This window comes from Barbus barbus (assembly GCF_936440315.1).
Source record: "Barbus barbus genome assembly, chromosome: 24".
Lineage (NCBI taxonomy): Eukaryota > Metazoa > Chordata > Actinopteri > Cypriniformes > Cyprinidae > Barbus > Barbus barbus.
The window spans coordinates 14,455,777-14,562,314 of record NC_136752.1 but is presented as its reverse complement, the minus strand read 5'-3'; the positions used below and the strand labels follow the sequence as shown (position 1 = coordinate 14,562,314).

Below are 106,538 nucleotides of genomic sequence, written 5' to 3'. Positions count from 1 at the left end.
CTCTCCACCTGTAGCTGGTGTGTGGTGAGCGCACTGGCGCCGTTGTACTGTGGCTGCCGTCGCATCATCCAAGTCGATGCTGCACACTGGTGGTGGTTGAGCAGAGACCCCCTCCTCATGATTGTAAAGCGCTTTGGGTGTACGGCAATACACAATAAATGCGCTATATAAATGCATCATTCATTCATTCATTCAAAACCCCACTTTTCTAGGGCGTTTCCAAACTTTTGGAGGGCAGTGTATATTACTGGAATCAATAACTTGCCTTGTATCAGTAAGAAACATGCTGGAATTCCAGGTTTTGCTGCAATCTTTATCACCATTGTCATACTGTGATTTGAAATGGAGTCCAGCAGGATTATTTGATCTCAGTGCATGTGTGGGTGTGTGTTGATGCTCTCCAGCACTGACCTCAGATGGGTTTACTTGTGCTGGCCAGCAGGACACTGAGTCAAGAATGAAATGTTGTGAGGCAACACACAAACATACACACAATAAATCATCATATTTTTTTATTTTAGAGAGAAATTTTGAAACACTTACATCCTGAAATGCAACAAACAGACTTATTATAGATGCACTGATACTTTTCTAACCTCTTTAAGGGCACTGTGTTTCTCTCGGTTAGACTCTTTGGCACAGCCAGGATGTGTAAAATGGGTTAGTCGCTCCAGACAGCCAACAGGATTTATGTCCTCTGTCTGGCTGTGGGTGCGCACACGCAAACAAGCCAGTGGAAAGATAACAGGATACAAAGCACACAGAGCACACAGTTGATGTGTGTCGGATTAAAGAGGGACTAAGTGACCTGCACTGTAAAGATGCTCTAAATAAGAACAGAAATCTGTCTGGTTATAGTCAATTCAGACAGATTGTAATGTTTGATGGGTGAAGTGTGTTATAACGTCAAAATAGCTGAAATGTTGCAGGACTGGAACATTCGTCATCTCCAGTCAAGTATCACTATCAATTGCTCGGTGAAAAACAGCTGCTTATCTCCCAATAGCCCAGGTGGAAACTGCTTCTAGACAACCCCTGAATTCAAACATGCCCCGCTTATCATGACTCCACTTTTAAACAACTCTGTCACTTCTGGAACTACTTTTTCTAGGTACTGTCATGTACCAAACTTACTTTCCTGCCAGGCACATATGCCCTGATTGAACTGGATTGTTGTAACAATAAATAGGATTTTTTTTTTTTGGTGTTATGAATATAAAACTGGAAAGACTGGTGTTACTTGTATATTGAGGCTGATTCACAACAAGTTTGAGTTTTAGCTACATCGAAAAAAAAAAAAAGATACAAAATTGTTTTTAAAGGTAAGTGATTACAAACAATTTATTTTAGCTACATTTAAAAAAGAAAATGTTGACAGCCAACTAAATTTGTTTATTTAAATTTAGCTAAAATAAATTGATTTCATCCCCTCACCATAAAAATGTAGTAAATTCAATAAATATATTTTTTTTCAATGTACATAACATCTACAAAATAAATAAATAAATAAATAAATAAAAATGCACCCATATTCAATTCTGGTAGATTCAGAGTGATAATTATTTTCACGTCATAGCAGATAACTAAATGGCAGATATTGCAATTCTATCTATACTATTTTATTTTTTACAATAAAATAACAATGAATAATAAAATAGTTTTAAATGCTATAACTAAATGTATCTCAGCAAATGTACAGTATAACAATGGATATTCATTTTGAGATTCACTAAAGATTACATTTAGCTGTTATTATGAGTGTTATTATGAGATTAACTTTCACTGTAAAATAAAATGATATTTTATTTTATTTTAAACACTACTTCAGTAGTGTTTAAAATAGAAATAGAAAGAAAGAAAACACTACTTCAGTCTTTCTACTTCTGAACTGCATGTGTGTTACCTTGCCTTTTTATTATCTTGTTTAATTATTTATTAAATTTAATAGCAATTTTAGTCATTCCTACACCATTTTTAGTGGCAATTAAAATGTAAAATTATGAGAAATGAGCATGCATCATTAAATATCAGGCAAAAACTGATATAGGGTGAAGGCAGCTAAAATGGGCTATCAGGTAAAATGGGCCAAATAAGGTTGTAGCATCATATCTCTTTAAATCTTTACAGAAAATCACAATAACTGATCTTGCATTGTTGCTTCAACACTTGTTGACGTGTAACAATCATTTTTATTGGTCTGAGTTTTTTAAGGTGGGCAGGGCAGAGTGTTACATGAAGCTTGTCAGAGAAATTTTAAGGTAATTGAGCCTGACATAGAAAATTTCATTAATCACTAATAAGGGTAACAATTATATAGCAAGCTTACCAACAAAGCAACAATTATAACAATTATAAGTAAGCTTACCAACAAAGCAAAGGTTTATGAACAGTTTTTTCACATGCTCTTTCAAATAAAAAAGTATAATTTATAAAAGAAACTTTGATTTTTGTGAAAAACTTTTAGGCAGAAATGGCTGGTTAAGCTAAAATGGGCCACACTTTTCAGCTAAAATGGGCTGCATACACACATACACACACACACACATTTTTAGACAGAAATTGAGGGTGAAAATAGGTTTATAGGCCTAGATATGTATCCATACAAAATTTTAACAGTCTTTTAAAAAAAATTGCATTGCAGACAGTATGGCAGGAGGACAAAGAAAGGAAACCGAGACGAGAAGAGAAAGGGAAAGAAAGGAAGATGTCAGTAAAATGGTATGCACACACACACACACTTTTACACAGAAATTGAGGGTGAAAATAGGTTTATAGGCCTACTGGAGATATGTATCCATACAAAATCTTAACAGTCTTTAAAAAAATACAAGCATACACATATACATGCTCACAAAATACACCAATGTACAGAAACACACACCTATACAACATGATCAGTTAATTTTTAATTGCATTGTTTAATTAAATATTCATTCAACTTTCTATTTAATAAAATACATTTATGGTGTTGCTATGGTACAATAAAAACAATAGAGTCAATTTACTGCTAAAAATAAAATGATTTAAGCTTAAATTACTTGTGTTGTTCTCTTTTTATATTGGCCCATTTTAACTGAACAGCTGGCCCATTTTACCTGAATGTGCCGTGGCTCAAGAAAGTACCTGCTGATACTCTAACTCTCATATATTTTAAAACTTTTATACTTTTTCACTTTTAAAAAATATAAATATATTTAAGAGACCCATGCTAATTTATAAGAATATCATTAGATCTCCTGCATTATTTGATGGTATTATAAGTCATTTACCAAAATGTGGCCCATTTTAGCTGACTTCACCCTAGTACCTATGCAGTATGTTTTTAAATGATGAATAGTAAATGGATCTTTAGTTTAAATAGAGTCTGAAATGTAATATTTTGATCATCTTTATTTTTTACAGTTCAAACTGTTGCATATATTTTGTATGTTTTGCCTGTATCAGGACAACATGCTGTTGCAGTGCATGGTGGCAGTAAGAAATGCTAAAGGATATGCATGGCTCCTGTTTACCCCTCAGGGACACTATTGAAAAACATGTTCTTTTCTTCCAGACAACTTTCTCCAGTTCATCCTGATTTAGAGCTGAGATGTTCTGAGTATAGTGTTCGTAGGATGAAGATTTAATGTCTCTTTTTATAGATGTTATATATTAAAAGTTTGAGGTCTCGGATATGTTTTAATGGCCCTGTGGTGATAAAGTGTGTTTGATTCAGGGCAGATGGAGCAGTAGTTTACGTGATTGATTTAGATTCTGTATAAAAGGCCTTTAAAATGCAATAGAGAAGAATGGAAAGGACAAGAATAGAGAGGAAGAGGAAGAGATATTGTTGGCACTCAGGGTGAATCTATTAAGCTTTGCTTAAGAGATATGCCCCCGGTTTCACAGACAAGGCTTAAGCCTAGTCCTAGACTAAAATGTAAATCTTAGCTGTTTCAAATTAAATAAACTTGCACTGACTGATCTTAAAATATATCAGTGACTTTCTTTTGTCTCAAGATGCGCCCCAGTAATGTTTTTTTCTAAGCATGTTTATAAAAATTACTTAAATGTCCTAATTGAACTATGGCCTAATCCTGGCTTAGTCTAAGCCCTGTCTGTGAAACCGGGCCATGGAGTCGTTCACTGACGTCAGTCCAGTCAAATGAAGATGTGTTGTAAGCCTCAAGCATTAGTTGTCACTTATGGTAGTTCATTGTGAGATAAAAATATTTACAAGGTGCAAGTGCATATATCTTAGTAACAGATTTCTGATTATGTGTCGTAATAATAAACAATAAAATAATAAATAGTAAGCTTAATACACTGATAAAAATTTGGTGTAGGATTTATGAAAGGAATATGAAACCATTTTCACTCAGAAATTGCTAGTAAATTTCACAAATAATTTTCTTATTTTTCTTTTCTTTTTTCTTTATGTTTTCATAACATATTCTGATAGTCTTTGTTTGATTTACAACTGCAAAATAATGTACATGCAGTATATTTTCACTATATCAGATATCATTATTTTTACCACAGTTTACATAGGACTTTATATATAATAATATATAGCTTCTTCCTATATTAGGGGGGTGTTTGGAATCAATTTTGAACTGAAACAAAAAATTGTGATGTACGTCTTGGATAGGACTTGATTCTTTGGTTCTATCCAGCAGTTGGTGATTGGATTAATTCAGTTCAGATCTGAAAAGGTGTGTATACACACACACATTCAGGATCTGCATTGATCCAATCACCAACTGGTGGATAGAACCAAAGAACCAAGACTTTATGGTATGTATGTAGCTGAGAACTATACTGAGTTAAATTTGACGTCTAGCCTGCGTGTACTTGTTCAGATTGGAAATTGTTTGCGTGTGTCATGAAGACGTCAGTGGAGAATAACGCCCTTTCCTGAACTCAATGAAATTAGTCTGAGTACTCATTCCTCACATTCACTTATGAAAGAAAACAGCGCAAGATGACTGATTTCTCTTTCACATTCTCCTCCTTGCTCTCTCTCTCTCTCTCTCTCTCTCTCTCTCTCTCTTTCTCTCTCTTTCTCTCTTTTAAAGTGCACTGTGCAAAGTTTGCATCTGACAGCTAAAAGCCTGTTGTCTGGTCAATAATTGATCCTATCTGAGTGTTCCTCGTGCTCTGGAGAGAAAGAAACCTCTGGCCATCTCTCTCTTATCCATCTACAGGTCCTTCTCAAAAAATTAGCATATTGTGATAAAGTTAATTATTTTCTGTAATGTACTGATAAACATTAGACTTTCATATATTTTAGATTCATTACAACACAACTGAAGTAGTTCAAGCCTTTTATTGTTTTAATATTGATGATTTTGGCATACAGCTCATGAAAATCCAAAATTCCTATCTCAAACAATTAGCATATCATGAAAAGGTTCTCTAAACGAGCTATTAACCTAATCATCTGAATCAACTAATTAACTCTAAACACCTGCAAAAGATTCCTGAGGCTTTTGAAAACTCCCAGCCTGGTTCATTACTCAAAACCGCAATCATGGGTAAGACTGCCGACCTGACTGCTGTCCAGAAGGCCATCATTGACACCCTCAAGCAAGAGGGTAAGACACAGAAAGACATTTCTGAACGAATAGGCTGTTCCCAGAGTGCTGTATCAAGGCACCTCAGTGGGAAGTCTGTGGGAAGGAAAAAGTGTGGCAGAAAACGCTGCACAACGAGAAGAGGTGACCGGACCCTGAGGAAGATTGTGGAGAAGGACCGATTCCAGACCTTGGGGGACCTGCGGAAGCAGTGGACTGAGTCTGGAGTAGAAACATCCAGAGCCACCGTGTACAGGCGTGTGCAGGAAATGGGCTACAGGTGCCGCATTCCCCAGGTCAAGCCACTTTTGAACCAGAAACAGCGGCAGAAGCGCCTGACCTGGGCTACAGAGAAGCAGCACTGGACTGTTGCTCAGTGGTCCAAAGTACTTTTTTCGGATGAAAGCAAATTTTGCATGTCATTCGGAAATCAAGGTGCCAGAGTCTGGAGGAAGACTGGGGAGAAGGAAATGCCAAAATGCCTGAAGTCCAGTGTCAAGTACCCACAGTCAGTGATGCTGGTGTTGGTCCACTGTGTTTTATCAAGGGCAGGGTCAATGCAGCTAGCTATCAGGAGATTTTGGAGCACTTCATGCTTCCATCTGCTGAAAAGCTTTATGGAGATGAAGATTTCATTTTTCAGCACGACCTGGCACCTGCTCACAGTGCCAAAACCACTGGTAAATGGTTTACTGACCATGGTATTACTGTGCTCAATTGGCCTGCCAACTCTCCTGACCTGAACCCCATAGAGAATCTGTGGGATATTGTGAAGAGAACGTTGAGAGACGCAAGACCCAACACTCTGGATGAGCTTAAGGCCGCTATCGAAGCATCCTGGGCCTCCATAACACCTCAGCAGTGCCACAGGCTGATTGCCTCCATGCCACGCCGCATTGAAGCAGTCATTTCTGCAAAAGGATTCCCGACCAAGTATTGAGTGCATCACTGAACATAATTATTTGAAGGTTGACTTTTTTTGTATTAAAAACACTTTTCTTTTATTGGTCGGATGAAATATGCTAATTTTTTGAGATAGGAATTTTGGGTTTTCATGAGCTGTATGCCAAAATCATCAATATTAAAACAATAAAAGGCTTGAACTACTTCAGTTGTGTTGTAATGAATCTAAAATATATGAAAGTCTAATGTTTATCAGTACATTACAGAAAATAATGAACTTTATCACAATATGCAAATTTTTTGAGAAGGACCTGTATATAGCTTCTACCCGAATCCCTCCTTTTCTTGACATTTCTTTCCATGTTTCTCTTCAACCTAGTCTTTCTTTTTCTCCCTGTCTCATTCACTTTTTTCCTCCCTCCCACACACATCCCCCCCCCCCACTCTCCGTCTCTTGGTGATGTGTAAGAGTGCGTCACTGATGGTGGTTTATTCCCAGCATTCCCTCAGGCCTCCAGTGACTCCTCAGCTGCGCTTTCATTAATGATCCATTACTGACAAACTGTCAACAATCACTCAAACCTGCATGCACACGCACAAGAAGACGATGCTTTCATGTTCTGCCATACCCACATAATCTTACATAAACACTCTCATGTGCTCGAAGCCCATCTTCAGCTTGAGAACATGAACAAATGCATGGTTATTCACATGGGTGCTAAAATCTATTTTCTCATTTTCTCAGACACGTACCCTCGTGCAATAACATATCCATACCATTATGAAACTCTCACACATGCATGAGTATTCATTACATTTATTAAACATGAACTGTCTGACACAGGAGACAAACAATAGTAATGTTTACAGAAAAAGAATGTAAAATACAACAGCAAAACAAGTTAACTGATTGCAATTTTATGCAACCATATACAATCAAAAACAATTATGTTAACAAGGACAAATCATGCAATTTTGCTGTAAAATACTATGAAAGATAAAGTCTATAATACATACATTTTATTTATTTTTTATTATATAATACATATACTGTAAAATATTGTTTTTGAAAATACAAAAAAGGTCACCTCATAATTAAGTCCTTTTCCTGATGTCAATAGGTCTGTATTTCAAGCCTCAACACAGATTTAATTAATAAATGTAAATAACCTTTTTATTACATCCGTTAATAATATACACTGCATGTGGATGCATTAAAAAAGTGACCGTAAAGAATTTTGCATTGTTTCAAATAAATGCTGTTCTTTTAAACTTTGTTCATCATTTGTTCATTTTCACAAAAATGTTGTTTTTCAAACACAGTTGTTTTCAACATTGATAATAAAAATACACATTTCTTGAGCACCAGCATATTATAATGATTTCTGAAGGATCATGTGACACTGAAGACTGGAGCAATGCCTGCTGAAAATTCAGGTTTGCCATCACATGCATACATTACATTATAATATTCAACTCGAAAACAGCTATTTAAATTGCAATCATATCTCACAATATTACTGTCAGTCCTCTATCGTGTGTGTCATGTGTTCCCACCTCTTGTGTCCATATTTGGTTTGTTTCCTGTCCTCGTCTAGTGTGATCATTAGTTAATTCTTGTCCAGCCGTGTATGTCTAATTATCAATGATTATCCTGTGTATTTATAGTCCTGTCTGTTTAGTTTGATTTCGTCTGGTCTACTCGTTACTCCTCAGTGTTCCTGTCTGTGCCTTGCCTTGCCTTGCCTTGTTTTGCTCTGCCTTGATGTCTGAAGTAAAGACTGTTATTTTGCAGTTACATCCTCGTCTGCGTGTTCCTCGTTCCTCCCTGCTGTGTGCACCAGGACAATTACTGTTTTTACTGTTTTTTTCCCCCCCAAATAAATGCATCCTTGGTGAGCATATAGAGGCTTCTTTCAGAAGAATTAAAAGCATTGTGAATCGTCATATTTTTGTTTTTTTTTCCTGTGGTAACCACCAAATGCCACAAGTTTTACCATATACATATTAATGGTATTTTGTTACATTGTATCTACACAGCAGTTAACATGTGTGGTCTTTATTACTTACTGTTATCCTTCTTTTTTTTGGGTGGTAGGTGCTAATAGATCTAATAGATCCGTCCCCTGCTAACCTCATCAGGCCCTTTTAACCTCTGTCTCTAAAAAGCAAATCGACAAGCTGCCAGCTCCTATTTAATGGCCAGCACTGATATTTACATAATTTCATTTAACCAAACCCATCCCTCTCACACTTCACAGTTCATTAAACCAGTCCTGAATTAAACATAGGACACAGAAAAGAGGTTTTAAATTTGAAATGCTCAGAACTGTCAATTATTTAACATCTTTTATAATCATTCTCTGTACATGTCGTTTAATATATATGCATGCATTAATACTGTTACATCAGAAGAGAAGCTCTGTGACAGAATACATAATGCACGTAAAATGGTCTTTCTAAAGGAGGTTGCAGGTTTGATTATTTTGTAATTGTTGGATAATCACAAGAAAAACAAGCACACAAAAAGAGAGATTGTGTTTTGTAGTAATAAATGTCACAATGTGCGAAATTTTCTCAATCCTTTAGCACATGACCTCATCAGAGGAAGTGGAAAGAGCACCGTCAAAAGAAGGATAACAGTACATAAATTATTCTCATCACAATATTAGACAATATGCTCTAATGCAGGGATCCCAGCGAAAACAGGAATTTAAATTGGGAAATTCTGAAATAGAACTCAAGCAAATGACACATTTTTCATTGTGAACATATAGGATTTATTCATCTTCCTTATAGTACAGCTCCAAGACATTATGGAATTATACAGTTTCATGTGAATCAAATCCAAAGCCATACATCCTTCATAGAGGTCTTGAGACGTGCTTTTATAATATAAAACACGAGGCTCATGCGAGACGCTGAGAAGTGGTCATAAAACAATTAAAGGGATAGTTCACCCCAAAATGAAAATTCTGTCATTAATTACTCACCTTCATCTCTTTCCAAGCCTGTAAGAACTTTGTTCATCTTCAGAACAAAAATGAAGAGATTCTTGATGAAACCCTGCATAGACAGCAAAGCAACTGACATGTTCAAAGCTCAGAATGGTAGTCCGGACATCGTTTAAATAGCCCACGTGACTTCAGTGGTTCAACCTTAAATTTATGAAGCTATGACAATACGTTTTGCGCACAAAGAAAACAAAAATAACTTTATTCAACAATTTATTCTCTTCTTAATGACAGAAGTTTAATTTTTGGGTGAACTAACCCTTTAAAAATGAGCACTGTTAAATGGAAGTTCAGTCTTAATTAGCATTTCGCCGTTTCTGGGTCCAAACGCATGCATCAGATTCCAACAGCAAACAACAAATGGTGCTAATAAACACTCACAAAAGATTATTGCAGTATGTTTGACAAAATGTTTTAAATAATATCTCTTTCAGGCTTTCTTTTTTACCTTTAATTCAATGTTACTTGCAATTCCTCTGTAATTATTTGTGAAATTCACTAGCAGTTTCTTTCAAATTTGAGTAAATCTACACCAATTTGTTTTTAGTATGCTTAAAATCCAGAAAGTTACTCTACTGTCTAAATCAGTAAAAATACTGGTCTTTTGGAAACAACTTAACATACGGATACATAGCGCTGCAAGACAGTAAAAAATGGTTTTTCAACATTTTAAAAGTTTAACTTATAACTTGACACGCCATTTTAAAAACGTGGTGCTAATGTGTGAGACTCTAAAAACCAGACAGTCAAAGATGTCAGTCTATCGCATGTTTACATAGAGATAGATTGAAAGCAGTACAGTGGAACGATAAAATCTCTTTCCGTCTGAACCGGCCCTTAGAGGGAGGTTGTGTAACCATAGCGATCTCTCCTTGAGTTCTCAAGCTACCATTAGTCACTGACAATCAATGAGCTGTGCCAAAGTGTGTGTGTGTGTGTGTGTGTGTGTGTGCATGTTTATGTGGTTTATGAGGACACAAATTTGTATAATGACATGGGTATGACAGAGGTATTACAATATGAAGGTGGTTTATGAGGACACTGCCTATGTCCCCGTAATTCAAAAGGCTTAAAAAACATACTAAATGGTGTTTTTTTGAAAATCTAAAAATGCACAAAGTCTCCTGTGAGGGCTAAGTTTAGGTGTAGGGTTGGTGTAGGGCAATAGCACACACAGTTTTCTTGAACACAAAAATAAACTCCAATCTCATATTCTCACAAATAATCTCCTTAAAGTGAGCTCTGTTCTGTGTGATGTAACCCGTCTCTTCGTACAGATACATAACCGCAGCCTACTGTCAAATGAATAAATAAATACCGTCCTCTCAAAACAAAGCATAAATATTCATTCATTGATGCAGCTTACATAAGACTCTCTAAGCCACCAGGCAGTCATAGACGCGTGTGCTATGATGAGAGACGTTTGATGTCTTTGAGGTTCGCTCTCTCTCTCTCAAGTGAGTCATAGAGATATTCTGCCGCAGGGCTCACTAAGGGACGGCAGGTGGCCTTAAGCAGTCTCTCTCTCCATCAGTCCAGATGTCCTCCTGTTCACCATTTTGTCATCCCTCTCTTTCTTCTTTCTGTCCATTTTTGCATCAGCGTCTGTAGTTTCATTCATCCTAATATTTCCAAATGCTCACAGGTCACTTACTCTAAAAGCTTTGGTGCACCAACAGCCTTGACTGTCACATTTAATAGAGACAATTTTCTGACATGACCATCATTTACTGACTGTAATTCTGAAGAGATTTTTTTTTCTCTTTTTTTTCCCCTGTACTCGATTTATTTGTCTAGTGGGTTTTATTTAGGTTTAGTGCACCTGGAATCAGATATAACATAAAATGCAATTCATCATAAGGGCAATATCTTATTCTCCTTGTGCTTTTTCAAGGACAGAACATGTGAAAGCATTTTATTAATCCAAAAGAAAGTTTTCTGAGAAAATACAAACCCAAAGTTTAAGGCAGTTCAACTTTAATGGTATTTTCTTTAATCTTTCCAGCTTTTTAAATTGACTCATTCTGCGACTGAAATTAAAAAGTTCTTGACTGTGAGTTTCAATTCTAATAACATTTTAGATTAAACAGTTCCTGGATAATAAAAGCTTCAAGAACAAATGAAGACTTCATGAACTCCTGACATTGATAAATGCATTGCAGAGTGCTGTTTGAAATTGCAGACGGATTCTAAATGATGCTTTTGCTCTTGAGTGCATGACACTGGTGAAAGGTCATTACAGTATTTTATTCTTGTTTGAATGTAGAGGTGTATGGTCCCTTCAAGCCAGCAGCAAGAGGTGAGGCAGAAAGCTTATCACAGGAAGCACTAAATCATCTGGTGGACAGAAACGGCTCTGCTGGATTTAGAGAGAGTCAAATATTTACACAAGGTATGCTCTGACCCTCTGTCTCCGCTTATTTTATAGCCTTTTTAAAACTTTCTTCAATTTTATTTTATTTTTTTATTTTTTTGTGAGCTGAAATGTTTTAGAGCCTTCCTGTGTAAGACACAGGGGAAGCATTATAAACTGTTTTATTACATATTTTAGAAGAGGCCAAAATATTTATCCAAGACTCCAGAGATATTCGAGGGGATGTCCAAGCTGAAAAATGAATGACAATTTTAGAACATTTTCCATTTGGAAAGACATTTCCATTATCATCTTTTGTCACCACTTCTTTTCCTTCTTCTCATGCTTGACTGTCTATGAATTGCGTAAACTTGATTGTTGTGGGAATAAAGAGGGAATAGAACAGGTTCCAGAGAGAAGGAAAAGTAAGAAGGCAATGGTGAGGAGAAGGAGTGCAACAGATAAAAAGGGAGAGAAAAAATAGAAGAGATATGGAGAAACTATCAGGAGCCTCAGGCAGAAGAGCTCACGTCAGCAGTGTAGATACAGTCGATTCTAAAAATGTTCTTCATTCACATGGACGAGCTGATGGAAGTCACTTTCTATTCTATAATACCATAAATAACTCCAGTACAGCCCTCCAGTCAATGTAACCAGCATAAGCAGTAAATGTACATCATACTTTATTTATATATATATATATATATATATATTCACTTTATAATAAGGTCTCATTTGTTAACATTAGGGAATGCATTAACTAACATGAACTAACGATGTAAAATATATTTTTATTGCATGTTGATTGTTCATTGATAGTATGAACTAACAATGAACTAACAGTGAACAAATATATATATATATATATATATATATATATATTTATTTTTATTTATTTTTTTACTGCATTTATTAATCTTTTTAATGTTAGAAAAATAGTCATGTTCAAAAGATACAACTTTAAATTTGAATAATGTATTAAAAGGTTTTGGACTTAATCTTAATTAACATTAATAAATGGTATATAATTATTGTTGATGTTAACTAACAACAGTTAAATAATATAGTTTTTTAACATTGGTTAATTCACAAATAACATTAAGTATGAACAATATATTTTTACTTTATTTATTTGTGTCAGTAAAAATTACTCATGTTGGTTCATAGAAAAATAAATCATTAAAAAATGCTTATAAATCATTAAAAGCTTTGATAACTATAATAATGTCTCCTTTGTTAACATTAGTAACTAATGTTAACAGATAAAACTTTAAATTTTAATAATGTTTAAGTTTTGAATATTAACTAACATTAATAAATACTATATACAGTTGCATGCGAAAGTTTGGGAACCCTTTGCAGAATCTGTGAAACTGTGAATAATTTTAACAAAATAGGAGAGATCATACAAAATGCATGTTATTTTTTTTATTTAGTATTATCCTGAATAAGATATTTTACATAAAAGATGTTTACATTTAGTCCACAAGACAACAACAACAACAAAAATATATATTATACCATTGGCTATCTCAACCAGACCTGGGTGAGAGAAAAAGGGAGGGCAGGGGGCATTCCCCTCGGTCCTGTACCCACTGCGGGGTGGGCATGACTTCGCAAGCTAGGACTGGCGGCCTGCCTGGATAGGACTGGATGGAGCCGGACCAGCTTGTTTGGCCTGGAGGCCTTTAGAGATTAAGGTTTATTTGATCAGGCACATCCATGGACAGCTATCCCACAACAAAGATGGGCCCTAAGAGGGTGCCAGGAGACTGCTGAGTCATGTTTTCTTTCTCTCGCTTCAACACGATTACTATTGTTTCAGAAAGCAAATATTTTGGCAGGTTTATTAAACTCTCAATATTTTATAGAAGCCTGTTTCCTCAAAGTAAACTGAAACTTTATTCTCATAACTGCAACTTTTTATTTCAAAATGTGCCTGCAAAATTTACTATTGACCTTTTATATTTTAGCTGAAAAAATGAAAAAATAGCTGAAATTATTAAAATAAGCCCATATATATATATATATATATATATATATTAGTACATTTTGGGTACATTTTGAATTGTCCCTTTCAGTAACATTTCTATATTAATGTTCATTGTTGTGTTGCTTTGAAACCTTGATACATTCCACACCCCCATTAATTATTTGATGGATTGCATATATTTATATACGGCATTTATCTGAAATAGAAATCTTATGTAACACTATAAATTACATTACTGTCATCAATTTAATACATTGTTGTATCCTTGCTGAATAAAAGTATTTTCTTAAAAAATATATATATATTTTGAACATTATTATTATTATTTGTATTATTATTACTTAACATGGCTTTCTGAACACATTCCTGTCTACCTTAGAGGAATAAATAAACATTGCTGACTTATTCTGTGATATAAGGAGACACACTCCCCTCCCCAATACACACACTGCCTGCCATGAAATATGCATTTATAATTAACAAAGAAAGCCACAGAAAGTAGAGTGCATCTCTATTTTTGCTATTTATGATATATCTTCTATTGAGATTTATACTGATACTGTTTTGTTTGTGGATTAAATAATTTATGAATGTCATTTGTGAGCCTAATGTAGAAAATGACATCAGGCAGGTAATGTCACAGCCTGCTCTCGTGTCTAACAATTTAGCTTGGCATGCCCGAATATGCTTCTATGAATAATGAAACAGTGTGTTTGCATGTGTTTACATTCAGTGCTGGAGATTGTGAATGTACAAGTGTGGAAAAATACTAGTTATTTTATGAATTCTGAAGCATTGAGACAATTACAAAAGACAACCTGTACAAAATCCTCTATTCTTTCTTCTGCCCTTCATGTTTTTCCTCCATCATTACTGTCTGTCTCATTTCCAGTTGCTATTCATCAATTTCCAATTCAAAAGACACTCATGTTTTTTTTTTACTAATATTTGTCATTCTACCGACGTGTATACACACACACACACACACACACACACACACACACACACCCACCCACACATCTGGAGGCTTATTATACAGACTCAAATCTCCTCTTTTGTGCTGCATGTTGTTCTAATAGTTACACAAAGATCTCTTGAAGTAAACTGTTGACAGCTATTAGTCCTGTTTATGTGGGAGACGCAGATTGTGTATCCCAAAAGGACAGGTTAAAAGCACTATGTTCATTTATTCATTCACTCACTCACTTAGTCTAATGTAATGCAATTTCTGTACTCCTTTTTACAATCCAAATTATTCCAAAGCATCTTTACAAGGGAAAAAAGCCCCCAGTGAGCAAGATAAAGGCAACTTTGGAATGGTAAAATCTCAAAAAGATGTTTAAACAGATGAAGAAGTAACTTTGGGAGGAACTAAGACTCACTCAGTCGGTCATTCATATGCTATTTCCTCAAAAATGTAGTCTATAATTATTATTTTTATGGTTCTTTCAAATGGAGTTTCTGCGCAGTTCTCTCACCATGGTTATCTTTCAGTTTTGATCTTTTGTAAGGCTTTTAAGTTCAGAAATTGCAGTAATCCTTGGTCTCTCTCTTCTCTGTGAATGCTGGAAGCCTCCTGTAGTTCTTAGGTTCTGTGGTGCCATTAGTAATCTACAGCTGAGGTCTGGAAATAAAGAGAAAGACACAGACAGACAGAGAACTCAGAGAGACAGACCAAGACTACAAATTTCCCTCCGCTATTGTTACTTAGTGCTTTTCACTTGAATGTCTGTATGTGTGGCTGAGACTTTCAGATTGCAAAAAAGATTACAAAGGATGCTAGCTGAGAAAACAAGTGAAATGGAAGTCTACCTCATAGAAATCTATACATACAAAAGGATGCAAGCCTGCCGTTGCGTTAGTGTTAAAAAAAAAAAAAAAAACCTGAGCTGCCATGATGTTTTTTCATATCTGGTCATTGTGAATTTATCTCACACATACACTGCCATTCAAAAGTTTGGGATCAGTAAGATTTTTTATGTTTTCTACAGAAATTTCTTCTGATCATCAAGGCTGCATTTATTCGACCAAAAAATACAGAAATATATATATATACATATTGTGAAATTTTATTACAATTTGGAACCTGAACTCTGGAAATGTTGGGACGTTTTTTAAATTTGAATAAAATGAAAACTAAAAGACTTAAAGACTTTCAAATCACATGAACCAATATTTTATTAACAATAGAACATAGAGAACATTACAAATGTTTAAACAGAGAAATTGTACATTTTTATCCACTAAATGAGCTCATTTCAAATTTGAAAGACTATAGGTCTCAAAAAAGTTGGGACGGGGGCAACAAAGGGCTGAAAAAGCAAGAAATTTTGAAAAGGTTCAGCTGGGAGTACATCTAGCAACTAATTAAGTTAATTGACTTCAGGTCTGTAACGTGATTAGCTATAAAAGGGATGTCTTAAGAGAGGCAGAGTCTCTCAGAAGTAAAGATCGGCAGAGGCTCTCCAATCTGTGAAAGAGTGAGTAAAAAGATTGTGTAATACTCTAAAAACAGCGTTCCTCAACATCAAAGTGCAAAGGCTTTGCAAATCTCATCATCTACAGTGCATAACATCAACAAAAGATTCAGAGAAACTGAAGAAATCTCTGTGCGTAATAGTGTTGTCACGAAACTGGAATTTCTAACTTCGATACGATACCTTGAAAAATATCGATATTCGATACCATTTTCGATACCACGGAGAAAAAATCTACCACAATATTAAGGGGGTAATTTTTTTAATTTAAAGATAAATGTAACAAGTCGAGAACATGCGGTATATTTTACATGAACAAAAAAATGTCTTGAGGTACTGCATTTGTTAATTTATTTATTAATCTTTTATTAATCTTAGTTAAATGTTAATTGAAACTAACGTTTACTAATACATGTACTAATTAAAATCCAAAGTTCTATTTGTTGATATTCTCATTTGCTTCATAACCAAAATATTTCCAGATATAGGGCCCTATGAAATCAGTTTTATTTTTCCCCAAATTCCGTTTTATTTTTTTCTACATTAAATTTTTTCCATTTGAATTTTTCTGGATTCCGTTTTTTTCCGTTTGAATTTTTCTGGACTCTTTTTTTTTTAATGGTCAAATTAAATGCTATTAATCTAAAAGCATGTCTAATTCATTAAAATCATGAAAATTATACAATTTAACATTTAATTTATTAAAAGTGTAACAAAAATGACACGTTTAGGGCCATATGAAATGTTTTATTTTTTTCTCACCTTATGTTTTATTGTTACCAAATTCTGTGTTTTAGCATGTCTATTATTTGAATGTATACAAACAATTTTTATTTATTCTTACAGTAACCTAATGAAATGTGTTTTCCCCCTCAGAAATTCTGTGTTGTGTATTTCAATTTTACTGGATATCAGATGAAGGCATAAAACAATTTTAATTAATTTATATTTGAATGAATGAAAATTAAACATTTACATTTTTGGCAAATGAAGGGGATTTACTATTAAAATAAAAATATTTTGTGATTATTTCTTTTAAAAAAAATTAACAGTAGTAGTAAGTAGTAGTATTATGTACATTCTACTAAATAATAGTAATATAGCCTATTTCTGGCACACGGTCTTTAATAGGCTAAGTTAAACCGAACATTTATTTTGACGGGTTGCCGTGAATACTTCTAAAGTTCTGTGTGTGTATGATATGATGCTAGTTTTACTCAAATTAAATGGTAAAATGCTCGTAAAGTGCCTTTCAGATCAGTTCTGGAGATATTGTTGATGTATTTATGTCCTCATTGAGACGGCAGACGCTGAAATCACCGCGAGCGCCACATTAGTAAACACAACCGCACGTGCAGCACATTCACACAGAGACGCGCAGAACATGCAGGATTCATATTTAAATCGACTTTTGCAGCTTAATATTTACAGATACTAGTCCATAACGCGATTTGATTTAAGTGTAATGAGCTACTTTTGATTAATTCATCCAAACTTTGACAAATTCCGTGACATTCCGCGTTAAACTGTAAATTCCGTCTTTATGACTGGATTCCGCGATTCCGTGCGCGTTCTCTGCATCGCGGAGAGCATAGATCCCTACAGATAGCGCTCCTGCTGTGTTCTTTAACAACCAGAGCAGTCATCTTTCTATTCACTTCACTTTTGCTATTTAACCAGAGCGAAGGAGACGAGTGCGGTCACATGTGGTGCTTGTCCACGCGCATTGGAGAGAAGTGAAAGTGAAAGCTCCGCTAGTATCGGTGTATCGATACTTCGGGAAATTAATATTGGTACCGTTCAGATATTTCAGTATCGATATTTATCGAAATATCTATATTTTTGACAACACTAGTGCGTAAGGTACACGGCCGTAGACCATTGTTGGATGCCCGTGGTCTTCGGGCCCTCAGACGACACTGCATCACTCATCGGCATGATTCTGTCATTGACATTACTAAATGGGCCCAGGAACACTTCCAGAAACCACTGTCGGTAAACACAATCTGCTGTGCCATCTGCAGATGCCAACTAATGCTCTATCATGCAAAAAGGAAGCCATATGTGAACATGCTCCAGAAGCGCCGTCGTGTTTTGATGCACGGGCGTGCATGAGCTGCAATAACAGTGAGGGTCTCAGAGCGACGGTTCATTATTAAAATGCTCGGTCCGCATTATTAATGAGAAAAAACTCGCTCACTTCACTGCGCTGTGTTCTGCATCAGATTGCATACACCGGGAAATTCAAATGTTGCGAAATCGGTTTCAGGTATGTATATGTTCATGCATTTCTATCATCTGTTTAAACTCGGCGCTGTATCTTTCCAAGAGATTTAAAGAGTTTGTTGTTTTCGTTCCTTCATATGCATTTAATCCATAAACTGTCTGTAAAAAGCATTTCAAATGTACGGGTTGAGCGGGGCACAAATGCGGGGTTATTTGTAACACTATATAAACATTTCCACATGTTAGCATAACAGAACTTGCAAAATTTCCTATTATTTCCTTACCATATCATCACTATATAGAGAAAAAAAATATATTTTGAAGATATAGCTGAACATTTATTTAACACCGCAAAAGTAAATTTCTGGCTGAAGTAAATTTGTCATTTCGGTTTTTAGTGTTTATTTAAAATGCCCGCTGCCCGAGCGCCCTCAAGTGTCCGCGCCTCCAGAGCACCCTCAAGTGTCCAGGCTTCCAGAGCGCCCTTCTGCATCTCCGCTGGTCCTGTCCAGCTTCGCGCTTCCAGAGCGCCCCCAAGAGTCCGCGCTTCCAGAGCGCCCCCAAGAGCCCTCTTCTCCCAAGTTATTCCCAGAGGGGAACCTCCCCAAGAAAATTGTTTGGGGGGGGGGGGGGGCATACAGTCACTGCTTGTGTGGCCGGGCCAATGGCCAAGGCCACGGAGCTCCCTGATCCACCTTGGCCTCCTGAAAAAATAAGGCTGCCTGAGTCTCCTGTCCCGTCATGGCCTCCCGAGTCCCCGGATCCTGTGTTTTCTCATTATCTCGTTCACTCCTTTGTTTCCGTTTTCTTTATAAGCATTCAGTTTGGTCATTATGTTTGTCGAGTCTTAAAGTTATGTTAAAGTTATATGGATGTAGATTTCTTGTATTCTGAAAACCTTGATTCATTAAAAGCCTACTTTCCCTTTAGCCGCTGTCTCCCGAATCCCTTGGAGGAGCGTTCGTAACAAAACGTTAATGTTGTATGTTTTAATTCTATGACTCTCCTCATTAATTCAGCCAATTCTTGCATTCTGTCTGGAATATGTTTCTAACCTCTTCATCACATTGTTATTAAAAGTGATATTTCAGCCAAAAATTAAGATTCTCATGTCGTCCCAGATGTTTATGACTTTCTTTCTTCAGAGGAACACAAGCAAAGATTTTTAGTCCGTGTAATGCAAGGGGACAGGACCACTTCACAAACTACACAAAGTGAGCACGACGGTCAAGTTAAAAATATTGATTCATTAACAGGGGTTGTATGAGTTACTGTCATATTCACTTTGTGTAGTTTTTGAAGTGTCATTATTGGACATCCCACACTTGTCTTATAAGAAGAGAGATGATTTATTTTAGATGATTTAGATCTTAGTTTGTGTTCATCTGATAAATAAAAGTCATATATATATATGACTGTGTGGTGTGTGGTGAGCGCACTAGCGCTGTTGTGCTGTGGCTGCTGTCAGCACACTGGTGGTGGTTTTTAGACCCCTACATGATTGTAAAGCGCTTTGGGTGTACAGCTATATAAATGCATCATTCATTCATATATATATATATATATATATATATATATATATATATATATATATATGGGATGGCATGAGGGTGGAAAGGATGGAGTTTCCTTTTAATCCCTTTCCCTGCAGTTTTATTTGTTGGTGTGTGTGTTCCGCTGTGCTGCATTTTAATTGTTATCGCTGCACTAGATATGTGTTTGACCTGTGCCATTGCATTTTGTTTCATTTTCTCCCTTAAACCAAACTTCTGTACGTCTGTCAGGAAAAAAGTACTTCTACTTCTTTAATACTTGAGTACAATTAAAATGAGTACTTTTTTACTTTTACTCAAGTATGTTTTTGGCCAGATACTTGTACTTTTAATTTAGTAAAATTTTCACAGAGTATCTTTACATTCACTTGAGTAAAATTTTGGAGTACTTTTTACACCTCTGCGTAAATATTAGTAGTGAAGTGGTACTATAAAATAAAATGGTTATTTTTCTTAAATACTTAATTTCTTCGATATTATGCTTTTAATTATGATTAAGCTTATAGTAATGTCAATCGTTTTTTGATCTCATATATTTTGGTGGGTCTTGAAATAGATTATACTTGTCTAGGTGGGTGTCGTGGAATGGAAAAGTTTGGGAACCCCTGCTCTAGGCTAAAGAGGAGGGAGAACTTCCAGTGTGTCATCAGCGTTCAGTTCAAAAGCTAGCATCTCTGATGGTATGAGGGTGCATAAGTGCATACGGTATGGGCAGCTTGCATGTTTTAGAAGGCACTATGAATGCTGAAAGATATATAAAGGTTTTAGAGCAACATATGCTCCCCTCCAGACGACGTCTATTTCAGGGAAGGCCTTGTGTATTTCAGCAGGACAATGCAAAACCACATACTGCAGCTATTACAACAGCATGGCTTCATAGTAGAAGAGTCCAATTGCTGAATTGACCTGCCTGCAGTCCAGATCTTTCACCTATAGAGAACATTTGGCGCATCATTAAAAGAAAAATACGTCAAAGACGACCACAAACTCTTCAGCAGCTGGAAACCTATATCAGGCATGAATGGGACCAAATTCCAACACCAAAACTCCAGAAACTCATAACCTCGATGCCCAGATGTCTTCAAACTGTTTTGACAAGAAGAGGAGATGCTACATCATGGTAAACATGCCCCCGTCTCAACTATTTTGAGACCTGTATGTGTTTTCATTTTATTCAAATTTAAAAAATCGTCCCAACATTTCAGGAATTTGGGTTGTAAAATAACACTTTTCTATTTTAATATACTGTAAAATATAATTGATTTATGTGATGCAAAGCTGAATTTTCAGCATCATTACTCTTTCAAAAAAAATAAAATATAAATAAAAATTACCGACCCCAAACATGGTAGTGTATTACCATGATAAGGTAATGACCAGGCTTAGAAGATCCTTTTTTTACCCTTGAAAAATACCATGTATTCCTCAAATAACTGTTTACAACAATGTACTTTGACATTCCTTGCATACACACACACACACACACACTACAGCCCAACACAAACATATCCAGACATATTCATAATATTCTGATTTGTCTGAATTAAGCAGTGTCATCTGTGCTTCTGGAAAACTTGTATAATCTAATTTGCATGACAGTCAAAGTCAGTGTGTGTATGTGTGTGTGAGAGAGTGAGAGAAAGCGGGTTCCTTATCTCAGTATGGACAGAGATTTATTCAAGGCTTTGAAATGAGACACAGACTAACACAGACTTTCGCTGTAATCCTCTCTAATGAGAGGACGAATCTTCTCCCTCATCCAAATGCTTCAATGACAGCTGAAAAAAGAGCTGTAAATGGAGAAAAACTGAATGGATTTTTTTTTCAGCTAAAGTCACTTTGAATTATCATAAGGAATCATCGACAGTGATAAAGTATCAAACATCATAATAATAAGAAAAAAAATCACATACATCAGCCAGTTCCTGCCCTCCTTTTTGATTGGTCAAGATCCAATTGTGATCAATACGTATACATGCACATCAAGTTTATTATTTATTTATTTATTTTTGGTGCTGTTGAGCCTTAACTTCTTTCATGGATTTTCCCCAAAAAAACAAAAAAAAAACAGACTGGTATGAATAATAGTTTAACTGAAATTAAACTTTTAAAGTTTCCATTAACACAGATGTGTTTTGTAAAAAATTAGAAACATGTATCTTAAAAGTTTCTTAAAACCTTATTTTAAATTTTAATTAATGCTGTGAAATGCAAAAAAAAAAAAAAAGATGAAAAACATGCAGGGCATGAATGCAATTGCCAAACATGTCCATTTAATGTATTTTTACACAGAAAAACAATGTAAAAGTCACACAGTGGACTGCAAAAAAACACATTCTGTGTGAGCGGACCCTTAGTGTTTGTATCACTTTCATTTCATTTGAACAATATTATTTCTTGGCTGAACTATTCCTTAAACTCCTTGTTTTTTATAAAAGCAATAGCACACCACTGGGTTGTTATTCTGAATATCAACATTCAAATGAAAGATACTGTTTAACAGTGTGTTGACGTTGATTTGGTTACATTTATCGCCATGTGTAAATGTGTGTTTTGTCAACAGTGAGTCTCATTGGGCCCCTGATATGGGTTATGACTCAGGCGCTGGTCAGTTCTGTCACTGGAGAGCCATCATTCACAACATTGAACTGCTTAGACCTCGCCATCTGGAGCCTGTTAAAACACACTCCACCTTTCTCTTCCCATCGGTCGACCACTTCACCTCTCTCCAACCCCTTTCATTTCTCTCTTTTACGCCGTCCCATGCTGTCTTTCCATGTCCGTCTGCTGTTTTCCTTTCAGCCTGTCTGTCTCTCATTCTGTGTGTTTCAGGACCACATGTATAAACATTCTCCAGCGTCCATTACGCAAACGAAATGGCCTAAAAATGCCTGCAAGAAAAGAATAGTGGAAATGTGTGCAGAGCTGATGGAGAAAAGACATCCAACATTGACTAAAAAGGCACTGTGCATGTGCAAGTTTAATAAAGTAATAACTCGATTGTCTAATCAGCTAACTGCATGAATCAACTTTTAATATGAAAACCTGACATTTAGCCATAACCTGCATTACAGGGACATTGCACACAAGATTAATCAAATAAGCATTCACTGCCTAACTGAACTTATCTGCATATTTTCCATATAGAAAACACAAACCAACCATGAAATATCCATTAAAGCAACCCCACAGAGCCAGACTGGTTGCAACTGGTTATTTTACCCTAAATTAGCACTATTGTGACACCATAAATCTGATATTACAGGATAAATGGCTAACATTACATTACGAATGTTAAAGTTTAATACTGGAAACAGGAGTATGAAGTAATAAATTGCTTCTGAGAGCTTCAGTGTAACTGTGTTCTGTGGACACTTATGGTGGAATACTTAATAAATAAAAAATGTAAGTGCTGAGCAAAATCCCTGGGGACGAATTTAAAAACAATATCATGACAACGGTTTCCCCTCTTTCCTCTGGCTAAAACACTTCTAGTTGTTTCTTAACATTGGCAGCAGTTCCAGACCAAATGGTCCACAGCATGGTCCAGATATGGGATAAAGGCTCACGGCTCAGATCTCTGGAACAGACAGTGACAAACATATGTGATACCTAAAAACTGGTTTATGAGCTGCCATCATGTTCAGATTATTATACAGTCCTTCACAGGTGATTTCAAAACTGCATGTGCTGGATACTTATGTGTAGATGCTGGCTTTAGTTTAGTTAAGGCAAACGTGACTTCATTCTAGCACTGCTGAACTCAGTTACAGTAGGTCACATGGCTAATAGTGAGAGTGAGGGAGGGGGCGTCACATAAAGTCGTCACTCAAGGTGAGGGGTCAACGTTGTTACAGACAGAGAAAGGAGACGTGACAGCACGTTACTACTAACTATACAAACAGATCACATCTACAGTAAACAAGCAAGAAAATAAAAAGTGGACACACAAGAACTAAAGATATTTTTTCCATGTGTTTATTTACAGTTTGTAAAAGTCTTTTTTTGGTAACACTTTAGTGACCAATTCTCTCTATTAATTAGCTGCTTATTACCATGCATATTAATAGCATATTGGCTGTTTATTAGTACTTATAAAGCACATATGTATTCTGCATGACCATATTCTACGTTCCTAAACTTACTACCTTACTAAGCAGTAATTAGGAGTTTGAGGCAACAATCGTAGTTAATGGTTAATTAAAAGCGAGAATTGAACCTTAAAATAAAGTGTGACCCTTTTTTCCAGTAAAAATATCAGAACATCCGTAATCCAAAATAAATGCTTAAAATATAATTTTGTCTTAATTTAAAACTTTAAATTTTTATTTTGATTTACATTTTAATTTCCGTTTGATTTTAAATAATTTTCATTAAATACATTTTAATTACTTTAGGTAATTTAAATAAAATAAAATGTATGATGAATTACATCACATTATAAAGGTTGAGATTTTTTAGATAAAAATTCAATTAAATTCAAGATATTATCTGAAAATATGTCTATATTTATATTATGCAGTTTCTGAAGTAAATGATACATTTAATGATACTGAAATGATACTGTAGCTTTAGGGATGTTTAGATATTCTGGTGACTCTTTATAATGCACTATAAAAGCTGTTTTAATGCATTAATTATCCCTTAATGTACTTCATAATGTATTGGATTTAATAAATAATTGTTAGTTCTAAAACTTATCTATTCAGTAAAACTTCAGTAAAACTGTAAAACCTAGTTCATTGTTACACTTTAGTATAACACATTAAAACACAAACCAATATTTTTACTGGAAAGCTGAACCAAATTATGGTCACACTTTAGTTTGGGGACCAATTCTCACTAATAAATAACTATTGAGTTTGACTTTTCCCTCAATAAACTCTCAATTTTCTGCTTATTAATAGTTAGTACGGTAGTTGTTAAGTTTGAGGTATACTGTAGGATTAAGGGATCTAAAATATGGTCATGCAGAATAAAGCATTAATATGGGCTTTATAAGTATTAATAAACAGCCAATAAGTTAGTAATATGCATGTTAACAAGCAACTATTTAATAGTTTGAACTGGTCCCTAAACTAAAGTGTTACCCACAATACTTACTTGCATCTTAAAATATACTGTTGAGAGGATGCATGAGTGTGACTCGTGTGTGTATCCTTGTGTTAGTTCATATGTCATCATTGTTTGCTCAGAGATTTCCCGTATCTGCTTGTTCCAGAGGAATACTGTCAAGCCTCTGTTAAAGTGTTCAGTATCAGTGTGAGTGAGATACGAAGAGAGTGACTGTTGTGTATGTATGATTCTGTGCTGACAGATCTGCACACTGTTCATTCACCAACTGAGGTAAACACACCATTAATCTTGGGTTGTCAGGGTAATGACCCCTGTGACCTCTCTGGGCTGTTGCCGAGTTGTCCCACATGGGTGTAATTGAACATATGCCTGCTGCAACAGGATGAGAGGAGAACCCTGGGTAAAATACCCATTAGCCAATTAGAGCCTGAGAACATCTAGAGCAAGGCGATAAGATTTCACTTCTAAATACTATGAGCTTAATTTGAAGTAAATTGCAGAGACAAGCAGGCAATTTATGGGTGAAACAGCCAGCATTTGTACCTGATTATAAGACACTCTAAACGTTTGTCACTGGGCATTATGACCGTTATGTTTGAGCTGTGTGTGTTTGTGCACACACTCACACATAGCCACAGTTCCCTTCCAGGAACTCGTGCTGCGTCGAAAACACTAGGGGAACGTCTTCAGCGTGACCGCGCTCTGAATACATGTGTAATCTGTCCAATGGAAGGGTGAGACGTCACAGGCGGGTGACATAATCGACCAGGAAGCATAAAAGCATGTGTGGTGGAACCGGCATCAGCTTTTTGTCATTCAGCAACCGCTACTCTGTGTGTGTGTCTATCAATCTGTGTTGTGAGTCTTATTTAGTGTTGTTTGTCCCAACACAATCACTTGAAATAAGCTCCACAATGTGTGCAAGCACTTGGGTGAGAGCAGATAGCATTACAGGCTGTATGCTCCTCCCTGCAAACGTTACATCACTGCTGGGGATACACACAGTCCGTGTGTGGTCTGCTTCAGAGCAGAGCACGCAGAGTCAGTTCTCGAGGGAGCTGACTGCCCTCTTTGTGAGCTCTTGTCACTGCGTCTGCTTGCTCTCGGAAGGCTCTCTTTGAGGAGTGAGCTTTCACTAGCGTTCCTCGCGGTGCTGGTCCTGCTTCTGCCGAAGAAAAAGAAAAAAAGGCGGAGCGGCAGCTGCGCTCATGGGAATCGCACATGAATCAGGTGGAGGGAATGAAGACGGGCGATCCCCTATCTTCTTCCTTTCCCATCAGATCCAGCGTCCGCTCTCTGGGATCGGAAGCCCGCCCCGCGGTTCTTCCCCCCCAGAGAAAGGGCTCAATGCTCCGCCTGTCTTCCTCCGAGGAGGTGGACGTGAAGAACGTCGATGAGCTTTGTAAAGCTGCAGTGTTTGCACAAGCATATTATGAATGACGACATCATTATATTCGCGCCGTCAGTTCTAAGTAATGGGGCTGATTATGCTTCTCTCCACCGTATTATCTCGCGGTCCCACCGCTGCTGAGGCACGGCGGCGAGTGAGATTGAGGGGATCGCAACATGGATCTGGCGGACGGGTTGGAGACGGGTTCGCCCTATCTCACCCTGCATTCCCCCTTCTTGGGGATCAAGACTCACTTCTCAGAAGTTTTAGCTATTCATGGCCCTTTTTCTCTCGCCCTTGCTGTGCTCCTGAAGGATACACACAGGGCAAGTACTTGGAAGTCTGGTAGCGTGGGCATCTCGTTCCCCTAGCGTTTTCGACGCAGCTCGAGTTCCTGGAAGTGAACGTCTCAGGTTACGTATGTAACCTTGGTTCCCTGCAGGGAACGAGACGCTGCGGCTCTAGGCCATACTTCCAGCATCCCTGTCGGCAGTTGCTTCATTCCTAGAAGCTGATGCCGGTTCCACCGCACGTGCTTTTATGCTTCCTGGTCGATTACGTCACCCGCCCGTGACGTCTCACCCTTCCATTGGACAGATTACACATGTATTCAGAACGTGGTCACGCTGAAGACGTTCCCCTAGCGTTTTCGACGCAGCGTCTCATTCCCTTCAGGGAACCAGGGTTAAATACGCAACCTGAGACGTTTTGGCTGATCTTATGTGTTAATACATTTATGGACCTTCATGAATGTGTTTCAGTCTCCGAGTCTGGCAGGTAACTTGTGTATACAAGGACCATGTTTTATCATCTCCTTGTTTTCTTTTAGAGAAATTTGCTGAAAAATATCCCCAGAAGTTAGCTAAATCAAAACCTCCTGACAAAAAAAAAAAAACTCCATACAGGCTTTGTCAAGCCAACATTCAAATTTTGTCTTAGAAAATGCTACTTGGTTACAGTTCAAATTTCTATTTAATTCTGCTTCCTTAAATTCAAATTTGAATTGCAATTAGGCTTTCTGTTTGCTACCGAATTTTTAATTCAGGAACTCAGATATTTTTAATTTAAAAGGCACTTTCAACTCAAATCTGACTGTACAGGATTGTTTTATTTTTCTTCTTATAAGGGGCCAATTATTTGAAATTATCATCACTACTATAGTGAAGTGTGTTGAAAACTGACTGTTCTCTTGAGAAAAAGTACACTTTAGCATACTTTTAAAAAAGAGATGTTAAAAATATGAATTAAAAGCTTATACTTGTGTGATGTTTTCTTAAATGCATATTAATCATTATAAACATATATTAAAGCTTAAATGCAATGAGCTGAAATTCAGAGTGCTTTTTTGACCCACCCAACTAGAACTTAATTAAATCTTAAATGTATAATTTTATTGTCTTTGAAGTATGTTTTCGTTTACCATTAACCATATTTCAATGTAATTTATATTAAAACTTATGTCATGTATTTAAATGTATTTGTAATTACACATTTTTAAAGAAGTTTCAGTTTGATATATTTAAAATATATTAACTTTATATTTATTGCAATGTTGAATAATATTTTGCTTACTGATATCAACAGGTTTGCATGAGAGGTTTACAGTTTAGCAAATACCACCACCTTCATATAAAAACAATTGCATCTGTGAATTATCCTCACGAATGTAACAAAACTAAAATGTGTTTGTCTGTATCCTGTGTGTATCCTGCCTTCTGTCTGGTGTAGGGAAGTCATAGTATTGGGGTTTAGCTTTGCTTTCTCCTCATGTCTCTCTTGTGTAATGATAAAACATCTCAGTGCTTGTCAGTTATAAACAATGACTTTAGCAGACTCTCCAGCCCCTTTTGTCTCTGAGCCAGGACAGTATATTCATGTGTTCGGAATGCTGAACACGGAACAGGCTGCTTCCAAAGGAATCACAGAGTTTACGCATCTCTCTGAGGGATACGAGTATGGCTGTTAACTCAGCCTTTTCCAATCATGTTGGGCGGTTCCACCACTTCTAGATTCTTTAGAGGCCGTGGGGAATCGAGATGTGTGTCATATGCATTTCTGATCAGCAGGATGTGGAGTGATGGGTGTTCCAGCTCAGCTGTCATGGGATGCCGTATGACTGATGGGCCAGTCGGCCTGTCTCTGTGTTTATGCTGTCTTGACCTCTGCCCCTGAAGGGTCGAGGTAAGGTTAGTTTATGGAGTATCATGATAGATGCTGACCATGAGACTCAACACTGTCAGAGACAACTGACAGACCAAATAGAAAAGAGAACGATAAAGGGAGAATACAAAAATGAGGATGACTTAGATAAGTGAACGAAGGTGTATGTAATCCGAAATGAATAATATTGTGGGAACATAATGCAAAAAAACATGAATAGATATTTTAGGAAAAATGAATGACCGCTCCATTATGCAGTTCTAAATAACAAATGGCTCAAGACAATTTAGACTACAAAAAAGCAAATTATCTTTATCCAATATGAAAAGGAATATGAAAAAAGTGTTTTAGTATTTTTTATATACTATAGTACTTTTTTTTTTACATAGGACATGTCAGGACATAATAGGACAAATAGTGTGTGTGTGCGCGTGTGTGTGTGCGTGTGACAAATGAGGACATAAATTTGTATAATGACACAGGTATGACACAGGTATTACAAGGTGAAGGTGACTTTTCATGACATTAACCATGTCCCCACTTTTCAAAACGCTTATAAATCATACAGAGTGAGGTTTTTTTTGGGAAAGTTAAAAATGCAAAGTCTCCTGTGAGGGCTAAGTTTAGGTGTAGGGTTGGTGTAGGGCAATAGCACATACAGTTTGTACAGTATAAAAACCATTACGCCTATGGGATGTCCCCGCTTTTCACAAAAACAAACGTGTGTGTGTGTGTGTGTGTGTGTGTGTGTGTGTGTGTGTGCACCTGGTATTCATCACGTCCTGGGGACCAAATGTCCCCACAAGGATAGTAATACCAGTAAATCTTAATCTTGTGGGGACATTTTTTGGTCCCCATGAGGAAACAAGCTTATAAATCATACAGCATAAAGTTTTTTGAAAATCTAAAAATGCAGCATGTTCCCTGTGAGGGCTAAGTTTAGGTGTAGGGTTGGTGTAGGGCAATAGCACATACAGATTGTACAGTATAAAAACCATTACGCCTATGGGATGTCCCCATAAAACATGGAAACCCAACATGCGTGTGCGTGTGTGTGTGTGTGTGTATCTCTATTCAAAATGTATCTAAATATACATGTAAAGCAGAGTGTGGAAGAAAAACCGACTGTGAGTTGTATTCAAAATTGCATACTGTTTTTTTTTGTTTGTTTTTTAATAAGTAGGCCTAATTGCATCCATATGAATGTGAATATAATCTGGAATTCATGGGACCTACCAGCTTCAGTTGCATCACTTCGTTGCCACTCACAACTCCTCTCCCATGGCCTCGTGTGATAGTAAAGTGTCCATCAGATGCGCACTCTGGAATTTCGGCAGATTTAGTAGGTCAGTCATCCACCTACTCTTTTGTGAATGCTATAAAAACTGACTTACTCTTTTCACACGTCATCTACTATGTAGGAAAGTGCATAGTCACATGCAGGTAGTCACGTTGGAAGATATAAAATTTAAATTAGCCTACCTTGTTATTCTGCAGGGCTTCCATAAATAGGCCTACCTGAAAGCATGATAAACAGAAATTTTCTCAAAGTTGCTTCATTCAGAGTAGCTACATTCAACAGTTCCCACAGAAATCGTGTAAATAGGCTACCCAAACATATGTTTTTCTTGTCTGTTCTCAATTATGCCATAATTTTATCCCTATTACTAAAGACTTATCCATGTATGTCAGGGCTAGCTTTAAAAAACAGCCATTAAAACACAATTAAACATTAATTTGCGGTTGGTACTACAAAGTACTTTCGCATTTTTAGGCATTTAGTTGCATTCCAGAACACCGGAAGTTCCACTCAATGGAAGCGTCTTTCTCGCTCATCACGTTTTATAATTTGCTATGTAGTTTTACCCCAATTTATTCTGCTCTGAAACCGCCTAATTCAAGAGTAGCCTATCCTATTTTTGGAGACAGTTCATTCGAGATGCTACACGAAAACAAAGGTAGGCTATATTATACAATTTACATTCATTAGTGGTTAAACTTAAAGAGGATTGTTGAGGCGACAAAAACTGCATTGTGACCGTGGCAGGTCCTCATAGGTTACATCCTCCACGGCTCATCTTTCCGACACCATGAAACAGAAACCTCACAATATCTGGCTTAACTCAGGCTACAACTTTGTGTGATGTGTTAATGACACAGATGTTAAAGATTGTTTAGCTGATTAAATAGACCACTTTCATTACTGCCATTAGCCTACTTTATTTACAGTATTTTAAATTATAACTAGATAAAGTTTGTCGAGACAAACTTTAAGTTGGCTTGAGAAAGCCGGACCAGAAAGTTTGCAAAAGTTTGAAAACTTTAAAAAGTTTAAGAAGTTTAAAAAAGTTTTAAGTTTGATGGTTTGCAGTCTGAAATAGTTTGAAGTTTAAAGTAGCTTTTAAAGCTTAAAGTTTGAATGTTTTAAAGGCAATACAGTCTGTCAGAAATGATGATTAGCAAGTTACTAGCATGTCGCTAGCATGTTTCTAACATGATTAACATATTACTAGCATGTTGCTAGCAAAATTAGCAAGTGATTAGCATGTTGATAGCATGCTGCTAGCATTATTAACAAGCAAGATAGATAGATAGATAGATAGATAGATAGATAGATAGATAGATAGATAGATAGATAGATAGATAGATAGATAGATAGATAGATGAGTTTGAATTGGTTAGAAATAGTACATAGAAGGGAAGTCTGATTGAGTCTAAAGGCTTCAGTGTGTTTAGATTGGAATTTTGACAGTTGGAGTTTGAATAGTCTTGGCTCATCTGAACATTCCATCAATGTAAGTCTATGGGAGTTTTAATCTTCAGTTTTATGAAAACCGTAAGTCTGATCAGTTAGAAAAGATATAGCAACTCGAGTCAGATCAGTCTGAAGAGCTGGGCTGAGTTTGGAGCTTGTAGAGTTAAATCTCTAGGAGGAGTTAGAGTTGTAAATTTTAGTCTCAGAAGAATAATAATAAGAAGTTTAAATAGGATTTCATTAAATTGGCTTTCTCACTTGGCTTACTTTACTTGTAGGCCTGTCTCTCTCTAAAGCTGTTCTGAGTCTCTCTTTTTCTTTTCTTTCTGTTTAATTACCCTCCTAACACCCCCACATCAGGGTCAAGAGTCTCTCCCTTTCTCTTTCTCTCTTCACCTTCTAATCTGTTCATCATTATAGTCTTTTTTGCCAGCCACCACCTACTTTAAAGCAATCTAATGTTGTGAACACAATGTATTCTTGTGAGTCTTATGCATATTATTGTCTCGCTGAGTGTGAGAACGGAGAGATAAATGGGACATGAACCTATTTACTGTTGTAATTAGATAAACAGGCCTCTAATTTTAATATAATAGAAGCCCTGACTGTAGAAAACCCACACAGCATTCATTGCTGGTATCAATCAGTCATGAAACATATCAAAGCGCCTGGTGTCTGTGATATAAGAACGAGTCCTTTGCTTCACTGATGCCATTGAATTCATATTTGGATTTTGAGTATGATTTATCCCACAGCACATGGAAAAAAGGGAACTGAGCCCTGGGATAAAACAGTTCAGACAAAGAGCTTCACATGTTGCTTTTGTATGTTATCTAATGGCAGGCTTTTTTTTGGTGTAGGGTAAATGGAGATTTGACATTTTTCTGGGTGAGCGAGCAGAGACCATAGGACTCACCTCTCCGCCACACACCACAGAGACAGTAATGCGCACACATCACTGTAAAAAAATTTAAGCCAGTACAACAAAAAAAATCTTAGTACCAATTTCCTTCTGCTTTTTTTTGTTCACTCAACTTTTGTAATTAACAGTTATACTGACTAAAATTAATTTGTCAGTCATACAAAAAATATTTAATTGGGTCAACTTAAGATTGTTAGTTTTGTGGAGAGGTGCAACTATTTTTTAACAAACCTTTTTAAGTTGCGCCAATTCAACATTTTTGGTCTGTAGAACTCAATGTCTGAAGTTGAGTGAACAAAAAAATTCTATTGGAAATTAGTACTAAGTAATAATATGTTAAGACTGGAAACTACAATAACATTGCCCAAGTCAAAAACTGAAAACAGTGAGTTAATGTTAACAAAACATTTATTTTTGTTGGAGGCAAAAGTTGGCTGGTAAGTGTAATTTGCAACACTGCAAATTGAAATACTGCAATACAGTAAAACAGTTTTACAAAACACTGCCAATGCACATGAGAAACAAACTTTACAAATACTTTTCAAATTTAAAAGAGCATCCATCTACAAAGTAATGGCGCACCTAAACATGAAACATTTAAATATCAATTGAATTAAAATATATCAAGTAAACGAATAAGCATTTGGCTTTTTACATAATTCAACCCAGTACAAGTCTTAAAAATTCAAAATATTTAAGCCAAAGCGATCAACAATGAAAATTGAAATACTGCAATACTGCAAGTAAAACTCAACACTGCTGTTAAAACAGTATTACAAAGCACTAACACTATGTTATATGTATATGAAATCTTGATAAACAGTAGCAAATGTAAACATAAGAATTTTACTTTTAGAGAATAAGGCTAACTTTTAAACAACACTAAAAGCATCTTAAACTGCCTATACAGTAAGTAGCTTATTCTTCAGGGACTGAACTCTGTTGGTGCACTTTTCACCCAATCCCACAAAGATGTTCTGCACTGCCTCAAATGTGTATTTTAGTCCTTTTGAATACTCAATGTTCAGTGCATAGAGAAGTCCAAAGAGTACCATGAAAGCAGTAGGAAAGTCAGGTAGGTCCTGCATGACCAGTTTCCTCCAGAATGATGCCGAAGTTTAGACATGTCTTTGTTGTCTGTGAGATATCGTCCTCCATGACTTCAAGGATGCACAGTTTCACTCCTCTTGTGTAGGTCTCCTCCAAATCACTGTCCTAAGAATTATATAAATTTAATGAAAAATTGTTGTGCATATGTACAAATATAAAAAAATAAATCAAAGCTCAAACTCTAGCAAAAAAAACATGGCACTGTGACAAGCAGGACAAGGATAAGAACCATGGGAAAAAACGCACCCTGGCTCGTGACTCACAAAAGAGGCCCGGATGACTAAAAGGATCAGCGACAACAATGCAAGACGAGTGAAGACCAGGCCTGGACTATTTTTGGTATGTTTTATTTATGTGTGTGTTGCTGTCGTCCGTGAGGGGCTGCTGTTTCAATTTTATTTTGTATTTATTTTATATGATCAAAGTTCCGTTTGAACGATCGCTGGTTTCTGACTTCTCCTTCCCTGATCCTTTGTGTTGGAGCTGAACCCCAGGAAGGAGGAGGCAGGAACCCGGCAAATGTTCACAACTTTAATCAACATAATCAAAACAATGTAAATAGTCCAAGCCTTTATCCTTCACTGTCGTCGCTCCTCCTTTTATCAATCCAAAGCTCTTCTGTGAGACAATCGAAACCGGTGCTGCACGCAGGTGAATTGCCTTATCAATCACGCCACCGGCCTTGCACCATTCTCACGGCTCTCAGCCTCGTACTGCTTGCCATAGGCACAGTACGTGTTAACCTGATGTAAATACTTGATGAAAACAAGCCACATGGAAACTGTCAGCACCTTTATTAAATATAACCACACATTTCATAAAATAACAGTGATCAATGAAAATATGACATGAACAAAAGCTAAAAACTTACCAGACAAGTCTTTGATATTGCATCGTGCTCCCTGAGGTACAAGGGGAGATCCCGTAAAGCTGTAGCGTGTCTGTGTGATAGGATGTCTGTTGTCTAGAGGGAGATAAATAATTTTAATTATGATTTACTTCTGCATGAATCCTTAAAGATCGTTTAAAGAGACTTAAAGGGATACTCCACTTTAAAATGAAAATTCTGTCATTATACTCACCCTCATGTTTCAAATCTGTATGAATTTCTTTCTTCTGCTAAACAGAAAGGAAGATATTTAAAAGAATGTCAGTAACTAGACAGTTTTTGGTACCATTGACTTCCATAGTAGGAAAAAAAAATATACTATGGAAGTCAATGGTACCAAAAACTGTCTGGTTACTGACATTCTTCTAAATATCTCCCTTTTTGTTCAGCAGAAGAAAGAAATTCATACAGGTTTGAAACAACATTTCTGCGGATGGTTTAGACAGGTATAGTATTTCATTCAGACTGAAAAATGTGCTGTGTAGCACTTCTAGATACACATAGTTCTGTCTGCATACAAAGGAGCAAAGAAGCTAACTTCTCAAGAATTCTGTCAATATCTTCAACATCAGCAGCTTCTACATGTATATCATACAATGTATCCTCAAAGCATTCTGAAGCAGAATCTAACCAATTATCAGAGTCTGTGCGATCGACAGTTACAACTGATGAACTATAATCACTTATTTTGCATTTTTGGTGATGTTTGCACTTGTGGCTATGAAATGTTACATAGACATTAGTTTTAAAATTACAGTGCAAAAATGGGCATTGCACTGTCTCATTCCTATTCAGATGTGTACCCAGATGCAAGTTTTTTTCAGTACAAACATTGTGATAATCACATAGGTCACATTTAAATGTAGCTTGTACTGTTGTTTTATCAGAATTTGTGTGGACCCTATATAAATGAGTTTTCAACCCACCTGGTGTTTTGAAAGAGCAGACACACTCAGGGTACAGGCACAACAATGGTTCACGTCGGCCTGGGCGCCAGTGCTTTAGCCTGTAGTGTCTCAGCAGCAGAGTTTGACTGGCACAATTGTATTTACAGTATCTACACTGCATGAAGTTTGCTCTCAAGGTAGATCTGTTTAAGAAAAAAAGAACACAAAGTGAATGATCAGTTTCATAAAAGGCAAATAAATGAATTAACAATGAAATAGACAATGAATTAAACTTATGCTTTTAATTTTTTAGTGCTACACAGAGATTTTCAAAAATCATTATCTCTTCAGAACGTTATCAATTAATCTAACTTACTATTGTTGTAGCAATTAATCAGAATTCTTAGCTGCCCTTCAGTACTGTAACGTTATTAGCAGATGGAGAACAATGTAGCCTAATATAGCTGAAGTCAACAGAATGTGCACGACTTCAAAAATATTACTGTGCAGCAAAATCCATCGCAACAAAAGATAAAAACTTAAATATTTCACGTAACGTTGAAATGATTAAAAAATAAAGCTAATTTAAACATTCAGTAATGTTTATAACTTACAAAGTAAAGTTAGCTGCTAGTGGTGTTTCTATTTTTCCAACGAACTAATATCAACTAATTCAGAAGTAAAGTACAACAAAAACAAAATAAAATCACTCACCATATATAGTCCTCTGGATTATTATCGCCACGTGCTGCCTTGTCTGTAATAAAAAAAATTCTCCGACCGCTTGATGAACACGCCTTGTCTTCTCAAGTTGTTTCTCCCGCATTAAAAAGTGAACGTTGACGTTGACTCACATCAAGGTTGTGCAAAGGTCACGTACTGAGGGGCGTGGTTTGGCCCGATTGGAAAATATAATTTTTATCGTAAAACATGCTGCTAATTATTTTTAAATGTATGTATTATTCAAATGTAACATTTCAATAAAAAAGAACTCATAATTAGGCTAATTGTGTTCTGTTCTGTCTTTGAGGGTATTATGCAAACTAGTGAGATGAGGCGCCCACTAACGAACTTCACAGTAAAAGTCATCCTCCGCCAATTTAATGCTGCCTCACTTAAATTTCCTCCCGCTTTTGAAAGACTTCAGTTCAATTTTGACTTAATTTCCTGTGTGTGTGTGTGTGTGTGTGTGTATGTGTGTGATGAAACTAGTATTTATCAGAATTACAATAGCACGTTAAGGCAGCATAATTTCCTGAGTTCACAATATACTGCTGTGCACAATATACTATACAATATATTATAATTTATACAGTGGGCATGATTTAATTAATACTATTATTCACTAATACTTTATTTCCAGACTCAATAAAAAAAAAAAAAAAAAAAAATATATATATATATATATATATATATATATATATATATATATATATATATATATATAACTATTATTAACACTATTACATTTGGCACAATGAAGTTATTAAAAAAATAACCAAACAACCATTTTTCTTCAATGTCCCATAAACAAATGGTATTAGTATTTGCTAGTGGGAGGGCAGTTCCTAACTTAACTTAATAAGTTGGCCAAATTTTTTTTGGATGAACTTGCAAAACCTTGTTCACAAAACTAAACGTTTTAAGTTTATGGAAAGAAACTTGGTTTAGGTTGAATAAATGTATTAAACATAGTTTTACTGACTTTTTCATAGAAATTTGCTGAGCCAACAAAAAAAAAACAGTAATTTGAACCTTTTTCGAGTTGGATTTTTTACAGTGTACACACACACGCTTCAGCAGATTATAACCGCTAATCTCACTTTATGGCATGCTGCCTCAGGCCGAACACTCTCACATTCACTTTCTCTCTGATCTCTCATTCTTCTTCTATTGCTGCTATATACACATACATCTGGAAGCTGGCCAGGCATCAGATCACTGTCAGTTCAGCTGACCAGAGTGAATGAATTCAAGATGAGAATTCTGTGGGCATAATAACAGTGGCTGCACTCATATCGATAAAAATGACATTTGACATTTTTGTGGTATACAGTGGCTCCAAAAGTATTTTGGACATTAAAATATATGAATGCCATAGCATTAGATAATAGAACATTTTTGGGGGGAAGATAGCACAAGCACACTTTTCTAACAAAACATTTCAATGAATGTGTTTTCGAATATTTTGTTTAAAAAACATAGTATTTTTTTTATTATTTGTTCGTTCATTCCACTCAGTTGATATTTTGTTTTCTAATGCACTGAAATTCTTACATTTTCAAGTGTGTATTTTATTTCATTTACATTTTCAAATGTAAATAATATTAAATCAAATAAATAAATTTAAAAAGTAATTACAACAGTCTTTGAAAATTTAGCTTTAAGATGAACTTTTTTGCCCAGATTACACTGACACACACACACACACACACACGTTGGTTTTTGTGGTTTATGGGGACTCTCCATAGGCGTAATGGTTTTTATACTGAACAAACTGTGTGTGCTATTGCCCTACACCAACCCTACACCTAAACTTAGCCCTCACAGGAGACTTTGTGCATTTTTGGAGTTTCAAAAAAACACCATTTAGTATGTTTTTTAAGCCTTTTGAATTACGGGGACATAGGCAGTGTCCTCATAAACCACCTTCATATTGTAATACCTCTGTCATACCCATGTTATTATACAAATTTGTGTCCTCATAAACCACATAAACATGCACACACACACACACACACACACACACACACACAAACACACACACACACACACACACACACACACAAACACACACACACACACACACACACACACACAAACACACACACACACACACATTTTATTTACTTTTTTGTGCATTTTAATTTACAATTTTAACTTTAAATACCTTTTTTGGCCACTTTTGGTTTGGTTTTCTAATGCAGTTAAATATGCATTTCCAATTTTCATTTACATTTTCAAGTTTAAATAATATTTAAAAGGCACATATTTTATTTTTATTAGTACCTGAAGTGTACTCACTTTTGAAGCTTTACTGCACTGTGACAATTTTGTACTTTTTTTGAGTGTGTGTATGTATGTGTATACATTGGTTTTGCTGCTGATACCACAAAGTGCTGATTGACACTGTTTCTTCTCACAGTGATGAGAAGCATAAATCAGAGAATCTGTGGACAGAGTCTTTTTTCTTTTTACTATGGTTCTTGTTTTTTGCACCTCTGAAGTGGCTTTGAAAGAGGGTTTGCCTTTTGTGTCAGCCAAGTGATTCCAACATTTTTTTCTTCTAACCCTCAGACACACAAAAAAAGCAACAACACAAAAGCCTGAGCTTCAAGAGCATCTCCAGACCACAACAAAACTGCGGTACGTGCATATATTTAAAACTTAAATGCTGACATATACATTGAGACACAGTCACTGCTTACTATAGAGTGACAAGCTCCCTAACACACATGTGCCAGAACTGTTAATGATTTGGGACACATCACACAAGCCCTCACATTACTTTCAAGCACACTGATCAGAAACAGACCTTTCTTACACCGACATATAGAGGCATGAACACAAAACAAAGATCTGGCCTCCTTCTGCATACCCTTAATGTGAATCAGCATTGAAGAATTTAACCACAAGACTGTTAAAGTGAAAAGTGAGAACAAATATTCAAAACATTAATCATGAAATCACGAATGAATTATGGAATTATTGTGAACTTATTTTTGGCACTATGATTACCGTTTCAGAAATTTGACAATGTAATATTTTACTTAATTTTTATCTAAGTTTTGAGCAGTCTTCAGAGATGCACAATATATCATAGCATTTCAATCAGTGCTTTTTTATTTGGCATTCTCATTTCCCGTTTTAACATTTAGATAACATTTGTCGCTCTCTTAAAGTAAATCTTTACACTAGGGATACATACATTAGTACAATAAAGGTTATTACCTGATATTTATTTACACATTTTTACATTGATTACATTTGCTGTCATCTAACACTCACTGAAAGTTAACCTTTATAGGCACTAACAATTTAATAACATTGTTAAATATAATCTTTAACAAATCTCAAAATGAATATCCATTTTTCATACTTTACCTTATAATTTTGCAATGCCTAAACTCACTTAGCATTTAACCTTTGTGCTGTCCTGAGAGCCCTTTACCTAATGTGGTGTTCCCTGTCAAAAATGGCTGGCCTTTTAAAGTTTGTTTGTAAATCTCTCATTTTGCTATATTATCACAACATCTTGGATTCAGTCTTTTTCTCTTGTTTTCTTTCAGTTAGGATTTGTGTTTCTTTTTGGATCTGAAGAAATTCATTCATTTTCTTGTAGGCCAGCCCTTTTTAAGTGTAACAAGATTGGGGGAAATGTCCCAGAATAGTACACAAATTATCCAATTTGTGGGAGGACGTTTTAATACAATGTGATAACATTAACAAGCATTTTGGGGAAAAGAAAAAAACACAACATGAGTGATTTGGTTGGTTTTAGTTTTAAAGATCTATTTTAAATGAAATATTAATATACTATTAATTTATCAGAATTATTTAATTTTCATATTGCCCATGATAAATCATCAGCCTCAGATCATTTTTAGACTCTTGTATGTCAAAATATTTTTCCTCACAAGTGCACCAGTTCATTTTATACAGAAAAAAAAATTAACATAAGGCATGTCTAAAGGAGTTTTTATACACTTCCCATCACTTTCTTGTGCCTGTGAAAAAATATGTCTGAGCATTACTGCTTCTCAGCATCTTTAGTAGCACATCTCTCTTTTAAAGCAAAGTTCACTGTAAAGGCAGCCTGGGGGAGCGTTTACACAGCACTAATGTGCATGAAATAGAGGATTAGGTTTCGAGGTGGGAGGGGAATGGACATCTCAGGGCCCAGTGGCTGCTGTGTCATGTTCATGTTCCTCATGGGAAGGCTTAGCCTAATCGCCCCGCTGTCGCACCGGCCCCCCAGGGCCCCTATACAACACCCAGGGGCCCCAAGTCTTTAATAAAACAGGGTTATGAATGTATTTGTCTTAATGCTCCACTACTGCTGGTGTGTGTGGGTGGCAGAGAGGAGGGAGAGGGATGACGAGAGGAAAGAGAAGGAATGGTGCCGCCTTTGAATGGCAGAACTGTGTCCAGTTTAACGGAGCCACTTTAAGCCGATTTTTTTGGGTCACATCGGCACCAATGAGGGATTAACTTTGTTCACATCAACACCCAATTGAGATCCCAGCCTCGCTGCATCCTACATCTCGCTCTGAGGAGAAAAGGTCCACTGTTGCCCAATTTGTACCAGCCAGGGAGAAGAAAGAATAGGCCATCCTATGAAGGACAAAAAGAAAAATTAACTCAGTTTTGCTGCTTTTTTTGTTGTTGTTCAGTCCCTGTCCCAGAGAATTAAGGTTTTCCCACAAGGGATCAAATGGATGATGAATACTAGTGTCTCTGATTCTCCTTTTCTGTCCTTCAAAAGAAGGAGCTTGTTCTCACATGCATCAATATTTGAGTGCTGTGCAACAAACAGGTGGTGTTAGTGAGTACAAGTGTGTTTGTATATGATTGCCAGCATATATTGTCGGTAAACAGGTGTGAGTCTGACAGTCTTTATGTGTGTAAGTAACATTAATGGGTTTCCTACTGTAAATATATCAACTTATTTTTGATTAGTAATATGCATTGCTAGGAACTTCATTTGGACACCTTTAAAGGCAATTTTCTCAATATTTAGATTTTTTTGCACCCTCAGATTCCAATAGCATCTAGTTGCAATAGTTGCATCTCGGCCAAACATTGTCCTATCATAATAAACCATACATCAATGGAAAGCTTATTTATTCAGTTTTCAGGTGATGTATAAATCTCAATTTCAACAAATTTATCCTTGTGACTGGTTTTGTGGTCCAGGGTCACATATGACATTTTACAGTCATTTAATTAAAACCTTCCTTGAAAATGTTTTGTAAAGTTTTTCAAAACCCATATAGAAAACCAATATATATATATATATATATATATATATATATATATATATATAAATAAAAATTCTGCATTTTTTAATTATTTTTCTTATTCTTGCTGACAAGTCAATCAATTGTAAGTGGAACAAATGTTCACAAATTTATTCAGCATTAATCTTTTGCAATCTGAATTGCTGGTGACTTCTAGAGATGGACATGCATAAATCATGGCCCTCTAGACAAAGTCCTTGTAAAGAATGTCGGCTGTAAAAACTGTCCTACAGTAATTGTTCTCTAGTTTTTGGTTTAACAACGCAAGGTCATGTGTGGCCCCACTGCTCTGGTAACATTTATACAGAAACAAGATGATCAGAATTTTCCCTATTACATTTTAAATGTGCAGAAATGTTTGTGTGTGTGTGTGTGTGTGTGTGTGTGTATGTTATGCATTCAGACATTCTGGATGAGTAGAAGCTAAACAACTGAAAGAGACTGAGGGAGTGAAAAGAGGAAGATGAAGCATGAATGGATAGAAACATTCTGCAGGTGCAGTGGAGGAACACATGGGGGCAACAGAAAAAAACTCTGCATACATATAAAATCAGATTCATGTCATGACCTCTGACTTTTGGATGGCTGCAGCTGGAGTGGGCGTCGACAGCTCTAGTTCCTGCCAGTTCCTGATTTAGCTGCTCTCTGATTGGCTGATTAAGTTGGAGAATCCACAGAGTGGTAGCTAGATTAGAATCCTCTGCATCTGGGCAGAGAAGAACATTGCAGTATTTGGGCGACAGGAAGGAATAGAGACAGAAACATATATGAAAAAAGACAGAAGACATTCATAAATCATACGTGACATTAAGAAAACCACTGAGGTCACCATTCACACCATAACTGCAACCAGAAATTACAGAGTGACTGACAATGGAGGGAAAAACAGGGACAACAAGAGATATGTGTGGAAAATATATGCCTGGAACATTTCATGAAATTGTCATGCAACCTTAAGTTATTGCACTCACTTCATGCAAATGTAATTTGTGAATGGTTTATTGGCAGCTAATCCCACTGAGGCTAATTTAGTGACCTAATTCAATTGCATAAAGGGATGACTTTGTACATCCAGGTGCATATTAAGGAATAATCTACATTCATCATTAAAATAACACTTTGAAGGTTTTTTTTTTTTGTGACAATGGCTGTACATTATCCAACTTATTACATGAGAGCTTATCAAATAAATGAATGGGTATTGTTTGGAGTTTATTTTTTTATGTGAGAAGAAAAAGACTGCAGAGGGATATTACACCTAAAACTGTATGTAATCAGTCAGTTATTCGGATTAGTAGCCAATATATATATATATATAAATATTTGACCACAGATTTAACTGCTTGATTTTGATTGGTCAATCGCAGAATTCTAAGAATGATGCGAATGACCAATCAGAATCAAGCAGAAATGTCACACCCAATTAAACTTAGCACATGGCTCCTCACATTTTTGAACAAAGTCGGTTCTCAGCTTTCAAAAAAAATACAATAAAATAAATACCTTCTAGAAGTTCAAGATTTATTGTAGATAAAACAACTGGTGCTGAAAATTTGTCATGAAATTTACTGCTTTGAATCCAGATTATATCATTTGTATCTTTAATGGAGCGAACGAGACGTGAGACGTGCAGATCCATTTGCAAGCTTTTTTAAACAAAGACGTGGTCAAAAAACACAAGCAGGGTCAAAACACCGGCAAACAGGTATGGCACAGACGAGATACAAGAATAATCCAAAGGGCAAGCGTGGGTCTTTGATCAGCGAACACAATCCAGAGGGTTTGACAACAGGGGTAATCCAGGAACATGAGTCCAGATAAGATACAAACAAAGTCCGAACGGCGAGACAAGGGTAAATCCAGGAAACACAGACTAGAAAACAAGAAACAGGTTCCGCATTGCAGTTAAAACTAGGAGAGTAATAAACGCAGAACAATACAGGAACTGAACAGAATGGCTCGGTAAGGCAGCTAACACTAGGGGAGTGCTATACGCAGAACAATACACGGCGATCTGTGAAAAGAAGTCCATGGTTTATAAAGGGTGTGTGATTGTAAGATGGTTCTCAGGTGTGAACGTGTGATTGAGACAGCTGTGTGTACTTAGTGCAATGAATGATGGGAAATGCAGTCCAGGGTAAAATGTAACAGTCTGTGTGGTGTGAAGGTCAATGTGATGGAGGAATGGCCTCTGGTGGTGAGTAAACAGAAGTTCATAGACGAGATTCGTGACAGTATCATTCATGCAGTTTCTGTGCACATTTTACTAAATATTTGTCAATACAAGACTACCAAAAAGTGTTAGCATTTAATAAGGTATTTATTATTTTATTATTAATTTAAACATCACCATTAAGCTCTGGTCTCCGTGCATATTATATGACAGTAACACCACCAGACTATCACACCTTACAATCACAGTGAAGATCGCCTGTCACCAGTGCTCACTCAAAGAAAATAGTGCCCCTGGAATCAAATGTTAATGATCTTTGTTATTATTTTAATATGTTGTTTTCTTTCCTTCCATTTTCAGGCCTGCAAGAGGAGCTGACAGGTCTCCTGAAGAGTGATGGCTATTTCCACATAGTGTTACTGACACGAGCGAGGAGAATGGCAGCCCTCGCAAGTCCACCTGTGAGTGTTTTCTGAAGAGAGGATAGAAAATACAAGAGGAGTGGGTGGTCACCGTGCTACTGGGTTTGTGTGGGTAAGCGTGTGTGTGCGTCTCGGTGAGCCAGCTCCCATGCTTGGTAAAAATCACCAAATTTTTCACTTGAGTGGTTCTCTTTGGGCAGCCCCAATCCCCCACTCCCCCCCTCCATCGACCCCTTCAGAGTAAAATTCCTCTAGTGAGTGTGAAGACTGCACTCGCAGTGCCCCCCACTCCCCCAGCACACACCGAGGGGCATTGAAAATGCATTAACACCAAATCAATGGAAAACAGTGGAGAAAAAAGCAAAAAGAGAGAGTACGAAAAAAAAATCTCCTTAGCAACATAATCTAGATGGCCTCACGAAAGGAGAGGGGAGAGTGAAAAGAAAGGGGAAAAGGGGAAAAGAGAAAGGGGAGGGGGTAGCTGAGCGTTTAGTGCCGAATAAGAGACTGAACACAGAGGTCTTGCACACAGACAGCGACAAAATGGAGAATTAACACAAGAGAAACTGTTCCTATTTAACACCAGGGGAAAAGCGACTATATTAACACCCTCCCATTAGGGGGCAGGGGGGAAGAGTGGAGGCTGGGAGGACAGGATAGACCCCTAAAAACACTCTCCCAAGGGAACAGAGAAAGTCAGCAATAATTGATTGTGTGTGTGTGTTTCATTTTTGAAAAAACAATTTATTCCTGATAACATATATTTTCTTATATACTGCAATATGTCTTATATGTAAGAAATTATTTATATTATTCAAATTGGCTTATTACTTTAAAAGTGTTATGAATTATATTATATTATATTATATTATATTATATTATATTATAATACACACGAGTGTATTATAATATAATACACGAAGTCACACGAGTACATTTGTAGTAATAGCCAACAATACATTGTATGGGTCAAAATTATAAATTTTTAGTTTATGCCAAAAATCATTAGTATATTAAATAAAGATCATGTTCTATGAAAATATTTTGTAAATTTCCTACCATAAATATGTAAAAAATTATTTTTGATTAGTAATATGCATCGCTAAGGACTTCATTTGGATAACTTTAAAGACGATTTTCTCAATATTTAGATTTTTTTGCACCCTCAGATTCCAGATTTTCAAATAGTTGTATCTCGGCCAAATATTGTCCTATCCTAACAAACCATACATCCATGGAAAGCTTATTTATACAGGTTTCAGGTGATGTATAATTCTCAAATTCTCAAAATTTACCCTTATGACTGGTTTTGTGGTCCAGGGTCACATATATTATATTATATTATATTATATTATATTATATTATATTATATTATATTATATTATATTATATTATATTATATTATATTATATTATATTATATTATATTATATACATAAGAAATATTTTCATATATATTTTGCTTACTTTGGATCACTTTAAATGTCACTAACTTAATATATTTACATATTAATGATTTTCAGAGCATATTAATGATGTCAGTGCATGGTGTGTGTGTGTAAGTAAGTAAGTATTTATGGTTAATCATCTAATTTGTAGTATATGTAACTCAAAGCATATATATATATATATATATATATATACAGTATATATATATATATTCTGTTTTCTGTTTTCCTGTTTTGTTATTGTTATTTCTTCTCAATTCAGTGTCTACCTTGAGTTATGAAAGCTTGGTATTATTGGTCATTCTGGGTATTTAGTTAAATCAGTTAATTCAGGAAGCACATTTGAACTCCATTTCAAAGTGCAGTTCAGCAAATGTCCAACTAAATTTTATATCAAAATCTCTTGAGCCATGAGACCAGACACCATGTCGCTCACTAATGGACAAGGCAGAGAGTGAAAGACAGAAGGTAGATCCATTATTTTGACTGGGGACTGATAAAAATGCTCTACTCTGTGGAAAGAAAAGGAAGGATGTATTCCACAAATGCAGGTATTCCCAATTCAATTAGTTTGGTGGTGGACACTGGTTACCAGTCTCTATGTAAATGACCTTTGGCCTGTACTACATGATCTGGTCAATGGTGGGAGGGTTAGACTTAATTAGGAGGTCATTAAAACCTGCCCCCTGCAAGCCATTAGCTTTATAACTGCCCACACACATACCCACAGCTGACCCACGGCTGTAATGAGCCAGTTCAGGCAACTTCATCAAGAAACGTGTTGGATTCTTTCCGTTTCACGGCATCTGCACAGATCAGAATCGAGGTCTAATACCAATAAGTGATGATTAATTTGATGGTATTATTTCACTTCAGTCGCTTGAATCCTGTTATTAAATGATGATGTAACATGTCATTGATTGATGAAATGGAATCATGCGAAGTGAAATGTCGAACTAGAATCATATTTTTAAAAGGGAAAAACACATATTTTCCAGCTGAGTGTTTCTGGAGCGTTCGAGCCATTATTTTCTAGGCTGCATTAAATTACTGTAGCAAAATGTGTTCCCATGCTCTCTGCCAAGCTGAAGTAGGATAAAATGAAGAATAAATTTGCACATTTAGCATAAGGAGCTTTGTAAACCTTTATGTTTATGTTTATAGAGGAAAAAGCTAAAAGTTGGGCGACCAAATTTGGGGTCAATATGAAAAGCAATGGCGTTCAGGTGAAGATTTCCTGGCCGAATTGGAATCTGGCGCTCAGAGGGCCCATCTAAAGACTGAAAGATTAAGATAAAACAAGGGAGACTGAATGAGAAGGAGAGAATAAGTGAGAGCCGACAGCTTCATCTACAGAGGCATTAACAAAGACATTACAAAGGCGAAAGGAGAGAAAAAGGGAGAGAGAAAAGGGCCAGAGGTTAGCGAAGACAGAGAGAGATGGAAAAACAGCGAGAGAAAGACAGGGCGTAAAAGAGGGAGAAAAGAGAGCGACTGATGTAGATAAACAGTGAAGAAAAGGAACGAAAGAGAGATTAATAAAGAGGCAGAAGTGGAGAAAAATAGAAACAGGGAGAAAGAAGGGACTCCAGCGACTCTCTTTGTCCCGATCGCCGATTTCACACCGACACAAAGGGCTCGGTGGACGTTTCATCCTTTCATTAACGTTTCTCTGGCGTTTATTCAGCGTTAGTCTGTGACGTTATGAAGTCAGCCCCATTCAGGCCACATTATAAATCACCTCCGCCGCTGCAGAGCATGGCCAATCGGCCAATTACGCAGTGTGGCCGCCCCTGAACATGCAGGACAATGGCATCACAAGGCCAATAAACAAGCCTCTAATAGGGCGGCGGGGAAAACGCGCCCAAAACAGGCCCCAACCGCCCGCCGCACGCACGTATTCCATCATCCCCATGCCCTCGCATTTCCTCCCGCTAACGCTAACGCACACACACACAGCTGTGGAGGGAGCGAGGCAGGGGCAGAAGGGTAGCACTGGCACATCGAGAGAAAAATGACCTAGCGCCAGTGCGCCATGCAAACCCCCCCATGGCCCTTTTCAGGCTGGGAGCCAGAACAAAAGCATACTGTTGCCATACTGTGACGTTCATGCTAGCCAGTTAGCACAGCTGCAAGAGCTCACCTTGCGCTAGCGACTATTGTTGGCCTGCTTTAGAGCCTCTTCCATCCATCTTCTGGACTGGAGGAGACAAATACAGACAGAGAGAGAGAGAGAGAGAGCTCGACTGAGAGAAAGTGGTCGGGTGATGCAGCTGCAGCGGGAATGAATACGAGCGTAAGGTGAAAAGGGGAAGACTGGAGAGACGGAGAGAGAGGTGTCAATGTAACAGACCACAGGGTGGTCCCACCCACTCACTTACAGAGCAGCTGCAGTTAAACAGTAACCAGAGAGATCAACTGGTTGGCGATATTTCGAACTTTTTGAACTTTAGAACTATTTTTTTTTAAACTGCTGGATTAAAAGGAAAGTTCCAGCTTCAAACCAAAGTAAGCTCAAATAACATTTTTTTTTTTTTGCATTTTGCATTTTGTTACCACATACATAAAAATCACTTGTCTCTTTAGAGGAAAACAAAAATGGAGGTTACGGTGAGGCGCTTTCAATGGAAGTGAGTGGGGCCAATTTTTGGAAGATTTAAAAGCAAAAATATGAAGCTTATAATTCTTTAATAAAATACTAAACATTAATGAATTTACTATAATTAATTATAATCTATATAATTAATAAAATTAATTTATAAGTAATAATAACTAAATAATAAAACCACATTAATTATTTTGTTTAAAGGGCCATTCATGCTAAGAAGGATAACTATAATAAGTATATTAGCATCCACACCACATGCAGTTTATATAAAAAGTGAAGTGACATACTGCCAAGTATGGTGACCCGTACTCGGAAATCGTGCTCTGCATTTAACCCATCCAACGTGCACACACACAGCAGTGAACACACACACACCGTGAACACACACCCGGAGCAGTGGGCAGCCATTTATGCTGCGGCGCCCGGGGAGCAGTTGGGGGTTCGGTGCCTTGCTCAAGGGCACCTCAGTCGTGGTATTGAGGGTGGAGAAAGCGCTGGACATTCACTCCCCCCACCTACAATTCCTGCCGGCCTGAGACTCGAACTCACAACCTTTGGATTACGAGTCCGACTCTCTAACCATTAGGCCACAAATTAAACTCCTAATTTGCTGATTATTAATAGTTTGTAAAATAGTTGTTAAATTTAGGTCTTGCGTAGGATTAGGGATGTAGAATATTGTCATGCAGAATATGCATTTTACAAGTACTAATAAACAGCCAGTATGTTAATAATAGGCATGCTAACAAGCAACTAGTCAATAGTGAAAATTGATCCCTATACTAAAGTGTTAATATATATATTGTTTTAAAAAACTTCTTTTGAAAGTGATTCCAACAATATCGTTCCTCTGTGCCATAACATTTATAGTTGTGGTCTGAACTCCACTATTCTCACTGAATTAGATAATTCAAATTGTATAGTTATACGTATCGTTATAGTCATTATTCTTGGTGTGAACAGGCCTGAAATGTTTGTATTATTTGAGCTGTATAGTTGTTCTGTTGTCATTGTCAAAATTGTAAAACATTACACAGAAAAGGTTAGCAAGTGATTTTTTCACACCACATTATTTACGCCTTGTGGCTTTACTATTGAACAGTAAGTATGGTCACACTTTATTTTAAGGTCCAATTCTCACCATTAACAAACCATTAACTGCAACTTTTCAATAAACTCCTAATTTGCTGCTTATAAATAGTTAGTGAGGTAGTTATTATGTTTAGGTATTGGGTAGGATTAGGGATGTAGAATATGGTCATGCAGAATGTGCTTTATAAGTAGTAATAAACAGCTAACATGTTAGTAATAGGCATGCTAATAAGTAACTAGTTATTAGTGAGAATTGGTCCCTATACTAAAATGTTACTGTATTTTAAAGTTTATGGAATGCCCCTATTAATTTTCATTAAAAATGCCTTACTATAACCCAGTTTTTAAAGAAAAGGAGGGACACACGATTAATACTTGCATCATTTTTTTGTGGCAATCAACAGTACGGCACAAATGCTGTCACTAAAGCTTAGCTTACTGAACTTTGAAATGAAAGTGCAGGGGTGCCCGCCGTTTGCCCAGCTGCAAGTGTCGAAATCAGAGACAAAGGTCATCTGCACTACATGCTATCCTCATGAACCCTCCCTGTGTACCAACAATGCTTGCAGAAAAAACCCACCGTCACGAATCAGCAATGCCCCGGCCTCTTACACCCATACAGACTTCATCAACGGCCCGCGTACCTCCATGAATGCTCCCTCTCTAGATGCTCTTGCTGAAGTGTCTGCAGCTGCTAAGAGAATGTTAGTGTCATCTATTGGTTGAGTGAGTCTAATAGCACTTGGTACTATGACACTAAATACCCCTCGCACAATTCTACCTTATTCATTAAAAAGACCCGAGGCACATTACTAACCCACTAAATATCTCTGCCACAATGCCACTTGCACACGAAATTTCCACGATACAAAAACACTCGTGCACAAAATCTTTCCAATGCGTTTCTAAAATGCCCACTTGAATAAATCACCCTGTAGGCAATACCAGCTAAACAATACAACTTTACGTTCTTAGATCTCTAGGCTCCAGCCATCCATTGTGTCTGTACCAACATTTAACTTGTTTTTTTTAAATAAAGCCATTTGTAAAGTATAGTTTGCATGTGTTTGGGTATATCCAACAAATTTACAAATGGCTTTAAGATAAAAATAGAGGTGCGCCAATATTATAATATTATGCTAAAACCAATTAATGAGCCAGTTAATTATTTTCTTGCCATAACCGGCAAGCAGTAAATTACCAATATTAACAAAATTAAAAATACATCTATTCCTTTTTTTTATTTTTATATGCAATTCATTTTATTTCTTTAAAATTTTTTGCTATACTCTTTATTATTATTATTATTAAATTTTTAGGCAATGTATAATTCTTTGATGTCTAAATTTATGTTATTGTTGTACTTATAAACAATAAAAAAGTAAAAAATAAAACTAAATTAATACAAAAAATTGTTTAAATCAATCCTTTTAATTGCTACCAGTGAATATGGGCATTAGCATTATAATGTATGGTATCAAAATGGATATTCATTGTGATATTTTCTAAAGATTACTTTAATAACAGTGTTATTAAATAATTGGAGGGAGTTTTTAAAGATTGCCTTTGAGTGATTATTAGATGACAGCATGTAAAAAATAATCTACTTGTAAAAATAATGGAAATTAACAGAGCAATTAAATATCCTGTATTAAATATACAAGAAAAAAGAACATAAATATTGACTGATAATTTAAATGGTATGAATATATTGTGCCTCCCTAAACAAAACAGTAAAAATCATTGTCAGATCATTTGCTGATTGTAAATGTGGCATTTTGGACACAATAAAGTAGAGACATTTCCCAACTCTTCTTTTTTGCTCTCTGCCTGTCTCTGTCTTTTTGTATCTGTCTTTCTAACCCATGTCCCATTTACAAACACATTTCAGCGGGGCAACTTGATTACCATTCAGGTGGACGTCTGGCTTCAGCGTGTACTTGTTGGAAGAGCTCTTTGGAGTTGCTTAGAGAAGTGTGTGTGTGTGTGTGGTTGGAGGGGGTGGTGGTGCTGAGGGATCGATTTGATTCTAATCGGACCATGAAAAGAACATGATCTAACTGCTTTCAGCTGGGAGTACATTTGGGCCCTCTTCACTATTTGCTCTCCCTCTCTACTCCCCTTTTCCTTTCTTTGATGCGCTCTCTCGCTCTGTCTCTCGCTCTTTGACACACAATGTCTCTGGCCGATTCAAAAAGCCTTGAATGTCTCATTAATGACTTTGTGAATACTGGGGTAGAGAGATTTGAGGATGGACGTGGGGTGGGAGGGAGAAAAAACAGGGATGGAAAGAAAAGGGTGGAGAAAGCGTAAAAAATTCCAGGGTTGTTTAAAAGACTGGCTAAGATCTTTGCCATGGATTATCATGACAGCGTTTTAGAGGCTCAGTGGGGTTGACCCCTTTGAATGCCTGTGTATTCGGCCGGATAGACACTCGCTCACTGACTATGAAAGTCTGTCTTCTTTCTGCATTCTCCTCCAGTGTCCCGTCTCAGCATTTGCAGTCTTTTCTGTGTGTCCGTCTCTCAAATTTTATATCCCCATTCCCATCTTCCATTGTCACTCTCTCTTTCTCTCTCTGCCTCCCTGTCGGTGACATCATTTATCCATAGTTCACTCCCGTCCTTCCATCCACTTGTCACTGGGTGAAAAATATCTCCTCACTCTGTGATTCTCTCTCAGGATAAATCTGTTAAAGTTCCCTCTGCTTTTCAGCCGCTCTTGTCATAAGGATAGTTAACACAACACTGAGGGCCATAAGTCAGAAGCCAAAGATCAAAGGTCAAGGTGGTCCTGAGGCTCTCTTTTTCTGAATTTCTATTTTTTTTTACTTTTTTCCATGAATACTTCACGCATGGTAATGGCAGAGACAAACGCTAAGAAGTAAATTATTTTTCATGCCCCAAGTCAAAGCAGATATGCTATTCAAGCCTCTCCACAAAATAGACATGCTCATAATAAATTACAGAAATAAATAGCAAGTGTTAAGGATAGATAAATAGACATTTTTTATTATTATTAAGAAGGACATCGGCATTGTGTGATTAGTGACAAATGCGGAGAGAGAACAAAACAAAACGCCAGTCACGAATTAAAAGCACAAAACAAGGATTTGTAAAGAAAAATGTCTTAGGATTTTGGTATAAGCCAAGAGGAGACTGGTTTTCCTTTGCTAAAGTTGCTCCTGCATGTCTCAGAGGCACGCGCGACGCCTATGTCCTACGGCATCCGCCTGGACGGCTTCCGCGCACGACAGTCAGCGGAAGTGAGAAAAAAGTCTTTATTACTTTTGAAATATCTGATATTTATCTTACAAAAACGCATGGATTCGCTACAGAAGGCCTTTATTTACTCCCCGAGGGGAGTTTTATTACGGATGCGCACACTGTGATTGGATTCGTCTGAAAGAACGTCACATACACCTAGGATGCTTTAAGGGTGAGCAAAACACAGGCTAATTTTCATTTTTGGGTGAACTAACACTTCAATGGGAATAGGCAGCATAACATTTTATCTTATTGTTTTGTTATTATCATTATTATTATTAATGGTGTCATTATCAATACTCCTAATTTTGCTGTTTTTGTTCATGTCCTAAAATTTAAAGTTTAAAGTTCTACATTTCTTGTACTTTCAATTTCTCTTTCTTTCTTTCTTTCTTTCTTTCTTTCTTTCTTTCTTTCTTTCTTTCTTTCTTTCTTTCTTTCTTTCTTTCTTTCAACACAATAATAATAATAACAATAATAATAATAAATATTGTTGTTATTATAGGACATATCTTAATTACATGATACATTAAAATACATTACACTCACACACAAACAAACACACGGCTGAAATGTATGTACTAACTGTTGAAGTAACTGATTCTATACAACAAAAATGATTTGAGTCACGCATAACCTAATACACACTCCACTCTCACATAGGATGAAACTGTAAGTGTTTCAGTAGAAAACAGGGAATCAGGTAGTTATCTTAGAAAGAGGGAGCAAATGAAAGATATAGAGAGGAAGGGACAGAGATGGAAGAAACTCAGGCAGGTGCTGCAAAGACCTCGCACATGCATCCGCATTAGTCTGCTTGACTTGAACTAGAGTCGCTGCAGCGAGCAGGTGAGGGGATACAAATTCTAGTGGGAAAGAGGGGGACTCCAACTCGCTTGCTTGCATACAAATTTCAGACCCCTACCCCCAAAAACACTCACACACACACACAGACAGACACAAATGGACTAAGGCAACACAAAGACGCAGCCATACTTGAAAGTCTCTTCAGCTCAAGTTAAACAGGACAGTGCGAGAGAGAGGGGCACAGCACAGCCCTTTCAGATCTACCCACTCCTCTCTATACATGCACAACATTAAGGTCCTTTGGGCTATTTATGACCAAGGAAACACAGAACTGCCACAATTAATGAGACACAGGGAAAACACCTTAACCTGAGGTGGCTGAAACACTGCTGGAAGCTTTCCATACAGAATTAAAAGGCTTCCTTATCCTCAAGCTCATATTTGAGACCTAAAAGAGTTGTGATAATTCAATTAGTCCTTTCTTCATCCAGCTACATGAAGTGCACCCCAGACTGTAGAGTGCTTTTCCCCACACAAATTAATTGGGCTGCCACAACAATCACAACTTTTATAGGAGTATTCAGATTGTTTTAGTGCGTTTTAGCGTGGCTTGAATGGATACTTATAGCATAGCATGGTTGCATGTTGTTGAGGTGTAGTGTGGGTAAATGTTGCATTGGAAAATCACAGAGTGGGAAATGAAAGTGTTTTCTAAATATTAGTCTTTTGGCAATATGTGCATGCTAGCTAACAGTTTGTACACTGATCAGAAGATTGATGGTGGTTTTAGCCTTATAGGGAAGTTTAAAAGTAAACAATTTAACACTGGAATGAAGAACATCCAATCAAGTCGTGGTCAGTTGTAAATCCTGTACATTGAATCTTTAAGGTTTTGATGCAATGGCAACATGTTTTTTTCCTTCCATATAGTGATATACATTAGAGTAAAATGGATTATTGTATTAAAAATTTTGGGATGGGACTTGGTTTTATTAATCAGCTGTTGATTGGATGAAGGCAGATAAACATGAGTTTGTGGAGAAAGGGGCAGGGCTTAAACAGTCCAGCGTATATCGCCAGAGGGAAGTCTGTCATTTTCGTGGAAGATGAAGTTATATTTTGATTAAAAACAATTAACTGTCAAAAAAATTCTACGTAATGGATGAGTTGTTCACAATAAACTCAATAACATTCATTTAGAAAATATAGGTAAAAATACATATTGTGGGATAATTCAAGATCAACTCAATCAACTTGTCAATTATTTTTTATAAATGAAAAACAAAACGTATAATTTTAGCTGTAAAGCTGTTCTCAACATTTTCATGGTCGATAAGGTTTATGTCATTATATTGTCATGGCCATAAATTTGTGAAGTTATACATAACATTACATTAAAAATATCAGTAAGCTGTTTTTCACACTTAAATTATGTACATATTGTTTACATCTTATGATTATACTACGAAAACTACAAAACAGTGAGTGCCTGACTGCATCCCAAAATGTTGCTTATTTTTTAAAGAAAACAAGGAAAAGGTTCTATTTATTTATTATTTTTATTTTTGCAAATGCTGTTGACTGAGCTCAACTGCAATATTTTGTTAATATTAAGTCTTATTTTAGACGAAGGAAAATTCCAACCCAAACTTTGTTTTTCTTTGACAGTATCAGGTTAAGTCAGGTGTTTCATCCAGTTATGCCTCTGTTGTTTAATAAGCTCCATTAGAGTTATAACTGTTGCTTTGCTATCTAACAATCTTCTACATTTGCATCTATTCCTATTTGTGAACCTTATACAACCGTGTGTTTTGGAAAATCGGGAACAAGAATGCTTCAAATGAATAAACCAATAGCTCTGAGGATAAAATCTGTAATCTAGGTAGCATTAAGATATCTGTATGCAGCTGTAGAGTAATTATTACTGTATTGCACACACCATGCTAAAACCACAAGCACTTCGGTAACTTACCCTAGATTTGGCTTATTATCCTGCACAGCTCAAGTCATTCCAGAACTGCTTATCCTGGCTTCAAAGCGATGCCTATAGAACACACAGGTTACTAGTGTAGGCTGATGTTTATGTAAACACAGAGAACCTCAAATGACTCAAAGCAGTTCGACCCACTGACGCACGATTGGCCAGGCTAATCTTGGGAACTGGATTAAATGTACAAACAGAGCAGAACTCTGTTTGTAAAGCACCGCACTGCTGCAAAAAGATATGTTTTGATTCTCTGAACTTGAGGATATATAAGAGAGAGTTTATTACAAAAGATATCTGAGACATAGCATTATAGGTGTGCAAAGTACAGAGATTTTAGGATAATTAGTTTGATTTTCATTTTAAATTAACATGTTTAACGTGTAAACCTTTAAAATTCATGATATTGCAATTGGCTGGCACTGATAAGTCAATAATTATTTTATATTTTGTTATGGCTTAAAACTGATAAATGGCCTACATTAAAAATCTGTAGCTATTTTGTCTTAATAAAAAAAAACTGATCAATCACTTTTAAAGCTACAAGTGAATTTAGGCATTTAGTACATTAGGAAAATTTATATTTATTTTGGGTTTTGCTCAAGATTACATTTCGCACATTCCAAGACTGTCAGTGGCTGTAATAGAGATATGTTTTCCTAAGCATTTGTTTAGAGGATTGAGGGGGTTTTGGTGGTGCTAGCAATACATAGAGGGAACAATATTATAACAGTACCAAAAATAAACACAACAAGTAAGAAAGTAATGACAGTCAGAGACTGACAAAACAAAATGATGCTCCTAACATTGACCAAATGGGCTCTGGATGGCCTGATCCCAATTTATAGCAATATCTTGACACTGATGACCTCTTCTCTCAAACTCATCTCTAAAAATCATCCAAATAACTGACACAGTAAGAGAAGACAGCAGATAATATCTGAAAATGGCAGCATGCACTCATTTATAACGTGTGCCCTGTTCATCCAGAAAGGAAGTGATGAGAGGAAAGAGAGTGCGAGAGAGGGAAGGGTTGATGGCAGTCATCAACGTCAACTAGTGCTCCCTAGTAAGAGAGCAATCTGGGGAGAGTGGTGTGTGTGTGTGTGTGTGTGTGTGTGTGTGTGTGAGTGTGTAAAAGTGCACAACAATGACATGCGGTAATGAGCCATGATAAACATTACTGTAATTGACAGAAAAACACCACACTCACACTCCAGTCATGATTGAGTCAATCAATAAAGTGTGCATCTGCTCACAAGAGAGTGAACAGAGAAAACCCTCATCAGAATAATGAAACACAAATGAGCATCAGTGTCTGCCGAATCTATGCTCTAATAAATTTCTAGTAGTTAATTCCTGACAGTAGGAAGTATAATTCATTTCTGACTATTCTCCCTACCTTTCCATATGTGATTTTTTTTTTTATTGTTTTTGTTTTTTGGCTTACACTTTTCTGTTTTGTTATTTTTGCAGTTTTTGTATTTATAAAATCTGTTGTAAAATAAATTGTTAATTGTATTCATTAAACTGGTGCATGCATCTTTTATAACCTATAAACAGTAAACACATCTTATGTTACAAAGTGGATTAGTAATATTCTGATCCTATGAATGATTATTTATTAATTTATAATTTTTTCATATAATTCATAAAACTATATGTTTTATTTATTTTTGCAGATGCATTTTACTGACAAAAAGCTACCAAATTTGGCACATTAATTTAATGACTGATACTAAATATATGTTTACTGATATTTTGATTCATTAAGTCACTGGAGATCATTTAAAAAAGGGATTTTTTTAACTGCTTGTACAATTTATGCTTGTACAAAACTGCTTCTACAAGATATGAAATATTCAGTTAAAATCATTATATTAAATTTTACAATTATTAAAAACAAAACGGGAATTAAATTGGAAAAAACACGTAGTAGGCTACGTTTGGTTATTATAATATGGTCGTATTTATCTCGGATCAGTAAACGTCTGTTGTGGCTAATTTACAGCACCGGACCTCCCAAGTAGCTACATATCTATTTTATAAAGAGTGGTTTGGCTATAACTCTGCAGCTCTCTATGACCCTTTGATTAAGACCTTTACATATTTACTACATTTTATTTCACCATGTCAAGCGAAACGCAATCGGCATAAGGGCAATTCGGTCCCGCGTCTCAACTGTTGTGGTTTAGTCATGAATGTTTGCCTATTCGTTTGGAAAGAACTGTTGGCTATTAGGAAGAGTTGTGCGCTCTAATAAGGTGAAGAGAGACAGGATTCTTTTAATGAGGTTAGAGGAGTTTCCGTGGGTAACGTTGAGAGTTCAGCATCACCGAATCTGTCGGCATTTATCTTGTTTTCTGGCCTCTCCTAATTGCGCGCTGTTTACCCGGCTTCTCCTTCTTTCTCATCTATTCTTTATGTGTTTATTGAGAAATAAACTCTCGTAATAAACAGGCTATTTTGTCGTTTATCCGTAAAGAAAGACGTTGGGAATAAGCAACAGTTGCAGTTTGCTGTAGAAATTCCTATGTGTGTGGCTCTGGCTCCTTTTCATAAAAATCGTATCCGTCATTAAGACATAAATTAGATTTTGACACACACAGGCAATTGAATTTAAGCCCCCCACTCAGCCCCCAAAACGATGAAATGAAGAGCAGGCCCTGCAGCTGCTATTCAGATGAAGGAGATAATTGGCAATGAAAAGTCACTGCGCCGCATTATGTTGTCTGCGGGATCATTGTTCATTTTCCCCTTGCTATTGAAGACTATATTGAAAACCCGAGTGTTTCTTTTCAGTTTTCAGTATTCACCGTGTGTTGCTTAGTTACTGGGAATGGGGGGAATCACCCACTGTATCAGTCGGGATGGGCCGCAGGCTGGCCCCTTGCGCCACAATGCAACTTTTGTGAGGAGGCGTTGACACAAATTAATGACACTTATGCAATACGGCAGTTATGGACCGCTTATAGTGCAATATTGCACGGGACTCAAGGTGAGAGCTTTTGCCACCATACGCTGACAACTGTGTTCATTTTCAACACATCACATTAAAGATACTCGTATTTGATGTAAATATAATATAATAACGGGTTTCTTTCATTATTTATAAGTAGTTTCACAATAACTCGCATATATTAATTATATTCCTATGGAACTGCACCCACCTCTGATCCTTGAATTGAAATCCATTAAAAATGCATGGATTTTTAATTAGAATACAACAGATCTAAACCTTCAAGACCCGTACTGGCATATAGGAAAAAAAAATATTTTATTCAATAGCCTAATGCTAGAGTAACGAAATGTTACAGAATTTTGGAAAATTTCAGCAGACGCTGTCAGTTTCTCTTGGTTTATTTGATTTTTGCCGTTCATAATAGCTCATATATTAGGATATTTTATAACAACTTCTGTATAAAGAACTCGTGAGCATGTCAAAAAAATTAAAAAAAAATAAATAAAAACTCCTTTGTGACTAGAGCAGTCAGTTTGGACCCACTTTTGTACAACCGTCACAAGAAATCCATTCACCTCCACTTATGCAAAGGAGTTCGTGGAAGTATTACAAGTGTTTATGAAAGTTGTGTTGTTTTAGTGCTTTGGCAGAAAATTACATCCAGTGGGCTTTTATTCCCCAGGTGACCTTTGCAGTAGCACAGAGGATAAATGGAGAAGAAATATGCCTTATATGAATAATACTGAATGGTTAAAAAAAACACGTCTCGTTATTATTATAATAAAAAAATAATTAAAAAAACATTATTTTTCTTTAGATGTTCTTGTCGATATCACTTGCCTTGGTTCCAATACCAAACACTATGTGGTAACCTATTTAAAGCGTAACGAAGACCTGAGGAAAATAGAAGGTGGTAAGGATTTCTTTTATTCAATACTTGTCTAAACCGTATTATGAACTGCAATGTAAACTTACAGTTAATTTAAGCCAGAACCCAGGCTTCGTATAGGCCATAACTGGCCAACCCGATAAATGGGTTTAAATACTGATTAGAGTATTTGCAACATTTTATCTTGAGTATCTGCGTTATTCAACCACAATCATTTCTCTTTTAAATAGGACCTACTCGTTTGTTAGACTCTTCGTCTTAACCCAAGCAGACAAAGATGTATTCCTATCACCCGGAGCAGAATGAAAGGAATCAAAGGATGTTTTATCCTTAAATGGGCTAATTTTCCCCTTGAATTATGAAAGTAATGACTAGGTAACACTCTGTGCACAGTACCCGACGGCTTAAGTTTTAAATCCTTCCACGTGGCCCGGCTAGTCGTGGCAATTAGAGCTCATTACAGACTCATAAAGGCTCTCGTTTGTGGGATTACTTAATAGACAATGAAATTTTATCGTGAAGAATTATGGAGGGGAAAAAAAAAAATATTGAAGACTGGACGGTATGAAGGGCGCGCGCCGCGAATCATTCCGCGTGGGTTGTCATTCATCTCTGTCTCTCTCTCCCTCTTCTCTCACGTCTCATACGCCGTGTTTCCTCCATTACAACAATTACAGCCAGAATGACAGATGTGTTTGTTTTTTCGCTCTCCAATTCAGCCAATTTTAAAGTGATATTCTACCTCGTTTAAGAATGAGACTTGCCGCTGATTTCAGCAATTAAATGCCTATGAAAGCAAAGCACCCGGCAGCGTCTTCTCTTGGTAATACTAGCTCTAAACGCTGATATGAAATCGTCATTACCGCTCTTGAACTTGGCCTCAGTCATCATTAGTAGACTCTCAATTCTATCTTAACATCCATAAAAGCCGCTCCAAATGAGAGCTGATTTTATTATGTTATGCATGTTATTGAAAAGCTCAGGAGACAGACCTGTAATTGAGTGTGAGCTGATAGCCTAATTGCAGCCCACATGCCCAAGCTCTTATAGATTGACAGCATTACTTTCACTGTAACCTTCAGACAAAGTCTGACGGGGTTAACTCTCCCCCGACAGAGTAGGAGGTAGAATAATGCCAGACCTATCGTTTTGGGGAGCCTTGACCTCGTCAAAGCTCGCTCGCTCGCGCCACTGGCCTCCTCGCGCAGTGTTTGGAGGTAGAGACGTTCGCGCGCAGATGAAAGTGAAAGCTCAACCCGCTGCTGACCCGCCGAGAGATCAAACCCGCTAATTATTGTCACAAGATGAGGGATTAACGCATTTCTGAAATAGCTGGTTGTTTATCCACTCCAAAACCTCCACAATAAACACTTTCTAATTGAATCCTAATCGCTATCAAATTGGAAGTGCCCAGACTCCACTGAGAATCATAAATCTTTAATTGCCGGCTAGCGATCTTTCCAAACTGACGCGGACCAAGATTAGCTGCATTTGGTTTGCATAGACACAGTTTTTTTTATTCAGTTACCTTTGGTCTTTGAATAAAACGAGGTTTTATCACACTAAATACTTGGCAAGAAGTTTGTTTATTAGAGTCATATCCTAAGTCTAGGTGACGTTCATTAGGCTATAATTGTTAGTGTTTCCTTTTGTTAAAAGGTCTATAATTTCTCAAATAAATACAGTTGAATAGACGGGGGAAAATGTTCATGTAGCATATTGTTAGTTGTGAACATCTGTGGATGCCTCGTCTATTAAATGTATTCTTCTTCTTATACATGGCTTTTGGCCAATAATCTCTTGATTTATTTCTATACTGAGGTGTAATTTGCCTTTTGAAATGGAGAAAGTTAATTTCATGTCGACACAGACAAACTCAGTTTATGTGAGAAATATATAGGCCTGCCTTTCTTCAACATCATTTGGAAATCTAAATAATAATGCAGTATATTAGACCAGGACTGTAAAGGGATAATTGTTGATATCTGTTGTGCCACTTCGCCTGCCGAGGAGCGCATACCCGCGAGCTAACAAGACTGTATGTGCAAAGATTTGATTGGAGGCTCTCATGGGCATCACGTGTCCCGGGACACCAGAGGTACTAAAGCCCCTAGGCCGTGAGCGCACGTGGGCGACGTTAGGGCCAGCCCTCTCCGGGGTCCCTTTTGTTGAACTATCAAACATAAGCCAGCTCCCGAGGGCTTTAGAACAGTGTTAAGACCACTGTGTACTGCGCAAGTCTTTGGAGGGACGCCATCAGTGTGGTATCACTGACACCAGCAGCATCACACGCAGACAGAAGCGATCATGTCGAGGTCTTTCTACGTAGACTCTTTGATTATCAAGGATCCCGCTCGCCCGGCTCTCAGTGAGCACACGGGACAGGACTTTCTCATCCCCATTGGCATGCACTCTCCCGGAGTGATGAGCGTCACTGCGCCCGTTTGCCCGTCCCGGAAGACCGGCACCTTCTGCATCTGTCCGCTGTGCGTAACCTCGCATCTCCACTCTCCCCGCGGCGGAATCCCACTGCTGAAGGGACAGGGCTTCTCCGCCGGTGACGCGACTTTCTGTCAGAGGATAGCACACCAACAGAGCACCGCGTTAGCGCACCCGGGACACGGACACCCGCCCACAAGCTACAGCGTCACTGACCCTCGGAGGTATCACTGTCTGTCTCTAGGTGAGTGCGCGCGCGCGCAAGCTATACACCTGTTACTCCTTTTGACGAGAAGCTTGACTATTTGACAATTTATATAATTCTAAAGTCAGTCTTCACGCATTTTACCTTGTTTTGTTTTACTTTTTATCGACTTTATATTTTAATAATCATGTTGATGTTTGGCACGTTTAATTCTCAAATACACAAAATGATATATTGATGGCATTCGTTGAATTACTTCGCAAAGTTGGTTGGCACTGACATGAGTTTAAGAGTTTCTTGCTTTTTCTCCTACAGGTGCGTCTGACAACAGCCACATACAGAACGGTAAACGGATGCGCACTGCCTTCACCAGCACTCAGCTGCTTGAGTTGGAGCGCGAATTCTCATCTAACATGTACCTCTCCCGCTTACGCAGGATCGAAATAGCCACATATTTAAACCTGTCAGAGAAACAGGTGAAAATATGGTTCCAAAACCGCCGCGTTAAACACAAGAAAGAAGGCAAAGGTACGCAGCGAAGCGCGCACGCAGGATGCAAATGCTCTGGCAGCCACTCACACTATCCGCGCTCGGAAGACGAAGAATCTCTGTCACCTGTGTCAGCAACAGAGGAGAAGGAGACTTCACCTATCTAGGGGCCTCGAGAACATCATAGACTGAAGTTTGGTACCCTGCATGGCACATTTAAACGTACGGATCCGTTGAAGCGACTGAATTTATGGGACACTGTCTTCCATAAGTTTAGCTACTATACCAATTCCTCCCTCTTTCCTCTTAAAGTATTGTTTTACCCTGACACTCAAGTCAGCTATTTGTCTTATATGTACGACAAACTGTGAAATAATAGTTCAGTGATGCAAGTAAAATAAGTTTTTACAGTTTAAGTGAAAACGTTTTTGAAACGACCACGGATACTCCATGCTGTCTTCCCTGTTCTTTGAAGAATAAATGCTGGATATATAGAGAAGATAAAACACTCCCTGTGTGATATTGTAAATACGCAGACTGTTAATCCAACCTGTCCTAGACTACTGAGAAACTGTGATTGTTTTTTTGTTTTTGTTTTTCACCTGAATTTTATGTGCATATTAAATAAAATGTGTATATTTGTATTTATTTAAATAAAATTACTTCTGTAACTACACTTGTGAGTACTGAAATTCATACCAGTTCATCTAGAACAAGGCACCTGTTTAAATATTTCACAAATAAAAAAACAAATATACCTACATAAACATTCATGTGGCCACATAATGAAATAGATAGATAGATAGATAGATAGAGAGAGAGAGAGAGAGAGAGAGAGAGTGAGAGAGAGATTGTGTTTAAAACATTAATGTTTAATTAACAAGTTTTACCTATGATAAGAGTGGCGAATTAAAGTCGGGTTGGGATAAAACTTGTGCCAGGTTTGAGACAATGGTATTTTCTCGCATTCTCATATGTAAAATACACTCCCATCTCTTTTTTTCTTCTTTGAATAGGACTTTGGGAGACAAACTAAAGTTCAGCATTTGTTGTATCATAGTATAAACACGTGACAAATAGTATTAAATGTGTATTAGGAAGACGCCAACAGCATTTGTTTTATTAAGAAAACACTTCACAGCCTTCTGACCCCTTGAATATTTTTCAAAGAGAGCAGGAGAAACTCCTTCCTTAAAAGCCTCCTGAAGTGTAACACTATATGTGAAACTTATTTGTTAGCCTACATGCAGTTTATTTTTGTTTTTGAATTTTTATTAGTTATTGTTACCTTAAGGGTGCCTATTCAGAGCTTTAATTTAACTGCACAGTCTCACTTGGTGTTTAAGTATCATTTAAACATACGAGATATATATTTCACTTACTTTCCAGTGTTCTTCTCATATATTTCCTACTAGTGCACAGGCTTCAAAAAGTCTATAAGAGAGAATGTGTATCTCACGAGCCAGGTGATAGTCAATTATACGTCGACCCTATTCTGTGTGTGCTTTTCAAGAGACGGTTGCCCCCCTGTTAAATTAATCCGAAAGGAGTTTAATTGCCGTTTTTGTCCCACGTTGGTTGCTTATGTAGCAATTCCTTCAATACGAGCGAGGAAAAAAAGTTACGCAGAACTGGCCAAAGGCTTTGACAGGTTAGATTGTCCTGCCAGGCACTCGCATTTAGCCGTCGGACCCCCGACGGCGGCGAGCTCAAGGCCTTTCACGAGACGTCTACAGGGTTCCTACGCGCGCGAGAGAACGATTTAGTCACTGTTTCATTAGGCATTATTTGAACCTTTCAACTTGGGCCAAATTGAGGGGGCATGCTGAAAATTGAGGGATTACGTAGGAGGGGTGATAGGAAATTAGGGAACGCTTAATTTAACTCGTGTTCCGTCAGAGTTTGGGATACATTCCTAATTGAGAGGGGAAGCAGGTGAAATTTTGGTCCCACGCAGGTCCTTTCAGAGGGGGAATAAATGGCCTCCTTTCACGTCTCCACGTCTCTCTTCACGATCATATATTATCGAGGGAAGGCACCTAATGAATATATATTGAATTTCTTATTAATCGAATTAGACTTCACCCCTCGCAGGTGTGAGAGAGAAAGACCTCCCGACAAAAGAGTTTTCAGCCGTTTCAGAGCTGACTCCCGTTTTTCAGACGCGACACGTTTGACCCCGGACAATTGTCATTTTATTAATATTAGATTTGAGTCTCGAGTTGGGAACTTGAAAACGTTAAAATGGCACGTTAATTTGAACAGGGTTACTAAAAAATAAAAAAACCTAAAAACAACTCTAGGTCTTCTTGGTTGTACATGATTTTTTTTTTTAGCTATTTATTTATTTAGGTAGGCAGTTAGCCTACTCTGTTCTGTACTCTTTAGAAAATTTTATTAAGCTTCACATTCAGGATGAGAGGCAAGGTAATGCAAGCTTTCTTTTGGTGTTATGGCATGTAATATCACTTGGACGGGTGGTGTAGTTGAATACCAGATATATTAGAGAATCCGATGCTTAAAACCAAATATTAAATGGAAACAAAGTACGGCTCAGCTTTTAAAAGATTACGCACTGTCGCAAAATGGGCAATTACGCATGACAAAGAGCAATTAATAGAAGACCCTTTTAAGCGCTTGCAGCTGCTTTCGCCTTAAGAGAAGTGGGGCACTCGGGCAATGAATGCCTCCAAAACCTGTTTTGTCTTCAGTCGCGGAAACCGCTTTTTTTTAAATAGTTTAAACTGCGAAGTGAAATGCTGAAAAACGCCGTTAACGTGCGTTTTTCAGCTTTCCGTCCAAAACCGATTGTTTCAAAGATGATGAAACTGGGAATTCTAGACACGTGTCCCATCAGTGCTGTCCATGGTGACTTAATTTAGTGGGAACTCGGTCATCACACAATATGTCCCGGGCGCTTTTGTCGGTCTCTCTAGAATGGGCCCTTTCTGAGACGTGTCAGCTCCTCTTTTAGGCGTCCCATTGTTGCGCTCCTGAGCGTGCCCACTATATTACCAAGTGTGCTCAGTGGCTTTGCTGGATTAGAATGCATAGCCGTTGTAAAAAGATGTCAGCTTTGAATGAGATAATATATGATTATATTATATCAGTCACTCAGTGTTAGAGGACAGAATATTATTCATTATTTGGCCAACTCATTTAGGTGGAAATAAGATGAATCTAGATAGATAGATAGATGATAGATAGATAGATAGATAGATAGATAGATAGATAGATAGATAGATAGATAGATAGATAGATAGATAGATAGATAGATAGATAGATAGATAGATAGATAGATAGATAGATAGATAGATAGATAGATAGAGCACACAACCATGTGAGAGGAACCTGTTGAGGAGCCTGAGGAACAGGTAACATTTCTATTTCAAGGTCTCAGTCCTGGTCACAGTCAATATGTGCGAGTTCATAATGACATATGTATTTTATTTATTTTGTGAAAATTTGTTTGTGAAGACCGGAATAAAATTATTATTGATATTGATATTGATTGATAATGACATATGTAATTATTTGAAGAATAAACAAATACAATTTGTTGATTATATTGAGGGTTGGAAAGCAAATTTGAGGGTTGTAAATAATTGGAATTAATGCAGAAATGTATCAATGCCTGTCATTGTAATCAGTTGTAAATGTTGTATTTGTCTCTCTAAACAAGCACTGAGTACTTTGAACATCTATTTTAAGGAATTATTTCTAAGAGGACAAACAGAAGAGGAGCCAGCGCGCATAAACTGCAGGCCTCAGCTTTTGGAACTGGAAAAAGAGTTTCTTTTTTTTTAACAAGATCCCCTTTTTTGAGGTACAGAACACTCATTTTATCCCCTTTGATGCCATAACACTAATCCTGAATTAACGATATTTCAAAACATTGCGTAATGATTCAACATAATGATATCGTGTGAAAAATCCGCACAGAAATTCCTTTATGAACATCGTGCCCTATTTTTACTGACTTAGAGTGTAAAGATTTGATAAATCAAGAGCAAGATGTTACAACTTCAACTTCAATTTCAATTTCAACCTCGATCGAAAGCTTTCTGTAATCAGCATGCATTTTCGGTTATAGCGCCACCTATAGGCGAAGCTTTACGAAATTTGATGCGTGTCCTCAGAATACCCTGTTGCAAACCAAGTTGCATGCAAATTGTCCTAAAGACTAACAGCTATCACTCTTCAGCTCATGGTTTTCCTTTGAAACTAAACAGTGTTGAGGATCTGGAACTCGAGCCCAGACTTTTTTTTGTGTGGGGGGGGGGGGGGGGGGGGGGGGGTTCAAATGACCATGAAATTCTGGGCAAAAACAACAGGGTTACTTTTAATGACACATAATGACAGAAAATAACAGGGCTATTTTCAGCACCCAATAATTCAGCCATACAGTTTTGAACAAAATGTAACATTATTGTTTCACTTTTGCCTTGACATTTCAGATTTCTAGGTAACCAAAGCCCACCGAAAAAGCGTGTCCTAAATGTTTACTTTAACATTTTACACGCTCATGTGCTAAACGCCTTTGCTGACTCAGTGTTTGCGTTCAAGGTTAACCAGCAGAAAGTCATTATAAAGTTTTCCTTCGCGCAGAGCAGTAGCACTTCTGCCCGGCCCCACGCCCACAAATATATAGCCGATAAAGAAAAAATGGCGAGCTTCAGCACGCTGGACAGCGCGTGTGTGAAAACAGCGCGTCAGAGCCAGTGACAACTGACCATTCACAAAGGTTGACTCCATATCAGCACAGATAACAGAGAAAGCTTTTTCTTTTGGAGTTGGAATGCTTAAAGGATCTTTTTTCCATTATGATCTCATGAGTCCTTCTAAAGTCATTTTCTGTTCTTCATAAGCTTTGCATATTTTCACGGTTAATGATTTTTATGTTTTTGAGACTGAAAATTAACACCAAATTTGCCTTTAAGGAAACTGGAAATGAACCTTCGCTACTGTTGGTTACTTTGTAAAATCAGCTGACAACGTTGTAGCATAGTAAAAGCAGAATGTGCTAAAAATTACTAGTAGTCTGTGTTTTTCTTTTTTTTTCTGTGAAACAACGTTTGAATGTCAAAATGTCAAACCTCAAATCTTGGCTGTTATTGCAACCTTTCTTTATAAGCCGTTATAGTGCTAATAAAGTTAAATCCATTTGTTTTGATGTGGTTTGTACTTCGAATCCATTTTTATTACTCCCAGGGGCTTTAATTCGCTCTCTCCGATTCTCTCTCTCTCTTACTTAATAGGTTTGAACTGTAATGACAGGATAGAGATGGATGCAGGCTGCCCCACCGATGGACATATACGCCACCATGTGGTTACATTTCTCTGAAGAGAGACTAGACTTAAAACTCACACCGCATTTCTTCACTCAGATATTAAAGATAAAACTCTCGCTGGATGTGCATGTTTCTGTGAAAACGATTTCTTCATCCTGGCGTCAGACATACTTAGAGCAGATAGACTATAGTCCTGGTGTCCCGTAGCTAAAACAGATTGTCCCTCCCGCTCGCGCATTCGTCCCATACTGGACATTCTTTTGAACTAAAATAATTTCGCTGAATTATCACTGAATGCGAAATATTTAACGTTATGTTGGATTTTCTTAAATAAAAATTACCGTATGTATTAAATATTTTTAATAAATAAAAATTACAGCACAATCAGAAAACTGGAAAACGGTTGGTTGAAAAGTGCATATCCGGACTTCAGCTGTGTTGATCATATGTGATTCAGAATATTCTCATTATCAAATATCTCCATTTGGTAAAGTCCACATATCTGCATAAGTCTGAAATAAATACTTTTAATGCATACATCTTAAGCCAACAATAACGAACTACAGCCAGTCGAATTAGACCCGCATAATTGCGCGTATTGGTTGCCAGTCTTTTGCTCACTTCAATGATTTAAATGATTCCAAATTAAAGCACCGATCAAGGTATCCCGCTCTGTTTCTGAAGACTTCAGTTTTAGTCTAAGAGATTAGAGTCTTTTGTTTCCAGAACAAGGGACTCTGTTCTTTTGAGCGGCCGGGCGGCACGAGCATGTGGAAATAATTGTTCTGAGCAACTGGAGATGTGTGTTTCTCTGCGAGGGTGAGCTGCAAGGCGGGCTCCTCTGGACCGGCTGCAGGAAGAACGGAGAGGGCTAGAGGGGGGCCAAGCCTGCCCCGGGGCTTCACTCACCACATACCGGGTCAGTCATCTGCACACAGTGCACAGAGAGCGGAGAATCACCGTGTGCAGGGACACGTAGAGTACTAATTCATAATGAGCCGTTATCTCAGTCTGGTATGTCTTAAAGAAAAGCTGAAGGGCAAAAACAGGAGAATAATGGCAACTTTGTCTTTGTGGGAGTTTTCCACAACTTTCAGAGATCGAATACAAATGAACCCTATATAAAGTTTCACGAGTGGTAATGTCAATGTTGTTGTTTTTTTTTTTTTTTTGTTAAACGTTTGTTTAAAAGTAGGCTGTAATAAATTATATACTGGGAGAGAGACCGAGAACGACTGAATTTGTTTCTTATGTTAGAGCGCCCCCTTGCATGCGTCAGCACGTGCTTTTGATGGACCCCCAATTTTGCAATTTCTCTACTGAATGAACCATTTCACAACCACACTGCACTCTCCTAAAAAAATAAAACGTATTATCTGAAAATCCCAGATATTAATGACATTTTGTTTATATATATTGGCGTAAGTTTAGAAATGAAGGCTGAATAAACTGAAAAGTTGAACTTCCTTGCAGAAATGACAGGAGAACCACAAATGAAAGTCATCTTAAATGAATATGTATAAAACGAAGTGCACACAGCTACTGCAGCAACAACAACCACAACTGAAAAGCGCAATCGACTAAAAGCTGAACGTGAAGAATGGAGCGTGATGACAAGGTTAATCGAGTAACTGAATGTAATTGTGCATTCCCAATTCTTTGATTTCTTTCCTACCTAAGCCTCTATAAAAACACTTTTAATGGGTCACTTGACTTCATTGTCCCAACAAAAAGATCCCTTTATTCCAAAAGGGCCCCTCTTGGACTTACAAAAAACATATGGTCCTTTTCTTCCCTGCTCAACCTCTTTTCATGCACCTCCTTCAGAACTGCAGAGTACGGAGAAATCTGACTCCTCTTCGGAGCTGCAGTGTGAAAACACGGACTCTTATTTTGAAACTCCTGGGGCAGAGGGAGAGAGGAGGGGCCGTTTCCTGAGAGTTATTTACTTTGAGCCAGATGATTAGTTCTCTGGGAAGGATGGACTGTAGCATTGAATCAATTACAGGTTGCTGTTGCAGAGGCGCATTTGTGTGAGTGGCCGTGGAGCAGGACGGAGGAGCGCAGCACAAGGGAGAGGATTATACTGCTTTACAACTGAAGACCCTTGGGCTGATTAGAGTATTTTACAAGAGTTTGCCATTCATTTTGGCTGTTCTTTTATCAAAGGGAACAACCAAAAGGGATTAAAAAGGTATTGTATGTTTAAATTAGTTTAATTGGTTTATTTTGTATTTTTCTTTCATGCAAAGTTTCCCTCAGACGTTCAAAAACATTTGAACCTCTGAGCATAATTGCACTTATTCAGGATTAGACTAATTAAAGATGTTCTTTTATTCCTTTTTTAACAATTGCATTTTTAATTAATTAGTTTTCTCTATTTCTGAGACGACCAGTAAAAAAAGGGGGGGGGGGGGCTATTTTGCCCTATATCAACTCGCTAAATTGTTTTACTTTTAAATGATACGGGAATTTTAATATTTTTCCATCAACGCTCACAATGGACACGTCAATCATTCGTTTTCATCTCAGAAAGAAAAAGAAATGGATTTTTTTTTTTCAACTTTAATTTTTGACACTTTTGCATCGAGCAGGATTATAGACTTTTTCCCCCAAAGGAATCGCATTATCACCAGAAAAGTCAAAGCCTGGTTGTGCTGGATCTCAGTTGGAGCCGCAGGCGCGCAGCTGGGGGTGTCCCAGCCCGTGGAGAGGCGCAGTACTGGCATCTAATGGCAAACACATTTCGGACTAGATTTGGAGACTTGTTTACCCATCAAAATTTAAATGGGATTCCCATAACCATACTGGAATACTATTCGTTGGATTAGTCTGCGGAATGGAGATTTGTTTATTGCGGAGCGATGGAGTCAAACCACGATTGAGGAATTTAGAAAACTTCTTTGCCGCCTTCTGCGCTGAAGTCCGAGTTGATGATGAATCTGCATGAATGGGGAACTTCTCTCACATCTGGATTAACTTAATGCAATTTAGGTACCAGCGATCAAGGAGACCGTGTTGCTATGCTTTGACTAAAATATGGCTGAAACTGTATGAAATTATTTTTTTTTTTCTCTGCAGCGACTACAGCTGTACTCAGCAACTTTACCTCGACAAACTATCTTTAGACCGCTTTCTTTTATTCCCATGGAAATCGCTTTTACGCGTGAAGTAACTGGGTGTTGAAGGGCACCCCTCACTCAGCTGTTGCCCGAAAGTGTCAAGCGCAGCGGATCGGTTGTGTTTGGCAGTCAGTTGCGCATCTGTGTGTGGGCGCCTGGCGATGGGGGTGCGCGGAGAAAAGTGCGGGCCGAAATTTGCGCTCCAGTCACCGCTGGACAGATGAGCGGTACAAAAGCGCACCCGTCTGCCATTCCACAATTGATTCCCACGGCAATCCAATTGATTCCCAAATTGCAGCACAGAAAGGGGTCGACTAATTACAGTCTTACTCAACAGCCCCGCGGATTCACCAAGGATAATTAGCTTGAGAGGGCTGACATGAGCAAACGGAAGAGCTTCAGTCTTCTCTGGGCTGTAAAAAGAGTTGTTTTCCTTCTCTTTGAAGTAGCCTAGACCTTGCGGGAGTACCTTACAAAATAACTGGACATGATTTCATCAGTTATTTACTTTGATTTTTATTCATTTAATTACATTTTTATTTTTATAACTTTTTTTGAAGAGGACTAAATTAAATAATTGCATTTCTTCAGGATAACTGAGTTTTAACAGAGCTGACCACTTCAAATTAAGTGGCATATCGACTGTCTGCTGAAGCGCCGATGGAACCCAGGGGTCTGAGGATCAGACAGACAGAGATAAAACACGCGCGCGCGGAATGTCTGATTAGAAATTTACCAAAACAAGCGCTTAAACCAGTGATGAGACTTTTGAAATCAAAAGAAACAAATACAGAATGCAACTGCAAGTGTGCTGCAGGAATGTAATCTAATTTACGCACTGTAGTCAGAAAAAGAAGTTCAGAAAAAGTTTGAATACCAATTTAAATTCAGCGGACCAAATTTAACTTAAATTAATTTATACCGCAAAAAAATAAATAAAAAAAATGTAGATTTAAAATATAGGAAGCAGTTAATCCCACACATTCCCCGCACATAGCCTTAGACCTATATTAATATTAGTCAACAGATAGGCGCAGTAATCTTAACAGACCTACTGATTTGTGTCTATGTAAGCTGTTGTTATATCTTATATTTTACTGTAGCTATACGTATTTTTCAGGATTTAAAATTCACAGCTGTACTCATGTAGTAAGAAAACACCATGTTTTCTTCTGGTGGAACATTGAAAACTCGTATCCGTTGATTGTTCTCGCTGCGGTCGTCTCTTCGGGAAAATGTGAACTGTGTCTCCACCTGGTGGTCAAACAAAGCCGAAGCGGACTATCCAAGGGCTCCGCCGACAAAGAGTCTGGCGTCAGTTTACTGAGTGAACCGCGTCCAGACTATTTAAAGACATTTTATGTCTTGGCACTGAACCTTTCCAAAACGTTCTGCTGCCGATTATTCAATGGTCTCCATAGGCTACCTGAGCTCTCACTGAATAGGGGTTCATCTTTTATACTGGATTAACCACAAGAGATCAATAGCTACAGTACAACTCAGAACTGACACGGACATTGGCTGTTACATGTTTAATCTTTTCTTTTTTCCTTTGTCATTTTAATTTTCTGTCTATTTGTAAAATCGATTTTCATATTTTCTCCCCTTTCAGCTGAGCACAATTTAAGTGACCATGGGGTTCATGGAGACACATTTCGTTTTCGGGATTGTTTTATTAGGGGTATTTTCAGGTATGTGAAAATTAAAAATCGCGGAAAATGTGTGTGTGTGTAGTGTGTGTGCATGTTTATGTGGTTTATGAGGACACAAATTTGTATAATGACATGGGTATGACAGAGGTATTACAATTTGAAGGTGGTTTATGAGGACATTGCCTATGTCCCCGTAATTCAAAAGGCTTAAAAAACATACTAAATGGTGTTTTTTTGAAAATCTAAAAATGCACAAAGTCTCCTGTGAGGGCTAAGTTTAGGTGTAGGGTTGGTGTAGGGCAATAGCACACACAGTTTGTTCAGTATAAAAACCATTACGCTATGGAGAGTCCCCATAAACCACAAAAACCAACATGTGTGTGTGTGTGTGTGTGTGTATAGTTGTTTCTGTTTTGTTTTTATACATTTTTAGTAGTATTTATTTATTTTGATATTTATTTGTTAAATTTCATGTAAATGTATATGTAGCACTGTAATTTAAAGGTATAAGCTATAATTAATCAAATACATGAAATATTTCCCTGCAGATGTTTCAAAACCTTGGCCGGTTATTAATTCAGATCAAGAGGAATTTATTCTCACACCTCATTCTGAGTTCACCATCACTTGCTCTGGAGAGAGGAGAGTAACATGGGCCAGGCCTTTACCGCCCAACAGTGAAGTGCAGTCTGGATTTAATCACAGTACTTTAGTGATCACTGATGCTGAGGCCTCTAACACAGGATACTACACCTGTTTTTATGAGGATCAACCTGAAAAAGACACTGATATCTACATTTTTGTTCTAGGTACATTATTGTTCAGGACTACTAAATATATATTTAAAACAATGAATATATTTTGCATTTGTAAAACAGACTCCCACCTCTTGTTCCACAGATCCTGAGGTTCCATTCGTGTCTGAACATGCTGCTGAGACAGATGCGATGGGCACAACTATCCCCTGCTGCGCTACAAACCCACATTCTCAAGTGATTCTCAGAAACCTGCAGAGTGGGGATGAAGTTTCTCTGCTTTACGACCACAAAATCGGCTTTTTCGGCTTTTTATCACCAGGTCACTATGTTTGCGAGACGAGCGTGAATGGCAAAGCAGTGCAGAGCATCGTTTATAATGTGACAAATGACACGGGTAAGTACATGGGTACACAAATAATTAAACATTTAGGGGGTTTTATTAAAATTACAAACAGTACAGTGGATTGATTTTGACAAAGAAAAGTGAAACATTAGGTCATAGCTCTGATATTACATGAGTACCAAGGGAGATGACAAATTCTTGTTAGCGAAGAGTGATGACATTTTCAGTTGGGATGGGCTGCAGGTGTGAGATCAGATGCACACTTGCTTCATATTGGATCATCATACTCTGCAAGTTATTCATGAGAAGAACATTTATAGCCTTTTGAAGGCACAGTTAAAAACATTAAGCAAGAGAAAAAGAGTGATTGGGTGTATTTGCATTGGTTTTGGACTGAAGGTCCTTGCACACTGAGTCCGAAATTTTCGTATGCGTTTTTCGTACTTTTCGCGTTCGTCATCCTTTCCTATCAAAACGCTTGCTACGGAAGTGAAAACGCAAAAAATCGAACCTGATCCGAATTTTTTTTGAAGGACGAAAGTTTCGGAGGCAGTGTGCAAACGTGATGGACACAACGTGAGGTCGAATTTATTTTTTAACGTGCAAAAATTTCGGACTCAATGTGCAGAGACCTTAAGTCCTTGCATCAAGCAACTGGCCCTGATTTCACTCACACATGTTTTTATTTTAATTAGAAGACTAGTAAGCAAAATGAGTTTAACTGCAGCATCGCTCATGTTTTATGAATGATTTGTGTTGTATTGAAGATGCCAACGATGATGATGAAGAAGATAAGAGCTTCAACATAAAGCTGAGTGCCAGTATGGAGGATGTGAAAGAGGGGGATGCTGTCAATCTTACCTGCGAGACGCCTCCTCCTCCTTTTTACCAGCGGTGGCTGCATCCCCAAAAACAGGCAAGACCCTCATCTGTTTTCTGGTTTGCTCTTTCACTCTCTGTTTTGTACTTAACTAATATAAACAAAACAAATTTATTTGAACTCCATAACTGAAGACTTCTGGTGTGATGCAGAGGCATATTCCGGGGCAGTATTCTCTCGTTCTTTATATAGTTGGTCGGAGGGAAATGCAAAAATGTACAGAAGTTAAGGTAGAAATCTCAAAGGAGTGAGACTAATTTACTATGTGCTTTGACCTATGACCCGAATGTCCTGTGAGTGTTGAAGACAGATGTGCGTTTCTCACCTCTGTGAGCCCTCTGTGGTCTTGTGAATCCACATGTGTTTGGGATTCACAAGACCACAGAGGTCTGTGTGTACTAACATGTTTAATGAAGGTTTTTTCCAAAATAAAATATGCCTGATAGATAGTTTTAGTTAATATGTTTTGTGTGTTTGACGATTATTGTAAGTTCCAAATCAAAAGATATAAGTAAGTCAATTTGTTTGTTTGTTCGTTAGGTAGTTAGTTTTAGTTGATGTAATGGTTGTGTTAGGTAGATAGTTAGTTAGGTAAATAGTTAGCTGATTGTAAGATTGATGAACAATGAGTTTCAGATCAAAAGATATTAGTAAGTCAGTTTGTTGGTTATTGGGTAGTTCGTTTAAGTTGATGTAATTTTGGTGTTAGGTAGATAGTTGGCTGATGTAGTTTTTGTATGGTTTATGAACAATGAGTTTCAAATAAAAAGATGTTTTGTTTGTAAATATGAATTCCAAATAAGATGCTAGTTAATTTGTTGGTTGGTTTGTTAGTTATAGTTAGTTTTAGTTGTCGTTTTTGTGTGTATCTGACAATGTGTTTATTTGGTTGTGGAAAAAACCATGCCAGTTAGTTAGTTTTTATGTGTGTTTGGTGGAAAGATGTGTTTATATTTCAGTGAGTCTGAATGCATCATGTAGCTCACCATCCATGTTTGTTTTAAAAGAGTCTGTTAGAAGCATTATTTTTAAAAATAAGAGTCCTCGGTTTTTGAAAGCAGCGTGTAATTGTGTAGAGACACTCCAAGTTCTTGTCTGGCCCGGAGCCGTTCTGGGTTCTGCTGGGGTTGTTTTATGAGTACAACCCTTTAAGACTCGTGGAGAGCTGATTTATCTCCAGCAGGCTGAAATATGGACATAGACAGAGACTTGTGTTACAGACACTAAAGTGCATCTTTGCATAAAAAAGTGGAGTTAATGAAATAGTATTTAAAAAAAGAAAAGAAAAATTGCAATTGATCGCTGTCATGCTGTCATCAGTCCACATGTGTATCCATAATAAACACAATGTGTGTAATACTGCTCTTTATTTTTCTCTCCTCGTTATTATTCAGGCCAGAGATGCTGTTCCATTGAAGTTAACTTTCCCAGACAAGGTTCAATACATCCTCAACATCCCGAAGGCCTCTGTGGCAGACACTGGAAGCTATGAGTGTGCTGTTACCAACCAGTTCACTGGACAAACCAAGTCTCTCATACTGGGAATCACAGTCCACGGTGTGCACTTCTCTTTCTCACTTGACTCTACACACCTCTGCTTTTACCATTAAAACCAGTAAACGGAGATGGGCTGAACAGATGTGGAGTATACAACCAATCAATGTTCTTTCTTTCTTCTGACCTTTAGAGAGCTCTTTTGTGGAAGTAATATCTAATGGCATTGGGCCAGTGGAGGTTGTGTCGCTTCTGGAGGAAAAAGAGTTCACTATTTACATTGATGCTGACCCTGAGCCAAAGGTCGGGTGGTTTAAAGATGACCTTCAGCTGGATGACAGCTACATCTCCACCAAGACCACTCATCTGGAAGGCCTCAGGTAGAATTTCACAAATCTATAGACATAAAAATTTTATATTTCATAAAACGATATTAGTCTTTCTGCTAAAAATAGTAATGTTTTATCTTATGATCTCTATTGTTGATAATATTTCTATGAAATACAGTGTATCATAATGTACTGATATATTTCTTCAATAAGATATTACAAACATTTTATTTGAAAACTCTAAAACTAATTTTATTAAATAAAATTAAAAAGCTGTACAATTATTTTTAATACTTAACATAAATAAATAAATTCTGTAAAAATTATTTTTTATTTAAGAAAATTAGCAACAAAATAAATATAATAACAAAAATATTTTTAATATTTAAAAATGAACATTAACCTAAATAAATAAATACTTTAGGTTCATTTTAATTTTTAAATATTCATTCAGCTTTTAATATATATATATATATATATATATATATATATATATATATATATATATATATATATATATATATATATATATATTATGTGGATATTATGTGGAAATGAACTTAGATTGACCTAGATTCATAAATGCTGTAAAACATATTGTTGTATTGTGATCATAAAGTACAGCTATCATGAACTAAGTATTGTTAGTTCATGATAGTTAATGAATTAATCACTGCTAACAATCTAAACCTTATTATAAGTGTCACAAGTTTCATAATACCACTGAAATAATTTTAATGGTCATGTCTTTTTCTTACAAAGGTATGAAAATATTCTGGTTCTCCATCACCCCATAGAGGAGGACAGTGGCATCTATGAGATTGTTGCGTCCACTGGTTCCAGGACTTCAAGATTTTCATTCAAACTTCTAGTTGAAGGTATAATAATATCAAACAGCAAAATGTATGAAGTGCCCACAATGATTCAGAAACCCAAATCTAAAGCTGCAACATATATTAGTTTTTATGAGAAATTCAATTACTTGTTCATGTCGTGATCAGCCATGTACCCAGTGCTACCACAGTCAGTGCTGGCTCCAGTCATGTGGCCCCAGAGGGATAGTATGGAGGTGTCTCTCCACTCCACTTTCCGACTCACATGTCGAGGTCAGGCCGAGCTCTCCTGGTACAACCCTGTTTATCTCCACGATCGGTTCGACACTGAAAAAAAAGGACTCTTCATCTCCACTGTGACTGTTAGCAATGCGACGGCCGCCCATACAGGAAAATACATATGCCACTATGACTCCAGCAACAACACTGAGGAGACCTCCATCTATATTTATGTGCCAGGTACTGATATTTTTGTTTTTTTTTACACAAGCCAGACTGACAAAGTAACTTTGTTTAAAAAAAAAAAAAGTATACTATAAAGTTAGTATAAAGTCTTTTTTACATGGCAAACTGATATAGGAATTTCTTTCCAAAAACATATGCAGATCCAGAAACGCCATTTGTGCCGTCCATGACCCCTTTTGAAAACCATGTTCTGACGAGTCATGATGAAATGGAGATTCCCTGCCGTGTGACGGACCCCAGTGCCAGCGTCTCTCTGATTAACATTGAGACCAATCAGGTTCTGCCCAGTGTCTATGACAGCAAGAGAGGATTCATTGGCCTCTTCAGCTCTGGGACGTATGTCTGCAGGGCCCTCACAAACGGACAGATGCATGACAGCATAGAGTACATCGTTCACGGCTGGACAGGTGAGAATGAATTTGATTGTGTGAATGGCAGGTAACAATGCAGAAATTATTGTGTTTGTCAGTACTTTATTTTAAAGTAAAAAAATAAACATATTCTTAAACTAAATATCCTTAAAACAAGATTGATTTACTTGAGAAGCAAAATTGAATAAAGATAAATAAATTTTATTTTTCTCTTTTTTAAGCTTAGAGTTAGGGTTAAAAAGCCTTTGTCATTGCGGCACAAAAATAAATTTAATTCAAGAAATATATTCAAGAAGTAAAATTATTTAATTATTGTGTTTAATATCTAAGAAAATATGATATGCGTTATATACAGTATATATTACTGGAATAAACATGGCAAGGCTTATTGAATAGTTAACTCACTTTTATATAGCCTTCTACCTGTAAACTGTCTGTTTTAACTGTAAAATGTTTTTTAAAAAATCGAATTTTTAAGCTTAAAAAACAACAAAAGTATTTGATTTTAAGTTAGAGACATAATGTGTATTTCACAGACTTTTACATTAACTGTTCCCTCTTGGTGGAATGACCTGCCCAACTCAATTTGAGCAGCTGAGTTCTTAGCCATCTTCAAGACATGTCTAAAAACACATCTTTTCCATCTTTATTTGACCCTATAACTCTAACACTCTCTATTCTAATTCTATTTTATCTATTTGTTGACTTGACCCTCTAACACTTGCACTCTCTATTCCTTTTCTAGCTGCTTGTTTCTTTAAAAAAGGCCTAACACTACCTTTGTCTATTATTTTTCTATTCTATCTACTTGTTTTCATTTTGATATATATGTGTGTGTGTGTGTGTGTGTGTGTGTGTGTGTGTGTGTGTGTGTGTATATATAAATACAGTGCCCTCCAAAAGTATTGGAACAGTAAAGACATTTCTAAAGAAAGAAATTTATCTGTTGGCTGTGGAGTCAAGACATTTACAAATAAGATTAAAAGATGAATATGAGACAAAACTACAGAATGTCACATTTTATAATTGGGTCATTCAACACATAGATGTTTTACCAGCTAAGACGTTCAGCACTTTTATAGTTTCATCCCCTATCTATCCCAAGTATTGGAACAGTTGCCTCACAGGTCTTTCTAAGTGATCAGCTGTGTCCTGTTGCATTAATTCTTCAGATATTAAAAGCAGGGAATGTGTCGTATCAGTTATATCCATTACTTCTGTATTCTGAATCGTGCATTCGATGATGACACACACAAACCAGGATTAAGACGAGGGAGCTGACTTTGAGAGAAAAGCAAGCAATTTGGATGCTAGAAGAAAAGAGGAAGTCAATTAGAGCTATAGCAAAAACAAAGGGCATGGAGAAATCAAGAGTTTGGAAACCACCAGCAACCAACAACGACCTCATCGGCTGAGAAAACAACAGTAGTTGATGACAAACAAATCATAAAAGCTGTGAAAATGAATCCTAAAAGACTGAAAGCTGGGGTGATGCTCTGACAATCTACTGTCCTCAGGAGACTTTGACACATGCCACAAGATTCATTAGGAAGTGCTTCATATTGCATCAGGACAATGACCCAAAACACCCTGCTAGTTCAGTCAAGGAATTTATAAGGGCAAAGAAATGGGAAGTCTTAGATTGCCCAAGTCAATCTCCAGATTTAAATCTGATTGAACATGAATTTCACCAGCTGAAGAGGAGAGTTAAAGGCAGAAACTCCCCAAAACAAGCAACAACTGGAATTGGCTGCATTAAAGGCTGGGAAAAGTATTTCAAAGGAAGAGGCCAAGAGTCTGGTGATGTCTATGTGTCACAGACTCACTGCTGTGATTGTGCGCAAGAGAGCTGCAACTAAATAACAGCTTTTAATCTTTTATATCTGCCTTATGTTCAACTGTCCCAATACTTATGCTCACATCAATGAGTGGGATGAACTCTAAAAGTGCTGTTCTTTTTATTTGGTAAAATATATATGTGTTGAAACGGCTAATTATAAAATGTGACATTCTGTAGTTTTGTCTCATATTCATCTTTTAATCATCTCATATTCGTCTTGACTCCTCAGCCAACAGAGCAATTTTGTCTTTACTGTTCCAATACTTATGGAGGGCACTGTATTTATATATATATATATATATAAACCTTGCTACGTGTATTGCATTAGGCTAACTAAGACTTGTCATAGCACTTGCATATTATTGCTCTTTTGTTGGATTTGATTGCTTCTATTGTCATCATTTGTAAAGCGCTTTGGATAAAATCATCTTCTAAATTACTAAATTTAATTAATTTAATTTATATATTATATTGCTGTAATATATATAACTGTAATTATTATATATTATGTATTTTATTGTTGTGTTGTTATTTCATATGCCTACTGTAATTTGTGTGATGAGTTAGGCTTGTAAAGACATGTTGCAAATGTATTGTTTTTCACTGTGTTTTGTGAAAGAATGAATTTGAATAATTCCTCTGCCCTGCATTAAATCACCTTAACATGCATTCATTATATTGTCTGTCAGGAGGGTCTGATGTGCAAGTCGAGCTGCTAGCAGAGAAGAAAGCTCTGCTGGTGGGTGATACCATCACTGTTGACTGTGTAGCCAGAAACAGTGAGATACTCGAGGACCACTGGAAATACCCTGGCAAACTGGTGAGACAGAAACAGAAAATAAGCACACATTTACATCACATTCCCTACAAATCAATATTAAACAAATTAAAAATTAATATATTTTATTTAAATAAATTTGTATTCTCTCTCTGTTGTTCTCTCTTAGGCGGGTCGAGGAGTAAAGACCGTAAAGGAGAATAAGCGAGATCTTGAGATCCATTATACTCTGACAGTGTCTAATGCCTCAACAAAAGACAGCGGCGTCTACTCTTGCTCTATCACTGATGTTAAGAGCAACGAGAGCCAAACCAAACAGCTCACTATTACAGTCTATGGTACAGTGATCACAAACACTCATACAGATACACATGATTTTCAATGCGTATGGCAAATTCACACATGATTACATTCTCACGGTGATTCAGTTGCAGTCCTAATCTGACTTTTTGGTCTTCGTGTGCAGATCATGAGTTTGTGCACATAAATCCAGTGATGGGTCCAGTTGAGACTACTAGGCTGGATGAGGTGCGAGAATTCAGGGTGGACATACAGTCTTTCCCCGCCCCCAAAGTCACATGGTTAAAGGACGGATCGGTGCTGGGAGATGTTGCTGCAGAGATCACCACCAACCTCCTAAAAATGGATGAGACCAGGTGACTAAAAAAAAACTCTGCCTTCACATATTCACTATTTTTTACATATCACATATTATATTTGTGCGTAAATAGAAAAAATATTAAACACATCAATCTCTTTTAAAAGTGTTGCATTAAAGCTGTTGTTTTGTTTGTTCAGTTACCAAGGTGTGCTGACCCTGATCAGGGCTAAAGCAGAGGACAGTGGGAACTATACCATCAGGGCAGAAACAAGCAGCAAGACTTCCAGCAACAGTTTCTACCTTCAGGTTAAAGGTGGGACCTTTTCTTTTTTTTTTTTTGTACCTGCAGGTTGTTTTTGTCACATCTTTGTTTACCTACATTTGCATGTGTTGCTTTTGCCTCTGCTTCATGTTTGTTTATCTCGATGCACCTCTATATCTTTCTTAACCACTCTTTACATACATTTGTTTAGGTTTTTCTTGTTGTCAACTGGAGGATCTATGTCAAGCAATGTGTAGCTACATGTGCTTACAGTATAAGTGTTGGTTTTCTTATGTACTGTATTTGTCCTAACCAGGAATGTGGAACATACTGAAATAATTACACCAAGTTAAAGCGGACTGTTTCAAAATGGTACTTAAGATTTCACATTTAATAGTACTTAACTATGTAAAAGAAAGGTTTGCATGAAACACTGAAAAGCTAAAAAATAAAGGCTCTAGGATGATTGCAAAAGCTGAATTTTTCAGCATCCATTATTCCAGTCTTCAGTGTCACATGATCCTTCAGATATCATTCTAATATGCTGATATGGTGCTCAAGAAATGTTTCTTATTATTATCTGTGTTGAAAACAGTGCTTTGTAATATTTTTGTGGAAGCTATGATGCATTTTTTCCAGGATGTTTTGATGAATAGAAAGTTCAAAAGATCAGAGCATTTATTTAAAAAATATATATATTTTGTAACATTATCAATATCTTTACTGTCACTTAAGATGAAATGCATCCTTGCTGATTACAATAATAATAATAATAATAATAATAAATAATAAATTGGTGGGACCAATGAAAAAGCTTGGTGAGAAAGTGAAATTGTTTCTCTTCTTTCAGTTCCCCCTGTGATTGTGGACCTGATGGACATCCACCACGGCTCTGCTGCAGGTCAGGAAGTGGTGTGTACTGCTGGTGGCTCCCCCGCCCCTGACGTGGACTGGTATATCTGCAAAAACATTAAACAGTAAGCAGTTTTGTTTCATTCTGCTACCCTACAGGTATTGTCTCTATTTCTGTCTTCCTTTATTCTGTCCTCATTTTTCACTGTTTCCTTCAATAAAAGCAGTCTAAAGTAGATGACACAGTCTCATCCCTTGAAATTAAAGTCAAGTCACCATACTGCCATCATGCTGAGCTCGCTTTTCTTTCTTCCACCAGCTGTGCCAACGATTCCTCCCAGTGGATGCCACTTCCGATCAACTCTACGGACATCACAGTGGAACTCCAAATGGATGTGGACAACAACATTGAGAGTCACATCATCTTCCACCATCTTGAGAGCACAATTTCTGTGCGCTGTCTGGCCAGGAATGACATGGGTGCTGTTTCACGGGAAGTTAAACTCGTGTCAAATGGTAAGAGGCCTGTGTTTGTTTCTTTAGAGATGTCTTTTTTTCATTTTAGGAGTTGATTTGATTGACCAGTCCATTGATTTGAAGTGCTGTGAATCTCTTTAGTGTCACTGTTTTTCGTGGGTAGACAAAGTAAACAAAGTTTCAAGCTGATTTGAATTAAACTAATTTGAATCACAGGTGTACAGTTTATTTAGGGATGTATTGCTGGCACTAGATCTGCACTGAGGATACGTTCTGTTTGTTGAGGTTTCAGTCATTGTAAGAAAACATTTCTTTATTTATGTGTTCATCATGGTACTTTAAATTCAAGCAAACGCTTCTTTAGTAGTCTTTACATCTGTTAGCCTCATTTTGTAAACCGTGCCTGTCTTGTCAGGCTCCCCACGTCTTTTTCCTGTGATAGATTCCTCAGGTGGACCGTCCATGGTCTTTAAAAACAAATCCATATGTGTTTACACTAGTTTCTGTTGGCAGGGGTTTTGCTTCACTAAGTTACCGTTTAAATAAATTGCCCACACTGGGCACCTTGATTAATACAGCATACGAGAGTGATGCAGTTCAAAATATTTATAGTGTTATGATGACATTATTAGGTGTGTAAGTTAAGCTGTAGCTCATTAAGAAAGTTTTGTTTTGGCAGTTGTCAGAGTCTAGTTTTGTACCATATATTTCCATATCTCTACCCTCCTCTTCCTCATTGCTCCTGCTGCTGGTGTGTTCAGGTCCACACTCGGAGCTCACTGTGGCTGCTGCTGTTCTGGTGCTGCTGGTCATTGTCATCATCTCACTCATTGTGCTGGTCATTATCTGGAAACAGGTACTCGCTCACTCATTCATCCACTCACCCACTCACTCACTCATATACATTGACTTATTCTCATTCACTCACTTATTTACATTGACTCATTCACGTACTCATTTATTTAGCAATTTACTCATTCTCTTGCCCATTTACTCATTTATTCACACTAACTCATTGTCTCTGTCACTCACTCACTGGCATTTACTTGTTAACTCAACCATTTCCTCACCCATTTACTCACTAACTTGCTCACCCATTTAAACGCTTGTTCACTCATGCATACTTATCAGTAAGATTTTTCTAATAACTGAATACTTTTATTCAGTAAGGACTCATTGAATTGTTCAAACGTGACAATTAAGACATTTATAATGTGACAAAATTTATATACCAAATAAATGCTGTTCTTTCAAATGTTCCTTTTACAAAAATATTTTTTTTCTAAGAAAATATGAAGCAGCACAACTGTTTTCAACATTGATAATAATAAGAAATGTTTCTTGAGCACCAAATGATTTCTGAAGTGATTTCTGATGTGACACTGAAGATAGTAGAAAATTCAGCTTTGCTATCACAGAAATAAATTACATCTTGAAATATATTAAATAAGAAAACAGTTATTTTAGATACTGTTTTTACAGTATTTTGATCAAATAAATACAGCATTGGTGAGCATAAGACTTATTTTAAAAACATTACAGATCTTACCAAACTTTTGCAAAGTGTCAGATTTACTTGTTGACTTAAACACCCTTTCACTCAAGTCACTTCATTCATTTATTCACTCACTTAATCACTCAGTTACTCACCAATTTAGTCATTTACTCATTCACTCAACCACTAACTCACTTGCTCATCCACTCTCTTAACTACTCAGTCATTCATTTACTCACACACATTCACCAAATTCACTCTTTCACATTCAGTCTTGTAGTCACTCATACACATTTGAGGCATGAATAGACATGATGCATCAGCGCAGTCATGTTAGCATCTGTGATGGCTAAAATGAGACTGTCAATTGAACATCTGTCATATTGCTTGTGTGTAAATGCCACTTCTCCCCTCTCAGCCTGAGTGTGGAACAGCCTGACCGTCCTCCAGTGTCCAAAAGCTCTGTTACTAACCACATGAGAATCACTCTCTCCTTGTACACCTCTTTACAGAAACCACGTTATGAGATCAGATGGCGTGTGATTGAATCGGTCAGTCCGGACGGTCACGAGTACATCTATGTTGACCCAATGCAGCTTCCATATGACTCCCGGTGGGAGTTCCCTCGGGATTCACTTGTACTGGGTGAGTCACATTTGTAGTGAATCAGTCGACCATGATCCTGTCTTGTAGATTCAGTGTGGTTCAACCATCTTTAAGTGACACTTTGTTGTGGTTATGTACTTGATGAGATTGTGGTCATCTTGTTAGCTGTCCTAATATGACATCATCACAATCTACTGTGCAGATCTTATTTAGGAGCTTTGTGTGGTGACTGTACCGACTGATTGAGGTTTTTGACAAAATATGCCAAATGTTCTTTTACTAACAGGAAACCACTGTGGTGATACTGAAAACTACTGAAAGCAATTTGAGTTTACATGCTTTTTTAGACTAGGTAATATTTCAGTAGCATCCTCTGGCTATGCAAATGAGTTCAAGTTTGTCTCTGTGTATGTGTGTTGCAGGTCGTGTCCTGGGCTCAGGAGCATTTGGGAAAGTGGTGGAAGGCACTGCTTATGGACTCAGTCGTTCTCAACCTGTGATGAAAGTGGCAGTGAAAATGCTTAAACGTGAGTTAACTGAAGTTTAACTAGTAGTTGCATGGCTATAATGCATAGTAGATGCAGTTCTTTTGATTGTTCAAATGTTTTTCACACTAAGAATATAATGTTTTTTTTTTTTTAAATGTTCACTGAAAGGTTCTTTGAGGAACCCATAATCGTTCTTTGGCATCTATTTGAAAACCCCTTTTGGAAGCTTTATTTTTAAGAGTGCATTTAAATAGTTAACATGATTGCTTTCTCAGCGACAGCACGCTCCAGTGAGAAACAGGCTTTGATGTCAGAGCTGAAAATTATGACCCACCTGGGCCCTCACCTAAACATCGTCAACCTTCTGGGAGCATGCACCAAATCAGGTGAAAATGCACAAACACACAGATAACAGACACAAACACTTGGTCTCTAGGGTGGTGTCTTATTGGTTCCTGGGTTTTAACAGGCAGAGTTAAGAGCAATGTAGAACTTTAACCTCCTGCTTTTAGACATTTTATAAGTCTCTGATAAGATTAGACCAGTTTTATTAACACTGCTCTCACTCTTTCTCTTTTTGTCCCTCAGGTCCAATCTACATTATCACAGAGTATTGTTTCTATGGAGACCTGGTGAATTATCTGCATAAGAACAGAGATGGGTTTCTCAGCCGCCACACAGAAAAGGGCAAAAAAGAGCTAGACATCTTTGGCATCAACCCAGCCGATGAGAGTAGCAGGAGGTCAGCCAACATGCACACCCACACAAAAGATCTGAATTCATCGTAAAAATGCCATTTTAGGTCAAAACATCATGTTAGGAAATGTTTATCTTGCTCTTTAATCTGATTGAAGATTAATATTGTCAGGATTTCAGTCTAATTGGGTAAGTGAAGTCATTTATGAGAGAAGAGAGACAACAGACAAGTAAACAGGTAGAGTGTGCGCTTCCTACAAAGGTTGCCTTTCCATAAAGGCAGCTATCTTTAAAGACATCCTTTTAACTATAACACTTTCAATATTTTTAGAAGTTACCAATAACAACACTGCTATAAGAAGGATATATGCACAGCTGCCTTACAATTTGGCCAAAATGACATACACTATATTGCCAAAAGTATTGGGACACCCCCTTATATGTAGAAAAGGCACTTCCAAAACTGTGGCAACAAAGATGGAAACATTATTCATGTATGTATAAATTGTATTTCCATCTCTGTTGCAACAGTTTTGGAAGTGTCTAAAATGACTGTGCCCGTATGTGTCAGGGTTGTGGGGAGAAGGGATGAGGCGAGGACTCAGTACGGCAGAGAATGGGCTTTTATTAATAATAAAAATAAACAAAACCAACCAAAACTACAGGACAGCTGGCAGGCTTGGCAAGGCAGGACAGGACAGGGCACGACAAGGCAAGGCAGGATCAGCACACGACAGGGGAACATATGACGACGAACTGGCCAGGACTGAAAACACAAGGAGATTATAAAGGGAGCAAATGAGGAGGGTAATGAGGTAACAGGTGGGGCAAATTAACCAATAATCAGTAAACAAGGTGGGTGGGGTCAAGACAATTGACGAGAGCACATGGAACATAGAACTGTCACCACGTTACCAGCCATGTGCTCAAACAAAACAAAAACACAAGCACATGGCCAGGAAAACAAATCACTAGCCATGTGCAAAACAGGACACGAACACGCAGCTAATGAGAAGACTCATAAGCTGCTTGTTCACAAAAAACAATCATGAAAGCACGCAGCCAGTGAAAAAACACCAGCTGCGTGCAACACGGAGCAAAATAAAACGAGAACGCACGCGGCCGAAATCGAACCGCGTGCCGAACAAAACACACACACACACACACACACAGAGGACAGAGGAGCGCACGGCCCGAGCGAACTCGAAATCGCACGCTCCCCAGCAAGAACAAACGTGAGTGTCCGAACCCCGACACGAAACCAGAACAGAGTCTGAACAAGACAGGAGTGCCGGGATCCGAACACCATGCCACAACATAAAACAGAGCATGCAGACAAGAGAAGACCAGAAAACAAGACAAGAAGGGAGTGTCAGGGCTCCTTCACAAAACCATGAATAAACTAGACCGAAGTGACAGAACCCTGACACATATGTACAAGTCATTGGTGTTTGGTGATGAGTTTTTGGCTCAAGGTCTGCATTTAAAGTCACACCAGAGGTGTTCAGCTGGGATCAGGATGGGATCTGTCTTTATGCAGACCAGTCAAGTTCTTCCACACTGACTGAATCAATCATGCCTTTTTGAACCTTGCCTTATACACAGAGGCATTGTCATGTTAGAATAGAAAAGGGTCATGTCCAAACTGTTGCTATAAAATTAGAAGCACACAATTCCCTAGAATATCATTATATGCTTAAACATTAAGATTTGTACTCATGGAAATTACTGAAGTAGTCAAACCTGTTCATTAGAAGGGGCAGTATAGTGTTATCTTATGAATCAGTAGAATTAAATTGCTGGCTAAATTATAAAACAAAACAAACTTTTGCCACTTTTCAGAGAATACGCAGGTGTTTACTTTGTAGTAAGCCACATTAAGATGACTGGTGATCTAATCTCTTTACTTTCACTTACACATCAGATCTTTCTGATGACCTACTCTAAAATGATTTAATGATTCATTAGCATGACTGATAGTACAGATAGTGTGAGTGTTTTCATTTGGCTAGAGTGACCTTACACAGCATTACTTTCTCCCCAGACTTACTATTTCTGTATTTGTGTGCAGCTACGTTATCCTGTCTTTTGAGGGGAAAGGTGACTATATTGACATGAAGCAGGCAGACACCATGCAGTACGTCCCCATGCTGGAAATGAGTGAAGCCTCAAAATACTCCCCCATCCAGAGATCAGACTATGACCATCCTCCCTCTCACAGACAGTTCAATGGTGAGAGAACTCTCTTAAACAGATGATTACCCAAAAATGACAATTCAGTCATCATTTACTCATCCTCATGTCGTTACAAACTGGCATGACTTTCATTATTCTGTAGAACACAAAAGTAAATATTTCGAAGAATGTGCTGGTTGCTCTTTTCCTTCCAGTTACAATGAAGCACTGAAGCTTTCAAGAATGCAAAAGCACCATAAAAGTATAATTAAGACTGGCATATGTGCTATTTTGCAAGCCATATGACAGCTTTGTACGAGGAACAGATTGTACAGGATTAATTCGATCATGTGATTCATTGAAAAGGTCCGACTCTAAAGAATGATTCATTCCCAAATCATGAACTCTTGTCAAGCAGAGAAAAGAATATGTCAAGATTTTAAATTCAAAAGCTCTAGTTCATTATAATTGCACTGAAAAGAGCATGAAAAACTATTTTCTCCTCATGGTTAATGGAAAAAGAAAAGTCAAATGGGTTTGGAATAAAATGAAGGTAAGGAAATGATGACAGAATTTTTTATTTTGGGGTGAACTATCCTTAAATCACATCTCCACCTCATTCCTTTTCCTGTTTTCTCATTCTTTATCCTCCTGATTTTTTCCCTTCGGGCACTTTATTTTTCGGTCTGTCCCTCGCTTGCTGCACATACTCAGGTCGGTTTGGCATGCTGTGGTCTGGTTTGGCTTGGCTGGTGGCTATAGGACACACGTGCGCGCACACACACACACACACGTTTGTTTTTGTGAAAAGTGGGGACATCCCATAGGCGTAATGGTTTTTATACTGTATAAACTGTATGTGCTATTTCCCTACACCTACCCTACACCTAAACTTAGCCCTCATAGGAGACTGTGCATTTCTCCTTTTCTACTTTTCCCCAAAAAACCTCACTCTGTATGATTTATTTAGCGTTTTGAAAAGTGGGGACATGGGGCAATGTCACCTTCACCTTGTAATACCCATGTCATACCTGTGTCATTATACAAATTTGTCACAAAAACGCGCACGCACACACATACACACACACACTGATGTTAAGCTAGTGATAGCAGAGGTCCAACCACTGCATTCTGTGCACCCTACAATTACAGAGGGTAATTGTAGCACAAACTTCTTAATGCATACATCTGCCTGCCATTCCTCAGACTTAACACACACACAAGATCATTTTCAGCATTCAGTGCTAATTCTGAATGTTTTTGTGTGAACAACAGAGAATGAAGTTGAGAACCTTCTCTCAGATGACACCAATGAAGGCCTGACGACAGTGGACCTCCTCAGTTTCACCTATCAAGTGGCTCGAGGGATGGAGTTTTTGGCCTCTAAGAATGTAAGTTAAATCCTGTTTGTGCAGGAAAACTGCCTCTGTTGGTTTTGTCTATAAACATTTGCACTTTTGATCTCACTTACACATATAGTTCTGCAGTTTAGACATAACATTGAGACATAACATTAAAGTGATTCTGAAAGTCTTTGCGAAGGCGGGGATCTGATAGCAGGTTACTATATTTGAGAAAATGGCTGCCTGTATGCGCTGTGGCTTTTTGGTTAAAATTCATAGGATTGAGGGTTTGCAGAACCTCCTTGGTAAAATAAAGCCTCTCAGGAGAGAGGCCAAGCATTGCAAATTATGTTATCATTTCATGTTATGTTATAGTAAATATTAATTAGACTTCTCGTGTTTAAAATTTTGTAACAGAGGGTTTACTAAATCTCATCTTACAAAAGTGGATTTCCAGACCACCCTTGAAGAAAATGAAGGGTGGGATTGAGCTGAGGAAAGGGAATAGAGCATGAAGTTACATTAAAAGCTGTGATTCCCAACCACACTATATAAAAAAAAGTTAAGCAAACTTAAAAATTAAAGGCAACCAGATTCAACAGATTTTTGAGTTCTCTTAACTTATTTTTTTAGGAGATTTTTGAGTTCCCTCAACTTATTGTTTTAAGAGATTTTTGAGTTCTCTCAACTTTTTGTTTTATAAACTTAAAACAAGAAGTTGAGAAAACTCAAACAAAAAGTTTTAAGTTTTACAATGCTGTAAAAAATCAAAAGTTGAGAGAGCTTAAACGTTTAAGGCAACCAGCTTTAACAGATTTTTGAGTTTTCTCAACTTGTTGTTTTACGTTTATACAACAAAAAGTTGAGAGAACTCAAAAATCTCCTAAAAAAAATAAGTTAAGAGAACTCAAAAATCTGCTGAATCTGGTTGCCTTGAATTTTTAAGTTTGCTCAACTTTTTTTTTTTTTACAGTGCAGGGCATACTTAAGCAGATTCTAGAAGGTTAATAATAAAATAATAAAAAAATAAATAAAGCAGATTTATTAAACTACTAGAAAAATGTGTTATGTCTGCCATTTTAAATATGTGTGTAGATATTTGGTTTACTAAGTGGTTTAAAAATGTCTTGATGTTTATGATAATACAAAGTGATATACATGATACAGTACAGTATAAAAATTTTAAATGAACATTTGTTTTGATTTTGCATTGATTATGGTGTATTTGAGCTTTTTGTTGGGGTTATAAGGTTACATGACAAAAAAGGCTTGAACAGATTGGGTTAGACTACATGGGGAGGAGAGACATAGAAAAGATAAATAAATATGTTTTACTACTTCAAATAGCCAGAGATATCTCAATTAAATAATCTTTAAACTTCTAATAATACAGGCCACTAAAACCGAACTGAATGTCTTTGTAACACATGCTCACTCATTTAGTTCTCTCTGTGTCTTTTTCTCTCTGTTTCTCACAGTGTGTACACAGAGACTTGGCTGCACGTAATGTCCTGCTGTCTCAAGGCAAGATAGTGAAGATCTGTGACTTTGGACTGGCCAGAGACATCATGCATGATAACAACTACGTCTCCAAAGGAAGTGTGAGTGCTTGTTTTAGTCCTAATGTGGTGTTACTGATTATTCGTCTTAGATTATGGATATTTAACGTGTCCTTCTTTGGAAAGAAGAGCTGGAACAATCATCCTCTAATACTTCTAGTTTTTTTCTCTCTCTCATACACAGACTTTCCTTCCAGTGAAATGGATGGCCCCTGAGAGTATCTTTGATAATTTGTACACTACACTCAGTGATGTCTGGTCTTATGGCATCTTATTATGGGAGATCTTCTCTCTTGGTATGATTCTTGTCACCATAAATTTGTTTAGAAGTTATTTCCAAACATTACAACGTTTCCAACACATTTTATTTATTCCATATTTTAGTTACCAAAAATACCATATGTTTCTGTTGTTTCTGTAGGAGGGACTCCTTATCCAGGTATGGTTGTGGATTCCAGTTTCTACAACAAGATCAAGAGTGGATACCGAATGGCGAAACCCGAGCAGGCTTCCAGTGATGTGTACGTTCCATCTCAAAGTCTGCGTGACTGTGTTGCTGTGCTTGGGTTTAATTGGTGCAGATGTTTAAACAGTGTGTTGTTGTTGTCTGTCTATATGCAGCTATGAGCTTATGATGAAGTGTTGGAACAGTGAACCAGAGAAGAGACCATCTTTCCTCAGCCTGAGTGATACGGTGGCCTCTCTGCTGCCCTCGGGATATAAGAGGGTAAGCCTGCAACATGAACACAAGATTTCAAGTTTATCTGTTCTTTCTTTCTATGTTTATCACTCTCAAATGGTTTCAGTTTTCTTTGAGGTGAAATTATTTTTCAGAAGAATATATATATATATATAAATACAATTATTTACTAAAGCTATTTAAATATGTCTGTGCTATATGAAAGAAAATGTTTGTGCTATAATCCTATAGCATAATATTTTAAATGTATTTTTATTTTATATAAAATATTTTTATAAAAAAATATTTTGAAAAAATATATGAAATTGGCAAATGTGCACTATAATATTTACAAAAAAGTTTAAAAAAATCTGATGTAGTAATTAATTTGTTCCACAAATAATTCATGTATTTTGGCAAAAAAGACCACCACAGGAAGGGGGTATCTTACTGATATATACAAAAAAAACAACAACCATAGCTTACTGTATGAGATGTTTAGGGGTGAATAAACCACCACAATAATGAATAAAAATTACAATCATTTACTTAAACTATTAAAATTTCTCTTGCTAAAATATTTGTGCTATAATTATAATATAAATATATTTTCTTATAAAAAAAATCTAAATTAAAAAAAAAAAGGTTTTGAAAAAAAAAAAAAGTAAACTGGCACAAAAGTCTAAAGCTATAAAACTCCATTATAGTGTGGACAAAAACTAATTAAAAAAATCTGATATAGTAATAATTTCTTTCCAGGATAGATAGGATCTGACATACTGATATTAAAAAAAAAAAAAAAAAATGTAGGGACAAATACATCTTAAATAGATAAAACTATACTGAAATTAAATTTACATTTAGAATAGTCATTTTCAAAAATAAATAAATAAAATAAAATAAAAAAGCAAATGAAATGAACAAAATGAAATAAAAGCTACTTATACCCAACTAAACTGAAATGAAAAACTATAATAAAAAATGAAAACATTTTTTAAACTATAATAAAATATCCAGCCATGCACTAATAAATGGCCCAGATAAAAGCATGGTGGAAATTGCTTCCCACTTCCTGTAGCTTAAATACAGTGTGTGAATCTGGTCTTTGAGGCCTCGGCTACGTGTATGTCACTATTGCCAACACAGTCAGACCGCTAGCAGAGATTAGCACAGCAGCGCTCCAGCTGGCTAACGCCCCAGCAAGGCACAACCCCCCAGTGCTAATGACCAGGAGCATACGGTTAGCGTCTGCCAGCTAGCCATAATTGCTCTATTAAACAGACACCACACGTGGTACTTCAAAACTCTGTTTCCCAGAGTCACATGGCCCAGGGAATAACTAGCTCCTGTTATAGCACCTTGGGCAGGGGTGTGGTGGGAAATGTGGTTCGCAAATGGGCCAGTAAGCCCTCAAGTAACCACAGAACGCTTGCAGAACTGGGGCAGAACTTCGGGTTGAGCAGTGTTTATGGTGGTGTTGAAGTGCTATTTACAACTGCCAGAAATGATTCAATTTCTCCCTCATTTCCTTCAGTACAATGTGTTAACTTAAAACAGTGAATTGCAAGCTTAATTTGAGATTAATGTTTCATTTCTAGCTACAATCTTTATCACATAAAGCCTATTTTTGATTTGTGTTGTTAGTGCACATGCTGTAATACTCAGCTGAACTTTTATATTTTAATTATATTATTTTTTGGTATTAAACATTAATTGAATGTTATTGAATATTATTTATTTATAACTTTTTATATTGTATTTATATTTCTCTTGGTGTGCAGTGCTACGAACGCGTGAATCATGACTTCCTGAAGAGCGATCACCCTGCTGTGACTCGGGTGCAGTGCATTGACAATGATGATGCGTACATGGGTGTGATCTACAAGAATCAGGGCAAATTGAAGGACCGAGAGAGCGGCTTTGATGAACAGAGACTCAGCTCTGACAGCGGCTACATCATTCCTCTGCCGGACCTCGACCCGCTGTCAAATGAAGACTACAGCAAGAGGAACCGCCACAGGTAACCAACCAATTACATCACATTCTCACTCTGATGTGTTAGGATGATGATTCAAGAGGATTTTGGACATATACAATATTATTTAAACATCTGGGGTTAGTAAGATTTTTTTTTTTTTTTTTTTTAAGAAATTCATATTTTTATTCAGTAATGAATAAAATTAAGGATGCAATAAATTGATAACATTCCTCTGATTCATTCCATCCATCAAAAGTGACAGTAAAGACATTTATAATATTACAACAATCCTTCATATTTAAAAGTCATGGTCAGAGAGTCGTTGAATTACTGAATTGTCTTTGCTTTTTTTCTGTAGCTCTCAGACGTCGGAGGAAAGCGCAATAGAGACCGGCTCCAGCAGCTCCATGACAAAGCGTGAGGGAGAGACCCTGGAGGACATCACCTTGCTGGATGAGATGTGCTTGGACTCAGGAGACCTGGTGGAGGACAGTTTCCTGTGAGCAAAGAAAAGAGAGAGAGAGAGACAAACATTCCTCTGATTCATTCCAAGTTCACAGATCTCTCTCTGCATCCTTCTGCCATATTTTCCTCACCTCACTTGGAGCCTTCAGAAAAAAAAAACTTTGAATATGTGAATGTCATTGATGTTTTTGGATTAGACATCGCCCTCTATAGGTCTGGAGGAACGAGCAGTGGCCCACAGGACTCCATGAGCGCTCTTGATGGGCCTCAGTGAGTGTTTAAGTAACTCTAATGGAGCTAAGACCATTGAGGAGGGGAACTGGAGGACATATTTGTTTTGTATATAATTTCTGTTTGTTTGTATTGTGTTTGTTTATGTGTTTGAGTGGATTGTATGAACTTTATTTTGACGGGCATTCAGATCAGCAATATAAGCATGTCATTCATAATCCTATCAATGACCTGAGTGGTTTCACAACTGCTACCTTTTAAATGAATCCATCTGAGCTACAAAAAAACCACTATAGACATTTAAAAACCAGTACAACTGAGCTCTCTGTTTTGGATCAGGCCCGAGTTTTTTTTCACCTCACTCCCACAATTTTACAAGATCTAGTCTACCAACTAAACAGCACATATAGGTTTAGTGTAACTGATCATATATCGTTAATGTCTCAATAAGTGTGGCAGTTTGAAATTTATTTTTGTACTGGATAGTTTTTTTTTTTTGGATAGTATGGATATATTATTTGTGAATACTGCGTTGGGTAGGGAGAAATTATGTAGTCCTAAATGAAGAAAATGTCAACTGTGTTTTGACCTGTGAGTCGCATGTATTTCTTGTGACTTCAACCTTTATAAGATGCTGATATGACTCTATTTAAAACATCTTTATGTCTTGCCAAAGTTTTTACCGAACTAATATGTCAGTCTGATATTCAAAGGTATGCTTTTGTAAAAGACTCAAATGTGTTCAAATGACTTGTTTCATGAGGTTTCACACTGTCATAGTTTTCAAAGTTTGTACGCCAGTCTAGTAATGAGGAAAGATTTTGCGGTTCAGTTAAATTACTTGCTCATGTTTGAAAGTCGGTACCTTTATCTGCTTCCTCAGATTCTGCTCCAAGTTTTACCTTCCTGTGCATTCGATTTTATATGTGATCATTAAACCAAATAAGATAATCATGCCCCGACAGACGTGGTAGTTTGCTGCTTGTGAAGATTTGTGACCTCCCTAAAGCAACGCAAATGAAAATCAAGGTGTAGATTTACACATAGCCAAATCCTGTAGTCTTGAAGCATCTTAGAGACACGTCATTTAGATTTTTACTTTGATGTTATACATCACTGTTCATTGTAAATGTGTATCATTGTATATCAGGACTTCAGCATATCACTGCCTGCCCCCCGTCTTCACCCTCTACTGTGGTCTGTTTCACGGGCACGTCGAGAGGAGATATATATTAAAACTGTTGCACTTTTTAAAACTCTTCTTTTTAAAAATGTTATTCTAGCATTTCTTTGTTCTGCTTTGTGTGTGTGTGTAGACATTCAAAATGTGTCTGTGTGGAAAAAAAGAAGGTAATGATTTCTAAAGAGACAGTAGAGTGAATGTTCTTGTGCAGGAAGAGGGGAAACAGAGGAGAGGTATGAAGTATATTCTATGGTACAATATGTGTAATTCTAGGTAGTTATTCCCTTTAACAGATGTTATTCTTTTGCTATAATATGCATTATGACCATGTACATTGAAAAGATTTATATTTCAATAAATGAGATTTAATGAAAATTATTGATTATTTATTATTATTTATTATTTTAATTATTTATTTGTTATCATTTATTTATTTAGACCTTGTAAATGCAGGAGTTTACAGTCCATTCCAATATCTGGAATATTGCCAAAGCTCAATAAAACCACATCAGCATTCAGACAAGACTTTTTTTTTTTTAAAGAATGCCTGTCAGCTAAATATGTTATTTTATACTACAGTATTTATTAAATGTTGTCTTAGTTGATCAAAACAACCAACAGGTAGGCAGGTATTTTTGTATAACCTTGTTTTTGTTTTGTTTTTTCTTCTTTTTTGCTGTTCAGTCATTTTTTTGTGTTTCATAATTATATAACTTTTATTTTTTGCTTTACAATCATGATAAAATATTAAGATGAAAGAAAATTATAAAAATATATTTAAAACAAATAGAGGTTTAGAAGATTTACTACACATAAATTTACTGTAAATCTACCCTGAGTAAAAAGTATGACAACTTGTCCCGGTCTCGCCTACATAATGAAAATGATGTAGGCTAAGCGGTATAAGTCAAATAGTTCAGTTAAAATGACAAGTATTCTACTAAACTAAGAATGATGTTGTAGTGAGACCATGTGGCCACTAGAGTGCGCAATGACCTCATCTGTAAGTGTGTGCGCGTGAGCGTTTCAGCGTGCACTTTTCTCTGTTTGTTAAATGTTGTTGCAGCTGGAATTCTAGCGGCGCCGCCTTGGCCTTACCTTGTGATACCAAAGTTAAACATTGAGTGAGTTTCTGGTTTTACAACAACAGGATATGCAAATATGTGGATTAGGATTGAGAACGTGAGAGGGTGTATGATAGATGCGATATGGGTACTGTGAAACGGTGTTTATTTAAAAGTTCAGTGGTTTGAAAGTAGTCATCTAGGCCTACTTTGGGGAAAACCCCTTTGAATGATATCTCTGGAGGGGGCCAGGAAATAGGGATGTGGCCTACAACCAGTGGCGGAGCCAGGATGTTTTCATAAGGGTGGCCAGGGAGGGGCCAGCAACCAGCCGGGGGTGGCACAGAAATCTTCATTATTTCAATATAAAAATGTGTTTGACTATAAAGTACTAGATTATTTTAGTGCCTAACACACAGCTGAATACAATTAATTTCTACTTATTGAGATATGTGTGAATTATTATATCCAGTAATACTGCGTGAATATGACATTTTTGTATTATTCCTCGTCTCCAGGTATTTTAATAAAGGGGCTCCCTATAGCTTTGCTCTGTCAGTTTGAAAATAAATAAATAATAATAATTGTTCTCTAACATTACATACTCATGGATGCGACATGCAGTTAGTGATAAGAATGTGAAAAAGGCCGGAAGACAATAGCACATAAATGCCAGAATGTAAATTTAGTGGTTTTATGCATTTAAATGGTTTCATTTTCGTTTGTGCTTTTAAAATTAATGAAAAAATAGCGCATATTTTCTAGTAGCTATAAGTGTACTGTGCTCACATTTACTTGCGCATTAAATTACAAATTAAAATACATATCAGCTTGCGCCTTATTGTGATTTGGAATTGCACGATAGCCTATATTTTAGTATGCATTTTGAGAGACGTTCTGAAATGTAATGCATACATGCATTACAGTTTGCAGCTTTAATCGCCTTTTTGGTAATTTCATGACTTAACTGTCGACAGAACTACGTCGTATGCTCACAGTTTCTTGTGCCCTTATTTATGATGTATTTATGATGCTTATTTATATGTTATCAGAGCGTGCGCCGTGAGCACAACGGCTGACAGGACAGGAAAGTTTGTTTTACTGACATATAGCCTACCAGCATCTCATTGTTCTACTGAAGCTCATTTGGCTGGTGTACCTTTTCCGCGCTCTTTTGACTCGCGCCTGACGCTGAAGCGAAGCTGAAGCACGCGTCTGAATAGTCTCCCGTTTGATGTGGATGCCAAAAAAAAATACACCGGTTCCGCGTCTTAATAAATGCATTTCTCGGCAAGAAAAAGGAGACAAAAACTGCAGTTTTGAGCAGGGTGACCAAGCTTAGATTAGTGGTGGCCACGGCCACCCCTTGCTCCGCCCCTGCCTACAATTGAGATGCAGAGGACAGGAGACAATTTACAATGTTTTTATTATTAACATGTTTTATTGCTTCGTTATTTTGCAAACAGAATTTATTTAAAGTGCATAGCCTGTGAGGAGAATTGTGGATGTTTTTCATGGTCTGGTGGAAAGTGTCCAGTGGCTGCACTTCAGTAAAGGTCATCATAAAGGGCCCTTTGCAGCAAGCTCTTGCACACATTTTAGATAGGAAATGTGCTATACGTGATGCCTGATGAAGTTGGTTTTTAAAGGGCCCTGTGTGGGTGTTCAAAAACCGCATTTTGATTTCAGCTTTAATCACTCTTTTGCATTGTGAGTTGGTTTAACACTGAATAGGATACTACAACCATGAGGTCATAATATTTGCCTCACCCTTACTATATACTGTACAATCAGTACTGCATTATCATGATAAATTACCTTTTTTTTTGCACTATAGTATTATGTTACCACTGATTGATCCATTGTTACAAAACACATTTTGGACTGAGAGTGGAAAGCTTAAAGGAATGGTTCACCCAAAAAATGAAAACCTACTGAAACTCATCTTCAGGCCATCCAGGATGTAGATAAGTTTGTTTCCTCATAAGAAGAGATTTGGGGAAATTCAGTATTACATGACTTGCTCACCAATGGATCCTCTACAGTGAATGGGTGCCGTCAGTAGAGAGAAACAGGCAGCTGATAAAAACAGCACAATAATCCACAAGTAATCAACACAACTCCAGACCAATTCAATTAGTTTCTTGTGAAGTTAAAAGCGGCGTTTTAAGAAACAAATTAATCATCAAGGCATTTTAACTTTAAACCATTACTTCTTTCCAAAATAAAGTCCATCTGTCGTTGTCCTCTCACATCAAAATCCAGCCATTTTATTTGTTTTCGCTTGCAAATGGTGCTCAATCTGTGCATATTTCATTCCTGATTCAGACAAGATTAGTTTTTCATTGGAGAAAGCAATATTATGGATAGAAAACTTGATAGATTGAGGTTTACAGTTAAAAACATCTTAATAATGAATTTGTTTCTTACAAACAAACATCTTGTCTTGTCACAAGACATTAATTGATGGACTGGAGTGGTATGGATTATAGTGTTGTTTTTATCAGCTGTTGATGGCACCCATTCACTGCAGAGGATCCATAGGTGAGCAAGTGATGTGATGATAAATTTCTCCAAATCTGTTCCAACGAAAAAACAAACTCGTCTGCATCTTATGGCCTGAGCTTGGGAGCATTTTCAGTAGATTTTTGTTTTTGGGTGAACTATTCTTTTAGGACAACTGATCTGTGGGAGTTTTTGGTAACTACTTATCAAGTAACTTTACAAATCAAATTGTATGTGAACACAAATCCAGATAGATGAGTTATCTAGCTTCAGTGAGCTACTAGAATGAGCTCTGCAACTGCAACATCCAGAATATTATGAAATGTGAGAAAAAAAACTGCAGAGCAAATCATTTGCATGATTCACTTAATAATTCCAAATGTCTCATTTTTTTAATTTTTTTTATTGTAAACCATTCAGTCTTAAATGTCAATTTATTTGCAATACCAGTGTTATGCATGCACAAAAAAAATCTCCTGAAACATCAAGAGCGCTCTCATTATCAATGATTTTTCTGAGCCTCAGTGCAGTAAATTCGATCTAAGATGGCGCCGCAGATGGCAGCTATTGTGCATTGCTCTTCAGTGTTTGTACTGTTTTTGTTTGTTGTTCCTGTTTTTTGTAACTCAAATACGATCAGTTTTACCAGGGATGACCTGCTGAACATTCGGCAGAACACACCACAAAATCTTTTACTGGATTTTGACTATTCAGACGTTTTGCTGGACATTGTAGTTGGCAAAGCCGTAGCTCTGGTGAAACGCTTCAGGAGGACACGCAGACGGGGGAAACGAGCATGCACGCTCGTGAAGCTTCGTCAGCGTGGATTTCGAATGCCGTTCAAAAGAAGGAAAGAAGGAAAGCACCAGGCCCAGACGGTGTGTCACCAGCCTGCCTAAAAACCTGTGCTGATCAGCTGGCCCCCATCTTCACACAGATCTTCAACAGATCACTGGAGCTGTGCGAAGTTCCCTCATGCTTCAAACGCTCCACCATCACCCTGTCCCAAAGAAACCCAAAATTACTGGACTTAATGACTATAGACCTGAGGCTCTAACGTCTGTGGCCATGAAATCATTTGAAAGACTGGTTTTGGCTTATCTGAAGGACATCACTGGACCCCCTGCAGTTTGCCTACAGAGCAAACAGGTCTGTGGATGATGCTGTCAATATGGGACTGTACTTCATCCTGCAGCATCTGGACAGACCAGGGACTTATGTGAGGATCCTGTTTGTGGACTTCAGCTCCGCTTTTAACACAATCATCACGTCCCCTCTCTGTCCTCACCTCCGTCTGCCAGTGGATCAAAAGCTTCTTGACAGACAGGCAGCAGCTAGTAAAGCTTGGTAAATTCACATCCAGCACTTGTACCATCAGCACTGGAGCTCCTCAGGGCTGCGTTCTCTCCCCACTGCTCTTCTCCCGTGTGGTGTCATCTGCAAACTTCAGGAGCTTGACAGAGGGGTCTTTAGATGTGCAGTCGTTGGTGTAGAGATTAAAGAGCTGGCTGTATGGTGCAATCTTAACAACCTGGAGCTTAACGCTCAAAACTGTGGCGATGATCGTGGACTTCAGGAGAACCCCCCCCCCCCCCCCCCCCCACACTCACATCATGAACAGCACTGTGACTGCAGTGGAGTCATTCAGATTCCTGGGCACCACCATCTCTCAGGACCTTAAGTGGGACAATCACATTGACTCTATTGTGAAAAAGGCCCAGCAGAGGTTGTACTTTCTTCGCCAGCTGAGGAAGTTCCACCTGCCACAAGAGCTGCTGAAACAGTTCTACTCTGCCATCATTGAATCCATCCTCTGCACTTCAATAACTGTCTGGTTCAGCTCAGCTACCAAATCTGACCTCAGAAGATTGTATTATTCTTTATTATCTGTGTCCTGTCCTGTTGCTGTCTTTCTGTTGCACTGTGGAGCTTCTGTGTAAACATACTTGGCCATTAAAGCTCATTCTCATTCTCTCATTCTCAGTACAGAGTCAAAGGCACTGAAACTGTCTTTATCTGCTTTTGCCTTCCAGGGAATGGGAGGTGCTTCCAGCAAACCTGTGCGTGTGTGCGTATGTATATATGCAAACTACAAAGCTGCATAGTATCACTTGACAGTTCTATGCAAAAGAGGAACCAGCGAAAGATCGATACAGGGTGGAGTGTGTGAGAAGGAGAGTATTTGTTTTCAAATAGTATGGATGCCCATGGACCACATAAAAAATATCATGCTTTAGTAAATCATAATTATGACAGGGATGATGATGGGATATAAAGTCATAATTATGTCATAGGTTGAAATCATGACCAAAACAGTTATGACATAAATTGAGATAAAATTATAAATAATTATGAGATGAAATGTCAACATTGTGAGTCATCGTTACGATATATAAAGTAAAATTCTTGAGATACTGAATCATAATTATGAGATAAAAGTCAAACAAATGGCACGATTGACATGAAAAGTCATAATTAGATAAACATTTTCTTGCAATAGCAATAATTTTGATCAAACAATTAAATATATGTATATGTTTTTGTCATTTCAGATGCATCTGAAACGTCATATCATTGATATTGCCTAACAAGTTAAAGTAAATGCGTTAGAAAACTGCACGCTTTCAAGGACGTGCATTTAATCCATGTGCAGAATGTAGTCACACACCGGACGAGAACGCAGCAGCGTTTAGAGCAACTCACAGGTTTTGCACCCAATTCAAGAAAGCAGTCCAAAACAGTTCATATAAAAGCCCATTTCAGGAATGAACAAAGTTGCATCGATGAGTTTGAAGTATGATGTTTGTTTGACAAACAATTAGCTCCCTATATAAAGCATACAGACAGAAAGACAAATGTTGTGCGTAAAGATACACAATCTTTCAGCCTAGGATAAAGTCATGAACATCAACAATAATTCGAGACAAATATAATGTGAAGTCTTTTTTTTCTTTCTTTTTTGTGGCACTCTATGGAAGTGGCACTCTGGTGCAGCAGGATTTGGAACATGAGTCCCGAGTCGCTGGGAAAGTCTTTAACTTTAAATTAATGATTTTCAACTGAATGTACAAATCAAACTATTAGCTGAAATATCCACAAAATAAAAAACAACCCTGATATAAGAGCGTGCAGTTTATCTGTCAATCAGATGCACGGGAGTTTCGTTACTACAGCAACAGCAGAGTATTCTTTCAGAATCATCCTGGGTCCAATTCGATTAATATTAAAATGTGTGATTAAGACACCCAGCACTCTGATGCTGATGATGTTGGTTCACAAAATTAAAATTGTGTAATTATTGTCTGTTAAACATATTATTAAAAACAAAAACAAAAAAACCTGTGAACTATATGAATTATAACCCCGCGGGGGGGGGGGGGGTGTTTGTGTCCCCACCAATGTCGAAAGTAAACCTACACCCTTGCCTGAGGCTAAATAAACTGTTGTCACATATTGGATCGTTTATTATGAAAACTGCATCTATCCTGAACAGTTACAACCCTAGGTAACTTAGTAATATGATGCGGCTAAGTCATAGTAAATTATATAAATTTACTTTCTATAAATTTAGCTAAAATCACATGGTGGACCAAAACATCACTGTCAAGCTTTCCTGCTCAGCTTCCAGATCATTGTATCAGTGGAACATAAGCTGTAATGTGTGAATGTAATACAAAGTATTAAAAAATGATTTTTAGTTTCAGGCCTTGTGGAAAGACTGGAGATCTACAGCAGATAAGCATGGCAATTCAGGTGTGGAACAAGTCAACTTTTGTTATTATCATTATTATTAATATTATTTCAATCTAGTCAATCTAACAAGTCCTCTAATGTCATATGGTAGTACAACAAATTCTGTATTTTCTTTACATGCAGCTGTTTCTTTCTTTTTTAAATGGTTCTTCTTTTTTGTGTAATTTTCAGTTCCTATGTGGTAAGGGGTAAATAAATAAACCAAGAACCATTTAAAACAGGGGTATCAAACTCAGTTCCTGGAGGGCCACAGCCCTGCACAGTTCAGTCTTAACTCTAATTAAACACACCTGATCCATCTAATCAAGTAGGCTTTATGAAAACTACATGGGGCAAGGTTGGAGCTAAACTCTGCAGTGCTGCAGCCCTCCAGGAACTGAGTTTGACGTCCCTGATTTAAAACCAAAATCAGTGTAAAACAGCTGCATGAAAAGATGTCTGTGAATTTTATTGTATGAGGGGAAGCACTTTTAAAGAAATCTACACTATGTATTGTAACAACAATCATTGTCATTTTAAGCTGAAGCAAACATTTAAACCGTAGTGCTTTGTTTAATTAACTAGAACCATATGGATGACCTTCATGCTTTCTACATAACATTTTTGAATAATCAAAATGTTGTTATACCCACTCAGATGCATTTTATGCCTCAACAGATCTTGGACAACTTTCAAAAAAAAAAAAAAAGAATTCCAAAAGTGGTCTGTGGAAGAAAGAAATACACCTTGGAAGGCATGAGGGTGAGTAAAACATAAGAGAATTTTCATATTTGGGTAGGGCTGTATCAAAAACTGTCTTGTTGTTCAATACCAAATTTAATACTTCAACGTTAGTCAAACAAGCATGGAGAATGCTTGATGTGCCTAAATGAAGTGCTGGTGATTGGCTGTGGCGAGGCATCAAGGGGGTTAAGAGTTTGAAAAATTCAGGAATGTTTTAAGTATGTTATTTTTTTTCATATGAAAACAAACATTGTATCAATAAAACACTTCATCAGACAGTTGTGTTCATTTAATAAAAATGAATGAGTCATGTTCAACTTCTGCTTTCTCACACAGAACAACCACCTGGACAGTAACTAGTCTGGGTTTAAAAGAGGCCACTCAACTGATACTGCCCTGTTCTTGGTTATTAAAGCTCTGTGTCTGGCAAGAGCTGCTTCTAAGTCATCTGTACTAATTTTGCTGGATCTGTCTGTGGCTTTTGGCGCAGTTATCCACCTGATTGTTCTATCTACCCTCTTGACAAAGGGTGTCTCAGGAACTGCACTCCAGTGGTTCAAGTCTTAACTCTCAGGTAGGTCCTTCATGGTGTCAGGGTGAGGTTTCCAAGTCGCAACATCTTGCTACTGGTGTGCCTCAGGGCTCACAACAGTTCTCCTCTCGGTGTACGTATCATTACAATGGGTCTTGTCATTCAGAAACATGGCTTTTCATATTACTGCTATTGTAATGACACATCTCTCCTTTTCATTCCAGCTGGATGTTCCGACGGTTGTTGCTCACATCTCTGCCTCCTGGACAGAAATGTCTTTCTTGCCAAGACTGAACTGCTCATGTTTTCTGCCAACCCAACCTTGGTGTTACAGTTGACACATATAAACTTCACTGACCACATTGCACTGGCCCGATCCTGCAGATTTTCCCTGTACAATACTAGGAAGATCAGACCCTTCCTGATGGGGCATGCTACAGAACTCCTTGTCCAAGCTCTTGTTCTCTCCAGACTGGGCTATTGTACTGCTTTCTTAGGAGACCTTCCAGCATGTACTACCAAGCCTCTGCAACTAATCCAGCATTTGGCACTGCGAGTGGTCTTTAACGAGCTGAAGAGAGTGCACGTCACAGACCTCATCCCTTTGCACTGGTTGCCAGTAGCCGCTCACATCACTTAACAAAGAGGTAGAAATTCACTTTCACAGACCTTTACTTTGACTGTTTGTTACTGTTGTATTAAACTGCCGAACTCTGCCCATTTTCAAGAAATTAGTTTTGGTTTGTTTATATAGCTATAGCTTCTTACATTTTTAGTTCTTGTTCTTTTCTAAATAGCCTACTGTTAATTGAAAGGATTTGTTGTGGAGTGAGGGGAACTAAAATAGCCTAGCTATGTTTACAGTGTTTATTATAATGTTTGTAATTCGCGTTAGCCTATTTCTGAATGAAATAATAAAATTCAACTTTTTTTATTATCTCTCCCTCTCTCTAAAAAACATTTTTTTTTTAATACATGTAGCTTATTTTAACCATGCAGCAAACCTTTTAAAATATTTTTATTAAATTACTGGAAAAAAAGTGACTTTAAACCGTTTAACTGATTGTATTTATCGGTCAAAATTCGTATCGGTCAGTAAATGGTTAAAATGAACATCCCTGCTCTGATTATGTTCTGAAAGAAGAAAGTCATATACACAGAGGATGGCTTGAGGGTGAGTAAATCATGGGATAATTAATTTTTTGGTGAACTATCCCTTTAATGCTAACACTTTCTGTTTATAAAAAAAAACTGCTATGTCTACTGTGTTAGACTAACTGGGACTTTGTATGTTGCTTTTGATAAAATGTCATTGTAAATGTATAAAGGTATACAGAAATTGCCATTTAATGTAGGTATTATTACATGCTCAGTCTAAATTATGTACTGAATGTATTTCCAATAATTTAATTATTCATTTAACTTGACATACAATGCTTCTGTACAATAACTAATACTGTGAATGTGCAGGTACCTTTAAGTACAGAATACATTGTTAATTTTACAGAAATTGGCTGAAAATGGTGCTTTTTTCTATATACATATTTCTAAGTACTTTGCTCATTTCTCTACTGTCCACACATTTTAAACTGTAATATTTCTGGAAAATTAACAATTAAAATGTGTATCTACAGACATTTGTCTTTATTACGAATTTACAAAATTTTTATACAACATTTCTTGGTTATTGTAATAATATCTGTATTTTAATGAGATTATTCTAGGTAGACATAAAATAACTTATAAATACCTTTTAATTTACAGAGATTGGTTGAAGTTGTGAGATTGTTTCTGTAAAAAGGATTGATTCTGTAAATATACAAACCTTTTTTTGTAAATATGTGCTTACTGCAATTTTTTATAAGTTATTTCTTAGTTATTGTACATGGAAAAACTGTATTTTTAAAGTAAATTACTGTAGATGGATAGATCAGTTTTATAAAATAACTCATTAAAACTTTAAATTGATGGCGATTAACCTGAAAGTTGGTTGTTTTTCTATGTAATTTGACATAATTTATCAGTTTTTCCATAGTTTAAAAACAAATTATCAAGAGTAATACACTGAAATTGAATGAATTTTGACTGTAAAGTCTATTCTGTATTTTTACTTTTTTTTTTTTTTTTTCTTGTAATTTTGTGAAATGGTTATTTTCTGTAATTTAACGGAATGTCTGGAAGCCCTGCTGTCAGCCTTTATACAGTTTTTTTTTTTTTAGTGTAGAAAATAACTTAATATATTTTCTTAATAACTTTTCATGCTTGAACTGCAAAGCTTCCCCAAAATACATAAACAAATATCATAGCTTCACCCAAAAATAGTCATATTAGCCACACCTATGTGTCTCTTGTTAAGGTGGCGGTGGAAATCGACTGTGTATAACCGTTTTCTCACAATATCTTGTTGATGACAGTTATAGTCCCACCTAATTGATCCATCGTTCAACAATCATCCTGCCTGCCCAGACCTGCCTAAGGATGACATCATCACTCAAAATAAAGCTCGAGCTTATTCATATAGCGTAGCTAAACTGATGGCATGAACGGGTGAACAAGTGAGTTCAACAGGTCTTGTAAACATGACCTCACCATATGTGTTTACCTGTCAGCGGTACTTTTGGGGACTGAGCTCAGCTATCATTTATTAAT

General features: G+C 37.1%; 2 protein-coding genes and 3 long non-coding RNA genes across 5 annotated transcripts; 3 read left to right on the top strand and 2 right to left on the bottom strand.

Annotated features, from left to right (window-relative positions):
* Positions 1 to 32,769: 32,769 nt before the first annotated feature.
* Positions 32,770 to 36,095, bottom strand: LOC306843901. Its single transcript, XR_013781876.1, has 4 exons — positions 35,978 to 36,095; positions 35,303 to 35,466; positions 34,359 to 34,451; positions 32,770 to 33,592 (listed from the first exon to the last, which is right to left on the bottom strand). It is a non-coding gene; the product is annotated as an uncharacterized lncRNA (long non-coding RNA).
* Positions 36,096 to 39,094: 2,999 nt separating this feature from the next.
* Positions 39,095 to 55,209, bottom strand: LOC306843849. The gene is made up of 3 exons (XR_013781871.1): positions 55,071 to 55,209; positions 41,852 to 41,989; positions 39,095 to 40,597 (listed from the first exon to the last, which is right to left on the bottom strand). It is a non-coding gene; the product is annotated as an uncharacterized lncRNA (long non-coding RNA).
* Positions 55,210 to 61,144: 5,935 nt separating this feature from the next.
* Positions 61,145 to 62,741, top strand: LOC306843809 (GS homeobox 2-like). Its single transcript, XM_079375483.1, has 2 exons — positions 61,145 to 61,616; positions 61,893 to 62,741. Exons 1-2 carry the CDS (start codon positions 61,241 to 61,243, stop codon positions 62,231 to 62,233), a joined length of 717 nt encoding a protein of 238 aa, XP_079231609.1. The 5' UTR covers positions 61,145 to 61,240; the 3' UTR covers positions 62,234 to 62,741.
* Positions 62,742 to 69,326: 6,585 nt separating this feature from the next.
* LOC306843817 (platelet-derived growth factor receptor alpha-like) lies at positions 69,327 to 95,683 on the top strand. The gene is made up of 29 exons (XM_079375494.1): positions 69,327 to 69,551; positions 72,092 to 72,170; positions 72,680 to 72,940; positions 73,032 to 73,283; positions 74,000 to 74,148; positions 75,507 to 75,669; positions 75,800 to 75,986; positions 76,698 to 76,813; positions 76,937 to 77,227; positions 77,374 to 77,640; positions 80,134 to 80,264; positions 80,392 to 80,560; positions 80,689 to 80,878; positions 81,021 to 81,136; positions 81,936 to 82,062; positions 82,257 to 82,453; positions 83,176 to 83,270; positions 84,422 to 84,554; positions 84,938 to 85,042; positions 85,279 to 85,389; positions 85,592 to 85,745; positions 87,771 to 87,931; positions 89,150 to 89,265; positions 90,696 to 90,818; positions 90,961 to 91,072; positions 91,198 to 91,297; positions 91,398 to 91,503; positions 93,237 to 93,475; positions 93,792 to 95,683. The coding sequence occupies exons 2-29, from the start codon at positions 72,113 to 72,115 to the stop codon at positions 93,934 to 93,936; spliced, it is 4,374 nt and encodes a 1,457-aa protein (XP_079231620.1). The 5' UTR covers positions 69,327 to 69,551; positions 72,092 to 72,112; the 3' UTR covers positions 93,937 to 95,683.
* Positions 95,684 to 96,345: 662 nt separating this feature from the next.
* On the top strand, positions 96,346 to 105,521 carry LOC306843717. The gene is made up of 5 exons (XR_013781864.1): positions 96,346 to 96,436; positions 100,915 to 102,634; positions 103,292 to 103,375; positions 103,694 to 103,931; positions 104,114 to 105,521. It is a non-coding gene; the product is annotated as an uncharacterized lncRNA (long non-coding RNA).
* Positions 105,522 to 106,538: the final 1,017 nt, after the last annotated feature.

Excerpts from the sequence above, each read along its gene's own strand:
- LOC306843809 (XM_079375483.1), top strand. The coding sequence starts at position 61,241 with ATGTCGAGGTCTTTCTACGTAGACTCTTTGATTATCAAGGATCCCGCT. Across the intron at positions 61,617-61,892 it reads GTATCACTGTCTGTCTCTAG|GTGCGTCTGACAACAGCCAC; the intron begins GTGAGTGCGCGC and ends TTTCTCCTACAG.
- LOC306843817 (XM_079375494.1), top strand. The coding sequence starts at position 72,113 with ATGGGGTTCATGGAGACACATTTCGTTTTCGGGATTGTTTTATTAGGG. Across the intron at positions 81,137-81,935 it reads TTTCTACCTTCAGGTTAAAG|TTCCCCCTGTGATTGTGGAC; the intron begins GTGGGACCTTTT and ends CTCTTCTTTCAG. Across the intron at positions 87,932-89,149 it reads CTCTCACAGACAGTTCAATG|AGAATGAAGTTGAGAACCTT; the intron begins GTGAGAGAACTC and ends TGTGAACAACAG.